This window comes from Bombus vosnesenskii, unplaced genomic scaffold (genome assembly GCF_011952255.1).
Source record: "Bombus vosnesenskii isolate JDL3184/JDL3185 unplaced genomic scaffold, Bvos_JDL3184-5_v1.1 scf7180000013266, whole genome shotgun sequence".
NCBI lineage: Eukaryota > Metazoa > Arthropoda > Insecta > Hymenoptera > Apidae > Bombus > Bombus vosnesenskii.
Genome location: NW_022882926.1, coordinates 1,009,825 through 1,127,048, shown reverse-complemented (window position 1 = coordinate 1,127,048; position 117,224 = coordinate 1,009,825). Strand labels below are relative to the sequence as shown.

General features: G+C 34.6%; 3 protein-coding genes across 7 annotated transcripts; 2 read left to right on the top strand and 1 right to left on the bottom strand.

Moving 5' to 3' along the window:
* The first annotated feature begins 551 nt into the window (after positions 1-551).
* LOC117243538 (solute carrier organic anion transporter family member 74D-like) lies at positions 552-11,016 on the top strand. Its single transcript, XM_033511121.1, has 8 exons — positions 552-892; positions 1,610-2,224; positions 2,734-2,843; positions 5,244-5,683; positions 6,580-7,255; positions 8,369-8,750; positions 9,667-9,768; positions 10,111-11,016. The coding sequence occupies exons 2-8, from the start codon at positions 1,894-1,896 to the stop codon at positions 10,230-10,232; spliced, it is 2,163 nt and encodes a 720-aa protein (XP_033367012.1). The 5' UTR covers positions 552-892; positions 1,610-1,893; the 3' UTR covers positions 10,233-11,016.
* Positions 11,017-11,607: 591 nt separating this feature from the next.
* On the bottom strand, positions 11,608-26,623 carry LOC117243537 (solute carrier organic anion transporter family member 1A5). 3 transcript variants are annotated; one of them, XM_033511118.1, is made up of 10 exons: positions 26,449-26,623; positions 18,368-18,628; positions 17,763-17,972; positions 17,226-17,484; positions 16,636-16,777; positions 16,271-16,562; positions 15,977-16,169; positions 15,639-15,894; positions 15,004-15,445; positions 11,608-14,351 (listed from the first exon to the last, which is right to left on the bottom strand). In XM_033511118.1, exons 1-10 carry the CDS (start codon positions 26,546-26,548, stop codon positions 13,447-13,449), a joined length of 3,060 nt encoding a protein of 1,019 aa, XP_033367009.1. In that variant the 5' UTR covers positions 26,549-26,623; the 3' UTR covers positions 11,608-13,446. The 3 variants fall into 3 exon arrangements, with proteins under 3 accessions (XP_033367009.1, XP_033367011.1, XP_033367010.1); XM_033511120.1 differs by lacking the exon at positions 26,449-26,623 and adding an exon at positions 19,421-19,684; XM_033511119.1 differs by lacking the exon at positions 26,449-26,623 and adding an exon at positions 19,465-19,684.
* Positions 26,624-43,986: 17,363 nt separating this feature from the next.
* LOC117243631 lies at positions 43,987-102,653 on the top strand. Of its 3 annotated transcripts, XM_033511274.1 has the most exons (9): positions 43,987-45,331; positions 48,891-49,000; positions 55,229-55,499; positions 90,328-90,470; positions 91,194-91,496; positions 99,441-99,738; positions 99,802-99,989; positions 100,355-100,735; positions 102,211-102,653. In XM_033511274.1, exons 1-9 carry the CDS (start codon positions 45,295-45,297, stop codon positions 102,385-102,387), a joined length of 1,908 nt encoding a protein of 635 aa, XP_033367165.1. In that variant the 5' UTR covers positions 43,987-45,294; the 3' UTR covers positions 102,388-102,653. The 3 variants fall into 3 exon arrangements, with proteins under 3 accessions (XP_033367165.1, XP_033367164.1, XP_033367166.1); XM_033511273.1 differs by having other exon boundaries at positions 43,988-45,331; positions 99,441-99,989; XM_033511275.1 differs by lacking the exon at positions 48,891-49,000 and having other exon boundaries at positions 43,989-45,331; positions 99,441-99,989.
* Positions 102,654-117,224: the final 14,571 nt, after the last annotated feature.

Sequence of the window (117,224 nt, the reverse complement as noted above, 5' to 3'; positions counted from 1 at the left end):
GCTGGAGACAGCGGAATAAATTAACACTACGTTTCGCCGTTGTTTAGCGAAATATCTTTTTTATATCTAATCGCTTAACTTTCCATTTACTACAGCGAAATTGTAACTTTACCAGTAGCGGTAAGACATCGTATCGATGAAACGTCATTGATCTTTTGCTCGTCAATATAGTGCTCTATTAGCCCACAATTTTCTTCAAGCTATTCTCTGTTTTCCATATAGCTATTCTATTCTAAAGTAATTTTCTAGTCTACATTGAGTCAGCTCCGAAGTAACTTTCATTCTTATAAGGTCGCATTATCGACATGTCTCCGCAAATATAGATTATCAAAAGTAGACTTTTCAGGATGGAGTCAAATACAAATAAATTCTTCTGATGTTTAAAGAACGGAGAGGAATACAAATAATGGAGGAAGAAAGAAGGCGTGCGCGCAAGAGAAAGGGAGTAGGCAGTAGATCAGACAGTGAGCGAGGAAATAGAGGGGAAGGAGACACGATGTGATCGCAAGAGAGGTAGAAAATGTGCCCGCTTGATAACAGCAACGCGAACCGAAGTACCATAGATGCATCACAGTTCTCCGCGTCGTGATCCTCTGTCGTCCGATCGGTTCTTCGGGGTCGAAAGTGGGGGTCCGCAGGAGATTTCGAACACGGTTTCATCTGTGTCGCTCTCAGAAGACAATTTCAGTCGGAAAGGAATATCGTTCGTTTTCGGACACAACATTTACACATTTTGCAAGAACCGTGTCGTAATTGCTTCGCGAGACGAACCTGCCACTCCATAGGATTCTTATAAATATTTTACTTATCCTTTCGGTGGCGTTCCGGGTATTGGTCCAGCCATTATCCTCAATCGCTTTCGTTTCGACATAAAAATCTTTTTTATCTTACGGTAGGTGTGAGTGAATTTTGTAAGAGCTTTCATACTTTTCAATTGCCTCGTTTCGAAATTTACATCGATTGGTAATTATCGAGTTCGACGTGTAGTTTTCATGGCACATTTTTAAATTGTTCTATTCGTTTATTCCATTGAAATTTATCTCGTGTATTTATTTCTGATATTACGTATTTTTATTGCTTTTCAAATATTTGAATTAGTTTAGCCAGATTTAACCAGATTTCACGATTTCTCTGGTGATTACCGTTAACGCTACTGAATGTTAGGAATAGTTGTAAAAAGATAATATATTAACGATATCGGTTAAAAGAAGGCAAAAATCTACTGCAAATAAATAGACAAAGCCAAATAATTATTTTGATATGAAGATAAGGAAAGATTTGAGGAGTTACTTTTATCATTGAATGAACTTTGTTTTTATTGATTATATCTAAATTAAAACGAATATCCCCCGATTTGAAGCATATACAATGGTACAGAAAATTTGTAATTACATACGTACTTTCACATTTCCAAACGTCTGCTTCCATTAGTCATCTGTTCTTGTTATGTATCATCAAACTTCAAGACGTTTCGTATAACGTCAATATAAGATGTAACGTACATATGAAATGTCATTCTTAAGGTTTTCGTGAGTGATTAATGAAAGTGTACTCATAATCCTGTCCAAAAAAATCATTAGATTTTTAATCTGACCGCGTATATCTTCAGGTTAAAGGTCATCGACATATCTTGATCGAGTGTCAGAATCAGATCGACGCACGATCGGCTTTAACCGCGCGATACCGAAACATGGAGAACACGTGACCGTGGAAAAATAAAACAGAAGTAGAGTGAGTAGAACGAGAAGCGCCGAGGAGCGTGTTGAAGGAAAAAAGCGATGCCAAGGGCCGCGAGAACAGCGGACGTCGATCGAAAACGTGCGATCAGCGATTGAGGTCAGAGCGATCTCGAAGCTGCAGAGTGGCTAAGTAGTCAACGCGTCGTCGACCAACATGAAAAATAACACGAGCAACCACGAGAAGAACGGGCCGGAGAGCCTGAAGTTGTTGAGGGTACCGTCCACGCCGCCGACTACCCCAACGACGCCTACCACGCCGAGTTCGAGAGGTCTCGAAGACATCTTCAGAGATTTACCCATCACCGACGAAACCTCCTGCGGGATCTGGTGTATACGGAGCCCGACCCTGCAGAGATTCGCTAATAAAAAGGCTTATGTGTTTCTGTACGGTGTGCTTGGATGTATATTCTCGGCGAGTTACGCGTATTTCAACGGTACCATTACTACCATCGAGAAAAGATTCAAGATACCTTCGAAAACGACAGGTGAGAATCGATAAACTTTGACGAAGACGAAGTAACATGGTGTGCTTCCTAACATTGCACGACTTTCAGTCATCAGCTGAAAGACTATTGTACGTAGAATACATACAAGCGTGTAAATTTTCTGATCGGGTTTAGGTTTTTACAGTTAGTAGAATGAGAATAATTCAGATCTTAGATAGGTACATTGAAAGAACTTTTTCTTTTCATTTTAATTTAAAAGCATACCTTTATATGGTAAGTTTTATGTTAAATAATCAGGTTCATATAAAGGGTAGTTATATATTTCCAAGTATCGTAATACGACATGGATGAAAACGATTTCTCTGCGATAATGCATATGATAGCGAATGATCCAATAGCTTTGAGAGATTTGCTAAACGGACAAGAAGTATGCGATGTCCTTTTTAACGTGTATCGAGTGTTTGTACTTTATATCATGAATCAATAGGAGCGAGGCAATTTAATTATTTCCACTGATCCAGAACATTAAACATGCATTTTTTTTCTAGGTCTTATCTCTGTGGGTAACGATATCTCGCAACTGTTTGTATCCGTGGTCCTGTCTTATTACGCAGGAAGGGGTCACAGGCCTCGATGGATCGCATTCGGGATTTATACTGTGAGTTTTAACGAAACAACTTGCTCGTTCACAGTCACTTAAAAACATCCTGAGTTATTTATATACATATGTACTTGATTTCTTTCTGTCTGTCTCTCTCTCTCTCTTTCTCTCTCTCTCTTCTCTCTCCCTCTCTCTCTTTCGCGAAGACCGTAGAGAAAACTATCAACTATCGGCACACGCCCCGAGGAATGAACTAGGAGACGTCATAAACCAGCGGTTGGTCAGTTCTTAATTAAATTAGGAAGCGTTGAAATCGTAGCTCTACGCTCATTCACGCCTCTTTCCATCGTACTCTCGCCACAGTATGCTTAGCTAAGCACTCCATTCATTGGGCAGTGAAAAGGCGCTGCTGGTATGCGTGAACCAGCTCGCGTCACGTATTTTCAATAATTATGTTGAAATAATTCGCGTTTAGTTAGAAGCCAGTTTGTATCACGTCTATTTGGAACATTCAAAATTCTGCTTGGTTGTATTACGCATAATTAATATTTTCGGAAGTATGAAAATATGACGTGACTATGCTAAATAACGTGGAATAACAACGTGTTCGTATCAGTGACATTTCGCTCGATGTTTAAGTAACTGAAAGAACTTCTCAGTTGCATCGTTTAGAAAAATTATTTATTGCTTTTTCTCCTTCTTCTTTTCTTATTTTAGTCTATTTCTTTTCATATTGATTTCTAAACTATTATCAGTAGAAACATTTTTAAACTCAAGATAAATTTATATATCGACATATTACGTGAAAAAAGGTATATAATAAACCAGAGTGACATATAAAAATCTGGGGATCAATTTCTATCGACATAGTTTCAGTCAAGAATTGCTTGCGCATGGTAAAAAGGTATCTTTACACTCTGCTTACTCTGCACTAATCGTATTCCATGAAACATCGATTTTTTAAGAACCAATGACCCTTAAGAAATTAATAAATCATTATCGAATATTTGATTTTTTAATGTAACAATATAGAATAAATAGAAAATTAAATTTAACAAAAGTTATGCTTCTTTTTTTTATGTATACGTAAAACTGAATAATGTTAATAGGATAAAAATTCATAGACCTTATAACATTTGTTTGTAGCTGTTTTTCATAAATTAATTATTAAATGATGATTAATTCATATTCTAATTGTTTGAGATTGTTTTTGAGTCCTTCAGCATCTTTCGTTACGTCTTTTCGATGAATTAATTACTCAACGTTTATCTCGCATAAGACAGTCGAATACGCGATGAATTATTGTCAGAGCAATCGTTAGATAACGTCATGGTAACAGTAACGGTAAACATGACTTGTAGACAATCGTGTCTAACGATCGTGGATATAACAATTTCATGAAGTGCATGGCATTTTCCAGGCTGATTTTATTTAAGGTATTCACTCAAACTACCAAAGCAATACGTTTCATGATAACCAGTAATCATAAAAAATATGCAATATAAATCTTCAGAATCTTCATTTTATTTGATCTTTATATTGCACTGAATCATTGTCTACCAAAGATATCGTGTCTAGATACCTTTATCACGTTTACAATTTTTAATAAATTGACACTCTCGCCAATATACTATACACCCACGTGATTTACAGGGTTTCAGTATGGTGGAATATAATGAAAATTGTGCCATTTCTTTTCGCAAAATTTTCTAATTATGCCTATTTTTCGAATACAAAGGCAGGTTTATCATTCAGAATTAGCTTAAAAGATTTGAGTGTTAACAGTAGCGTACCTTGGTATTGGTTAACAGTATTTTACTTTGGCTCATTGTCGATCGAATCGTATCTACTTTTCTGTCATTAGAAAATTTCTTAAATTTGAGGAAAATATGAAAGTATCGTTATTGATATGCATGACTTCTCTTTTCAATCGCATGTTAAGGACATTTTTAAAATATTGAAAATCTTCTTTTTTTCGATTGAAACTAAAGCGAGACCGAAACTTGAAAAATGCGCACATTACAGTAGGCTCAAATAACGGTTTAAACGTCGGATAATTTAGTCTTGTTTCTTGAGTAGATAGCATTTAATCGATTAATTAGGGAAAGTTTGGAAATGAACGTTTTTCAAGATTTTTTACAACTACTATCTCTGTACTTACGACTGTCAACAGCACAAAGTGAAAAAATAATAATTGGCTTGATATGGAATAAAGACAGAAAAGGAAAAGATATAAATTTCACTTATTTCTAAGTATGGTAGTTATGACACTGAAAAATGTAACTTTGTTACGAAAGACGTAATAACACGTCAGCAGTTATTAGTGTGTCAAACATTGGTCATCGATAATATTCATATTTTAATATCGTAATTAAACTAATGCGAACAACTTATGAAACAAACGAATTATTCCTATTGTAGGAAGCAATAAAAAAATTTACTTGCTGTGTTCTTTAGGTAGTTCTCTTTTGCTGTTTAACGATGTTGCCGCATTTCTTATATGGTCCCGGAGAAGACGCTCTTCTGCTCACGAAAGAATACGGAGCGAAACCGCAAGCTGAAAACTCGAGTCATATACCTGATAAATACCGGAAGTTTTTATGTTTCGGGAAGGAGAGTCGAGAGAATGAATGCGACGATGACGATGGAAATTTCGCGCCTCAAGTGTTGCTGTTTATAGCACAGCTAGTATCAGGAGTTGGTGGTTCACTTTATTATACTTTAGGAGTATCCTACATGGACGATAATATACAAAAGTCAAAGACGCCAGCTCTAATTAGCTTTTCGTACTTCTTGAGAATGTTGGGGCCGGCCATTGGTTATGGTCTAGCTTCGTTTGCCCTCAAATTCTACATCAGCCCTACATTAACGCCTACGATTACAACACAGGATCCAAGGTACGCTAAATAATTCATAAAACAGATGGGTAGTTCGATTTGTTTTGCAATGAAAAATAACATCGTTAGAAAATCGAGTGACAGAGTAATAAAATCACTTAAAGTCAAATTTCAGAATATCAAATTGAAATATATATGATACTATTAGCACAATGATTCGCAAAAGTATTTAAACACATGGCTTTCCTTTTTAATATCTATATTATATGTATAACTGATTTACGTTTATAACTGAAATCATAATTTTCTGCCATTTTTGATAGAACAATGTTGTACGATTATTATTTTAAATTATATTATTATTATAAAAACGCCGATGTATCAGTAAAACGAATGAGAAACGGAATATTAAGTGACCATAAAGCTACATAAACGGATGATACTTCTAAGAATTGGAAATTATTATTAAGCATATTCTCAAAATTTTGGTTACACCATTAGAATACTCAGTCTGTTATATAACTATAAATTAAAACTTTCCTTTATATGTCTTTAAAGATATATGTGAATCTCTCTCATTTATTACAACAAAATATCAATAAGGAATTCTATCATACTTAACGCGTTAACTGTCATGGAAGTCATTCATCAGTCAGATCAGGAGCGATCGGCGAGATCAAGAAATCAATTATAGTTATCTAAATCAAATATCCATAAAGTTTTGAATACCTTTGATGTTACAATAACAGTATAAAGTGATAGATGCACCATGAAGTTCTTAAATAATTTGATTGTTTATAATAAAATACGTTACCACCGGATCATATAAAAAACATATATAATTCGTGCGCAAAATAAATTTGATAGCAGTAGTTACACTGCTAGTTAAGTTTTCTATTAGTATATCTATATTTTCTATTAATAAGATGAACTTATTGATGCTTGAACGTTAATAGGTGGCTAGGTGCCTGGTGGCTGGGTTGGATTATCCTAGCGTTCCTTCTTTTCGTCTTCGCAAGCATCATCGCGCTTTTTCCCAAAACGCTGCCCAGAGCTGCAGCCCGTAAAGCATTAGCGTTGGAGCGAAACAAATCGGCAAGCAATATAAAAGACGACGAGGAACCAGAGTTACCCGCCTCTATCGCGGACATGTTGAGGACGTTCAAGCGGCTGCTGACGAACACTACCTTAATGTGTAACAACCTAGCAACTGTCTTCTACTTTATGGGATACATGCCTTACTGGATTTTTATGCCGAAATATATTGAAACACAGTACAAACAATCCGCTTCCGTTTCCTCGTTAATTACTGGAACAGTCGGTTTGGTCTTCAGTGCTTTTGGAATTCTTCTGTCCGGTTTAATCATCTCCAAGTATAAACCCAAGGCCAGATATTTAGCCGCGTGGAACGTGATGGTTGGCGCTATATCGGTTGTAGGGATGATCTCTTACGCGTTCCTTGGCTGTTCCGCCAACGACAATCAAATTACAGTTCAACCGGATGGCGCCCTGAAGACTCTACTACCGTGTAACGAACAATGTCATTGCGATTACGTTACTTACAATCCTGTTTGCTCGGAACATGGGAAAACCTTTATATCAGCTTGTCACGCTGGATGTCGCAATATGAAGGTTCGATATCGCATTTTTTCTAAATTTAAATTAATACCTTTTTTATCGAAGTATTGAAACTATTTCTAAACTAACGCTTTTACTGCATCATCTATTTTATTTTTTACGATTTTGTTTAAAAGTCCAAGTCGCGGATATTATTTAAGGACAAAAGGGAAAAACGAGGAACGTGATAAAATAATTTTGCTTCGAAAGTTCATCCGTAAAGGAACAAGATTTAATGAATTTAACTATATCCTTTACAGTATGAGGTTTATGCTTCTATTAGGTGTCAGAAAAATTATGGACAAAGAAATAATTGTTATGTATTACATTAATTTGTCTGTCAGTCGAACATTGCAAGTTTCTATTATTATAAAAACAAGGTCAGTTATTTCGATATCGAGATACAATAGGACCTTGATTTTCGATTCGAATCGGTCGTTCGATTATCCAAACCACATCGGTCAGTAGAGAAAAGCGAATATATGTATATTCTAAATATACCTGTTTAATGTCGAGAACAGAATGTAGTGTACACGATGACAATGCCAATAGAGTACATGAAATTACAGCAGGTAGTATGAAATATAATAATATATTTGATATATTATTATATTAATATTTAATTATTAATATATATTATTATATTAATATATATTATATATTATATATTATATAATATATTAATATATTTGAACGATACACTGGACAGATTGAAAAATATAATTAACGAAGAAATCATTGAAAGAGTTAAAGGAGGATTTAATAATAGCGAAATAGCAATGAAACAGATGATGTTTTTGTAAAGGATATTCAACATATTCACACATTCAAAAATATCCATAGCAACATAGACAGGTATTACATTATATGAAAGATAAGAGGAAAGTAATCCTGTGGAATTACTTATTTAAAAGAAAAAAGAAAAATTGAAAACATTCTCCGTTTTCCCCTAATCTTCTAATTCGAATAACGTTTAAATACTCAGCTCGTAATAAACGTTTGTATTTGAATAAGACGATTAAAAGAAAAAGAAAATTATAACTTAGACGCGTATTTTAATTTCAAATTTTAATAATTTATTAATTTTGTAAATGCATAATCGTTACATTTCTATCCAATTATTTCTAGATGCAGGCTAATGGTAGTAAGATGTATACGGAGTGTAGCTGTATCAAACCAAAATTCGCACGTTTGCCATTTTTGTTTGCAAACAATAATTTTACGTATACAACAGAGGATCCGCTTGAGACTCCAGAACCTGATGGGTCAGCTCCTTTAGGCACCGCGGTACCGGGAGCCTGTCCCGTGGATTGTATGCATAAATTTTACGTCTTTCTGGCTGTGGTTTGTCTGCTCAAGTTCAGTGGCGCGACTGGAAGGGCGTCGAACTTCTTAGTTTCCGTTAGGTGCGTCGATGAGAAGGATAAAACAGTGGCTATGGGCTTTGGATTAATGATTATGAGCTTATTTGCGTTCATACCATCTCCCATCTTGTTTGGATTTATTTTAGGTAAGACACGTTATTTAAAGAGAATAGAAGTTTTTTCTCTATACCATATGGCGTTTCGATTGGTTTCGACTAAACATTGTCAGTACGTTCTATAAATATAAGTAGATGTTATCGAATTTTACTAAATTTACTATAGCTAATAGAATTTTAGAACGTAATATTTAATTTATCGAATATTATTTTTATGGTAGATTAAAAGTGTATGATATAAATTGCATTAGAACTTATATTTAATGCGAGAGAGTTTGATATAAATATGTCTACTGTATATGATAAAGTTTTACGGTATGATATGGATATTAAATATTTACATAAACATAAACCATTTGGAGCCTGTTTTTGGTGCCTTAAAAAGATTATAATAAATGTGTAAAAGAGAGGGAACGATATTTCTGTTTCCAACAGCACTTAATTTTGCAATGTTAGTCTTTTAAAAATACTAACTTTCGTACGAAGATTTTGTATTGATCCTTTGTGACGATAATATGATGTGAAGATTTTTACTGTTATAATTTTTTAATGTGGCTTCAGAAAAGAAAAATACTTCTAGAATAATTTCTTATTATTTAGCCTTACAGAACATATTGGCAATCATTGTCGAAAATGAACTAGGATAGCCGACATACAGAAAGTACAATAGTAAAGTATATAAAACAGGTTGTGACAAACGAAATAACACAAATTCAAATTGTCATGTAAGAGATGGAAAATTTATTTTAATGAATGAAAAATTTAGACTATATTATTCAAAGTGATGTTCAATCTGTAACATTAGGAAATAATCTGTATTTAATCACAAGAAATCAAATATTTATTTACATATACATTGAATATTTCCGTTTTCTGTTTAACGTGTGTCTGTCATTTATTCGACTAAAGATTGGCTAAATATTTCTCCTTACATATTTGCCCACAGATAAAACGTGTCTTGTTTGGGGAAAAACATGTTCAGGTACAGGAAATTGTTGGCTCTATAACGGGGAAACGTTGAGATATCTACTGAACTTTACAGCAGCCAGTAAGTTTGTTGTTCGATTCGTTTTGGAAATGTTAACTCAGACTTAGTAAATATTTCACTTCCAAAATAATAAAATCATATATCAAAACAATTTCGTGCGCCTTTTTGCATTTACGCTCGTTATCGAAATGCCTTTAATTCTTTTATTGCACTTATGAATAAATGGAAAAGTAAATGGAAAATATGGTATTATTGTGAAAATGCCAAAAATCGCACGAATTTTATTTTGTATCAAATATCGCTTGAAATTTCGATTTATGCTACATAATATTCTACCTTTAGAATAATAATAATCCGTCTCGCAAGATAAGTTCGTTAGCATTATGATATTTTTCTTCTTAGCGTTCGTAACGATTGGTACGTTGTTTGATGTGGGTGTCTGGTATTTCGTGAAAGACGTAAAAATCTTCGACGAGGAGATCGAGCTGAAAGACATAGCCGAAGAATCGGGAGAGACACTTTGAAACTGAGCCACCAACGATCGAGCTAGATCGCTTCGTTTCAAGGAAATGTGGAGTTAAGGTTGAGGGGCGAAGTCATTCGCGAAGAGAAAAAAAAAGACGGGAGCGTTGGAAAAAAGGAGAGCCGACGAATAAAGACTTTACAAGTACCTTAAGCAACTTTTTGGATATTTAAACGCTCGTAGTACCTCAGGTAGAACTTACTGTTGACTAGTTCACTCGTGAGGCATAGTATTTGAAGAAGAAAATGAATTTCATTTTTTACTGTCCCCGTTTTATTACCATAATTAATAATAGTTTTCATCGCTTATGAGAAGCCTGACACCCTCCTATCAGATACAAACAGCGTAAGAAAATACGAATGTAAAGAGGCTCACCAATAACAGTACGAGACTTTCGAATTAGTCATAAACCTGCGTTTCGTGTACAAAATATAGTCTAAAGATAAAACTTTCAATCCATTGGTGAAAGGAGGTTTTTTTTTTAATTTTTAATCGAATAGCGTAGCGTAATGTATCGTGTTTCTTCAACTCAATGAAGCGTTGCCATGTTTTAGAATAATATTAAGATGAAAATCTGTTCGAATACGATCATTATATATATACATATATTTTTTACTCGAAGCAAACTAATTTACGTAACATAAACTCGAACGCAAAAGTTGAGGAGTTATTGAAATTATATCGTATTAATATCGAGGTTCGATTGGTTGCAAATAATCTGTCAATTGACTTTTTTAAATCGTTAAAGAAGAAGGAAATTAATAAAAGTACATAGTATGAAAACATTCAGGTATATTTAATTTTTATTTGCAGCACAACTCGGAAGAATGTCACTTAATAAAGGTACAGTGTTATGTGGAATTCTGTTGTCGTAAACAATCCCTGTTAAAAATGAAATTGATATCATTAACAATAGAAAAAAGCAATAAATTAGGGGATTTCAATTTGAAATAGAAACTTATTATTTTGAAATTTTTATTTTAATAGTATATACACATGTTTCAATAAAACAATTTTATCTACACCAATCTGTATTTAAAACAACCCGACTTACTATTTGTAAGGATGATTTTTTATTTTTGAAATTCGAAAGAGATACTATATACCTATATATACCTACTTTCTAATTAACGAATTAAAATGGTACATTTATTTGCACAATTACAGTTCAAAATTTGGTGATTGATTTTCATTTTTGTTTGATTTACGCGATTGTATAAACCATTCAAGAACAAATAAATGAGACGAACAAGTTAATTAATAACATATTTGAATAATTTCGTAATAAATATATAAAAGAATTTAACAGATATATATATATATTGAACGTTATAGTATTCGTATTTTATACATAGATATATCAAAGAATAACAATTTGAGTCAAAATTTTTATTATATTTTTGTTGAGTCACATTTTTAATACATAACCAGTGTATAAAACAGTTTATTAAGGTAAGTTAGGTATATTCTGCCTGAAATACATAAAATTAAATAAAAATGGACATATTATACAGTGTTTATATAAAAATATTTCTAAATAAAGAAATTACTATAATTTTAGATATTATTATTAATTATATGAATATATATGAAATGCATCGTCATATATATGAACAATTTAATTTTTCCGATTACTCTTTAATTTTATTTTAATTCGTTCGTCGTTGGCAGTGTTATATAAAATTAATTGTGGTCATACAGTCTTTCTTGATACGTATCGGTGATTAGTTATGTCAATTTGTTTTTTTTTTTTTTTAATATGAAATAGATGTGTTACATGAACATAAATCTAGAATATTTATTTTCTAACAGATTCTAATGAAGTACGAAATTCATCTAATATTTTTAGACGAAGAAAACCTGTACTTAATATATTTCATAAATTTGTTATCAACTTTCAATAATCTTGATCATTTCGCTTGATAGTAGATATAAATTTCCACTCGAGTACTAGAAAATCCAATACCACAGAAGAATTAAACTAAAAATAAAGTAACGATACTTTTAGGATAACTGACCGTATGTTATCTTAACCGTTCCATTTTTTTCGCCGATTCATTATCAGTGGAAATAGATCGAGTTAATTATGTTTGAGTTCTACAGCTAAACACTGTAATTTTCATTGTACTCTAAACATTAATAATCAATCGATTTAATTGAATTGGAATTTTATGGAAATTCTGACTGCTATATTTTTTTCCTATAAATCTTTTTATAGTATAGATATAGTCTGTAGATCGCTAATATTCTTCTACTGAAAATTTTTACCAAATTCAAACTATTGTCAATCACCTGTAAATTTGTACTTTCTATATCTGTTTTGGTCAGTCGTGGTTATAATGGTGTTGTATAGCGAACTGTTTTCATTCCTTCGATATAGATAATTACCAATAAAAAAATATAAGTTGCATATTTTTCTAAATATCCGAAAATTACTCCTTTGTTAATGTTATTTAAAAACTTGATCACTTGTTTGGTGTTCAAGACAGTTTTAAAAAATTAGATATGATTGAACTTTAGCACTAGTTTATGTTTATACAATATAATAGGAAAAGTATATTCTTTTCCTAAAAAAATATACTTTCATGCTAATAAATAATACTGACCTTGCAAAATTTGGAAAGCAAGTTTGGGAAAAATTTATATTTTATCTTTGCACGTCGCATTATACTTCCTCCTTCTAATAGAAGGAGATACTTTATACATTTTTATATTATTCTTAAGTTACATCTTTTTCTTTAAATGCAAAGAATTTAGTCTTCAAAAGTCATAAAAAAACGTATTTTTATGATATTAATAATTTTTTGAGCATTTTTCTGAAATTTCAGGCAAAATTATTTGCTTAAAACTATCTTTGATATACAAAATACTCTCTTTAATTCTTATTTACCTGTACTTAGAAGTATTTTAATTAATTTACTTATATTTCTTCTATTCTACAAAGATTCAATTAGTTATATGTTACTTTACGAAACTACAATTCAGCGAAACAAATTTTTTGCAACATATGATTTCATAACATATGATTTCATTAAGATTAAAGAACTTACTTTTACGTGGTATCTCACATTTTAACGGTTTATGAATAATTGTGCGTATTATAGAATTAAGATTCGACAGATAAAGAAAACTAGCCAAAAGTGTTAAATAAATAAAGTGTCTTTATAGATTTTCGTATAAAATTTCAAAATAGAGATATGTAACATAGTTGTACATTAGAGATCAGTGCGCAGTGTTCCTAGACTGCCCTTACTAGATGCTTTTGTGCTAACGCTTTCGCGGGATTCGGATCGATTTGCAGGAATTTTACCATCCGTTAAGCTGCCGAACCCTGATGAATATTGACTCCTCGAGAGAGGTCTTTTCGGTGCCATAGCTACTAGCGGAATCCCTATTTTACTTTCCATGTGAGTTCCGTTTTCACTTGATCTGAAGGACTCTTCGCCTTCTTCGGTTTGCTGTTCAGCGTTTAGTTCATATCGATCAATAAGTGATTTTACACCTTTCGCGGAAGCACGCGAAACAGGAACATCTACTATTGGTATACCAACTTCGTTGAAATCTCCCTTCTTCTGTACCTCAACGTCTTGCCTCTTTCTCGAAAATTTGAAACTGCTGGTTTCCGAAGAACCATCTATGTGTTTCGCTTGTCTCGGATCCCCGTAGTTATCCGGATTAGGAAATTCACGTCTAAAGAGCGAGCTTTTCGCGGAAGAGCTGCGATCGCTGGTATAAACAGAATCGTAGTCCTTCCCCATAATACGCTTCCGCGATCTTGGTTCCACGCTGCTTAAATCACTTTCTACATCGGAATCGAGATTCAACGGCTTGTATGCTATCCTTGGACTCGATTTTTTTTTGCTTTCTTCGTCGCTAGAACTTAACTCGTCCTCCGACTGTAAATTTCGAATCATTGACTTTCGATTTTGCGTCGTTTGATTCAGCGATGATTTTGAGTCCGTTCGACGATCCCCAGGACCGATGGGACCATATTTCAGAGTTGTTTCCTCTCTCTTGTCTTCCTCTTCTTCCTCATTCTTCTTTGACAGACTTTCATTTAGGGACCTCGTTGATATATTCAGTTCCTCATTCGCGATATCTACTCGAACTTGCGTGTCATCTAAAAAAGGATGGTTTTAATTTAATCGTTCCACTTCTTAATAAAGATAAAAGCTGCATCAATACGACATTTCATTTACGATTTTTCTAACACTGCGGTTAGGAAAGGGATGCCAAGCATTTAATTAATATTCTTTCTTTTCACTATTATTTCTTTCTTCACTGGGGTCTTTGAAATTTACGAAGTTCACGATAATATATTTTTAGACTTATGACAAACTAATCAGTCGTTGAAATTCTTCTTGCATTTTTGATTTTCGTAACATGCTTCTATGTTTATTACTTCCAAAAGTGTTTATGCATTATTTCACGGCTTGTCTAATTGTTTAATTACGACACGATACAAATATCGTTACATACGAAAGATCAGATAACATTGTATCGATGTAATTTAAATAAAATTATATATACGAAGAAAAATTCCGTTCCGTAATATTTAATCATAATATGTAAGAGCTTTAGAATATTTTTCTGAACAATCATGGCTTCAAGTTAAATACATCTTGAATTATAATAGATTTGCGTTAAATGGTAGTTGTTCTTAACATCAGTTGAAAGTTTTTCTAAGTTTAATTATTAAATTATTAGATTATTAATTATTAAATACTTGAGAAGGCTGATGTTCTACAAATCACGGTTGCCAATGTACTTACTATCATGGTCAGGCTTAGTTGGTTCCTCTTGTTGACTAGTCGCAACGTCAGGATTGCGCATCAATTTTCTCAGTTCAGTCGCTGCTGCTGGTTCTTCGTCTTTCTGAATATAAAGCTCCAAGTCTCTGCAGAAGAACCACACTAGGGTTTTCAATATGACAGACAGAACTAATAGTGAACCTGTCATGTAGCACAGATAGTTGCCAAGCTTCAAGCCATCATGGAGATGGCACACAGATCTTTGAGTTCCCCAATGTCGGCACGTTAGATTTGCAATCACATCGTAAAGAATTTTTCCGGGAATATTCGCAAGTATAGCCAAGCACGACATCCACAAGCCTATGCTGATGGCCTTGTCCTGCGTGTTGACTGATCTCAAGATTATCAATATATCTCCCACGAAAGTTGATGCAACTAATATGCACGTCAACAGACTTCCGGACTAAAGGAGAGAAAACTATCATTGACTAAATTATAATCGTTGCTACGTAACTATGTTAAAGAGCTAAATTTATGAAATCCTAGGGTTTCGAAATTTAGAAAATTAAAAATTGTAATTTAGAAAAAGAGATGAACAAAAAAACGAGAGAAATTGGAAAGATATATAACATTTCAAGGAATAGCAAGATACTTGCCTCGAAAAGTATCCAATTATTTTGACAACTAGTAGAAGTGCAAGGTCCATCGATCACTTCCACTTCCATTCCTATCTCTTCTTCTATGCAACTGCAACCACTGTAAATTGTTACGCCATTTATAAATTTGGAAGAAGTGCATCCAGCGTGACAAGGACTATAAAAGACAAAGGTGCCTTTGTTATCGCAGACTGGACGAAAATCAGCGTCATACGAACAGCCGCAATTTCTGTTACAATACTTCAACAGGACGAGACTAAAAAAAAAAATATATACTGAATAATAATGACTAAAATGATTATTGAATTAGCTATTCCATTTGCTGATGATGTACTTACGATCCGTTTCTAGTGGTACCAACAATAGGCTTTTTCTCACAAGTTGAGGCAGACAATGAGAAAATAATTACAGATGCTAAAAGTACGACGATGATACTGTAACCAATGATACACTTAGCACCAGGTTTCGCCTTCGAAATAACTAGGCCAGAAACGATCACGATCAAGGCGACTAGAATAGGTTTCAAGATATCTGAAAATAGGTAATACGTTAACTTAGTCATACGTTATACGACATTGTTATATCTCAAAATTGTATCTCAAAATTATACTGAGATGTAATTCGTATCCTACTTAATATTAATCTTGACGAAGCTGGATCCTCGAAGCCGAGTAACATCCCACTTGGCTTCGGTACGTGAAATCTTGATTGCGCAATGAGATTTTCAAAACTAATAAAATGCACAATCGCCATAACGTAAAGACTACAAGAAACGACTTGGCAAATCAAAGTTTTATTAATGAACAGTCTACCGACCGATGGCCAGAAATTGGAATTACCAGCTTTTCGGCTAACCAATCTGCGAGATGTTCGATTTTGATTGTTGGAACTATGTAATAACGAGGCAGCAGCTTTTTCGACAACCTAGTGGAAGAAATATCGCTTTATAGATACGTGTTTAGTATCATTAAACAGGCAAAAATAATTAGATAATCACCTCAGATGGTAGCATTTGAGGGAACCATGAAAGAAGCAAACCAGGAACTATGAGTAGTATCGTTAGAATTGGTAACCCTAACCACCATGCGCCGATTTGTTCTCTGTAGGACTTTATCAAGCTCAAAGTCACTGCGTCGACTCTGTATGAATAAAAGTTTTCACAAAGCATTGAATATATATTTTGCGTAAGTTATATCAGTATTTTAAATTTTTATTTATTAAAAAATAATTTTGGATATCGTTATTTTGGCTTTTATCAGAACATTGGTGCTCAATAACTTTCAATATTTTTTTTAGAATATCATATATGCAGAACTTTACAGTGGTATCTGCCTTTAAAAGGTTATAAAATAATCGAATTTGCGTAAATTACAATGAAACATAAGTAATACATTTCATTTATAATTTTTATTCGAATGAATTTTTGTTAATTCTATGAACATTTGAAGTCGTTATTTCTTTCTAATTGAATGTTAGTTTGCTATTTATAGAATTTTAAATAAGGCACATTATATATATTTCTGATATATATATATATATATATATATATATATATATATATATATATAAATTAGAAATTTAGCTTACCTGAGACAAATCCACGCCAGGATAGATCCTAGAAGAATGCCGAAAATCTTCGCAGAAATGAGAACACCAATGAAAGCAGCTATGTGTTTTTTCTTTGTATTATCGTCTAAATAGGATATACCCAACGCAAAGTACGCAATGTTCGCAATACCAGATATAATTTGTACAACGAAGATCATTGAAAATGTGAAATAACAGGGCTGACTCTCTTTTGCAACAATCCTAGAAGAAGCGTCGAAACACAGATCTCGACTATCATCTGTAAAATGATATGTTAAAAGTTGTACTTCTCTTCTTTCATTATGTAATACATCAATATTCTATTACTATGTGTAAATTATAATTTATAATCACGACAAGAGGAACAGATTTAGAAAAATTGTGTTTTCATCGAAACTTCAATGCTTCTTATTCTATTAACTGATACGAGAAATTAATCGTATTTGTAAATGTATAAGAAAATGAATTTACTCACGAATACATAAGTCTATTGATAATGATCGAATAAGAAATGTATTATTAATATATATTATTCACCTGCGTATATCGACATATGTGTCATGTTTTCGGTTTCTTCGATAACTTTGGTCTGATGCGTCAGATGAGGAATTATCATAATAAAATACGAAATGCTTTGCAAAAGAACTATACCGCCAATCCATGCAGCTCTGTGAATTCTATCACCCCAATATGCAACGACTACTCCAAGAAGGAAAGGTGTCAAATCAGATATTATAAGTACCCATTCTGCAACATTCAAGGATAGTAATTAGTGATTATCGTTGATTTCCAAATTTCTGTCTTAACGTTCGTACTAAAAATACTTTTGAAACTTTATTTCACAGAATTGTGGTATAATATACAAAAGCCGGTAAAAATCTTCGTCATAGTTACGAATAGACCCCGGATTTATATGCATTTACAGTGAATTTAGTGGAACAAAAATACACAGAATGCACAAGATATAAAATATATAAAATATTCAAAATTGTGTACTCTTTGTAATGTCTAAGAGATGAAATGATTCTCGGCTTAGGTTTTATTTCTTTAATTATGTTTAGAAACATATAAATTTGAACAAATATTTGAAATCTAGTGGCGAAAAGCATTTGTACGATGATAGGAATTTTAGGAATACATGCCCATTACATAAGGATCAAATTGAAATCTTCTTCCGATCGTAGGTCCTGTTATGAAAAGATACGCGTAAGCAGCGGCTTGAATCAAGCCAACCCATGAGAGTAAGCCAACGAAAAGTCGGCGAGTTGCAAATTTTGCTAATTTCGGACATGGTAGTAGTCCACAACCGCAATCTATCGACTGATTCGGTATCGGATTAGCTGGACCAGCAAGGCCACCCTCCACTTCTGATCGCATCACTTCTTGAAGATGTATAGCCATTCCTTTAAAATAAGATCAACTGATAAAGTATTTGCGGTGCTTTTACGTTTCTTCTGTTTACATTATAAATAAAGTTGGTCACGCTACATAAAGAAAATAAATATACATATATTTATTACTGAATTTTTAAATCTCCGCTAATGTTGAAATACCACTTTTAATTTTCCTTGCAAACACGTACGATAACATGTTTGTGTTAATATTCTTTCAAAATAGATAGATATTAAATTTACCGACTGGATATAACAAATATAATAAATATCTACATTGTACTCTGCTAGCTAGAATTAAAATGTTTCATACTTCAGTAGGTTTTGAAGACTATTAAAGCAATATTGAATTACATACTCCACAACTTTGTAATATAATAAATGTTAAACAAAAGTAATACAACGAGTAATTCTAAGCGTAAAAACATGACAATATTTCGTTCGTATTTCGTCATTTTTGATGGGTTAATGATCAATTCTGCTATTACCTACATATATATATATATATATATATATATATATATATATATATTACCTATATATATATATATATGTGTGTGTAACACCAGTTGTAATTCAATTAGCAATGTATTTCACGTGTCTAGCGATTTATGTGTCACGATGAATCACCTGGTGACGTCTCTTAGAACTCGTAGTTTAATTTTTACTGAGATTCTCTGTACCGGAGAATCGTCGTATTTGGCATAATCAGCATTTTACATATAAATTATTTATCGTTTACGACGCGTATATTAAAAACTAGTTCAGTTTTATTGACCATTTCAGTAGCCTTTGTTAACTTACTTTTGTGAGAAGTCGATCGATCAACAACTTCTATTTTTACGCACTGATGAACACGCCGATGTCTGTATCGATGTAACCACGAAAACTCGATGTGCAATCACATGTTGGCATCAATCACAACTGGGTTTCGAGTCGTTTTATCACGTTCGATTGCACGGTTTGTTTCGTTTCACGAAAACGGGTTAATAAAGCGCAAACCTACTAACGTGAGACCAGAGGCGAGGCACTTTTAGTCGACGCACGTTATCTTGTTACAGATACGCTGCTCAGATATCTTTCGATAAAGGTAGAGTGTAATATACGCATGTGCTACAATAGGAGACGGTAATACTCGTACCTCGAGTCAGACAGGAAAAATATTTATGAGATGCGTATGTCGATCGCCGGTTAAGTGATAATCCATAAACTCAATATTTAAATGCGTGAACGATGTAGGTAATAGATAAAAATCTTATCGACGAAAATCTTTATCTGCACAATTACGAGCTCGCACGTATAATATTTAGTAGTCTTATTACATGATTGGAGAAATTTCATCGTGAAATATCATTGATTGATTGAGCAATTTCCTGACAAATTAACGATGAATCGTACGTAATTCTTCGATAATCACGTTACTTATAACGTGGATTTAGTTTCTGATTGAAATTAAATGGATTAAGTAGGTTGTTTTTTTCATATTTTTCATCTTATTTTAATTAGAATTATTTTTCAATTAATCGCGCAAGGGAAAAGCGTGCAGATCAAATAGATGCTTCAGAATACAAATATATCCGAATTTGATTTTATTTCCTTAACCATAATTATTATATCAAATGGTATAAATCATTGCAAACTTCGTACGTTTTGGCAACATGTCTTCAAATTTTTTATATAACATGTGTCTCACTGCGAATAATTTGATATCTCGCTGGTAATAATCACGGTTTACAGATATTTATATCCTAAAGCATATGTTTTACTTGCCTAGTTCTTAGAACAAATGATAACTCTGCGAATTAAAGATAACATAGTTATCAGCTCTTAAGATTATTAAAGAATTTAGAAATTACAAGACCTTCTTCGATACATCAATCAACAGAAAGGATTAAGGAAAGTGAACTTTAAATACAAACAATTTATATAGTTTTTTTTATATAGGTAGATTAATATATGCCGAAATAAAAAGATGGCTCATAATAAAGGTCAATACACATTGCTACATCTAATTCCTTTACGTTATTCACAGACACATACAACTTTTCATTACTGGAAAGTTTGAAATTAATTCATTTCTTCGGATGAATATATTAACATAAATTTGCATATTTAAAATGGCATAAAAATGAACGAACGTTTAATTAATCACCGAAACCCTACAATATCTGGAATTCTTGGGACATTAAGGATATCAACGCCATCAATTCCGGTGTTTGTGGTGCCTGGGAACGAAAAATCTATGTTATAGAACGTATTCGTTCAATTTGGTATTCCGGGTTGCCTGAAACAGCGAGTTGGCAAGGAGAATCCCGAAACTGTCCAATTTCGAAAATGGCATCGGCCGGTTCCACGAGCTTGGCCAAGCTCTAGCGCTTCCAGAAAGGAGTTAGCACGCTTAAGCACACTTAAGTCGCTGCCATAAGAAAATGACGAATGCCAATTAGCATATGAAAAGCTTCCCTCGTTCGCCAGTTCGGTTGGTCGAGCTGTGCTCCACTCTTCGAGGGCTGTTCCTTCGTTCGGGATGCTTGGCAGGGCGATCACGTTTTTGAATATTAAGGGCAGGATTACACCGAGGGCTTAACGCGCAAAATTTAGTCCGGCGGAGCCAGAAACGAAAAGAAATCACCCTTAAGACCCCAGCGTAACGGAGGAATAGGAGACACCAGAAAATCGGCAAGAGGACCGACCAGGGATATACGGCCCTTCCAACTTCTCGACCTTCTCGTCAGCCGCGTTATGCATCATTTTCTTAGCCAATGACACTCTTTTCTAATGATAAATGAATCTGTCTGCTGCTGAAATGGGAATCGGACCGGCCTCTAGCACGCTACAAAAAAATGAATGGTAAAATTTCACGGAATTCTCGCTTTGAGAGATAATTGAAATCGTTTAACAATGAAACTACCAAATATTATTTCGAACTTGTGAAAATGACAGGTTACAGATCTTTTATTTCTTTAGCCATTAAGTTACCTCCTTTCTTCTTTCTAGGATAGTTCCTTAAATGAAAACTTTTCTAATCGTGAAATTAAGAGTTAATAATGACAGATTTAGTATGTAGAGACATAAGGGTATAAAGTAAAATATGCAAAGTAATTACTATCTAAGAGATTGGCAATTCGAACGACGAACTCTGTTACCAAGTTAGAAGCACGCAGGTGCTTTCGACAAAAGTAATATCAATTTTTATTGATGCTAACCTCTATGTCACGGGGGTTGTATGTACCTGTTGTACTATGTACTTATGTACTAGAAAACAGAATATATAATACAGAAAGAACACAAAAAGGTAGATCATTTCGTTAAATTAAACTTTCATGAATTTGTCATATATTAATTGGCAATTTCAAAGAATTTTATCGTACGTAGAAAGATTGTGAATAACGTGTAATTGTCATGGTAATTATCATGGCTTATAAAAGATTTCCTTTCATTCAAATGAAACATTCGTCATTTATTTGATAACATACATAAGTATCCAAAATGAATATCGTTTTAGCGACACCGAAGAATAAATAAAAACAACTGCACGTTTGAAACAATAGGAAAATTCAATTTGCCAGATAAGCACGAAGAGGGATAAATGTTACAAAGTTGCATCAGATAACTGGTGTACGTATGCTTGGAGTTCTGGATGGATGCTCATCAAGGAGCCATAGACGGTAATATGCTCGTTCATAACGATCGCACAACGCTCCAAGTATTATAACTGAAATATAGAAATGTATTTATATACACGCGTATGTAAGTACATCTATAGATATCTCACACAGGAGGATGCAGGCTTTCCATTAGCGGAGTAAGTGACCACCGCTCGCATTTTCTTTGATGTTGGTTAATTTACTAATAACATCGTTCCACGGTTACTCTTCGTCCACCCTCTAAATATTTGTATCGCCAACATATCGACTTGTCCTCGTGTAATTAAGCTACATTATTATTTGAGTGGAAGCAGCCGGGAAAAAGACCCGCGACGTCGCCAAACTTCAACTCCTCCCAAAATGAACTTTCCATCAACCGTACTGCTGAACTACCGCAGATGAGTTTCTACCCTATGTATGCAAACTAACATAAGCCAGGCAAATATGTGTGATTACTGGAAGCAATTGATTTGTTTAAAGAAACTGATATTGTTCACACAGTAATTTAGTACCAAATAAATCGAATATTTAACAAAGGTTCATAAGAACAGTGTTAGTTAATTCTACGATACAGTCATATGCAATACTGTGATGTTTGATCAGATAGATTTTTTACTTTGTGTGCACAAGAGTGATTTTAATTAACACCGAGAACGAAGGTATGACAAGTAAAAGAAAATGATAGAACAAATGAACACTGTTTTTATACATCTGTAATATTAATTCAAATTATATACAATATCGCGACTGTATATATTAGTATTGAAATTATTATTGTGAATTTTACATTGGAAAATCAAAAAATTACAATTACAAACTCATACGAATAGAAAGATAGGTATTTATAACAATTAGATCATCTTACAAATAATATAGTTCTTTTATAAGGTTAATTTTTATATTTAGTACATGATTATATCTAGTATATTATTGTATTTTCCCTTGTTTTTCGCAATTGTTACTACCTTTCTACTAAATTTTTCACTCTTCTTTTATAAAATAGACGTGACGATTATAGTGGCAAATTGCATATTCGTCAGAAAAACTGTATTACATAACAACACAACTTAAAAACACGCTCGACCCACCAAAGTGGCGAACAAAGATGTACCAATAACAAGTATATCTTAAGCAAAACAAAGATATTGTACAGGGAGAAACGTTTTAGGAGCTGTTTGAACATTTCACAACTTCCTTACGCGCATCTAACCGAGAACTTTCTGAAAGTATAATCTTGAACGATCAGCGTAAGATGAAAAAAAAAGGGTAGGAAAAAGAAAGACTGTCGAGGAGGGTTGAAAATCACGAACGGCCGTCTCAAAATTGGAGAGGGGCGGAACTAGAGGAGGGATCGCCAGTTCGGCGATCTTAGCAGAGGATTACGTAGAATTAAATCCTGGTCGGGGGCGTGCCCCCGTAACACTTAATTTTTCCCCCGATTTTTTAATCTCCCGGTAAATATCGTCCCACTCTGTCCCCCTTTTCCCAACCAGTCGGCCGTTCACGTCTTCTGCGCTCTCTCTTACCATCGTCAAAGGAGAACCCATTTAAAAACCTCATCAATGCTTAAGCCCCCGCGCTACCATAGGAACTAATCCCTCCTATTTTAACGCAGGACGAAGGTGAGAGAAGGAACGAAGCGGGTAAGAAGAAGAGAAGCAGCGGTACGCGCTTTTAAAAGTAAGACTCCGCCTTTATTAGTAGATACAACAGTTTTATTTCCACCGAAAAAAGGCAAAGGAGGCAAAAGAGAGATCCCACGTATCGCGTCTCTCGTTGTTTCTTTCTTCTTTCCACTTCCATCGAGTTCTTAACTCGAACGAGGCCCCCGTCTTCGAGAAACGAGCTTACCCAGTGCTACGACCTTTCAGACACGCCTAATTGGCAGCCTCTGTCAACCGGGCAAAAAACTGGTAACACGTCGCCTCTGAAACTTTAACGATCACGTAATCGATATATCCTTCATAATATCGTTTTCACGGCTTTCGACTTTCATTTGGGTGATCAAACCTTTTACCTTGTATATATCGATATAGTTCTACAGCAACTAAAATTCAATTTCGTACGAAATGTAGCCAATTAACGATGCACAAGTGTCATACCGAAGATATGCATATTTCGATTTTATGGTTACTAAAGTTATATTAAAGTATTGATTCACGTTTGTCACAACGTTTCAAAGCGTAAAGCGTCTAAAATGGATGTATACTCCGAAAGAGTTACATGCACCGGTTCAGTTCTAATTTATTCCGAACCAAAGTGATCTTTCCAGTCAGTTTCGCTATTCTACTCTACATAGGTATCTCAATACCTTATTTACATATTCTATTCTATTCTACATAGATATCTCAATATCTTACATATACAGTTTAGTAACGTTAAAAAGGACTGTAAATGTTACGAGCAGCAGATTTCTCGGACGTCGCAAATGTTTCAATCGAGCTGGTACATTTCTTTGAAAACATATTTGTTGAAAACATTTTTCACGAGCATCGAGCTTTGGCCGGGCTCGTGATACGCGGACGAAACAAGCTCGCGTCGCGACTGTAATACGCTTTAAACTGTTAATAGAGTATCGTGGACCGTGTTTGGCTGCGGTTGAATCTCAAGTGTTGGGCTAACATTCATGATGAAATTAATCTGGAGCGGCCGATCGGGGGTAGTGTAGCCGTCGGTTAAAAAGCTCCTGGCTTTCGTCGGTGGACCATCCCATAGGTTTGTCCCCTTCTCGTTGACCTCGACCCTTCCACGGGATTCATTCAAATACGAACGCGGTTGTTGCCGCTGTATTCGCGTGTGTAAATGTCCGTCTGCGACTCTAACTTTGACCGGTGATCACTTGTGGCAAGAGTCCACTAACAATATACCGTGCGTGTTGTTGTACGATTAAATATATTCGTTGATTTTTATCGTTTTACTCTGCGATTTCGTGCGTTTTATCAAAGGAAACGTACAGATTGCGGAATATATTTCTAACATTCGGAATCCGGTGTTGTGTTTGCTCTGTTCGGCCGAAATTGTTGCGTAAAACAAATCGAAGTAATCGTTGAATGTCTATCGATTCAAATCTTTTTCTCTTTTTTTTTTATTCCACGTTTTGAATCGTTCAATCCTTTCGATACTTGATAATACGGAGCTATATTACATTTTGACTGCTACATGGATGCTCGTACCGACAATTTGACTACATCAATTCATCCTTTGAAGTTTATGGTATAATAACCTCAGTTTCTTTCTCTTTGTTCTCCGTTTGCTTTTTTAAAGGAAATACGACGCAGGGTTTTCCATAAAAGCACTGATGAGATAACAGTCTTCGACCTAACGAAACCACGGCAGGGGTGAAAGACGAGCGCTTAACATGACAATAGCCACTCAGGGAAACTCACACCACTCGCCTACAACGTATTCCCATCGGACTCAATGCAAAGGTGGATCACGACTAAGAATTACAAAGCTTTTATGAATCACAGATCCTGATAAATCGTTCTTTCAACGCGTCTCCCTCGTTAATCTTTACTATTTCTCTGAACAAATTAGCGATTCTCTTAAAAACAAGCAATTTTTTTTTAAACAAATCTTACCGTTCAATTTTATGTCACGTATAGACACATATATTATAATATGTGAAATACATATACGATAAAGTATCTAGTTAACTAACATTCAGTATCTAATGATTTAACCTTCAGATTCGTATAAAACAATTAAACTTGCTATATACAATACTATGAGACACTTTTCATCTTTACCAATATCTATAGTAACGAAACAATGATAAAATATTACGTACTCTAGTTTCAATAAGAAAAAATATCAAAGACAAGACAATGACTAAAATAACATATAGCAGAATTAATTTACAACGAGGAAATTATTTGAATCAAGTAAGAATTTCAGGCTTACATGAAAGTAAAACATTGTAGTGTTATTGGGTCGTAGGAAGGTTTTCGTTCGCTGAATATAAAACAGAACAAGTAAAACTGTAATTAACGAAATAATGTAAATAGTATAACAATAATGATTCTCATTCGACACGATTATTTAAGACTTTGTTTCCCTGAACTCCCTATAGAAAGTACGACAAAGGTACGGAGTATAAAAATAATGTGTAAAGAAAATCCGTATAAACACGCTCGTATGTCAACAATTCCAAATTACAGCTTATTTTCTGTTATAATTACTTACTGCGTAGGAAAATTTCAAGGAGCATCTCTGATTTCAATAAAGATGCGACCACGTTTTCTCGTGAATTGTTGAAGTCGTTCGCAAAGATCGGGTATAACATAAATTTTCACGATAGTCATAATCTTAATAAACGTATCCTGCTTCACTAAACTCACTTTGTGTACTGACTGGTCGATCCACGATACCTGACTGTGTTTACGTTTGGTTTCATAATCCTCCGAATCTTGCAGAAAAACAGTAAACAAATATCCAACTACATTGTGCCTACTCATACACAGAAGGATACAGCATATAGTAGACAGAACAGAATAGAATAGAATAGAATTTTTTTGGTATCTTTGTGTCCTAAATCCAATTCTACTTAATTTCTCAGATGCAACGAAATGCGTATTCTATACGTATTTACAATATTGACTATAAGTATTAAATTCAACGTGATTTCATTATTTTCACTTTTACTTTATATATATATTTTGGATCGAAGGGAATAAAAAGAACCAGATTAATTCTGGTTATTCAGTACTGTAAAGTTCTGCATTGTTCAGCGATGAGAGATTTGAGTATAGGCAAGCGATAAAGATGTTAGTGTATAGTGGGAGAAAAACTTGGTCGAGTTCTATAAGAATGGAAACATCTAACCCATTGAAATGTAACATCTTTTTGCATTTTCTTTTAGTTATTCATCAACGGATTAAATAAAAATGCTTGCTTAAAAATTGCAACATATTTAATGTAAAATAACAAATAAGGTGAAATTTCTTAGAATTTCCTAAAGAATTTAACGAACGAGTGTTCTAATACTTTTAATCGCTAGTGTGTATTAGAACTTATTAACTATTGATTGTTATAATTAATATTCAGCAGCGATCGCAGATTACGGCAAATATCTCGGTTCGCAATGAAATTACGGAGTTTTATGCCAAAGACTATGTACATTTATCAATATCGTAGTCCGATGCATAGATAAAATTGTGTAAATCGTTTGCATACACACATAGAGAAAAGTTGAACTTTGAAAAGCAAGTATTTGCTACCAGAAGACTAAACTAGCAATCGGTTAAATCAACGAGAACCGTGGAAAAGGGAAGCGACATCAAGTTTGTCCACGCTAATTTTCCCTGAAAAAAATAATTGCCAGACAAATAAGGAATCGGGAGGAAAGTTTTGCGCGAACCCCTTCGATGTATCCGCGCATAAAAGTAAAGGGACGGAACGTCTCGGACGGAGGCGTGGGAAGGCTGAAACAGACGTAGACAGAACATCTTTTCCCCCCGGTGATTTTTTTCAAATAAGAGTAAGAGTTTTATAAATCAACGCATACACGCAAACAGATCAAAAGGCGCGTTTCTGATAATTGGTAGAAATCTTTCCTTCCAGTCCCTTCGACCCTCCATAAAGAAACGAACCCCTTCGACATCGCGATCCTGTATACACCTTCGTTTGAAGATTATGCACATTTGACGGTAGCCGCTACGGAAAAACATGGTATATTTATTTTATACGCTCGATACGCGAAGCAGTCATAGTTCTAAAAGGTAGTGGTTTCAATGGGGTATAAGAGGGGCTCGATGCAGTCTGGTATCGACAAGATCGGGGGTAGTCGCTGGTCGTACAGTTCAACCAGACGAGGGGCGGTTGCCGCCGGATGTCTTTGCTTTACGCTTTACTTTTATTTATCGCCGTGAAAGACGGAATTCATGGCGGCGCGCTGCTACCGTCGCAGACTTTTCACGAAAGAGGGAAAAAGCAGATGGTTCCCCTCCCACCATCGCGCTAAATGATACTCGGTAATTTCATGAGTGGAGTCGTTGCTTTTTTCTCTGATGAACTCTCCCTCGTCTACGATTCTACAAGAAATAAAATATTCCATGTAAACCAGAAATGTTAACGTCTAAAATTTCCAAGTTAAATAGAATCGTCGCGTTGCATCGCACGAGATTGTTTATCGTTTCGCATTTTCTTTTCTTTTTTTTTTTTGGTATACTGTTTACGATGTTTATATCAAAATTGATCCATGTGAGAATTTCGGAAAGAATGACTCAAATTTCTTTCCAATTTCCACCTGGTATGATACCACGAATTTATTTAATTGGCATTCTGTCTCTACATAGAAAAATCCGAAAGAGATAGTAATAAAGAGATCTATTCTTTAGCAAAGTATTTTCTGTAAATTTTTGGACGATAGTGGTAAATTCGCACAGTACATCACGATATACGCACGCATAACTCGGTTAGTATCTCAGCACTCGATATCGACGTATTCCGATCTATAAACCATAGATCATAAAATTCGGTAGATTTCATACTAAATCGAGAAGTCTTGAAAAGGGTTGAAATCCTCCTTAATTTTGGGACGTAGATTCGAAAGAAAAGAACGAATGAACGAAGGAAGGGGTTAACTTCTAATTGTTTTGTTAAATGACGCGCGAGTAAGAATCTCTGGAAGGACTTAAGCTCGAAAGCGAGCGCCAGCGGCGGTTTCAGTTCGTTTCGTCTTCTCTCGTTCTTCCTGCTTTCTTTCTCTCCGCTCTTCCCCTGATTCTTCCACTCCTCTCCGCCAAGCCTCTCTGCCGCCTTAATTCTTAGCTTTATTCTCTTCTAAGACTCTCTCTTAATTTCTTATTTCTCCCTCCACCGGCTCCAGCCTGCGTACTATCTTACCTTTCGCAATTTATACTCGAGAAGAAAGAGAGAGAGAGAAAGAGAGAAAGAGGCCACTGAATGCCAGGCTTAAGCAGACAATGCTTCGCTTTCAAACGGCGGCTTCGAAGACCTTTCTTTCGCATTAGATACTTTAATTCTTTAAACGTGTCTTTCCGCCGGCTGAGATACCCTTCGCCGTTACTACAAGCTTTCCTCCAAAACTGTTTCGATCCACGGAAAAGATTTATTTTCCACGATATTACATTTAGTTAATGATTCTCTTAATCTGAAGAAAATTAATTTCTATGAAACATTCCTCGTGGGAAAGTTTAATTTCCGAAATAATGTGATACATGCGATGAGTATGAAGATATCCATTACCAATATAATCTTCGCTCAGTCGTACTTGTGAAATACGCAATTCCGATTAACTTTCTTCAAATACGTATACGTACAAACGTGTGTTAATTCGTTAATAAGGAAATAACATAAGATTTACTTTCTAGGTTATAGTAGCGTTGATACATTAAACGTTACTGAAAGGATGTTACTTAAGGCGGAAACTATCGAATAACTGTCAAACGTTAGTATAGATAGTTGACAATGAGTTGTCGAACTCTTCGGAAATGTTGCTGCAAGTGACCTAGACCCTAGACCAGATATGAAACTAACAAAAGCTGTCATACAAATGTTTCAGACTATGGTTCAATTACAAAAATTAATATCTAGCTACGTATGTAATTAACTTATCATTAAAAAACACGATGACAACTTTCCTTCCTTTCGTACAAACTAGATACAAACTAAATAATCTGAGGTTTCCAGAAAAGAAATTCCAAGTTAGAAATTGATCGTAAAATAGATATTTATGCATCAACTTCTACTAATATTATAGCTTATGAAGCAAAAATTCTTCTCTTCTCTATTCGACGTAGATTTATGTATCAGGTGAATGCAAAAATTGGGTCGGCTGCTGCATTATCACCAACATTGATTTTGTAAATAAATTACGATAAATTTAAATGAAAACTAATACTACATAATAACTTTGCGTATCCTACTTTAAGAATATATAAAAAATGATGAATTTGTTTATTTTATATCAACGATTGAAGTGGGCAAATGTTAAAGTTCAAAGTTGCATGGATTAAAGTTCGTACACCTCGTTGCATGCCATATGAATTTAAGAAAACTAACAGCGCAGTACAAAAATCTGTACAAAATATATCGCAAGTATGATGATGAAATTATAAATGAAGAAATTATAAAGGATGATTTATTCGTTTTTATTTTATGGATATTTTGCTTGAAGATCAACTACAATGAAGCGGATCATTTACAAACGAGGAACAAAGCAAACGGGCATTGGTGACTTCATAGACTCTAGGAACCAGTAGTTCTTTGCCAGAGGTATTATATATATTACATATATATTATACACATATATAATCAGATGAGGACTACAGTAGTTGGAAAAGAGTCTAAGAATTAAATAAACAGCATATGAGAACACAGAGAGAACATTTAAAAATGTTAAAAACACTTGTTATACCTTCAGTACGTAAAACTGATAGAACTTTTATATTCACGTGTTATATCTTCTTTAGTTATTGCTCCTCCTGGAAACGAGTAATATCTCAGACACCATTTATTGAAAAATTTAGAAAGATTGATTTTGACATATAAACGCGTGACTTTACCTTGATCGGTATGGTCCGATTTTTGCAAGCAAATAATTCCTGTTCTATGATCTGATAGTGTTTCATAGGAACACCGACCAACGTAAACTGCTATAATTATTCGATACCTCTTGACACACCTAATTGGACAACTTGGCCGGTAAATGGTACCGGAAGAGAGCAAGATGGAGGAGATAGGAAGAAGTTGGTGGTAAGGGGTAGAAGAGGGAAGAGACGATACTGACCGTCGATTTCTACAGACCATCCATGGACCAACCATCGGCTCGTAATGGCCACTTTGAGGGCCCGCCATAAGCTTTCCCAAAGAGACGAACCCTTGCCCTAAGTGGTCTTACACCGACGTTTCGACGAGGTAGATACTTACTTTGCCTATCCGCAATATGACCTAACCTTTTGCTCTGTTCTGTTATCATTCTCTCTCCCCAATCCTTCTCTATCTTAAGTTTACCTTTCCCTCTGCTCCCCTTCTTCCTCATCGTCTCTATAGCTTATACGTTTAATTAATCGGATATCGAGTTTCATATTTTCGAATGCTAAACGATTCAATACTTGGAACTATCATGGAAAGAAATTAATCCCACGATCAGTGCAAATTATTAACTTTCTTATTGTTAATCTCAATTAATCTGTTAATCGGATCGCCACTTAGAGCTTCTATAATTACGGAATGAAAAATCAGGGAAGACAGATCATTTTCAATTATGTCGATTTTAATCATAGCGGATAAACGTAAATATGGTATAATTGGTATAAATGTAAATGGTATAATTTACTTTTGGAAATTAAGAATTATTACAACCAAGAAATTGTGAACCTGAGAGATTTCTCTAGTTTACAGGCTAATCACAACTGAAATATCGCAACTGGTTCAAATCGTTCAATGAATTATTAACAAAATCCGTAGCTATATTTCACGATTATTATAATATTCATGATGATATCGCAGAATGACACAAAATCTTCGATATTCATTCATGAATTGTTGAATGGATAACAAACAGTGTAGATAACAATTATTACAAACTGGTAGTAACAGAAATTCATCGTTACAGTTTCCTCGTATCACGTCCCCATGTCTTAGCTAATTCACACGATATAAGATTAAACACGAGATATTCGATCTTCGGTCACGTTGCTTTAGCGATCTGCAGATATTCAGATTGTACAGAATAGAAGTTCAGTTCGACGGTTTTAATATCGCGAAAACCAATTGACTCAGAGGAAGTCGAGAATAGGGGGGGGGGGGGAGGAAGGTAGAAGAGCAGAAGTACCATCGAAACAGGGGGTTCAGAGACTAAATGGAGGCACTGCAGAAGCAAGGGTTAACTCAATAGAGTTATAAGTGAATTACTTATCGCGTACACCCAGTATACAGACTAGATGCGTTTAGCTATAGGTCACGGATACTCAGGGAGGAGAATAAATTTCATCGACGTGAATAAACACACGTAACCCTTTTTCCTACCGCGACAACTTTTTTGAAATTTTTTCCTTTGTCCGACAACGGTAATGGGATTAAGCTTAACTTCGTTACGAAATTCTAGTTCCACATGAACCTTTTTTATGGACACATGGGAAGCATAGATTAAATTTTCTTCTTTTTCAGCGTTGCCAACTCTGTTTGAGAAGGTACTTCCGAAATCATTTAACGTCAACTGCATTTTGAACAGACTTTTATTATTGGAAATACCAATTGATATAAAAAATAGTAGAGATATGGAAGGCTATGCACGGGAAAATTCTTTATATATTTACTTTATTGGTACATTCGTTTTCCTTTCTATTCGATTACGTGTCGCTTACCTTTCGATAAATGGAGCTAACACTTTCTGACAGTGGTAAATTGTAGAAAACCAAATTCTAAGGGTTATGCCCTTCGAAAGCCCTTACGAGGTCTTCCAGTACTGGGATCTTTGATGGACGCCTGGTTGCTCAAGAAAATTCAGTTAGTCCGTAGCTTTGTGTCCTATCGCGTTGTAGGGGTTGAGGGGTGATAGTGCTCGGACGGATGTCTCTGCTTGGAACTTAATTAGCCGTCGCAGCCTTAATTACCGCTTGATATTGCTCCGGAACAATTAACGCAATTAACCGGAGAAAGTGTTGCGCATCCAGTCTTCTTTCGAACTTCTTCATCTTCGATCGTTTGTCGTTACAGAAGTGTTACTCATACCCTATATCGAAATGGAAAAATTATGGAGAAAGAATCAATTTCATTTCACTGTTGAGTCATCTCGCATTTAGTTCCTCCTATTGTATAATTAACTTGTGAAAAAATAATTTCATTCTTAATGTAATACAGTAGATATCGATAGTAGTAGACAGGCACTAGCGATATCTGTTACGATATGCGCTTTTTGACTGAATAAACGTAAAAGGTATACGATTTGGCTATTGCTACAATATTACAAAAAACTTAATTTTTCTAACATCTATCTCATTCTTTCTCAAAGTCTACCTTAGTATTCTTTAGTAAATAAATATTTATTAAATATTTCTCCCTCGTTTATTATATATTTCCGCTCTTATTTCTACCATTTATTTCTATACCAATAATAGGAATAACGATGAGAATTAAATTCTCATGGAGTGGGTAGTTAATATTTACAAGACACCTACTATTGCCATAATTACGTAATGATACGTAGCTTTTAGACAAGTAACTTTCGTGTGAAAGTATCGTAAATTTGACGTCACTGACACTAAAAAAATACCAAATACTTTACTGTATGATGATCCTATATAACGCATTCTTCTACGAAGAATCATCGCTGTATTCGTTTTGAGACAAACTCCATGCTAGAAGTGTTTACGTTTGAGGACGCGATCATATTCCCATTTTGATTGAAAAGGTTGATGTCGTTTTTTGAATACATCTCGAATCGGATTGGTCAATCGTATAACTTATTCTTCGCCAACAAATATCAAACAGTTATTACAACTACGTAATTCGAATATTTCCTTCAGCGTTTTCGCGCACCTAGTCTCGTCAGATTAATTCGAAAGAACGATCTCGAAGAGTGGCGAAGCGGTAGATAAGTGCAGCCGGTTGAGCGTAGCAGAAACGCGGAAAGGGTGATGTTCGGGAGGGGGTGAAACGAACGGGCCACGAAAGCGCGAGCGCCGCGAAAGGGATGGGAACTAGCTCGCATAATATACTCGTCGCGGCATAATAATTCAGAAATTTGCATGTACGCGGGCTAACTCCTCAAGTAGGTTATCTATGCTGAAAGTTTTCTTCGTGATATATAACGCATCCACGGTCGAGTAGCGGGAGAGAAGCCGCGTCTACATCGCCTTACGTCCACGCCGTTGAGGGGGTTAGAGACGAGGTTTTGGAAGCGAACTTGCCTAACTAGGCGCAGGTACCGCGAAATATACGTTATACCAACGGGACATTATCTTTTCGAATTTGAATTACCGATTCCGCGTTTCCCTTCTCGTGGTTAATGCTGTCACTTATAGGAAATTTATACGCGAGCTATACTTACGTCGTTAGGATCACCAAATTATATCCTTGATATTTTATATGGATGACATTTCATATAGAGTGAAATTCTGTTATGTTTTAGAGAGAAAATTAGTCTTTATACGAATACTTCAAGACAAACTTTACGAATCCAGCTATATGATAAATAATTTTATCTTAAACTGAGGGAGCACAATCTTTTTGTTTCTCGTTAAAACTCATGGCTTATATGACCTACCCTTTTGTTACAATAATAAAAATTCATAGCAATTGCTTTCATTAATTGCTCGGTTACGAGAACGTTTGTTATCGTTGTCGTTATCTTGGTTGCCACAAAAATAAGCATAAACGGTTCGTTTAAAATCTGGAAATTTTCGAAAAGGCTATAGCATCTTCACCCCTTTCTAGCAATTTCTCGAACTTTCCCAGCTCTGATTAGTCTACAGTTATCGCTTAAGCAGCTTGATGTCGAATACCACACGAGCAAACCCTATTCACTAGATTTACACCCCCAAATCTCTTTCAAACTACGCACCTCAATGTCCTAAAAGGGACATCGTCGGTGTCCTGTAGCAAGTATGTTCCTCCCACTGTTGCAAACCTAATCCAAATTTCAAAACCTCACATTAGCCTTTGAGGTGATCGCGCATCCTCCGCTCCCTCAGTCTATCGCATAATGTTTTCGTTTCACGTATTCGTACATTTTCCAGATAATATTATACTTTCCCGATAGTCGTATGCAACGAGGGTGAATCTCCTCTTTCCTATTACGGTGTATTATACCTACAGATTTCTGACAAACTACGAATATATCTACCCATCTCCGCTTCCTTTCTCTCTGTTTCTCTCTCGTTTGCTCCATCTTCTCGTTCGTGCTGCCGGTAACGTTTTCACCCTCAAAGGACCTGCTCGACATAGTCAGAGGATTACGATGTACAACTCTATGTCGAGTTAGAATTTGGTGACACGAAGATGAGTATGTATATGGGAGTTTATTGAATGAAGCTGTATTAAATTCAGTATCATTTCAGGCCGACAAGGAGATAAAGGAACTCAAGGAAAGAGCATGGAAGCTGATTACATTTAGATCGAATTTATAGTTACGCTGGGAAAAACTATCGTGATTCATTAGCAGCATCGTTATTGATTCATAGAGAGATTTTAACAAATCTTAAAAATACAATTGAGAAGTATTTTTGTTCGACGATAATTGTAATGTTAATGCGTGGCAATTATATTTGTATTGATCGTCAGCTATTATTGTTTATCTGTAAATTACCTCGAATTAAGATTTTATTTGGAAGAGATTTGAAATCGATCAAACTAATTTATAGAAACAATTTTGATGTAAGAATATAATCTTTAGATCAATAAATATAATTTTTATGCTGTTTTTACATTTTCTGTGTGTTATTACATTAATTACAAAATCGCTTACTTATATGATTACGTTTGTATATTTATTTTTCACATGTGTTATTGCTTCCATCGATTATAACGTAGCTAGTGATTCTTTAAAATGTACGGTTATGATATCGATTATACGAAGTTGTTTTGTGAATTTCGGATTGAAAGGAATAATTACGCCTGAAAGAGATTTAATACTTTTATTATAATTATTACCCATATTTAGTGCCCACTACGCTCTATCTTTATATTTTCATATAAAATTTATTATATTAATCTTCTATAACGATATTATGCATTCCGGTAATATTTAGGTATATAGTACGGTACGCAATAAAATTTAATATATACAATGCACGATTCTATGATACACAAACGTTGTTCGAGTAATACAACTATATGTATACTCTACAGATACTTAAAATGTATCCGGACACTTGCTTATTTTCAACAAGGTGTATTTTAATTATAAAATTAATTAACATATATCATTAATATATTTTTGATAAATATTCACAGACTGATGACTCCATATGAAACGTAGTAAACGCTGCTTCTAATTATTATTAACCTACCAAGTACACTGGTGAAAGAAACGAAGTTATTCCTTGTTCACCAATAACTAAAAAATCCTTGTATCAGTCCCATGAACCAACCAAATTGTTTATTCCAATTATTTTGTTACGCTAAACTATTCGTATTATTTACATTTCGGTGCAGTTCCTTCGATCTATCTAATAACGTTCTCAAATATATTAGCGTTAAAGAAACTGCACCCCTTAGGTTCGTGCGACAGCATAGCCACATAGGAAAAGGACGATCATGCTCGATGGAGCGGCAAAAAAATCCGTACCGATGACACGAAATATTTTTCGCGGGCTCCCATGGCGTTCTGTTCCGGCAGGAGATCCTTTTTACACGCGCGGAAACGCGACCGCTTTTATGTGAGTTAACGCACCGACGCTCGTAGATCCATAACGTAACCCCTCCGACCCTCGTAAACCAGAATTTATTAACACTTCGAACGATGGGGGAGATTTGCTAAATGGTTTTCAATTTGTACCTTAACGCATCCAGACCACATGCTCGACAGATTTCGCGGCATATCGTGTACGTATTTCCGAAAAGAACTGTATATTTCTTTTCTTATTTCAGATATTATTCCAACCAGTTCTTCTTTATCGCTTACGCGTCTCGAGCATCGACTACGAAATTTAAATTCGACGGCTACTTCCATTTTATTGCCAATCCTGGTAATTGAATGAGAGAGAAAGTAAATCAATGAACGCTTCGATGTTTTGGCTATGTATTTCTTATATTTCCTTTTTTTCTGCTTTTTTGTTGTTTAAATACGCGATTCTCTACGTGTAAGTAAATCTTTTATCGAATTTGAATTAATGTCGACATTTTGATTATCGTTTCCTATTTCTCGCTTTACTTTCTAACTATCTCTCTTGAGTAAACGAGCACGTAAGGCCTTCGAGAAACTTTTATGCAGTTACGCAGATTTACGAACTGCTATATTTCAGACGATAAACATAAGAAATTTTCACTTTTCTGGACGGAAAGTTCATTTTCTTTTGTTTTCATTATCAACGACAGATCCTGCGACTACCACTACAAAATTTGAGAAATAAAATACCCGGTTGAACTGTTTTAAATAATATTTCGTAATAAACGTATATAAATCTTCGAAGAGAATCAATATTCGTATGGATGCGATTTATCGATGTGAAAGCTACTTTGAACCAGCGTATTAAGAGAGTCTATCGGTAAATTAAAATTCGATAGCGCTGTTTATCCCTACCAGCTTCCGCGTTTTCTTCGTTAAACATTCCGAGAAAAGTGTTTGACGGTTTCAGGAAGATGAAAAATACAGGATGACGCGTGCTAAACGATCTCGCCCTCATGGATATTGGCATGCATCGCACAGGACGCTCATAATTTTCTTGGTAAGCTTCGACAAATTAGCCCCGAGCATACGTTACCCTCGCTTTAGTTGTCCTCCGTGATTCGCTTGGCTCCACCTAACAGCCCCTCCGCTGCTCCTAAAAAGTCAGATTTTCTCGAGCAAATGGGCAAGCTTCTATTTTTTTTCCACTTTTCCCAGCGATAGCGTGTGTCCAAACACGCGTACAAGCGTGTACATCCGCCGGTACACGGATGCAGAGTTTGGCGAGTATAGGGAAAGAGAGCCGAGGAAAGGGGAAAGCTTGCCGGTTTGGAAAAACTCCAAGAGGAAAGAGCGGCGCTTCGCGTCGCGTCGTATCAGGGGTGGCTTCCGAGAGGAACTATCCTCCGCATAGAGGGATGAGAGGGACGGGTTGCCGGTTCGAAGGGAAAGCTACTCTCTTGGTGCTGGAAGGCGTGAGTCGCAAAAGCTCCGCCTGCAAGCTTCGTGGAACACGCCCCGCCGGCGTAGCTTTACCACCCACTGTGGCGATCCTGGAAAATAGTCCGACCAGCCGTGTCACCGGCGAGGCTTCGACCGGTAACCCCTCCACGGTTAAACGGGAACCGTAGTCCTTCCATCCGTGATCCATCCCCTGCTTCTCGTTTTTTCGTTTCCTTTTCCTCCTCCTCCTCCTCCTCTTCATCTTCCTCGCCTCCCCCATCATGCCGTCTCTCTTCCTTCTATTTCTCCTCGTTTCCCTTCCCCAACCTCCTCTTCCTCCGGTCTCCACCCTTCGAGTTTCAACTTCGGTCCGCTTTGCACACAGATTGCATCCGTGGCATCCGCGGATGCAATCATTACCTCGCTACCGGTCCTTGCTCCTTTTACAAGGAAGACGCTCAATCTATATACGGCCAGACTGGTTAGTTTGTACCCGTTCGTGTGCACGTGTGTGTCGTTTGCATGGGGATGGCTGGTCGGAAGAGTGCATCGTTCAGGCAGGGGTTGGAGAAGTTTGAGGTAAAGCCTCGTAGATGCTTTATTGGCTTCACCGTTGCGATAAGGAGCGCTGGGTTACCATGGGAAATAGTAATATAGGGAAAAGCGTCGCGAAACTGGATTCGAAATTGGCAGCGAGCGAATTCGTTCTTTTACGTTTCGCTAGAAATTTATTGGTGATCGTAATATTTAAATGTCACCGGCGCTTTTCCAGCTACATATAGTGAAATTATACTGCCGATAGAAAAAAGAATTTTCTACCCTTGTATCTGTAAACGGCATCTCGATTTTAAGCGAACGTCTAAAATACAATTAATCGTTAAACGTTACTGGCAACAAAGATCGAAGGCAAGTTCGCATCTTTTAAGATGTATTTCATTTAAAAAGAGAGAGTCGTTTCTTTGTTTGAAGGTAAAATTGTTTGCGCTTAAAAATGTAAAGCAATGTTCAGGAAACCGTATAAAGAAACAATATTCGCATATTCGATACATAATAAACACGATTTCTTTTAAACAGTATTCTGCTTGGAACGAGAAATCATCGAATACATTGGTCATAAGGTAATTATATTAATCGTTTTATTCCACATTGTTTATCAGTACTGAAAGAAATATACAGAAACGCTCTATATCGCAAGAACGTATTCTCTGGATAATTTGAAAAATACATGGCTTTAATGGACAAATTGTTTCAATAATGCTAAAAAAATCAGGGAACGATCCAATTTAATTGAAGTAAGGGAAAGTAAGATAAAACTGGGTAGCTGATATAATTTTTCCGTTAACGAGAAATCAGAGTGCGAAAGAAAGTTTAAACTAGTGCTAAGCGGGCCTGATACAATGAAGAGATTTTCTTTTAAAAAATAATTTAACTAGCTGAAAAGAAAAGAAAATTTCTCAAAGATAAATTCTCGGTTCTGTTCTACGATTAGAGTACAATACAATCGGAGGTACTCTCATTTTTTTCAAACTACGTATTTAAACGTCAAAGTTTAACAATACCAAAATCTTTCTTAATCATGATAGCATTTTCATATGATACCTTGAGCAAGTGCATTCTATCGTTACTTGTTCATAGCAACTAGCTAAATTTTTCAAGTTAATCAAAAACAATGACAAATTATTGAGAATATCGATTTCCACTGAAAAATACTGTAGATTAAGCATTTTCTTGATACGAAAATCCAGCTTTTATTTCAGCTTACCTGATTGACGTATGGAATTGGATTTGAAAAGTGTAGAATGTTGTATCACTGAATGAAATCTCCTGATTTCCTCAATCTGTCACCAGGAATTTGCCTGGAAGATTTTCGGCTGGCTTCAGCCAACATGTGGTAAGATGCACGAGACCATACTACGTATACAGACAAATTCGCAACGCGTTTCCATTATCTTATTTCGACCTAAAATACGTAACTGCGTGTCTATATCTCGCAATAATAAAAAACATAAAATTTCAACGAATCGAAAATATCTACACCGAAAAATCTCAACCTGCGTGTTCAAGCACAGATTATCACCGTAATTATCGATCGAATATTTTAGATACTACATTTTTATTCGTATGAAGTTTTAACAGGTAATTCCGTTAAGTTGAAAGTAAACTGGAGTAGCAAGAGGGAAAAAAGAAACGATGAAAACACCGTTGAAATAGTATGGAACGTTGAATGGCAGATGTTACGTGAATAATGGATTAACAGGCGAGCACTCCCCTTAATCCCGAGATTATCTATTCTAATACCGTGGCGCTATCGGAGCTTGGCCGAGATTAAGCTGACCGATCTGACTGATGAACTTTTTCTTCATTCGCATAAATCGAATATCGTATATCGATATCAATAACTTCTCTCGCAATCTGGGTTAAACGACTTTTGCTGTTTCATTTAACTGAATATAAAGTATGTATCCCGATGTGCGCATTCAACGCGTCATTTGATAAATGGAACAACTTTATAAATGAAAGCAGAAATAACACCGAATTTAAATAGTAAAAAAAAAAAAAAAAGAAAAGAAACGGTAAAATATTTTAAACGGTAATCATTATTATAGTCGATGCACCGGAAACCGGAACTGATACGGAACGTCGCGGTAGATATTAGCAATCTATTACTCCATGTAATCTGTTACAAATGTTGAACAATCATAACGACACTCGTTTCGAGATTTTTTAAAAATAGATTTTCAGTTATCTTTTGGTCTTTATTTGTCAATTTCTGTGTTTAATAATTAATACCCTGTATCCATTTTATGGATTAATTTAGAATTAATTACGAAAGATACTTACACATTGCACTAAGACCCTTATTTTCACACACCTTTGATGCAATGATGAATGTTTTAATTTTTCTGACGGTCATTCTATTGAAAACGCATAGTAAAGTACTAGACTTTTTTTTATTCCATTATTCATTCATTAGTTTCCAGTGTTTTTCACACACAAATCTATTTGTTATCTTATTTCGTTATATTACTCGCAATGTCTTTATGTGCGAAACTCAATGAATATTTCTGCTTGAATTGAGTGTATGTGAAGCCATACATGAGTCATATACGAATGTAACAATTTATGTTCGTGTAGGAGAATATGCAAGAACAGCGAGAAGCACCGAAATTTCACAGATATGTTAGCCACGAATAACGTTATTACTTATTCGTCGTCGCTTATGCTTGCTACAAATTAATTCCCTCGAATCGTATAATCTGAAGCCAAAATCAACGCAAGTATCGTCCATGGTGTATGTCCCTTGAGTGTTAGCTCCTTTGATCTAACGTTATCTTTGTTCTTACGCTCAAGTATGATTTGGTAAATTACAAAATTTTATCAAAATAGAGATTTTATTAACGCGAATTAATACGGACATATCGGAATAGCGAAAAGCCAATATTAGTTACTCGACTAAATCAAATCAACAAAATCTATAGGATTATTTTATAAAAAAATGTAAAGAATTTAAATAATGCAATAATTTCAAAGGAATTATCAAACGAATAACGTGTCAACACATTTTAACGCTAGAAATAGTCATGTATCATTATAATTTTTGTGAGAGAATTTCAATTGAGCGAATAACTGTAGCTGATAATATATTTCGATATCCATTTATGTTCTTTAACATTTTAAACATCCACTTCGAGATAAACTATATTAATATATCATCTATTTTTCATAAACAGAGGCATTATGTTTATTCATGAACAAACATCAAAATTTTATCTAAATTGCATTTAGCGACACTCATTTTGTATTTTATAGGTATAGTATAAATTATTATTTTTATAATTCGTTATCTGTAGATTACAAGGCAGTGCGTTTATGAACTAAACACGAATGCACTAAATATACGTGATATGAGCTAAATATGAATTCAGTTCTGTTAAATTTCATATAAAACTAAAATTATCCATTAACGTCAATTTTAAACTATTCCTTAATACTTACATACGTTTGTACTGTTATTGTTAAAAGAAAATTAGTTCAATATTGGCTTATCATAATAGATTTATCATAATAATTTAACTGCGTTATAAAACCACAATATGCAGAACAAAATTTAATTTTTTAATATAAAATTTTTCAGCTATATAGATCTTTAAACGTTGCTGTACTTTTACTGTCCAACTCAACTTACAAAATTCTCTGAACTTGAAATCATGAAATGTAAATATCATTAAAAACACCAAGGCATTTTCTTTTAATTGGGAATTTAGAATCGCATCAATATCTTGGCTATTAACGGTTACTTAGTAGTTAGTATTGTATACTATAAGTTTAATTCATATTGCCTATCTACCAAGTAATTTTTATATTCTATATTGTGTATAAAATATAGAACATAGAAGAGGACTTTTATCAAGGAATACATAATAACAATGTGTAGATATTACAACTACAATCAATATATTCTATCCTTTATAATTTTGTTTTACACTGAGAATTTTCAATTCTATAAATAATTAAATTTTCTAGACGAATACTTCTTAGTTAAATTTTGTTTTATTATTAAAACAGTGGCATTAATTATAGTAAGCGCTATCACTTGAAATACTTATTTCCCTCGATTTATTACGACAGAAATATGATACATTATTTATGTATGAGCTATTATATACTTTTAGCTTGTCTGAAAATAATATAAATCAATTTATAGATTCGTATACACAATTACATATTATAATAAAAAGAAAAACATTCCTTTATAAAGTATTTCTATAATTTTGTCGGTTAAAAATAACATTAATATTACGATACATGAACGCTGAAAGTAAGATTAAAATTGTAGATAAAACAATTTTAAAGAGAAATATTGAAAGATGCTCGTCTCGACAGAAATATCAAAATACTTGCTTATTCTGAAGTTGAAAATAAAGAGCGTATATAAATAAATATTCTATCGTACGTAAATATTTCATTGTACGTTTCTTTTTATTTTGCTTCATTTGAATTTCCCCGGGTATTAAGAAGTTGCTATTATTAGAAAATTTACAGCCAATATCAAAAAGTATGTCAAGCTTAAACTCTTTCCGCGAAATGTTTTTGCCGAAGCAGAACGTGAATAGAAGATAAAGAAAACTGACGCAACTGGATGAATACAGAAAGATGAGAAACTCCTTAGTGCAGGAGAACAAACCCATAGCCGAGGAAACAAGTTAGAAGGGGCAGGATCGAAATCTTCGTAAGAGATCTTAATTCTCCGTCTTCCGGCCCCTGGTCTGCGATGCCCACGACGAGATGCTTTGCACAGCGTGTTGCAGGTACACAGGTGCAACAGTGTACGTGCATCTTATCTCTAGACACACCCCCGGACTGAAAGTGGTACAGCTAAGAAGAGCGGGGTATATGGGAAAACTAGCTCCCGAACCAGAGAAGTGGGAGTCGAATTATAGCGAAGGAGAGAGACGGAATGAGGAGAGGAGGGATCAGAAGAGAAAGAAAGGAAACTAACAACATCAGGAGGGAAAGAGAAAGAGAAAAGCAGATATAAGTAGACACAAGGTGAAAGGGGTGAATAAGGCGAAGCAGGAGAGAGTAGAGGAGACATGAAAAGAAAAGCAAAGAGAATCGAAGGACTAGGAAACTTTAAACGAAAACTTGAAAGAGAAGAAGATGAAAGGACGGCGAAAGATAAAAAAGGGTAAGATCGTGCGGATGAGTAAAAGACAAGGATAGAGGATATGACGAATCACAGGAGAGAAAAAGAAAAAAATGAAAGAAAGATGGAGTGAAAAAAGTGAGCGGGGAGGGGGGAGGAGAAGGAGGAGAGGAGGAAAGAGAGAAGCGGAGAAACTGCACGGATGAGGAAGGTAGTTCCGGAGGGTTTGAGGGTGAACCATCCAAGTGAGGACCAGGATAGTCCTCGACGGTGGGCGATGGTAGCTGGCGAGGTGGTGGGGTAATAGCGACGGCGGGTAGGGCGTCGTAGGGGCAGAACCAGCGCCGCGACGCTTCGGCACGCACAGTCGCGGCTGGAACGCCGTCCCATGCGAACGTGTTATTCTCGCGGTTCGTGTATTCTTTTTCAGCATCGTGTATAATATTCACGACCTGTTCACATTTAGATCGGGATTTCGAAAGAACATGATCGAGATACATGTTACGAAAATCTTTCGATCCACATTCCGCCCTGAAGATGGATTTTCTTCCAAGATCGATGAAAATCAACGTTAAGTTTCTGAAAACATGACTGAGAATAGTGTTCATTGACGATGTCGTACGATTAATAACTGTGAGACCGTTTTAAGATTAAATCTGTTATCGATCGTTCGGAGTGATTTTGACGATGACATTGAAGCTTTTCAAGCTTGATCAGAGTTAATCGATCAAGACCGATTTTCAACTGAAACGTCATACGATTGGCCGATCGAAAATCAATTTGATTTAGTGACACTTTTGCAATTTACTTAACCAAGAGTACATGTTTTAAACTCTCTTTAAAGACTGAAATATTCCTGGAGTGTTTTGCAAACAATTTTTACCAGTGTATATATTATTTATTGACATAGTGTTTCTATTTAAACGTATAGTGAACTTTTGTTCCAAAAAATCAAAAGCTATCGTATGTATCGAAAGAAACTGAAATTTAATATTCGATCGGTTTAACATTCTTAGTGTAAAGTCACGTTCCATACATGCGCTGTTTTCATTGAGTTTCGAGATACTGTCGCATCATTCCGCAAACACGTGTGTGCAAAACCATTTTTTCTCAATCTAGTCATAAGTGCGCGCGGTAGACGCCGTTATTGATCCAGTGATTAAATCAATTTTACTATTCGATGATAGTAATATAATGTATTCTTAATAATCAATAACGTCGCGGTAAAAAAAACTTCTGCCATGAGGATATAACCGAACGTACGTAATTACGGTTAATGAGATTTGAAGCAAAGTGTATGTCCTATATTAGAGTGTGTATCTTGTGTATGGTATTGTGTATGCTAAAAAATTGACATTAGGAGACGTAGAATAATTAAGGACGTTCGAAATATGAATAGACGCGATTGTGACTTTACAACAAATTTATATTTGCATGGTGAGTAGCGAGAAAGTGTAGCGATTTTGGGTCTTATTCGTTGGTAAATTTCATGAACTAAGGACAAACATTAATCAGTGAAAATAATCGAAACAATAAATGTCAGTGTAAAATAAAAAATGGCGGCGACTTCCGAGTCCCAGGATAATTATTGAGGAACTCTTTACGAGGGAATGGATTTTCAGAGCGCTATGGACACGTTTGTAGAGGCATGGATGGCTGCAAATACGAAAACAGATCAAGTACAGGTAAATCATATGTGTATCATTAATAATTAAAAGCAAATGATTATTCAAACATCCCTTTCGCTTCTGATATTCATATCGAAGAAATGATATCCCGATTTTGGCATCCGTGAATAACATCATTGAAAAGTAACCCCTTCTAACATTACACAGCCAATTGGCCACCCCAACAATTTCTGCCCTCTCGGAGCACTTCAACTTGCCACCAAGCTAATTCCCCGATATCAATTTGCCACTTTTCGTTAGATCTTAGAATAGACAGTTTACTTGGATACAAAAGAAAGTATTTCAAATATCAATTTTTATATTAAGTAAATATAAAAAACTATAAACAATCAATTTTATTATATAATGCACGAGACGAACAATGATTTATATAGATATATTAATCATAAGCTGGCAATAATTACGAGTTAAGTAGTTAAGTTAGTTAAATAGCTAGTTGTACAAGTTGGCTATCTTAACATATCCCAAGAAAATTGCAAATTAATCACCGATTATAACATTAACAGGTCAGTTCTCAAAAATATAATACCTACATAGAATACGTGTCACATCAGAGATAGTAATTATTAAAAAATCATACCGCGGTAAATGAATAAGAAATAACTTCAATTGAATCCCAGAGTAATCTTCAAGATTTAGAAACATCAAATTCTTTTAACAGATAATCAATGAATTATATATTGCCTTTAATAAATTCAAGACAATTAAGAGATTTAATGCTATCTTGTCTTGCAATTTGCTGATTATTCTAAAATTTTTTAACATAAAATAATTTACGAGGGAACAATTACGGGTACCACGAAATGCGTCGAGGAAAATAAAAGATTCAACTTGACGATTACAGATTATGTCGAGTACAGTAAGTGCTACAGAAAATGGAATTAAAAACTTCATATGTACTTAGATAATATTGGTTAACCAGATCGTTATATATAGTCCTCCGTAGTAGGAATTTCTTAAGCAGAAGAAGTCGAGTGAGGTAGACAAAAGTGTCAAGTATGTATGTAGATTCGGCGCTCTAAAATTTCAGAAAGGCAACCGGAGCGGTGCTAAAGGTGGTAGAGGTGGTGGAAAGGGTTGTCAGATAATCCTTGGTAAAACCGCGGGTCGTATGTGTTGCGTGGATGGCCATACGTACGTTTACACGTGTACGTACGGGGGGTCACGGGTTCTGACCACGATACGGATGTGCCCCTGCCTTCTTCCTGTGCTACGACCACGTCCACGTTCTGGCATTCAATGCAATAAGACCGCATCTCCATTGACCAGTCGATCTCTCGATCGTCAGAAACTTCTGATTTTTATTTCTGACCTAGATATTCGAACGTTATTCCGATCTCGGTGTACCAACATCTTGCTGTCTTAAAAAAACCTTATCGTCTTCGTGGTACGTTCCACTCTATCTATAAACGTTAAGGATAACAAAATTCTTCGTAATATAATATTTAATCTCACAACGAATGTTATTGTTTTTATACTACAACGATATTATCATTGTAACATCAATGGATATCCGAAAATTTCCAAGACACGGAAGTTCAATGTGCTCGTCATATGCATGCACTAGTCACATACTTTTTCTAACTGTTACTTCTAATGCGTGTTCTCAATGTGTTTCACTTTGTAGATAGAGATTAGATGGAGCAGGAAATAGTTCGAAAAATATTCTTTGCTTTTTTTCTCAGTCGTTCGAGTTCTGAGTGCACCTGCATAAAAACATGCACGTGTATAAAAACACGACTAAACTTGGTGCGTGAGAAGCGACGAAATCAAAGATAATCCGGTAATGCCTGTTACGTTGATTTGTCAGGGAATCGAGAGATTTCCTTTTTTAGGAGTGTTGCACCTTGTCAAGATTACGCATAATGTAATCCGTATTTTTCCTCAATAAACACAAGAACAATATTCCGTGAGGGATTCGGTAGTATTATATGGGGTTTGTTGGACATCCAAATCGGCCCCTCCCTTGCTATTCTCTGAAGTGTAACAGGCATTTACCTTCCGCTCTTAAAAATTGAGGGGAAAATGTAGGGGAAGCAACTCTACACGTCATAGCGACAAGTCAGTTTCGTATGCAAATAAATTTCGAGTTTTTCTCAACTGGTCACTACCGAAGTACCTGGTAATAAATATTAGCGTTACGTATTAGGTACATAAATGTCACGTACGTCAAACGTAAATTATCATATATCGTTACATTACATTTTACGCGCAGAACATAGGAAAGATTTCGGAATAGGCAGATATTTTTATATTCTACGAAATTTACTGACAGAAACTATAGTATGCTATATATGCTGTATATGGCGAACATAATGTACTTTTATTGTTTCAACCAAAAGCTTTATTCATCTTAATTTCTATCGAGCATTATCAAGAACAATAACATTTTGAAAAAGAAATTGCTATATAATAATATTACGTACGTCAAACAATAATCAGAACAGAGGTTATTAAACGGAATTGTAAAGGTATTCACTAATTCAGATCTTTCCTTAGATTAAATTCATTAAAAGAAATCTTGTGCGAAATAAATGACATAAATATTCCACATGTGATATTTAAATCACGAATTTCTTGCACAGACAGCACGACGCGACGTTTTTTTAATTTAGAGGACATCGTATGCTTTCTGTTAACATGGTAACCCAAGGAGAATTGGTAGCTTTCAAGATAACCGGAATACATATTCGGTGTTCCAAAATTCCAGTAGTGAAAAGCAGATTCCGGTAGTCGAAGATGCGTCCTTGTCGTATTGCGCGCAGGAGTATACCGTGTACGAACACCGAGGCCACGTGTGCACTCGAAAGTGCGTACATGTACGTCCGAGGATAGGTTCGAGGCACGCATGGTCACGGTATTTGACCACCCCAGCTACCGGAATGATTGTAATCCATCTATCCGGCCGCCGAAGCCGATACATCAAATGCACATAGAACTTTTCTCGTCCCTTTCCCTGACAGTTCTTCACCCAAGTTTTCTGTTCGGTTATCTTCAACATCGAACACACTATGAATATCTTATTAATATTTATAAAAGTGTTGATACTTAGCCTTACATTGTACGTCATTTGTCTAGAAATGGTAACATTGATGATTTATTTCTGTAAGAAACGTTTATCACGTTTTTTCAGGTACATCGCGATCCGTTAAAAATGTCTAATCAACACACAATAATCAAGGTATTCCTGTCGTAATACAATTTTATGCGATCACATCCGTTGTAGGTTACAGGTACGTTACGATAAGTGCGACGTTTTTAAGCTGCAAATAGAAAATAAGATATCGTGCGTTATCTTCATTTAATAGGGAGAATTCTGCGTGTAAATAATAATATTTCGTGATCGTATATCTCTTACTTATCGCGTTACTAATCATAATAAATTATTGTAAATAATCCAATTCAATAGTACATAGGGAAGTTTGAATATTTAGAATTTTGAAACACTCGTAGCATGTGTTACGATTTTATTGATTTCGTTCACCGAACGATTGAAATGATACTCTTCCTATTTCACGTAGTATTCTTTCTTTCTTTTTTTTTTTTTTTTTTTTAGAAATGACTAGAAGGCAGCGAACATCTGGTAGCGAAATGAGCAATTTACGTAACGTAGTCGTGGAAGCATCAATCCGTGGATTATCTACCGCGGGAAGAGGGCCAATTATTGTACGTGGATATCGGCCATCTGATATTTCGATAAGCCTGATTAGAATGTTGCACGATTAACGTAAACCACAGAGACATTTAATTCCATTCTATCGATATTGGATAAAAACAGATATTACATTGGTCGGTGTTATTCAATCGCTAATCTCTTGTCGGGAGGACATTTTTTAAGTGCTTTGCTTTTACGAAATTGCTTTCGTCAATCATCCAATGCTACTTATAAATTGGAGTTGAAAGATGAGATGTGATCGTTGATTTTGAGTTTGTACACGCTTACACAGAATATTTAAAACGTAGAAAACCAGTTTACAGCGAGTCACCGACTTGTAAACTGGTTTTTTCGTTAATAAACGCTAGAAGATTATATTGATAAAAGGAGCATATTTAGAAATTGAATTAAATGTTTTATCTATCGAATGTTTTAAATGCATGAAATCTACAATTCGTGTAAAACGATACAAATTAAAATTGTTCCAATTAATCAATTAACAATCAAAAGCAAGTTATTTAATACGATTTTAATCTATCTTCCGCTTCAAGCAATACATTTTCAAATTTGAAAACCTCCAGACAATTAAATTTAATAAACGCTACTGTTATAAATAAATTACACGTCGTATCTAGCGCTGTTTTCTTGCATAACGAATTATCCGTATGAAGCCGCGTTACGAAAATATAAATTTAAATTCAAGTTATAGGTAGTATGCAAAAATAAAATAAATCGTGATCACCGTTTCGGATTTCGTTCGATACTGGTGCACGTCATGAAGAATAAAAATCAGCATTCGTAAAGAAAGAAACCGTTTAGAATTTATTAGATCAAATGCAAATGGGAATGGAGTCCTACTAAAATTATCCGGATAAGAAGAACGAAAGTTAAAATTTCAAGAAAATAATACGCGTGGAATACTGGATAATTTACGCGTTACGCGATATGGTGGAAGAACACGAGCGGCAAGGTTCGACACGAAAGACGTCACAAAATTTCTGATAGGAAGATGTATTAATTTAGAAGGTTATTGAAGCTGACGCAAGGAGTACTCCGAACTGGACCTATGTTCAATTGCCAAACATTGTAGGCCGACCATTTCTAGTTCGAACTTACGTAAGCTCGTTAGAAAGACGCGACACAAGTCTAGCCGCAAATAAATTCACGGAATTTCTGGGGCCTTTGATCGTCACAGGACCAGGCAGCATTTTACATTGGTCGGCGATTAAGGTTATCGTCTTAACGGGAAACACTCTAGCAGGAAACGTCGTTGACGCGTATCTCTGTTACACCCGGTAGATAAGCTGATCCGCCGATAAACGATGCCGAACCGTTGTTTGCGATGCTGGCATTAATTCGTGATGATGTTGCATTTTGCATACAACAACCGAGTTTACTTTTTATTATTCGTTTAACCTTTTTCGGATTAACATTGATAGGCACTTCCTCTTTTATTAACGAGAGAAACAGCCACGAATTTGCTCGGTATAATTTGTGAATTCTTTGCTCCGCTCAGAAATTATAGATTGTTACTTTCGCTTGCAAAGGATAAAATCGGTAGCCACGATAATCTAGAATTTATGGTTACATCAGTTATACGTAATATATGTAAATATATATTTATATATATACATACGTAAGTAACTGCATAGAAAGACAAGGGGTAATTTAAGTAATTACTTAAGTCAAAGAAAACAAAATTCCCTCTCGTGCAGATTTAACATTGAATTCCTATCTTTAAAACTACAGCTGCAAAACTTAGGTACGTATTATACATAAGAGTACTTTCATTCTGTTAAATTTGTCGTCGATTGGGACGACGATATTTAAATTTCGTTCGTATTTTAAGCATCAATTTCTCTTTCTTTATCGAATTTTTGAAGGTAATATTCAAAAAATCAATCAAATCAATTAAAATTAGGTAATCGAAAAGATAGTACAATTAAGAAACGGGATAGGCAAGCAGTGGAATCTACGTTGATTCGGAAATTGTTGGGATATACAAAGGAATACGAACGCATCTTTGCACAGTGAATGGTGCATCCCCTTTCGCGTCACGTCGAAGTTACCGCGATATCACTTGGGGCGTTAGCCGGATAAGCCGCTAACCCCATCCACCTGTTGCCTTTTCTTATGCGTTCCCGCTTACAGGCCCGCGTTCATCCTCATTCCTCGCGTAGAAACGAGCCAAGGAGCAGTCGTCCTCTTTCAATCCTCGCTCACCTCCGGACTTTGCCTTCCTCCCTCGTCCACTACTTTATACACCGGTGTCAGGCTTGTGCTCCTTTCCTCTCTTCGCCGCTTCCACGGTGTCTTCGTCAGTCTCTTTTCTTCTACGTTTTCCTTCTCCACCTCCTCCGCCAGCGCCGTCTGATTCTTTTGCTCCTCCGTCTTTTTCTCTTTCCTTCTCTCCTGCAGTTCCTTTTCTCACCACCTTGTACCCTCTTGCTCTCGCACCCAAGCCCGGGTCTTCAGCGGTCTGACGTGTTTTTTGCGAGTGCATACCTCGAAGCAGCTCCCGAAACAGTAGCTGGTACCCCGGTACAGTCCGGACCAGTGAAAAAATCAGCGACCCGAACTCGGTCCTCTCGTTGCCTATCCACCGATCAACGCCAACCGTCGAATATTTCTTCGATCATTTTCTTGCGATAGATTATTGCACCGAAATGATGGGATTTACACGAACTTAACGCCAACGTACCACATCACGTTATATTCGCTTTAGTTGTTTTCCCATTATTTATGGCCAATTCGTGCAGTCGACGTACAATAATACTGTGTAGTTTATAAATAGATGCAGTTTATAAACAACTTCCACAGCAAAAAGAGCCCGCTTTGTTTATTCTATTATCTTCGTGATAGGAGAATATGAAAAAAAAGAAAAGGAAAAAGAAACAGTAAAGAGTAAGTATAAAATTTATTCTTGAAAGTGGAAGAAAATGCCAACCTATAAAATATAAGATTTTATCATTTGCAATTATATGTAGAATTCAAGAAAATCGAATCGCGCGAGAGAACGTAAGATCATGTTAGAAATGGCACGATCAAGCCTACTACTGATTCAATATTGCTTATCTTACATCTTTGTAAAATTTCGATGATACAATCTGATTGAACTTTGAATCTATTAATTCGGCAGTGGCAAAAATCTACCTATAATGGCCGTACAGAATTATCGTAATAGTTTATCAAAACGATGTATCGAGTATAAGGTGTGTATCTATATTTCGAAAAAAGTATTGTCACGTATTTGACTCTAAGAACTGTTTACGTAACAAATTAGTAAATATCACGAATTGATTAAATGATTTTTTATTTCAAATAAATAGTTAAGTTTTGTACTTTTGTTCGCTTATTCCCTATGGATATTTTCTTTTTAGGAAACAATATACAGTAGAATAAATATCTTAGGAAACGAGGCATAATGAATTTATTTTCTGTAAATTTACCAGGATTAAACGCAAAGTTTACATCAAGAGTACTGTGTTAGGTATAGGAAAATAATGTGAAGAACGTTGATTCGATATATTCGTAATAAATAAAACTTGACAAATATTTATAGCATATTATTATTAGATACAAAGATAATAAAATTTGCACATGGGACTAAATTATCAGCCATTTATGTTACTATACAGAGGCTATTTTACTTAACATTCGATATATTACAAGAACGATATATTATTATGCAAATTAATGTTTTATAATGTAAAATAATTTTATTTATAGTTTATTTATAATTAAAGTTAGGATTTATTTATTATGAATTTTAGAAAGTGATTCTGCAAAATTATACGGTATACAATTTTGCTAAATTTGATAAATAGTTGATAATATTAACAATTTTGTAAGCAGAAAGTGATTTTGTTGATTCATACATTTTTACAGCCCCTCTCTTTTCAAAAAACAATTTTTAAATCTATTCGTTTCTTACTTTATAAAAATATTACTGATTAATTATGATGATTTATATCATTAATTATAAAACACTCCATATATAACAAGTATTTCTAAATATACTTACTGTATTTTTTGTGAAATGTGCTATCTAATCAAATTTAATTTAAGATCTTGATGCAACCAGTCTATTCAATATATTTCTACATTAATTTAGCTATATTTTTAGATAAAACAACATGTCGATCGTACTAAATTAAGCATTATTTTATCACTTGTATTGTGATATAAAAAAGTATATTTTTAATCTTCTAATTTGATTTTAATCATCATTAAATCTCTTACTAGATTAAGACATTTGATCCAAAATTAATCCAAAATTAATTCAAAATTATTCGTACTGAACTTACTTATAATTCACAAAAATTACAAAAAATATAGGGTAAACGAACGTAATTAATTGTAAGTATGTACTATGGCTTCATGGACATTTTTTGCTATTTTTTCGATCGTTTTATTAGCATAGTAGGATAACGGCCAATAAAAATTGAGAGTAAAATGCGTTGCGGATCGAGAAGATAATGACGATAGAGTATGAGAGGGTTAAACGGTTTCTTGGTCGATTTGGTCATGCAGTTCCTCGGAAGCGTCATCGACGATCCAGTTTTCAGACAACGAAAACTGCCACGCGGTGCATTTCGCACTTCGGTCGTAGTGTAGGATTGTCGCATTCTGGGCCCACTTGACCCTCGTTGACATCGTGAACGGCTTAGCCGTTAGTGTTAAGTTCAGTTCACTCATACATAAATCTAAGTCCGCGCTTATGCCTTAGCAGACCGTTGTCGGAATTGAGCACGTGTTCAGATTTCATCGACGAGAACGCTTAGATCATCCGGCTCATTCGATACGACCGAATCGTCGCGGATTCGACTATGTTAAGAGTGTCGTCTCATCGGAATTAATGACGAAATTATTACGTTGTTCTCCTTATGTCTATTATTAAACCGCACAATTAATGCACAGCTTTCCTTGCGTCTACTTTATCTATCTTTACGTGTCTGCTAACGATTGTTGATGATCGTTTAAATTTATCACTTTATTTCCACGAAAGTTACGTTTTACTCCTTATTATTAATCTTAACATACACACACACACATATATATATACACACAATTTTTTATTAACGCGTATGACCTCTCGTCTAAACGTTATATTAATTTATATTACTAATAATTATCAACAATGCAACAATGCAATGTAATTGGGAAATCGCAACACTGTTAAGATTATATTACGATATATAAGCTATAATGATAATTAATGATTACTTTTTTTCGATGTATAATAAATATTTTGCATTTTAATTCACAAGTATTTCACAGTTTTATATATTTGAAAGATTTGTTACTGCTGTTATCACCAGATATTTCAGAAAGAATAACATATAAAAGATAAATTACGCTATTATCGCGAATCTTTATATATTAAATAAAAGCGAAAATATAATATATATTTTCTTAGAATATAAATTTACCTTAAGAACATTTTAATTCGGTATTTCACGTACTTTAATCCATTTAATTATAACCATATCAGTAAGTAGACACGTCTATAAACTGAGAATTCGGAATTTTCAATGAAATTAATAAGTATTACAGCCTTTGTGTAACGTAGCATGATAATCATAAACCGTAACTGTAATCCGTAATAATTGCAATCCAGTTATACACGATTTTTGAAAGCAAGGTACGCACGTGATTCTTCATATAAAATATATACAGTTCCCTTTCCATTGTTTTACACGATTATCATATGTACAGTTCATGCATCTGACAGTTGTGAAGTAAGGAGGAAGAGGGGGGCGGTTATAAAAAATCTCATTGTATTTGACAAAATGATAGTAATTAATGGTTTTTAAATATGCACATGATTGGACGTCTTTCTGACCTATTAGTATTTCTAGTTTAGTATGTCATTCATAATATTGTTACTCACAGTTCACCAATATTTACATTTTGGTGTATGTATGTATTTTTTGGGATTAATAAATTCATTGTGAAATACTAATATATAGACTATCACTATTTTTGTTGATATTTGAATCTGTGAATATTTAATCATCAAATGTATAACAATTTTAACAAGTTTTTCTAATGTATTGTACGTACTCAACGAACGAGAATTTTTTGCGATTCAATGACTATATTATATTAACAACGAGTGTATGTTAACAATATGTACATATTGTCTGAAACTATACACCATAATTTTCTGAGAAATCTTGGGAATGATCCGACATAAGTAAATAATTAATTAGGAAGTTGAACTCTTTCGTTTGCAGAGCCAAGCTTTGGCATTGACACACAAGACCTCGCCACCTTCGAGGCCGAGCAGTGTGTCCTCGTTACCGAGGAGTCCTCAGTCTCACCAGTCCCAACAGTCTCAGCCGCAGAGTACTACTCAGCTTCCGCCGGTGCATCCTCATCAATCGCAGACACCCCTAAGCACGCCCCAGACACCGTTTGCTGCGCACAATCAACACCCCAAGCAAGAAGCAAATACAAGCCCCAAACAGGAAGGATTCGATCTCAGCAAATCTACCTCCAGTACGGGTGAGCTTTATCATTTTTTCCATTTCTTCCATCTATCATTCGATGATCGTCGATGGCCGAATTAAATCAAATAAATTGCTCCACACTGATTTCTGACAAACAACTGAAATAAGATCGGGAGAATTTTATTACAAATAATTTGACACTGTCGGGTGAAATCGCTTATTCATAAAATACTAGAATTAATATTTAAATGTTATAATATATTCTATATGATAAAGATATTATGTATCATACCTTATGACACCGTACTGTGTATACAATACAATAGAATATATATCGTATTTTATAGAATACTTGCACTATGCAAGCTGTTTATAACAAACGACATTGTAAAGCTTATTAATTAACTTTATGAAATTATAATGAAAGATTTTAGCGCGGTTCTTTCATACTATAATCGAACTTACTAATTATTTTGATCACTTTAGGATTATGAAGACAGAGATTCCAATTTGTATCATATTATTATATCGACATAAAATTTTAATTCCATGAAAGTATTACGGCATAGTTTCCAAGTTGCATGATTTCAAAAGAAAGAAAAAAGAAAAAACAAAACATCAACGCAACATTTTATTCGCAGTTATTTTTTAATCAATCTACATTATTCAATTCTATCTTCTGACACTGTGGATACGAAAGGTTTTGCTCGAGGAGTTGTTTAATATTTATTTCATCATTGTTTTCTTTTCTACCAATTGCTATAATTCTATTAAGTTTGAAGAAATTGAAATGTTTACAAGGATAGCACTTTTTTTATACCATAGCGATTCTCTATCTGATTTGTCTAATGCCTTGTAAGAGATATATAAGTTTATTTTAATATTACATTAATATTTATTTAATGTGATAGTTTATTTAATATTATATTTATATAACTTTATTTGTGTTTTTCGTTAATGTTGTATTTACATAAATTTTATGTATTATTTTACTACTTGGTGCTTCAAAAACCAGCAAAGTTATTCAATTTTCTTTTTCGTTTTAATTCCTCTTTTGTTTCGCTTATTTATTTATCCTTCTTAACTACAGTTTCATCCAAAATCACATTGAATAGCTCATGTGTTATTTTCTTGGACGTACATCACCTTCATGGTATTGAATCGAATAAAAACGACTTCTATATGTTTACATCGTGAACCTTGGTCTAGACTATCAATGTCGATGATGCCACCAAACTATCCTTCGCCACATATTAAGTTATTTTTTAATAGTAATTGATGCGCTTAAAATACGCCCGTTTAAGAAAATATCTATTTGAAACGATTTGATTTAATATAAAAGATAAACGTTTCCAATTAAAGATATTTATTCTACATTGAAAATTGAACACGCCTCCAAATTATTTACTGTGTGCTAGATAGGATGTTAATATTATATTATTATTATATATACATTTTTTATTTACCTTTATTAACTATGATTAATATATTATATGCAAATTTTATATATTGTCGTACATTATACATATAAGAATTAATATGAATATATATGTTATATATAGGTAATTATATTATTTTATTATTATCATTAACGAAACATTCTGCAATTGCAGAAGCACGTAAACGTACATTAAATTTTACATTACGATGGCGTCCCTATTCTTGAAAGAAGCGTATTTTTCGTCAGGTTCTACATTTAATTTTCATGATGTCAAATTTTTCTAGCCATACAAAAGCACTACTAAATGATAGGAAGTGTAATATAGGTACTTGGAATTAATTAATTAGTGTGTAAATGCTATGATAAATATCTACAACGGTGTTTTAACACTTTTTGTATTCACTGTATATGCACATGCGATTGTTCTAATTTTTAATTCTACCAAACTTTATTGAATATAGTATAAGCGCATCTCTTTTTAATTTATGTATAATTTTGATGCCTTAATTGGTTCATTTTGTTTTGCACTGATTGGTTGTTTTTTAGTTTAGCGTAATGATCACTGTAATCGTCCAATTAATCCCGCGTCTTTTCAAACAATAAAAATAACCCGGTAATACTGTTCGAGGAACAGTGGAACCGTTAACCATCGCAATGTACAAGTTAAAGAACTTGGATTCCGTGTTCGTAGAGCAAGTTTCCATCGAGAATGACGAACAGCTTGTGTGCGTAGACGATGGAGGTCGCTCGAAGGGGTCGTTAAAGCTCGTAAACGAGATAGACTATCGGCGGAATTTCCTTGATCCTCGATAATGCAGTGGAAACAATTTGCACGCGTCCGTTTGCCGGAGCGAACGAAAACCAGAGTCCATGCTTGGCTTCGAGACGTATCGATCCCCTTTGACAAGTGTTTCAACGCGTTCCTTAAATAGCAACATGGATCTAGAATATATCTATTTATTTGCTAACGAAAAAAAGAAAGAAAAAAAGATAAGAGAAGAATAAAAGCAAATTAAAGAATCCTTCCCTTTCGTTTAAATTAGTTAAATTAGTTTCTTTAAAATACTACTCGTAATAATCCATCTTACTCGTAATAATACCATCAATCTGTATCTCTTTTTTCTCTCGAACCGTTAATACGATAATACACTGTTACGTTTAACCATTTAAAAAGCTAAAAAGTTTAGAAGAAAGATAGTTTATGGGGCATATTCGAATGTTTTTGAAAGATATATCCCAGTGGAATTCCCATGATCGTGACTTTGGGTAAGAAAACGGTGATCGTTGAAATATAGGGAGCGGAAAAGTACATATTTGCCCTTGGAATTTCGAATGACGAAGGCAAAAGGGAAGGGAAGACGTGGAAGCACGCACTTCTTCAATCTACGGATTTCGAGGATCCTCTTTAAATCTTCAGCGTCAAGACTAATCCTCGGTCTTCAGCCGATACCTCCTTTTCCCACTCTTCCGCCGTCTCCGTCGCTCTTATCTCGACTTTCCCTGTCGTTTTCGATTTTTTTAAATCCCATGAAATTCTACGAAACCTTGGGATCGATGGAAAGAACTGTTTGCTCAACTAGCTCAGTTCGATGACTAGCCGATGATTTCTCCAGCGCATAACAAACAAATCTATTGCTTGGTACTTCATACCGAAAACTATCGAGATATCTGATGACTGACTATGATATTTAATACAACATGCATAAAGTTGTTAGAAGGTAGGATAGTCAACTGGCTCAGCAATTTGTAGAATTTACTTTAATTTAATTTGTTTTATCGACAAACTTGTTACCGTTGTGCAAGAGGATTTATTAACGCCGGTAGCTTAAAACTTGCAACATGTAAAATTTCGTTTTGAATATTAATTTTATTCGTTTCGTTATCTTCGTCAAAGATTTCTAGCGTTTTTATATTAAATTGCGTCGATTGCGAAGTCTCCTAATTTATTTTTCACGAAAATTAAGTATTTCTGCCTTTACTGTTACTTGCAAATCTCTCTTCTTCTTATTTCGTTAGAATCATGCAGCGTTTACTATTGTTCGTAACACTTTTAATTCGAACGTAATATTTCTACAGTAGAGTTAATCAGAACCTCATCATTAAATTTCATACATCCTGCTACTATCTGTTGGAACTTCTTCAAAATAGCTTTACTGGAAATACAGTACAAAAAAGACGTTGAATAAAAATACCTTTATATTTCTTCGATAGAAATTGCGTCGTCTTGTTCACTGGCTGGCGAGTACGACAATCGCGACTTAGGGTAATAAAGTGCGTGTACATGTGTCTCGGTTCTACCTGTGCGAGGCTAGCTTGATTTCTCGTGTACGTATAAGGGTTGAGTATCGAGAGAGAAGGATATTGTAACCCTTACAATCTAATCCGGATTAAATTTGAATCCCTGGCTATGTGGCTGGGCGATCCGCGAACATGTACTACACCGTCTTGCAGCATACGATTGAACTCGTTACGACATTTAACCCATTCTCCAACTCCATTTAGATTGCTACGGAACTGGAAATCGAACTTTTGATCCCCTCGCCTATTGTTTATCATCCAGAAGCTCTGAATTTATTTATCGATTCACCTACACCGGTATATTACGGTTTGATACGTTCGAAAGCTTATTATTTTTTAATCATTTACAATGGAAACTTTAATCAGCTATGTGATATTAACTATGAAAGAATCAAAAGCGACTCGTCATTTGAAGACTTCATCCGTCTTTCTAGTCGGATGTCAATAGTGTTCCATTCGGTTCGAGTTATTAATTGGTAAATTAATGAAGGAAATGTGAAGCGAGTGGTAAAGCTGATATGGAAAGTTCCCTAAATGTTCAAATTCATGACATTTTTGGTAAAATTAGCACGTATTAATGTTATATCTGATTTATAAAAACTTCGAGGCTGTGTCACGGTGTAAGAAATTATTAAACGCTTAAAGATAAAAATGATCTGTATTGCAGAAATTGTCCTGTACGCATACAGCGTATCTCTCATTACTTACGTGTGTATATATGCGATTAATTTTCATTATCTTATACGTGATCTTTTTTGTTACAAGCTATACCTTTTGACAGAAGATGTTACTAAATATGTATTATCTATTTATTTTCATACTTTCCATTTTCTATTCTACGAACTATGAACATAAGTAATGAAATACAACTAGTAGAAAGAAAAAAGTTTAGCTGTAAGCTAGTATTTAGTAAAACCAATATCTACATGTAAATGAAAAAGTACGTGTAACGAATAACACGGAAGAAGATTATTGATTTATAGATATTCTATATTCATATGGAATGTATATTACATTAATATATATGAAATGTACGAAAATTTAATGTAATGTAAAATGGTAAATTGTAAACCATCATCGAAAATTATTGCGACGTTGAGTAGTTCTTAACTATGAACGCAATGTAATGTCAAAATCTATACTTGAGCGTGGATAAATCGGCATTACTCGTATTTAATCGTATCGCGATGTCATTCGTCCGAATAAGAACAAACAATAATCCGCTTGATAAATATCAATCAGCACGCGAAATACCCAAGTTTTTAAAAATGATCCTTTTGAAAACAGCGAGATTAAATTGTTAGATAACGATAGTTACGGCGAGAACTCGTGAAATTAATGTAATCATATAATATAGAATTATAGTAATCATATAATACTAGAATTCGAAGGAAAAATGATTGCATTCGGTCGCGGGAATTCCTAGCTTAATAGGAGTTCCGTTTAAGCGAAAAGAAATACACGCGTAACAAAGCTGATTCGGAACTCCGTTTAATTGCATTCCATTTCGACGAAATTCGCGTCTATCGGATTTAATTAAGATTATTCGAAAATGTGAGTGAAATTTGTTCTCCGGAAGGACAGAGAGCTCCGTCGTTGAGCTGGTCGTTAAGACGAAAAATCGAATGAAACGAGGTTTAAAACAGAGTGTGTCCCGGGCGAAATGAAAGAAGAGTCGGTTGTAGACTTTCACGTACACCCTGTAGATAATGCCTCGACTGTCGTGGAACACACAGGATATGCCAAGAGTGGAACACTGGTGGTGTGAGCGCGAGATGCGAGGAAGAGAGGATGGGGGTTAGGATTAGCTGAGTTGTGTGCGTTGGATTTCGGATTTGGGGAGCAGGCGGTGGGAGGCGGGCAGCGCACACTCGACCAATAATCCCGGATTAATCCCAGATTCGACCATATACGTATACACATGTACCGAACCAAGGACTCACACAGTTACACCAACATATATATCCTCGCAGCGAGTTACTAGTACATTCGCAAGGGACGCGCATGGAGTCCGGTCAAACCAAGTGACTGAAGTATACGTGGTCGCAATACGCGTACATTTACACGAGCGTGCACCTGCAGTGAGGCGCGATCGCGCACACCAAGAGAAAACGGTGCACGCGCGTCAGGACTCGGAGGAGAGAGAACCAGGCCGAGCCGCCAAAGGATTTGGCTACACGCACACAAAGCCACGCACACACGTGAGGACACATCGATGCAACGGCCAAAGATAATCCTCACGAATACAGAACCTGGATAATCCCCGTGTAGAACCGTATATACGGTTGCCGGATCGCGTATGCGTATACACGTACGAGAGCACACCTATCACGGACGCAGATGATGGTCCGTACAAAAGGGTGGCGCAGAGAACGACGGCGGGGGTGGATCAAGGGTGGCGACGCGGGGAGCTGGAGGACTATGGCAGAGCACACAAGGTTTAGAGGCTAAGCGGCTCATCCCCCAGAAAGCTTTACATCCCGTCCTGATACGACGGGAATTCTACGAACGATTCGAAAGATATCCTCTTTGTGAGTTGGGGTCGAGGCGCGAGTATGCGCGGCGTGACGCGCCGTACTGCTTCGGTTTGTATGGAAATATTGGTCGGTAGTCGGTGTGAAAGGGACGCAAGACGATTTTACTGCTCATCGTACGGCTGACGATTACAGGAATGCGCCGTGTTTTTGTGGATTCTGTTTGTTTGCCTGTGCACGGAGAAGTTCCAGTTTTTGGTAAAATCCTGAATCGTTTGTGGAGGATTAAATACAAGGAAGATACGCGCTGGCCGGTATCTGCGACTCCAATTACTCTCCGATGTATGTATATTTCATGCAGTTGGGAATATCGGCAGTAATAATTTATTAACATCAGACGATATTAATTTATAAGACATGAGGTTTCACCGCTGAATACAGAGAACGTGCAAGCAACTGCATACTATGTATAACATAGTTATTATGTAAATTCCATTTTCCTGGAGATAGAAGATAGATTATGACTTGGGATTTAATTTGTACTTTTTACGATTAAAATTCGAATATATCGTATGTAAAACCTTATTATTCCACGAAAGAATCTTCCTCGGGGCACTAATTCATGGAGACCCATATGGATTTTATCTCCCTCGTTCCTCTCCGCGGAGAAGAAAAATGCGGGGACACATTCGCAGAGGCCCACTCCTCTGTGACCATAATCTTAATCCTGGATTAAATGATCTGGGGTTTGTATAATCTCGCCATTTTGTCCCTGAAACGAATCTCAGGATTAGAGAGTCTAAAACCTCGCAGTCGTACTATGACGATAAATCCGTGGATCATATAACCTCAATACATGCACATACTCTTAAATACATTGTAATAAATGACACATATAAAGTTTATTGACTTTGACGTGTTCAGCGATGTTTTAACATTTGTATAACATATTTGCGAAAATAAAGATAGTAAATATCGTCACTTTTAATTAATTAATACGACCAATGGTACATTTCATGTTCTTGAAAAAAAGGTATTGAATATTATTTAATAAGGGGAAACAATTCTCACATATTAGAATATAATAACGTCCTCGTCTTGATATTTTAAAAATTCAGTCATTGTAGAAAAAAACTAAAATTTTTCAAAAGAACGTACGTTGTACAATTTATTTAATTTTTCAACGAAACATTAGCTAACACTTCCCGCCTTAATAAACTGTTTTAAATCTAAACTTTGAAATGGTTAAAATATATATTTCGTTTTGAAAGGTTTGAGAAATTTTTATCTTAATAATAAGCTATACATCGATTAATAAAAGTGACAATTTAAAAAAAAAGAGTTTTTACCTATTAAATAAATTGAAGTCCTTATATGAGCGCTCGAAGGCTTCGCGACAGATCATTGTGGCGAATTTCTCGCGTCAGGATAACAGAATGTGACAAGGATTACAACACACGGAGGTCCTTCTTGGCGCGCATCGTCGTAGGAGCGCTCTTAGCCTGTTGCATTCGACGACGAGAAAGAGACAAACGGTGGCACTATAAAGCTTTTACACTTCGAAAGCAATACAACTTTCTTACAATTAGGACTGTTCTGTCTGCTGGATTTTGTCCAGAATCCGGTCAACTTTAACGCGAGAATTGGGATAAAGAGCGAGGAAGGACATTAGGATCGCAGGAAAGAAAAAGGTAGACTTCCTTGTAACACCGATAGCATAGGACGTAGGATATGAGGGCCTGATCCTTGTGGATTTTTAGACTTTTCAGGATAATCGATTTGGAACACAGGTACCAGTGTTTTGTAATTCTTCTTCTGTGATCCTGGTGCTCAAGGGTCATTTCTTACCCTTTTTTACCTTCCCAAACACCTCTTTATTTAGTATGTTATCCGGACATACCATTTGTGAAGCTTCGGCAAATAGATACAAGTTGTATCATACAATAAAGTGAAACTTCTCTTAATATTTTTGTAGTTTTTTCCCTTTATTTTATATTTTATACGATATAGCCAAATGTTGTTATTATTGACTGTAACTTAATTCTGTAATTTCTTATCAATATTAAACTACATACACCAATTATATTCAACAGTATTTTCGTTTTAAATCTTTATTTACAACAATGCTTCCAGATTTTCCGCCTAGAATTAAAAATTTTAATACTGCATATATTATTATAATTAATCGTATTTCTTTTTTCACTATCGTACCTATGCTATTCTCAAGAATGATCTTGTCCATAATTTTCCCATTTTATTTTTGCTATTTTTTTATTGATTCATTGGAGAATTATTCTATCTACAAATTACACAAGGTCCCAACAGTTTTCAAATGTAAACTTTTCTTAATCCTTTTATTTCTTCGCATTTTTTATACAGTACATTTTCACTATTTAGTAGAAGTTTTCGAATGTTGGTATAAATTATAAATCGATTCCTAATAATTCGTAGGCCTACTAGACGTCTCGTGGATCGGGCGCGCATATTTTGTTAGAAAGTAACCTATCTCGGATATTCCCGCCTTGGTCCGTTATTCGCTGGCCAAAAAGTCACAAGTATCCTTTTTACTCGAAAAGTATGCAAATGAGATCCTTTGTTTGACACCTGCCGCCTTATTTTAACGAATGGGAAAGCAGAAGCGGCGAGTAGGTGTCCTAAAGCACATTCCGGATTGTAGAAATGGTTCGTGACCCAAATAAGGGCTTTTGTAGGATCCCGACAACCAGGATAGCAGGATGGCAGGATACCTCGCCCTTGCACGCGAGCTTTATTCGTCGTATAACGCGTGCCTCCCTCCAAACTGTTCACTTTCTTATAAAACTTTTCTCGTCCCATTAGTTTTTTCATATTTTACATTTATCATTTTCCGTTGTTTATTTTTAGAATCTCTTCTATCTACATATTCTACTCGATATATTCATCTTCTTCTTACTCTACTTTTCATCTATATTTTCCTTCAACGATAAATTTCAAAGGATTATAAATACAAGCTGTAGCTGTTCTGCTACTTTCTTATGTCTACAAAAAAGGAAAAATAATGCAGTAAATATATAGAAGTTTAACTTCTACAGAATTCGAAACGATCTAAACTTCTGCTTATCAGTTTCGTCAAGTTCGTTTAGTCGAAGATTTGATGACTTATGCATCGAAGGATTTTCATGTAGCACGTAATTGATTGATTTGTTAAGGTTTTGATTGAATGTCAATTGTTCGAATTCAACGTACAAGATCGTTAAGGAGTTAGGAGATGGTAGAAACTTTTACGAATGCGATCGATTAAATAATGGTCAGCTTCTGTGAAGAGGAACAAGTAACTATAGAAATTAAATACGTGATATCGAGGATCTCGGTGGAAAGAATACGGCCAATTGCTCTTCATTATGACTGATTTATTTTTAATAAGAATTCATTGATAAATTCTGCTTTTGTAAGATCCTTGTCATTTTTTGTAAATGATTCATATACCTTGATAACGTGTCTATCGTGTTTATCGACGTGGCACATAACGGCGCACATTGATGTTAAATTAATTACCCTGTGTCTATCTTACGTCTAATCCTGCTCTAAATAATCTTCTGGATTATATAATCCCGTCATTTAAGACCCAGACTTACTAATCCCTGAAGCGTCTTTGGCAAACAAAACGGTAAGGTTGCATAATCTTGAGGATTATTTAATCCAAGATTAACAGAGAGACAGTTGGATGCATTAGTAAATTTTTTGCGCAACTTTTACAAAATAAATTAAATGTTGATTTACAGATATACACTAATTATATTCCCAAATATATCCGATTAATTTTTTAAATAACGTTTACCTTTGCATGTAAAAGAAAAAAGTAAAAGTTTCTTTTCTTTCTTAAATTCATTACATAAAACTTCTCTGTGATTTCATTTCTTTTTTCCAAATACAGAAATGCTGCATTATAGGACATATATTTATTGCGCCCAACAATATGAACGGCAAATCGTTTTTAAGGAATTATTATTAACATAAATTATATCACATCCTTAGGAACATTTCGAACAGGTATACGCGTTTATGTCTGTCATAAAATCGATTTTGATCGACGCGTGACTGTGTACAGTCTGCGTTGTAGATGATGCGCTTAAAATTGTAAGTTACATTCAACCAAGACCGAATGCAAAAGCCATATAGAAACTGTCTTTGTTAGAAATTCGAAAAGCACCGAGAACGAGAAATCTTTGGTATTGGAAAGATATTTTATTCACTACACATCTCTACTTTGCATCTTGTTTAATAAAATATAGATGTACGTGTTTCAACTATACTTGTTCAACATAATAACTTGCATTTGTTATGATTGTAATACATTTTGAAATATTGAACTCGTAAGGTACTTTCATCTCTTGTTACTTTTGGCTGCAGTGTACCATAAATAAATTTATCGACGAGAAATTTGGGAACGCTACAGAAATTATTGAAATTGTAAAATTTCTTGAGATTGTTCTTTATGTTCGATTGTTGTGATAAATATTGACCTTGCTAGTAGAAAAAAGAACCTTCCAACAGGGTGGAAATAGGAAACATCCTGCGAATGTTCCTTGGGAAATTAGGCTGCATGTTTCCCTAATACTCGAGTAAACAAGTTTCGCTTATTTTTTACATCGTGCACATGTATTTTACACGCATCATGTGAAGTGCAGGACGTACCGCTTGTAGAATAACAATGGAAAATATATCCATCAAACGATTATGAAATAATTCTGTATCGCTGAAAACAACAAAAGGAACGTTTCAATGAATTAGTGAAATTATTATGAATTTGCAATTTGATAATCATCAAAAGTTATTTAACCCAATTTCATAATACGTGGCATACACAATTTATCCCCCTTTAATGATTTAACAAATTTCTTTATCCGAGATTTCCAAATTACAGAGTGTTCAAGTATAAAATACAATGTATCCTTTTTGTTTCTGTAATCATCCGTTTACCGGAATGTAACTCGCGTAAAGACATTTGCTTGTCCTTTTTGAACGATCATAAAAATACTTTGGGTGATAATTAAAAGAATCATCTTGCGTTGCAAACGTGTTATGCTTGAAAATATAACGTCTTTCAAGTTACGATTGTTTTATCGAACAAATTTAAAAATACAAAGTACCTTGATTATAAAATTGACTACTTAGAAAATTAAGCTGTACGAATACATATTACAACGAATAAAGGATTCATATAACAGCATTGTTTAATTAGTAACCATTCCATGCATTTATATAATAAAGATCCTGACATTTTTTTCGAGACCTTTGATATATTCAACAAGCTAGTGATCCCTTATCAGTTCTTCCCATCGTTTCTGTTCTCCTGGGATAGAGAGGTCACACAGTACCCTTACCTACATTCCCATGGGATAACGTGGAGACGCCAACAAGGATAGCGTCAGCCAGCAACAAGCGTAAGAACGAACGGACACCGCGTCCAAATATAGGGATGCATTTGTACATGAGACTAAAGGCGATCCAGAGGGGATATACGTAGAAGGTGTTATCAGGATTACAGATCCTTGCAAGCGGTTCAGTCTCCCTTCGCACTATGTGAAAGGAAGAGGAGTAGCTATATCATAGCAATTGATCTTGAAGTAGAGGCGCGAAATAGAATTGATATTCACGTTATTGAATTTACATTCCTGCTATTCTATATTATATAATTGTATGATATAGTAACGTGGTATTATGCTAATTCAGTCACTCGCTTCAAAACATTCGCTCGTACTATTGATAATTAATTTTCCTGAGATACGTCGTATAGAAGCTTTATTTTTCGAGTTGATGAACAATAATCGGAATAAAATGTAACAATAGCAATAATTTAGAAAACCGTGATATGTTATAGAGGATCAAAAGGATTACTAGAGTATAAGATATAATACATAAAGGAGAAACATACTTCTTCAATTTTTGAAGGGAAAATTTGTATTTCATAAACTGGCGTGTGCTCATGCAATAAGTATTTAGTTGTCTAACGCATGTTATTAATTATTTATGTTCATTTGTTAGTATGTCTTTCTAGAAAATATTTTAAGCAGTGTTTTATTATTTCAGGAAATAATCTGCTTCTGAAGTAGTGCAATACTTTCAAATACTTGCGAGTCAAAACCAATTGAAACAGGCACATTTAATTAAGGACTATCTTGCCAGGAATCTTCAAGAAGTTTCAAACGATTCCTGTTGTACTTATGAACTCCTGATAATAAAACTCCTTATACTGGGCTTAAATCTAGGATCAATGTGATCCTGTAGCTCTTTAGCCTGCTCCTTGCGCCAATAAAGGATTATGCTATACGTTCGTCGTATAAAACCCTGATACAGAAGGCCCTTCGATTTTAACCTAAACAAGACGATAGGAAACCAACCTCTATAGCTTTTTGATTTCTTTTCCACGTTCCTATTGACTAAAGAACTCGCTCATCCTTAAAAGCTCAAACACTGAGCCTTCCTTTTTCGTTTCCTTCTTGCTGGTCAATTAAAATTCCCTTTAAAGAACTTTGCTCATAGCATATGATATGCATGCTACATTTTGCAATACTCTAACGGTGCAACTCGTGTTTCGTAAAATACTGCAATTTCATCGCAAACATAGTTTTAAAGAAGGCACTAATTTCGGCCAATGATCCTAAACGCGAGTAACTGTACTTGTCAGTTCCGCAGATACACACGTTCAATACCGTACGATTATACAAGAATTCATTTTATATTACGTTTCATATATTTTACACATGGTGTTCGCGTTCGTTCCACGATACTTTTGTTATCATACGCTTTTTTAAAAGCAATTAGTCCCGGTTATAACGTTAGCGGAAATAATTTAATGATTCGCAAAACTGATTGATGTCGAAACTCCCTTACGAACGATGAAAAAATTAGCAAATTGCTGCAAGATCGATAAAATGCATTTTCCACTTTAAAAGAGTAATACGTTCGTAGGCCGTTGCTCGCAAATAAGTCAACTCGTCCTTGAATTAATCCTTGATCCTCGAAGCAGGTCGAAATAATCTGAGATTAAGCCTCGCACTACGACATCCCCGTACAAACGAAGTGCACGAGGTGCCTGTATATGTGTAATGTTATTTCGAGCAAAAAGCGGTGAGAACGAAGAAAGTAAGAGAAAGAGAGGAAGAAAAGGAAAAAGTAGCATGAGAGGCCGATGCGAAAAAAGGTCGGAACATGATCTTAATTCCGTCGAATAGGGACCCCCACAAATCTCGATCTTCCTGCTTAGCTGAGTTGTACCCGGTAGAACAGAAAAGGCAGAAGGGAGAAAGGAAATAATTTCCCTAGGTCGACCTGGTTAAGATTCATAATTTACGATCTTGGAAATAATCCGTGGTGTAGAATAGAAGGGAGAGGGAACGCGGATAGAGGGGAGAGGAAAAAGTGTGTGTATGAAAAAAGAGAGCGGAGGTAGGACTTATCCTTTGATCCAGGATTTATTTAACTACGGTCCTAGCGCGAGCTTATCCCGGGGGAGGTTTTAGCCATCGAGGGGCCACGCTATTGATTTTTAGCTCGAGGATTAAAAGCGCACTTCCGTGATGCTGTGTGCAAGACAGCGTATGTGTGCATTGTGTACATGTGTTATAAAATAATAATCGACATACAGGGCGGAAAATGATAGATATAACATTTACACTCAACATTGTTGTATTATACAGTAATGAGTAAATTGTATAATATATTATATTTTTGTATATGACCTAGAGAGAGAGAAAGAGAGAGAGAGAAAGAGAGAGAGAGAAAGAGAGAGAGAGAGAGAAAGAGAGAGAGAGAGAGCGTGGGTATGAGAGTAATTGATGTTTTTTTTACAGGAAATAAAATATTATCTTGGCATTTATTAAAAATTATTGCACCGAGAAATATGATCATTATAATAATCTGTTGTATAACTGCAAATTGTACAATATTATGCCAGAATTAATATAAACTGGACACATTATGCTGACTATTTAGCTCCAGCATCATCGTAATATGGAAGGGCAAACTTGGATAAAATTCGGACATGTTCGATACGTATTGTATTTTTCAAAATATACTGGTCAAGTATTTACTCTTCGTTGTTAATGTAGTTGATACTAACAAGCTTAGAAATCTATTCTGTTCTCATTCAATGATCTTTTCATGTGAATACGAAGTGTTATAAACATTTGTACTTAATAATGATGTAATGTTTAAATATATATATATGTACATTTATCAGTAATCTAAAGAACAAAATTTGACGAGAAGCTTATGGAGATTTCTTAACTGCAATAAAGTAAATAATACTATTATAAATACTACCGTGGCTAATACGGAAATATGAAAATAAACTGTAAAAATAAATAATATTATTTCAATAATGAATAATAAAATAAAACAAACTTTGAGGCACATTATGTAATAATTACAAAATATAGATATAAAGAAGATTTACATGTTGATATATTTGAAAGAAAATAGAATAGATTCCCTTACATTCTGAAATTTAGTTCTGTTATACCGTAACCTGTTAGTACCATCTATGGTGAAGGAAAATGGAAAATCTAAAAGTTTATTTCGCTTCGAGTCAAGCAAGAATAGAAATAACCCTGCAGCGTCATACACTACATCTTTGGTAGATCTAGTTGATCCAACTAAGAGGAAATACTTATATATTTAGCAATTAAATAGTCAATGTAAAATCGCATAATAAGTTTCTTTCATACATAGGTATATTAAATTTAAATAATCGTATACGTTTCAATAACAATAATTTCAACCTTTAACAGTCACATATACTTTAATGAAACGCCAATAGTTACTAAACTGAAATATAGTATTTCGTTAAACCTTTTTACGATAAAAAGAAGTATAATTTTGTAAATTTTCTAATACCGAAGGTTTAAATAAAATTGCAAATAAACAAATATTTATAATATACCTGTAACAAAGTATAATTTTAACGAAAAATTGCCGAATGTATAGCAAGTATGTATATACAGAGTGTGGTACGGACTGATCATAACGATATTTGAACTGATCCTCAATTTAACGTCACAAAGGCATTTTTCAAGCGAATGTTCATTGACATTAATTGAAGAGGATATTAGTCCTTTTTTTTTATAAAAAGACTTGAATTTTTTGAATAACATTGTACTGATTGATCATAACGATATTTGAACTTTCATCGATATTAATTGAAGAAGATATTAATACATTTTTTGAAATAAAAAACTGGAGTTTCTGGAATGTACTTTCCTTTTCTTAATCTCAAACTGCATGATCCATGTATTTCCAAAATAATTTCTTCTTATAATCTAAGAACATGGACAACATATTCTATATCTGTTTACAAATATGATAAAACAATGGAAGGGTTGTATCTGTACTTTGAATAGGAAAGAATAAAATAGTCATCCAGGTACGGCTATATAGCTCCATTAGCTATGGAGTTTCAAAAAACCAATTTTTGGAATTTTTGTCTGTCTGTCCGTCTATCTGTTTGTATTATATTTGCATCACGTAAAAACTACTGAACGGATTCTGATGGGGCTTTCTCTGTTGTATAGCTTAGTGTCGGAGAAAGAAAATAGGGTACGTTTCGTCTTAATCCGTTTTGTAGAAACTGAGGAACAGCCTAACATCTGAGTTGTATACGTTCCCATGTTTTGTAGAAGACGAGCAACGATTACGTTATTGTTCACGTTATATTTGTTCTGAAATCGAACCTTTTCGTAATTTAATATTTTTTACTACAGAAACTAATCTAACTGATAGCACAAAAGGTATCTGGCTTTTCATTCATAAAAATTCATCTGCTCAAAAATCATTCCGAATATTAATCCACGCGAACGAAGTTGCGGGCAAAAATTAATTCTATTTAAAAACCACAAGATGATTTCGATTTATCATAGAGAGAAAATATTTCCTTCTGCACCAATAAATTCCTGCCTTCATTCGATGCTAATTATCTTTTGCTTGAAATAGTTTTCAAAGCTCAAATATCATGATAATTGATACGTGTTTTAGCCCGTATAAATATTCCATAATCGACTTTAAACGCGGTCTCTGCTAAAATGGATTTTTACTCTGAAAGATGAAAATTACATTGACAAAGATAAATCCAAAGCAAGTTTTGAATTAACACATAATCTCATGAGTATGTAAATGCACGCATATAATATCTATAGCCGAGCATGATCTTGGGTATGGTTACACAAATGCGTAGCATGCTAATTTTGAAGTGTAGGATTTAGTGATCGCTGTGGGTGATTCGATAAGATTATCTAATTTCATGGTGTCAGAAATGGATCTCAATTTAAAATGATGTCGTATTTTTTTGCTACAAGAATGGTTACAAGATACTAATCAAGCGTTATCATAATTTTAGAAACGAGGTCACCGATATTCTAAATGGAATTTCACACTTTCACCTAATCTCTCGATCTTTATCATGTTACATTAAGCTCGTGTCACGTTATCTTATTTTTATCTGTATTATTGTTTACGATTAATCTAAGATGCAGTCAATAAAATTAATTCTTTGAACAAAGAGAGTGATTCACGCTACATTTCATGGTTACAATGTATGTACATTGTGCATACAGCATTCAAAATGTATGTTGTCATATGATTTACTTTTTAATAAACTGTGCAAATAATGTATGTATAATCTGTCAAATCCATAACGAAATGGTGATTGTAATCTTTCAATATAAAATTTAATAGCGCTACAGTTTTATAGGGAATAAAAATGATCGATAATATCATTCTGAGAATATCATTTTCAGCAGATAAAAGCTTCGAAATATATGTACGTTTCTTTTTTTCTTCTTTAATACATGTTTCAGTACGTCACATTTACGATTAAATGTTCTTAAAACGCATCATACGCGATTTTTAATTTTAAAATGTTTAAATAATTTCCGCAAGAAGATACGCCTCTACGTGGTATTCTATAAAAAAAACTCGTTCTCAGCAAATAATTTAAATGGCAAAATTCTTTTTCTCGTTACGCGCATAAAGTGTATAATAAATCCAATCGTTTGTAATTTCTTGAAATATATCTTTGTCCGAAATTGGATAGGCTCTGAAGCGTTTATGAATATTGACGAAATTTGGACCAGTGAGAAATGACGAAAGATGGGCATTGTTGCAAGCTGCGGAACAGGTAGGTACAGCATCCGCGTACAGAAACCGCTCCTTCCTCTTTTCTCTTTCAACGTCTTGTTTCGCTGGCCGATGAATGCGATATCTGGAACGCGATTCCTTGCGGCGTAAGCGCGTGCGAGCAGCTGAAAGTGCAATGAACGGCACATCGGAAATCCGAAAGCTAACGATGCAACGCACGAAAGGGGTTGATAAAAAAGTCGCGGCTTACGAGAAGCGCATGGACGACGAACCGATCGACGGCTTTAGGAATATACGGCCGGTTATCTTCACGGGTCACCGGCCACGGCTGCTGGCTTAATCTTCGCCAACGTCTGACGAGAGGAAGAAGACGAAGGAGTCTCACAATCAGAAGAAGAAGGGTCGACACTTATCTTTATCCGAGCGACTAACAACCGTTGAGTGCCACTTGGCTCCTTCGTTTTACCCGCCGCGCCATAACAACGATTAGCCGCTATGTTTTAATCTTTTAATCGGTCCTTGCAGTTTCATCAATCTGTAATATCTTGTAGTGGAATAGCGGCGACATTTCAATAACATCTCAGTCTTTGCCGTTTCTTATCGTTAAGATGGGAGAAAACTGCCGCCTTGTGCGATTGAGTCCATCCTTTTCCTTCGTTCAAGTAATTGAATTAACATTGTAGCATCAAAGAGTAGTTTAATCTTTCTTGTCAAAGATCTCATTGGTGCTTGTTAAATAAAAATTTTCATTAGATCTACCCTCTTCGTTCCTAAGATTCTTATAGATTGTTCTTAAAATTGCAAGATAGAACTTAAATTATTGCTTGCTGACTTTCACAGATAAATACGTATGAAGTCAATTTTATCGAAATTTTTATGTATTTATATATTTCTAGATATTTTATATAATTTATATATATATATATTTCGATAAAATAACAGTATCTTTCGATAAAAAAACATATGTTTATTACACTGCACCTGTAATGTATATTGTATGTTATCATAATATAATATGTTACACTATGTTGAATACAAATATGTTTCAGATTAAAGGGAAGAAATAGGAACTAAAATATACGTTAACGTAAGGTAATAATCTTTTCGTACATACAATATACAGATCTGTAAACGTATACCTAGAGCAGGAGAGACGAAACGATACCGCGAGATTAGCGAAGTCCGATGCCTTACTAATAAATCTTTTCATCCCAAACTTGTAAATCATTGATTTTAAAAGACACGATTCAATGAATTTAATGAAACTGTAGAATATTTCACATTGTCAATCCCTCGTAACATTTGAAGTTGTTTGCTACATTACATATCATGCGTCTATAATTAACTATATGAGTATCTCTCCTCCTAAACTGTAACAATAGTCACGTATTTTACGCCGCTAAATCATAACCAACCAAAACAACCTTAAGGTACGTACACCAGCTGTGTGTTCAAAACTTATTTATATCTTTCAGCACTTGCTTTTTAATCGTTATTTAAATTTATACCAGTACTCTGGCTGTATACTTTTTATGACTTAGTATGCTCACTATCTCGGCTACACAAGTATTAGCGTTTTATATTAATCATATTTCGCTGGTACGATTTATCACTGAATCATTATCTTCGAGCTTTCCATAACAAATTGTACAGCCCCTGCTTATTAATATTTCTCCGAAAGACAATGTAAACTATCTCGAATAAAAAGATGATTTATTCGACATCGGTATCGGTTAATTAAAATTCTTGCGGAACGCGAGGCGCCCTGGCGACAGTCAGGTGCAATGTCGCGAATGGTTATGGGCGTCAGCGAATAATGTGTGCGTCCCTGCGAGCACGAGCTGTGTAAATCGTATTAGGGATTATTGCACGATCAAAAATATCCCCGTAGGATAATCCTCGAAGGTGGCAACAGTGTGTGAGTGGCATTAACTCTCGTGTGTACCATGACGCGTGTAGGTATACACTGATCCCCTCATCTTCGCTCTTTCTCTTTCCACCGTATCTCCAACTACGTTTTCCAATGTACTGGTGGATACGAGTTTGTGTGTGCATGCCACCACGTCGGCCTCTGCGAAAATCCACGCCTCTGCATCCTGTTTTCGATTTATCTTTCTCCTCTTTCAGGCTCACGATGGGGCAGGTGATGTCATCGATGGGTGCCTCCGGCCCTTTCCGTAATCACGCTTTAAATGTTTATTCCCGGGCGTCTACTCGATTAGATTCCAAGTAAAAAAAATCTTTAGGAGCAAGACAAATACCCCGAATTTACCTCAGCTATTCTAGCACATGTGGAACTATAAATCATTATGTTACATATTAACTTTTGTACACGTCTGGCGTAAGGTATGCATTAACATTTTAATTTGAGTAATATTTGTAAGATACTTTACACGTGTTTTATGCGACGTCAGTAATCATTATAATGGATATATTAGATATTAAATAAATTTTTACCGTGGTTCTTCGTCTTTTATCACTAGAAGATTGTATATAGAATATAAGGCCCGTTAAAAAAGGCATTAGCATACGAGATCTTTATTTAATGTTTCAATATTTATTTTTCAATAATTTTTCAATATTTACATAACACATATTTATCCAATTTAAGTAAAATATGAATATTTAATACAGGATGTTGGTTTGTATTAGATGTTTCCACAAATTATTCATTCAAGCGACATATTTTTATTTGCATCTTTGTTTGCTCTCCAATTAGAAAAAAATACTACTATCTTGTTAGAAAAGATAAACAAAGTAAAGCTTATATTTTTTAACACAAGAATATTACTGTGTTATTATAATGTAATATGTTACATGATGATAAATGCAAATATGTTTTAATCGTATCGATCTTGGATTTGTAGGGATATTATAACAGAGACAAATATCTTATTGCATATATAAATAGATCAAGGAAAATATGAAACTTTTATATTAATAGAAATAAATTTTAAGGCGACTAAATTTCAATAACGGTAATTTTCTTTTGAAGTCGTCTTATGAACCTTAAGAATAGCCTGAAGCAGGATAGAAAACAGAAAGGATGTGTCGTTGAATTACGAATTTGCTCTCATTTTATAATCATAATAGTCTCTTCTGGAGCCTTAATATTCTAAGACTCTTATAAATATAGATATAAGACAACATGAAGTCTCCGTCGACAACGTCTCCTGACTTTATTTTTAATAGGATTTGTTAATTGCTTTTTCCTTATGTTGCAACGCGCATGGACAAACAAACTGTATACTGGATCCGCGACGAATTATAAAGAATTTCTCCAATCGAAAGCTGATATCATAATTATTTCACATTCACATCGTCCGAATTTAGATACTTATGTTTAACTACTTAATTTTCAAACGTGATTAAACCCTTGCAGCTAAAATTTTGTACACCAGTGAAAGAAGAGATTCTTAATATCGATTACAGATTTTTAATTTAATTTGAAACTTGGGGGATAATTATTCTCGTAGAAAAAACGTTTACTATCGATATAATAACGTACTAACAAGATAAAATAAATAGCATATCGACAAGCAAATAAAGTAAAATTTGAAAGCTATAAACATAGATTATGTGAGTTGCAGAGTCCAGAGCTTCAGGTTCAATCTTATAGGTTTTGAAACACAATTACCAAATTGTATGTTAAATATTTGTATATTATAAAATTGTTAAATTTGTATTGTATGTTATAAAAATATGTACAAGTATTTATGCGAAAACTAATTTGGCTTACTTCGTATTATCAGAAGAGTGCTATGTAATTATAAAGTTTCGAATTCTGTTATTGATATCGTAGTGCTGACACCAAGAATTATTGCAAAACATTTGAACTAATTAGTACAGACGGATATGAAGTACACGTTAAGTTTATTATTTTACATCAAATAATTACTATTCGATATTTCAATTATTCAAGTTTTTTCATGGTAAAATTTATTGGCGTATCATAATTGAAAATGGAAGAGGGAATCTCGATCCTTTATATGAAATTTAACAAATCCACGATTAAATTGTATTAAATGTGGAGCGAGGTATATGAAGATATTTTCGTACCAAAATCGATTAATTTCCTCGGCACATGTTATGCAAAGATAAAAAGTCGTGAGATTCAGTCATATTATGTTGAAATTTTGATCCATTCACTAACAACATGATAAATTATAATGAAGACAATGTGGTCCACTCTGTGCTTTAAACGTTTCTAGCACTTGTGATATTACATCTACCGAATCAACTAAACATCATACCAATTTTGAAATTTTTTCGGGATAAGAAACAACGAATCGCTCTTTCGGTAATCGTCAATTATGTAATGTACTTAAAATATCGGCGAACTGATGCAATTACTTACCCATTGAATTGAATCAATAATCTGTTCCTCGATGTTAATCTATCGTTTATACATATTTGGACATTTTTATATTATTTATATTATATAATAAATAGATAAAATATATTTTTTAAATAAAACCACACTAACCTAATTTTGAACCATGATTTTGAATCTCGGCCAACTGCGTACAGTTAGTAAATATCGATACATAAATAAAAGAACAATAGTTGGAGTTGGATAAAAATAAGTTCTACGAAGATACCTGGATCTAGTGAATTTAAGTAGTTATAAACTGAGTTTGTTCAACATTAAGGTTTTACAATTGCAGCGATTAAAACACGTGTTTCTATATACCTACATTCTACAAGAGCATATAGATTTTACAAAGCGTCAGCCATTTCTTACAAATAAATACAAAACTAGAGTAACGTAATATGCAGGCAAATTACTTATTTCAACTTAAGATTACCAGTGTTTTATTTAACCCTAGTTATGGAACACTTTTATGTTATAATTCAGAGAATGTAACAAAGATACGAATCTTTTATATCAAATTGCATCAGATGCTGACATAATTTATGTACTGTAACGTACACGATTACACGAATGTAACCAACCGATTATCTTGCGCCTGACATAAAATTAAACATAGCATGTTGCCAGCTGCTCCGTTGTAGTAAAAAAATAGTTACACTTCTATGAATTTTCTAAGTTAACACTTCTAAGGTGACGCAAAAAGAGATCGCATAAAATAAAGAGAGCCCCTTGGCATCTGCTACTTTTTCGAATGAAAAGGTTTCCGATCTGAACGTATGCAACACGGAACTTCGATTCTTTAAGAAACACATTGGCAGTGTGCGAAAGAAGACGGAAAACGGCTCGTCACCTTCGAACAGGGGCAGGGCAATCCTATTTCTTTCTTATGCAAAATCTTCGTGCGCGTAGCCGTGTTAAGGGATTAAAAGTCCGCTCCGCAGGGTCAGCCGAAGGCTTAGAACGCCTAACAAGATTAGCTTAAGACGCCGAGTCCGCATACCCCGAGGATTACACATTATGTATTCACCTGGATGTATTCACGCAGAGATCTAGTTCGAGTTCCTGTTCGCGTCGAAGACGATGCTCGCGAAAGCGCGGCTTACCAGAACGGCGCGTCGGTGACCGCGCGATTCGATCCGTTCAAGTGATTTCCCGACCAATAGACTTGCGTATTAAGCTTCTCGTAAGTGATAAGTTTTTCTTCGCAAATATTCTTGCAGGTTTAAGACCATGAAACAAAGAACTATGCGCTGCATGCAGCTCGTTGCTGTAATGCATGTTACAGAAAGAAGAGTTTCAAATTTATCGAGCTTCTGCTGCTCACCGAGAAAAAGATAAAATATGTAATTGATAGACTGTGGATGTTTATGCATTTATGGGGAATTCAAAGGCGAAAGAGACAGATAGAATGCGCGTGCGAGACAAAAAGGCACGAAACATCAAAAAGTATAGTATTCGTTATGATATTTATATAGTGGTTCGTGTCAGAATCTATATTAAAGAAATATGTATTAGGTTATTTTCCTTTGTGATACTCTATAGATTACATATTAGAGATTATACACATTTTTCGGTAACTTTGTTTACATTTCAATTTGATATATATTATGCTGAAACTAGCAATGCGAATTCATAAGAGGGAATAAATAAATTTCATGTAATGTTCTGAACTACGATCGAAGTAATTAACTTAGAATCATAGATGTGTTAAGAACAGATAATATGAACAGAATAATTAATAGTTCGTGTTTAATCATATGTCGTTTTACAGTAGAAAATTATTTTCTCAAAAATTTCTCTTACCGTCTTGTGAAAATATTATTTACGTTTATATTCTAAAGTCTTATGTTTCCAAGCTCTATGTTTGGAAGTAATAAGCACAACAATAAAGTTTGATTGTGAGTGATTATAGTGTACGCTTCAGTATTTGGCATAGATTTAAGTAGTAAAACCTAATCCTAACATATCCGAATAACGATAAAATAAATAAAGGCAGTGTTTATCCGTAAGAGAATTTGATTCCTAAAATTCAAAACTGTTTAATTAATTTAGAGATGGTTGAAAAAAAGAAAAGAATAATACTTCCACGCAGTAGGGAATGCATTAAACCTTCGATCATTAAGGTGTTATCTAATGCCAGGGGAACATTTTCATAGAATACGACATAATCTTCCGTGGAAGAAGAAATCACACGCGACTCTGTTGAGCTCGGCTGAGTGTATTGTAATAATAGAGTGCGTTTAGACAGCGATCCTATAAGAGTAGAAGAAAGAGAGCAGCGTCGAGGGGGAGCCTTATCTTCCCTGGTTGACTAGAACTTTATTTCGAAGCGAGATACGGGGTCTCTTCGCGGCTTTTAATGTCTTTTCTCTCCGTGGTTTGATTAAGAGAAGCAAGCTCCGACAAAGGTCCCGTGGCAAGAACGTGGAAGAGAAAAGGAAGAACGCGAGTGCCGGAGATAGTGCGCTGGCTAAAGTCTTGAGTAATTGTAGCCTTATGGTCGTCAGCTCGTCAAAAGTCACATTTACCTGTAGCACCGTGACGATTCAAAACAGAGGTGAGACTTCATTATCCCTTATTCCCTGCTGGGAATTCTATCAGATAACGACAATTGATGATGTGCAGGAATTGTAACTGCATGACAAATACGTAACAACGTATAGGAATTTACCCATGTTATATTTTCGAAGTTAAAATTGAATATAAAAACTTATATTAAGAATCAATTAACAGTTATATGTGTATAATAGGCATATATGTAATAGGTATACGCGTATGGCAATTAACTAAATGCATATGTAAAACAAGTACATCTATCGTAGTAGGCGGAAATTCAACACAAGTAAATATCACAAAATACTTATAATAGTGACGATTCTTTTACCCTAAGTTACCCTAACGTTTATGATGTTACATAATATTTAAGCAATGCGTAAACGTAGTTTTTTTTAGAGTACCGAAGAAAAAATAGCAATAAAAATTTTCTTAGGCGGATACCACTGATATCAAGCAAGGATGGTACGAGTAAGTGGTGGTTTTGGCAAGGGGATGTTCTGATGCGATTTCACGCTGGATTTGCCTAAGATCTCCGCTAAGGAGCCCTTTAACCCTCCCCTTTTACCCTCCTCCAGCCTTCACCCTTCCATCACCGATTCGATGCTCGTGGCTGCCGTCTTCTTCGACCCCTCTCTCTTACCGACCTTAGCTTGCTCCGACCAGCGTCACTTCCCGAGAAACCCCCGAAGATTACGTGCCTTAGCACAATGTCGCATAAAATGCCTTCATTGTTCAAAAGAACCGGCGAAACTATTGTGTTTCAATTATAACCCTTCTTGCGTAGTATTTCCAGTTGTGCGAAAGAAGAGCGATTAGCAACAAAAATGTAGCAGAAGCGTGGGAATAAAATAAGTAAATTATACATATGATGTAATATAGTCGATATTACGTCGATGGTAACGTGAAATATTACGTAATACGTAATACGTAATATATTAAATTGAAAAATTCTCCATAAATGTTTACTGTTTGCAATTAAACACAATGTTACGATTTTTTAATATTCTACAAAATGGAAAGGGACGAGACTGAAAGAAATTGAAAGATAAAGGTTTGAAACATCATTAGCAAAATGAAACTCGTCGGTCCTCCGGGAACCTATAAGCTCTTTGAAACGTTTATTTTTCCAATGGCAAGTCGAGAAGGAATCTTGCTCAGTTCCTTTGCATATCCGATCGTCTTTGATGTTACTTCAGAACGCACGCAGCTCTCATCGATCTCCCTAAATATTTTAGATCGTCCGAGCAAGTGGAATAGCTAAATCCAAAGTGTTCCTCGGCCGATGGCGGGTTCAGGTTTTGCTGAAACCCTCGTGGATTAGGAGCATTCGTGTTGCACGTATATCCGTATTTTAAGGACGCGTGCAAGCCACTGTATACAGTACGTTTGCTTGTGTGTGTATCCTGATTTGTGCCGGTCTCTCTCTCTGCGCGTGTATGCAAACCCTTATGGCTTAAGCTAAGGCTAAGGCCGAGGCTCTCCCGTGGGATTACTACGTCATTCTGCAGGACTCTCCGGTCGCCGGAAGGATCAGCTCTCTTCCTTCTGAGGATTTCGTGGAGGACTCCATCCCGTTTCTAAATCAGGTTGTCAGCCACAGGCTGAATCATTTCATACCGTTTAGCGCTTCTTTCTTTTAAATAATCTTTAATAACTTTCTCCTTATTATAGCCGTAAGGTACATTTATCTCTAGGAAATAGGATATATCTTGAAGGTTGTGCGACATTAAGGATGCACTGCATATTTTGTACAATTATAAATGGCAATTTGAGTAATTGCACATTTGCATTCTAATACTGTAACGCATTTAAGCTCGGTAATTGCGTTAAAAAATATTTGTTGATAATTCTCTCCGTAAGATTTGTATTCATATTTAATGAATTCTTTTTTTAGGCAAAATGTCTAAACGATAATTGAATTTTTCTCAATTGCAAATCATCTGATATTTTTTTGATCAGAATTGCTTTCATATAAGAAAGACTTTGTGAAATAATTTCTTAAACAAAGTGACTTGTACAGGTAGAAAAAATATTTTCTACTCTTCCTCTTATAAAATCGTCTTTCCCTTCTCTTTTATCATTCACTGTAAAGGAAGCCTAGGTTTCCTATAATGAGTTTTTTAATTTCCTTCCTTTTTTCTTCTTCAATTGTTTTGAATATAAAATAAAAATTCTATTTGTCAAATATATTTCGTCCTTCATTTATTTCAGAAATTTTACATACAGTCCTATATAAATTATATTTATTTTTAACTTTTAACACTGTGACTAAATGTCTCTATCTAGTAGGAACAGATATTTCGAGAAAGGTGGGCTTCCTACAATTTTCCAATTGTGTACGTCTGACGCGAATACGATAGCTGAAAATCATTTAGAAGCAGGCTTTTTCGATGCATTGACATATAAACGTCTGACACTTACAGGAAATTCCTGCGGCGTAAATACTGGCTTTAGCCGAAAACAGTACAGCGGCATACGTCAGACACTTGCAAGGAATCTCACGCTAAGCGAAAATGATTGTCAACATTCCAATTTCCGAAATTTTAAGATTATCTATATTTTTTTACGACTTTTGAGAGTTTGAAATTTTAGACTTTTACATTCTTTGAAACGAGACAATTCATCGACACATAAGAACATTACTCGTAGAAAAGAATGAAATTACACTTGTGTGATATATTGAGCTTCGACTAATTTTTAACGGCACATTGTTTCATTTACATTGTTTATACGTACATGAAAAAATGAATTCCATTAACTTGCATAAATAAATAAATCGATAACTTAGTAAATTAATAAATTGTAACTGTATAATCGTACACAATTTTGGAAACGATTTTTATTCTGTAGGATATGATACTTTGAAATAAAATTTAATTTGTTGTCGTACAAGGAAAGAACCGATGCGTATGTGTCCCAACCACCTGTGAATTTATCGAGAATCATACGATTATCTATAAGTAAGGAACAGCATTTGATTTATTTCTTCAAAGTGTGTAAAAACGAACAGTGATCATTTTTTATGGTATTTTAAATAAAATATACATATACGCGGAACGTATCATTCGCGTCATACAGGTCTCCATTGTATGTACAATTGATAAATTTTATGCAACAATAAAATTTGTTGGATATGTTATCTTGTTTATCCTCTCGCTACAACGCATGTGTGACGCACTAGTTGCTTATTACAGTCCTATAATCACACATACGTGATGCATTCTAAATGCTCCTTGGATCGTCTACCTATCATTTTTTTTATTATTATATATATACGTAAAAATATATGACATATTATGTAACATGCTGAAAATTGGAAACTCGAACTGCGAACAGCGACTTTTGCCTTAAACGGCGGTAGCGAAAGTGTTAAATCAGTGCCGAGAGCCTGAAATTTCGCAACTTAAAATCTTGAGAGACGAAGCTATTGCTTATTGAATCGTTAAACTTTGCAAACTGTTTCCATACAGTCGAACAATAACGAAAATATTGCAGATGCTTAGGGGATGACCTATATTCTTTAGAAACGTGACATGAATATAATATTTGGCGTATAACCCGCCATATGAAAGATAGCGCAAAAATTAATTCAATGCTCAAAAGCGATGAAACAAATTCATACAAACGATATGTTCGATTCAGGTAACAAACTTTGTTTTTCTCACGTTACGTGAAGGAATGGCCATATATACAAAATCGAGAAATGTCAACCTATGTGTAGCTATCCTTAGAGTGAATAAGATAGTATCATTTGTTTTGCTAGCCTACTTAAAAGTACTATCCAGTACAGTACAGTACAACGGTACAGCAACTCATTCCTCGAATGTTTTTCACATATTGAATTGTACATAAACACGGTATGTTTGCTGCGGTATATACATTTCGTACATACATATCTCTGTTTCTTAATCCAGCATTATAAACCCTGCGTAAAAACATCCTGATATAACTCGTTAAATTAACATATAGTATTTAACGTCGTTTACGCTACTACGTTTATTGTACCCAGAATCGAAGCGAAATCATTACTTGTTTAAAAGAAATCAATTAAATTTATGCATCAGGCAGACATCGCTGTTTTTCCGCAAACAGCATATTCTTATTTCTAGACAATATTGGTTAACATTGCATAACTAGGGAAAAATCCATCCATCAGCTTCCACCCCGATATCTCAGGCTCAAATTAAACAAATAAACCGAATCTCATGTTAGCTGTCTTCTCTGATACGCTGCAAGACTTTCGAAAGCGACAGACTGGTACCGATAAGAAGTTTCACGATATTGTTCTTGAAAATCCAACGAATAATCCGTCCATCGCCTATCGGTAATAGACGACCGGAACCTGTCCTTGGTGCCACTTAAATCATCCCCCAATGAGTTGGCGCTTACAATAACTCGTTACCGAAAATCCAAATTAAGCTCCTTAGTCGAGAAATTTACGAGACGTTCTCCCTCTTCGAGAATCCTGTCCCCGCCCGTCCCTCGTCCCCTTCTAGTATCTTACGAAGTTTCCTTCCTTTTCCTTCGTTCGACGCAGTTTACCAAAGTAATTTTAATCTTTCGAGTATAGTGCGTGCACACAAATGTCAGTTACCGCGACGAACGACGCGAAATCGTACGAACCTGTGCAGATGTTGGAAAACAAACTCTTCGCTCGTGATGTGTGTGCGTGTAAGCGCGCGTACACTCGCATATTCCGCATATAGATACACGCATATGCAAAACACCTATATACATAGAAACGGATATACATACAGGGAAACGGTAGCGGAGTACGAGCGAACAACGCCCTTCTCTTATTCTCTGTCGTGTATAAGAGCTTATTCTCTAAGCGTCTTAGGGCAAGTTTTCACCCTTGCTTTCATTCAACGGCGACGCATACGTTGAGAGAATGATCTCGACTATCGAGTAAAACGCGCCTCGGAGGTTCGGATCGAGATTCAGCGAAATACAAAGAGATTAATATTTGCACGACACAACTAATGAGTCCGGTAGAAGGAGAGAGAGAGAGAGAAAGGGAAGATCACGTTGTTATATCAAAAATGGTCCGAAATAAAAGATTAAGGAGACATATGAACTCTGTATCCTTGCCAGTCACACACTTTTCTTTCATCCGTTTAAAGCTTACATGTTTTTTATTTTCAAACTTTTGATGCGATTTATTCTTCTCATACCCGCTTTATTTTTATAAAAGAATTTGGAGCAAATTGGGAATTATTTTTAAATTCTACATATAACATATAAACTTGTTACATTCGTCTCTCTCATTTTTCCGTCTTCTACATCTAGTACACCAATTAACTGAGATAAAACGTCATGAAAAGACAAGAAATAAAAAGCGTCGATGAAATCCAGAAGAGAATGAAATACCATTTCGTTACGATCTGCTATTTCGCGTACGATCGCGCACTTTTCAATCGAGTACTGTATTGAGATGTATTTTTTAGCACGGTGCGTGATCCTGTCTCTAAGAATCGGCTAACACTTAGATTTAGAAGGTTTCGTCGCGTGGCTGGTGATCTTATAAGCCACACTAGCCGTGAGGTTATCTCATTACATCTTATCTGGTGCTTTCTCCCCAACGCGAGCTTAGCGGTGCTGTAGAGCTTAAATCGCACGCGAACTCACGGACTCAACCTTCGTATGCACGCAAATGGAGCACGACCAAGCGATATCAACTTCTGATTTTTTATGTCGCGAATATTACGAAGAATCTTCTTGATCGAACATTTTTCGCAACGCTTAATCCATAATGGAAACGCATGATCTGTAATACTAAATTGCGTTGTATTGCTATTGCGAACTGAATGTTACACTGTATCGATATTTTCTAAATTAATCAGACAGAGCATGAAAATTGGCATTACAAATGTTTAATCATGCTGCAAACAATATGGTACGTTGGGAACACGACACGGAAGATTGAATAAACGCGAAAGGGAAAGACTTTGAAAGAGGACGGGTGTAGATAAAGAGTTCGAAAGAGTTGGTCGCTTATCTGTAAAGGCCGGCATCCGCCGGATCAGCTTCAGATACCAAAAACGCCCACACTTTCCTTCTAATGTACGCGCTTAGGTTAAGTTTCAAGAACGGAAGTGGCAGACTTCCATAGATCGCAAATTCCGTAACGTGCTAGGACTTGTTTGCCTCCAACATTTTTATAGATTCAGATTTATTTGCAATCGACAAGATAGACGAACATTGAATAATTTAGACATTTGCTCGTGCACGAATGTTATGTCTCCTACGTTAGCCTAGGTTATTACAGTAATAGAAGATACTCTCTTTGTAAATATCTAATATCTTTGTAATATCTTGTAAATATCTAAAACATTTGCAAATATCTTCGTGATATTGTCTTTTATTTTATACAACAACAATAGACAAGATTTTTCATTTACCTGTGAATTGTTTTCGTTTAAATTTTTACCGTCAAACATGGATTCTAATATCCCTATTCTTTAGTCGAGGCTTCGGGGCACAGCTTGATTCGATTTTGAGAGATTAGACAAAATCGTCTTGGATTACCAAGTCACCAAGACGAAGGGGAAACCTTAGGATCGAAGACTTGGCCGTACTACGAGTCATCTGCATAGCTCTGCTCTTCCGGATGTAGAACATTAGATTTGGTGCGGATTTCTGTTCTTGGAACAAAGAATGCAAATTGTTGGCAGTATTTATCAAATGTTCGAACAAACATAATATTTTGATTTCTATAATACCGTTACAAAAATCATTCAATTACACGTAATATGTATTTCCAACGAATTATTTGCAGTACAAACAAACTGATTTATATTAAAACGAAATGTAAATGCACAAATATCGTAGTTAATCTCAATCCATCTCCACTCTGCAATTTGCAGATTTCATGGATATAAATATAAATATAGAATTGAATATATAATAGAATTATGTGTATGTATACGTATATGTATATAAACAGTGAAAAAAAATTTCGTTTTCCACCGTAAATTACTTACTCAAAATTTCTCTGCAACGAGGCAAGGAATTTTCTTTTCTCTATCGATGTATCTAAATGATCCTGAGGATCTTTCGACAGTGATTTAAAAACGTTCTCACCAATCTGATATTATAAATAATCATCCCCTAAGAAGGAACAGGGGTCGAAGATATAGAAGAAATATTCAGTAGATTTTTCGTCTCATTCCCCTGGCAGCTCCGTGTGCACCTAAAGAACCCATTATCACGGTAGCGTGGAATGGGTGATCACGGGGTGTCGAAAAATATGTTCCAACTTTTTATCTTGTATCTGCACCGCCGACTTGGCAATGGGTGCAAGAACCAGTCCGCTAATTTATCGTGTAGAACTTCGTTAAACGTTAGCTATGTGAATTACATTTACAAGGTATATTCAAATATTTATCGAATCGCTTATATATTTTCTTATACATATATACTGTACAATTTCATTTTCTGTAATACATTTTATCTTAATAACAGTCATGCCGTCAAGTTTTTTTTTATAAACAATAGTTATTCGATACAAGATATTTTAAATTAAATGATAATCTTTTAATACAATTTTATTTATTTTCTACGCGAATTTACGAATATTAGATTCATATAATACAGACGTTATGCACTATAAATAATTACTTGCTAAAATTTATTTGCGAGTATTTCAAAATTTAAAAGACGGTATTTTACTACAGTACTCATTTGCAGTTACGTAGGATTATTAAGTTTTAGCTTGTAACTGGATATTATTTTTAACTTTTCCGTTGAATATTTCTTACAAACATATTCTGAAAAGACATGTCCGAAATTTAATTTCAATCTCTCCAATTTCGTAAAAAAGGCAATTTACGCTTCAAAGGATCATTAAAATATATACAATATGCGTGCAGAATAGATACCAAACACAAATATGATAGATTAAGTCGTTCATTGATCGATTTGAAAATATAGCAACTTTCGTAAACGAGAGAAATCTATCAAGAGAAAAGTTGTTTCGTTTCTTCAAGGGTTGTCTTTGGGATGAATCTTATCTTGTAGCGAGAACTGTCAAAGACGAACCGTCCTGACGCTTCCGTCGTGTTTCCTTCACAGCGCAAACGGGGAGATAACCGGAAGCCCGATAGGGTCTACACCAGAAATGAGAAATGTCTTTGCCGCTGCAGAGATTAAAGATTTTGCGGATGAGTGGTTGACACTTTTTCTCCTTCTTTCTTTCTCTCTCGTGTATTGAAAACAAAAAATATATGGAAAGCTACTGATATTTTCAGCAAACTTCAAGCACAATGAGCATTAACATCGTAACGGATACTAACAATACATTTTGCCATACCTGTATTTCTTTAATTTAATGTCACCTAAATCGAACTTGTAAATTTTTCTTTCCAAGTTTTATTATCTATTATATAGATGTTATTTTACTGACTATATATGGCCTTCATTCTAGTAATATTTATTTAAAAACCGAACGCGTTCTTATGGATATTTTGTAACGGAAAGAATAAGAAAAATAAAATGAACGCGATACATTTTGTGATATTAAAAATTGACGAAATAAATATCAAAGCAGTAGATTACAGCAGCGGATCTGTGAGTATCAAGAAAGCTTGCTAATAAACAGACCGCATAATACGGCCGGTCGTGGTCAAATCTGCGGAGTATATGCCTACCTTAAACCAGCTGATCCCCATACAGAGACGACGCTAGGGCAGGGCACCTTAATGAAAACTATACGTCCCTGGATTAAGGTGGTCACTGGTCAGCTTTCGGTCTTCCTAGGTACGACCTGTCTTATGCATCCTGGGGGTAGACCCTATAGCAACCAGCGTATTAGATGGAAGTTTAGGGCATTAATACCTAATATCATGCCACCGGCAGTAAATCCTTTGTTGGTCATCTTACTGGTAGACTTAGCACCTTACATCACCGAGTATTGAGAACATCCTATATCAGTTTATGATTTAATATGTAAGTCGATCAACACGTTCATAACGAAGAAATCATGCATATTGAAAATAGTTCGTGGTAAACTTCGATATTTCATATTTAATTCGTATAATTGAAACGCGGAAACAAAGGAAATTAGTAATTAGATGATAAAAATATTTAGTAGAACACAATGTAGAAATTATCCTTCCTTATGCTTGTGTATTCATTACATTACAGAAATTTTATCGTTTAATATATAGACAACTATCATATATAAAAATTTATTGGTTATATTTACATATAATTATTCAATTATCTATTTAATACGACTATCTATTTTTTTATGCTCGTATATCGTAGCAAAATAATTTGCCTTATAACATTAAAAATTGACAAAAAAAAAAAAAAAACAGAATCGATTTCTCAATTACTTAATTCCTTACTGATTGTGTATTCGTATAACGAATAATTGACATCTATTCAATGGAAAATTAAAATAAAAAGCGCCACATATATATCCTAGATAATTAAAAGTACGACACAATATGTATTTCTGGGATGAATAACTACTTACAGTTATCGTTTCATTTTCAGTAGAGAGATACCGCCGGTATTTTGATTAATAAGTATTTCGTTGTTCTCCGAATGAAATCGACAAAACCAAGTTTCCTTCCTTCTCCTTCTTTCGTTGTTTCCTCTCGTTCTCCATTTCCTCAGTTTCGTAGAAGTCTGGGATTATAACCTGAAGTGGGATAGACTCTGGGACTTAAGTCAGGGTTACACAAGGATCGCAGCTATTGTGCCATCGCCCAGCTCTTATTGTCTCGGGATAGACGAGTGGATCTGCATATGCTTAGCACGAGAGTTAGACTTCTCTCAGCAATCTTCAGCTTCACGAATCATCTGGACCCTCGAATTCAAATCCTGAAATGCGAAAGCGTGTGCCTATTGTCGGTCGAATGTATAGAGCCGGAACTAGCTTGATTGTTCAAGAAGCCCTGTTCTCCATTTTGAACGATTGAAAACTTTTGTCGAAATACTCTGACTTCGTATTACGTACGAATCAGCCGTCTAATTGTCGAATTATAGATTATTATAATACAGCACTACAAGTTACCTTGAAATATATACAAATATTGTAATTAATTAAATTTTTACTCTGTGAATTATCATTAACACGAATTATCGTGTTTCTTTGATAATAAAACTGTACATTTAATTTAATTAACATTAGTCCAAAACAGATAACTTATATAGATATTTAATTTTTTCTAAAGTAGGTAACTTATATTATTATTGCTATTAGAATTATTATTTATATTTATCATATTACGTCAAATACTAAACATTAAAGTATTTTGAATTTTATAGAAGTAAAATTTTCTAATTAATGTGTCGACATTTCGGATATTTTTATATATTTTCGAATATTTCTATAAATTCGCTTTATACTAGAAAGTATCTTTTGACACTTACATTTGCGCTACAAAAATTAAATGCTGGAAGAGTTTTACACATCTCTCTACAATTTTATGAAAAATGACGTAAATATTTGGGAAAATCGTTATAGCAACAAGTTTATCAAGATTTTCTACAAATCATTTCTTATTTATGAAAAGAACTAACACTTTACTAATTTATGCAAATGTAAATTCGAATGTCATGTTTGTGCGAATGTTATATGAGAGAATCTTAAGAAAGAAAACAATGTTGATTTCAGGAAAAAATCTTCCAGTGCACTGTGTAGTCGAGACGATTCACAATATCGTAGAAACGCATGTAAGCAACTCTCGTGAGAACTGGCGGAAGCCTCAAGTAGAAACGGATTCTTACGTTATCATCCCTGTGGCTATGCCTTTCCAAGTGAGTATTTCTTTCTTTTTAATGTAAAATTAAGTATTACTTTCTAAACACCGCCATTCATTTTTCGGAAAGTAATAACTTCAATCAGCAAATATAAAATTCTAATAAACATAGTAGTTACAAGCATAATTTCTACATAAGAATGGTCCAAAGTTCTTTTTCAATTTTAGCTGTTTGAATATTACGAGAAAAAAGTACATGATAAGTACATTTCTGTTTTTTTTTTTTATTGTAATATCACTTTATAACTAAGAACAATTTATGCTTTATAAAACAAGCAATATTTAAATGTCCTTGAATACTTTAATAATACGACAAGCGATATTTTTTAAATTACAAGGATGGTAAAATACATATTTAACTCTAAAATGAAATAGAAAGATATTTTTAATAACATAAAGTTAATTTACAATGTACTTGATTTTAAGACTGATACTCTATAAAAAATGGAAAATGTAACAAGTTCTTCCCTTGTAATCTCCATTTATAAATTAACAATTCAGTCTCCCGACGGTAGAAGAACAAAATATAACGCGTAACTTTTAACAAAAATAATTTTAACTGTGATTTAATAAAAATTATAATCTGGATAAAACGATGCGCCATTTACCCAGAGTTTACAGATTTCCTGTCTTTAACTTGCTTAACTTAACCCTGTTTTTTACTTCGACTATCACCACATATTCCAATAGTATTAATAAGATAATTCTTTCGCCTTTGCAGGATTTAGTAGGCGAGGCATTAGTACGTCTTGGTTATTCAAGCGATTTGATACCAAGCGCTAGAGGAAGTATCGTCATAAGGAACTGGAAACCTCTGCCAATGGAAAAAGTTGCGGACGGTCCTTTGTTAACAGTGGGTGATATTTTAGCTGAACTAACATCAGTCGCCACTTTGAAGATTCAAGTATACCGATCGAGGCCGCCGCCGCCTAGTCCAGCGGCTGAAGTTAGAAACAAATTATTAAGATTACTGTTACTCCATAGTCATGCACTTCTCGTCTCAGCTGGTTGTCCTTTAGACGAGGTAAGTTTATCAATTTTAAATCAACTTTTTCGTGTCTTTATGTTTAATACGTATGACAACGTCCAGAAATACGCAGATACTTGCTCGTTTCTTTAAAATATTTAATTTAATTACAAAGTTATAAAATGGAAAAAATAGAAGTACTCATCCATAGAAAAATGTAGGACGATGTTATCCTTTATCAGAGCTGTCGTACAATATCATGATATGGTAAAATTCATTTTTAAACGTTAATATGCAATAAAAAAGATTTACATCTGTAGACGTTGAGCAACACCATATAAATGTCTCTTATGGAACATCTTTCTTCATCATATTCGCTTGATTTTCAAGTTACGAATGAAATAGAGAAAATTAAGAAGAATCGATAGACAAAAGAAATTCGTAAATTACGTTACGAACCGGATTAGGCCATAATTAAGTTATGAAGTATGTTAATATCGTAAATTCAACGTTGCTTATTAAACTGGTTGCCAAAGAAAATATACGCAGGGATGAACCCATGCAACGTGTGGTTAACGCTGGGAGCCGCAGGAAATGTTATTCGTAGGCCTTGTAACGTTAGCTAATCGGTTACTCGAGCGGCAAAGGTATACCGTTGTGGAGTTTCTCAGCGAATATTATAATTTGATATAATGGTATATAGTAGAGAGTACTGTATATGCATATTCTGTAAACTGGGGCATACGATTGTTCGGTGTAATTATCGCGATTTCTATGTGTTGACTCTAACAACAAATCACAAAGTAAGGGTTGCAATAAGCTCGATCGCGACTTTGATACCTGATCTTCCAGAGTTTTATGGTACAAAGACTCTTGTCCAACTGGATTCACTTAGCTCTTGATCCTATTCTTTTTATAGCCAAAAAATTAAAAAAAAGAAAAGTAATACGAGAAGAAATAGAAGAAATGTATAGATGAAATCTATGCACTACGTGGGTTTTTCACGGAGAAGGTCCATGTTTCGCGTTGATCTCACCTCAAAGAATTCAAGCCGAGCATCCAATTCTCAGATAAGAAAATTAACTATGTAGCGCGAATGTAACAATTATGTTAATAGATTAGATTATATTAAATAAACAATTTATATTTTATATGGCATCCGTTGACTCCACACGTAAAAATAATAAATATTGCTATCATCAATAGTTCCTCGTTAATTCCTATATTTTAGTAACGTTATGTATTATTAATACATAATAATCAAGTAAAATGTCTACATACTTACGAATAGCAGTATATATTCATATATCATAAACAGATCCGGTCTTGTCTGTTTTAAATATTTCCACAATATTGTTACATATTTCTATACTGTAACATTGTTTCTTTTTTACGATAATATTTTTGGAAACTTTTTCAAACAATGCTTTTGTAATTAAGTTAGAAATGTAATAGTATTACCCAGTGTGAAGCAGTATCATAATGACAATTAAAGACATAAACAAGTTATTGAATGTTCACGAGATTACAAATTAAATTAACAAGTTCAATCAATTGTCCGAACAAAGGTTAAGATCGGCTAACGGTGTTAAAGCATTAAACCGCGAAACTTAAGAACAACTTAAAGATCAAGCAGCCGAAAGGAATCTCCGTGTAAGACCGCTTAAAAATGTTTAAAATGTAAATCTAACCAGAAAGTGCTTGTCTTCGGGACACCTAATCTCATTAAGAAGTCCTCCGTCTTGCGCTCTTGTTCGTCCTTTAAGAACTAACAGTAATCTTTGCCAGATTTTTGGTCTCGATCCCCGTTGATCTCCGCTTTAAATAAATGTTTTCCCAGTTTCAAACAACCACAACAGTATCTAAATCCTCCTTGTTCAATATAAGGAACATTTCCAATTAATTAAACCTATTGTTAGTTAATAATTCTACAATTTATTTTGACTTATTTTAGCCCATCTAATAACATTTCCAACATTTACACGACATACTAGAAACCATTAATAAATTTGAACAAGAATGGAGCTATAGTATGTATTTTATATTCTAAACTTTCACGATGATTAATTAGTATATTTGTGATTTTGTCAATCGTGTTATTAGTACATTGTACATTTCACCTTCAGGTGAAAGGTTTTCAGGTCTGAAGAAGTGAACTGGAATACTAGTACTAATAACACTAATACATGTAATACTAATAACACGATCGAAACTCGAAAAATCACAAATATATAGTATACTATAGCATTGTTATCCGTGACCATATGTCCTACGAGTATTTACATTAATATTTATAAAATTATTCTCTACATATATGTATTCATAACGCAATGCAATGATACTCGTTTTGAAATGATTTATCTTTACACTTCGAGATTTCAGCAACTTCTAACAATTTTTTAAATTTATTTAATCAATATCGATTTTCTTGTTAATCCTCTTCTTGACTTTCTGTCGCGATGCACATTGCTTCGGACATTTCACACTGTGGCTATCAAAATGATACTCGTAACAATATATCTACTGATCATAACTTACTATACTTACCACATATCTGAAGAACTTAATAGTTGAATAAAATAATATACATTTTCAAGACGAATAAAGTTCTGAAAACCTAGGTGATTTTAAAAACATCATGTTTAATTCGTAATTGAAATGATCATTCTCATCGATTGTCCAGAATCACGTTCAAAAGAATATTAACAACCAAATGACCGAAATAGAGACATTTTTTCTAATTCCTCGAAAGAGATAATCCTAAGGACTGGGTTCACTCGACTTTGTTTCTTCGAAGGTTGAGGCATCATCGTACGATTTCCATGAGAGAGCAACGCGAGCGCGCCCTTTCGACGGCAACGAAGATCTCATAGCATGTGATAGGATTACCCTTTACTCAACCAAATTCGCAGCCTTCATCAAAAGCCCCCTCGATATCGGAAGAAGGAGAAGGGTGATGGGGTATGCCACCCCCTTCGGGCGGGCATTATCTAAGTGCACTCTCTTTGAAGATCCTGCTATACTCGCCCATCCCTGAACTTTAATGCCGCTCGCGGTGGTCTATGATTACCAATTTTCCCTGACAGACGTTTCCTGTTCGAGTTTCGGCCCGTCGACTAATGGCGAACGGCTGTGATGGAGAATCATCGACTCGAGTTCATGCGACTTAATCTGCCGATCATTTGGCCAAGACTCGACATTCGCGCTAGCTAACACTTGCTAACCAACCGATTTATGAAGTCTCGACAAATTTGCATGATTAGCTGTCATGCCTAGAATTGCCTTCCTTAACGTTTAGTATCATTGCCTGGAGCTTCATTGTTCCAGCAAGGTCTTTATGTAGACTCGGATCAATCAGAAACGCGAATTCATTGTTCCATAAATGTTAGATTTCAATAATTCTCTCTAGTTGCGCATACAAAACATAAAAACAGTAGACTTGCTCTGTTCTTGGTAAATACGTGCATGCATATGTATACCTCACACACGATTTGGCAAGAAGAATTTTGGAAGATATATTAAGAGAAAGTATAATAGAATTTTTCATCAATATTTTTATCATGTCATGTCATACCATTATAGGAGAAGAAACGTTATATATATATAACGTTAGTTCATTATTCTGAGCAGCAAGCAACTAGTATATTAAGTAAGTTGTAGGTAATATCCTCATCCGTTTCCATCGCGACAAAATGAGCAAACACAACACGACTACTTATAAAGAAGTAAAGAAACATATCAGCGGAGATAATAATTTGTACATTGACGTACTGTGTGAGAATGTAGTACTAAAAACGATATGCGTAAATAAGAGACAGCGGCTGGTAACATTAGCAAATCTAGAATCTCGTAACAACAAATTTAAATCCTTGTCTAATTTTCTTGGTGGTTTTCCTGCTGTGTCTCCCACTAGTATCCAACCGTTAGCCTCTGTATTACGAAAAAGTCTACATTCGAGCATTCGTTGACAATATGAGTTCAGTTGAGAATATTTGATCATCAAAATATTTGATATCAGTTCTTGCGATGACGATTGATTTACTACCACCCTGCGGATGATCAGCTGACGCTACTGCGTCATCTGGAAATAATAAATAGGCGTAAATCAGAGCTCGAATTACAGCGCGATGTTGTCAGATAAGCTTGGGTGGCCCGTCTTTTTTCTTCGACGGTGTTTACATGTATATCAACCGATTTCAGAAATCTCGTGCCCTGTCAACCGCTTTGTGTCTCGACTGCCTACCTGAGTGATTAAGTGCTGGGTTGTAAAATTCGTCGTATGAGAAATTCTAACGGGTGACAGCCTGTGGATAATAATTGTTCTGCGCCGTATCTGACGCTACCAAGGTGCCATGGATACGCGACGGATTACCGCGTTATTAAAGTGGCGTCGAGCACCTTGATCCTCGCGGGCGGAGATATTTGTTCTTATAAATCATTGTCCAGATAACGCACACGTTTGTCAAACCTCGTACTACTTCCTACGAATCTAAACTTTTCCATAATCTGGCTTCTTAATGCCACACCACCGGTGGAATTATATCGCGCGAACAACGATATGTATATATTTACCTCGATACCCTCCTAACTCGTATTATCACTCGATACAGTAATACTTATAACTTTATTACTGTGTAATTTTTATGGACGTCATAGATATTATTAACAACTATTTTCATACTGGGTGTAATTTGTAAGAAGGAAATAAAGTCGTATAAATAAAAGTGTAAGATACATACATTTCCAGGGTCGTTTTGAATTTAAATAGCATTGTAAAAATCACATCGTACACGTCAAATTGTTTGTTACATTACTTATCTTTTAATAATCATTTGTTATTTTAATTGAATAAATAATCTCCTATATAATTTTGAATCCACTACTTATGGAGCAATGATTCATTTTTCAATCCAACCATATTTTGTTCCGTTTTTTGTTCTACTTTTGTTGTATATATTTATATTACGCATAATAATAAATAACAAGGTAGAACACTTCAAAACTCGCAATTAAAAATCATTTCAATGAACTTCTGAGACATATGCTTCTGAAGTTCTTTTTGCACTAATACGTGAATAAAACAAATACTTATGAAAGTATTTAATTTAGTACTCATCTTTCCTCTTTTATTTAACATTTCAAGTTTGAATAATTAGTTTATATCTTAGTTGTTCAGTTTCTACTTCCGTTATATACGAACATTTACAATCCCTTCTTTGTTAACAAAATTTTTAAACTCCCCAGGCACGGCACAGCGTTCCGTTTTCATTTTTATACGTCTAATGAGAATATAACATACGTTCGTAAAGAAGTATCTATTGCATATAATGTAATAATTTTCTTTTAAATTATATAGTTTTTTCAGTGTATTTATTTGTTTCATTCGCCGCTTATTTCATCAAGTCTTAAATGGAAACAATTGAGATATTGTTATTATATTTGCCGCACTCAGCAGACACTCGGTGTTATTAAAAAGGAAGCAACGTACTTACAAATGTAGCAACAGAATAACGTTCATCGGCAGATGCATGACAATCGTTTATGTATCTGTAACATGTATAAATGAACTTAACCGCGTGTACGCATCAATTTTTATCCGGCGCAAACACGCGCGATATCGTCACAAGTACGCACGTTCATATGCATACATACATATATTTCTCCATGTAATCTAATGAACTGTTGAGAAACGCGCGTGAAACCTTCGCGTGAATTCATTCGTCCGTCGACTCTTAAAAGACACGATTCTTCGTGAGTTTTCTATGATCTTTATGAGATATAAAAGTGCATAGCTTTTCAGCAAACATTTGGCGTTTTGATGTTTGAGATAGACATTTCCTCAAATTCATATGTAGCTGTAGAGTTGTATATTTCCCGATTGGCAGGTTTCGGTTAGGCATCACAAAAGATTACACACGGGGACTTTCTCTGCAAAGGCAATAAAACGTTATCACTGGTAGGGGGTGATGTAGCGGCACAAGAGTTAGAATTTGCTTCAAATCATGTTGTTGTTTTAGCTTCGGAGTATCAAGACCGTTAGGTCACGGGTATTGCAAGGAGTTATGAACTCCGGGCAAAACAATGCCGCCGCTACATGGAACCGTAAAACAAGACGAATTTGTATCTTTTGACCTTCTCCTGACGATTATAAATAAACGAACGTGATCGCAAACGAGTCAGTCTAAACTATGACTAAACGACTGTATAGATACCGTTTCGCGACAAGATCTGTTTTAAATACACTGACGATTACACATATTAGCAGTCTCATTATTCGATTCCCTACATAGCATTTAATCTAACGGCACTATTGTATCGCTAATTCGTTCTTAGAATCACATTATGTTCATTATCTTTACTTGCATTTTTCTTGTACCAAAATCCTTGTTTGCCAAAATCGTAGCGACTGATAAAACTGAATCGCATTTCAATGGCGTCCTGTGTGTAATTTAAACTGTTCAAAAAATTCAGCTATCTTAACGTACAAGGGATGTTCTCGACCAAGAATAAACAGAAAGAAAGGATCTTAAACTAAACAACGAAATAACAATCCGGGAGGCGGTAAACATATTTGATCATTTATTTTTGCAGCCAAATTTGAAGGTTATTTAGACAGAATTATTACTGCTTATTAAGAAATGGAAAGTCTAGTTACGGTTTTCTGATAGACATAACTGCGGCAAGGCTTTAAATAATTTGGAATAAAAACTGGTTGCACCTTCGCGAAGATGAAATTTAATGTAGTAATTAATCGTATCGTGAAACTCAGTAAGAAAGTCTGGCGGATAAATGGAAAATTAATCTGGCCTGGAAATAGTGAAAAAAGAAGCTTAGTGGACTTATTTTCGTACGCTGAAAATTAATCAGATGACAATCTCATAAAATGAGGAAAGAAGACAGTTTGGATGTTATTCGAAATAAAATATTTCCTGCAAATACCAAAAAATCCGTACGTTTTTTCGTTTGCGGTCATACAAGGAACGCAATTTTATTCTCACACGCTTGAAATTTAGCCACATAACAGTTCAATGTATGAAGTAATGAAAAAAATAGTCTGGCTGTCATTTTGTACTACCAAAGACAAGCCAGGCTCGCCAAATGCATTAATTGGCGAGCGCTGTAACTCTCTATTGCTGAATGAACAAAGGTGACCGCGGTCTATTTGCTTAATTCCGCCTTTTAAAAATTTTTAACGCAATGAAGACAAGTATGCACAAAAACGAAGAAAATTTTCAAATTACTTTGCTACAGTAATTGCTAGAGTTCAGAGACAAATTGTTGAAAATAAGTGCACTAATTTCTTTCTGTCAAATCTTCGAATTATCGTCAGACTCGTTCTTCAACGTTGTGCGCCAGCCAGACTGTTGTTTTACATAATTTCATAATAATATTAATGATTAAAAAAATTTTCGTATGTGCGAAGATAACTGTACCATACCTTGGAATCAAACTGAATTTTGTAAGCCTGTTGTATTTTTTAATTAAAATTTTTTAAATAAGAAGTTATTAATCAAAAAACGTTGCCAGACTGCAAATTCCATAATCGAAGATCAGTCACACTACTTTTCTACTAAGTTTGATGATAGTATTGATAGTATTAATTAGTATATCAAGTTTCACGTATGTGAAAAAGAGAACAGTGTATTTATATTTTTAATACATTGTTTTCATAAGTAATCAATAGCCAGACTATTCATTTGTTAATTACCATCATTAAAAAGAATCGGAATAGCTGCAAGTATTGCGTATGAAAATAAGCGATCAAAAATGTTCACTGTCTCCCGATCTATAACGTGATAAGCAAAAACCACTAAATAAGACTCAGTACCACATTCCAGTACTAAAATACCTAGAAAATGCACTTTCAAAGAGAAAGTTACGAGGATGCTGCCATACTTACTGTTTAACCAACAACGAAATGCATTGAAACTTGATAGAAGGTTCTCATCTTTGTTGCAATTGTTTCAGTTACTCAAGTACAACTTATTGTTTGATTTGCAGATGACACTGTTATCTCTCTGTAGAGGTGGAAACGATTTATCAGAGGAAACTAAACGAAACTTCGAATCTTGGTTGCAACAGCAACAGTTGGGTTTAGGTCTAAACCCGATAGTACCTTCCTCCAACCATCATCAGCATCACACGCAGAGCCCTCAGCCGGATGGAGGCGGTACCATTGGATCGGCAGGTGGTACGATCGGTCCTCCGCATCCCGCGCTTCTTCAATACTCACATAAAACTAGGATGAGAACGAGTTTCGATCCCGAACTGGAGTTACCACGGCTTCAGCGATGGTTCGGTGAGAATCAACACCCGTCACGTCAACAAATTCAACACTACGTCTCGGAATTGAATGCCCTAGAGTCTCGACGAGGCAGGAAGCCCCTGGACGTAAATAACGTTGTCTACTGGTTCAAGAATGCCAGAGCCGCTCAGAAGAGGGCTGAAAACAGGGGTGTCAATGGTTACAGCCCTCCTGGGCTCAGTCCGAGAGGCGCCAGTATTGTCAGCGAAGATTGTACAGACGAGGAAGAGGATTCAAGGAACCAGGTATGTGCCGAAACGCGAAAAAATTAAAACAATTGTTGCTCCTGTAGCAGAGATACGGAGTCAACAGATTTTGATCAAAGCTCATCTTGATGCAATTGAAAACAAAGTTGTAATTTTTTCAAAAAGAAGAGCAAAATATTCGATGTTATAATAATGAATCAAGTATAACCCTAATTTTGGCAAATTTATTTTTCAAACAAATATTAAAACGAGTATTAATCTTGATCGCTTTTAAAATGAAATTCAGTTAGTAAACATACGTTTTTAAATAAAGTATAAGGTACAGCAAATTTACTATTGCTATAACGATTACTAATATGTAATTATGTTTAATATGTAATTATTATTATGCATTTATATTTCAGTCGACATCACCTTCTCCCTGTCCACCTGGTAGCCCACCCGTTGGTCCATTGTCACTTACAACCAGACCCGAGGATCAACAACCTGCACCTTCAACGCCATCCTCGGTGAAACAAGAAGATGCCAGGGTATCCTCCGGTTCAGAAGACGACGAGACAAGACCGACCGGCCCATTGCCACCTGGATTTTCTCTGGTTCCTAGTTCAATGTTTGGTCATGGAATAATGTATATGTCACCTTATCTGCCGCCACGTGGATCTGCTGGTTGTTCCACTAGCATGTTGGACGAGAGGAGGAAAAGGAACCGGACATTCATTGATCCTGTAACGGAAGTACCGAGACTCGAAACTTGGTTCACTCACAATACTCATCCCAGTCACGCGGTAAGTTGAACGATGCTATTTAACCATCGACATGTACATTTGTCATTACTCGGCATTAATACTCATCTAGTCATTGAAACAGTTTTACGATATTTCTTGGATGCTTGAAGCTAATACTATTTTTGAAATTTTGAATAAATATATTCGTGCAAGTCGAACGAGAATGATCAATAATAATGTACAGTACGATGGCCAATCTTCTTATCTAGCATTTAGAATTACATTTTTTTTCGCTTCCTGATTTGATGTAATAGGTAAAAATAGCACTCATGATTGCTCAAGCTTAAAATATTAGTGCGTTTTAAATATGACGTTAGTAAAAATGAATTTAACATCGCTATATTATTTCATACATCCTTATACGTGATTTTATCCTTTCTATGTCCTTGATTGTAACGAAGATGTAGTCAGAATTGTACATTGCATTCTCTTAAAGATTATGCGTTTAATTCCTGTGGCTGTGAATAAAAAAAATATAATACAAAAGATAAAATTTACACACTTTTATACAGAATGGTTCACTCAATATAGTATTTAATGCATATTCATTCGCATAATTTAAATACTTTCCAAATTATAGTCAAAAATTGTTATATACGAAAGTTACATGATTTCAAGAAGCACGTAATCTGCGTACTTTTTCGTGGAATTATTTCCTTCGAAAGATTTAATGGTCTACTTTGTTTAAAACAGCATTATATTTTTTGTACTATTTCTTATATTTTTTATTCCAAAATTTTAACAATTCTAAATAAAATATCTGTTTGTATTTATACTGACATATGTATAAACCATTTAATTAACCGAATATTTTGTCTAATATATGGAAAATATATCTTATTCCTTTAGTAGTGATAGTATTCTCAGGCTTCATACGCGATTATGAAAAAGAAAAAGAAAATTGATATTCTGTATAAATGAAAAGATAGATATTTATGTTCAAATGTATAAAAAAAAGTGCTATGATATTTACACGAGGAATATTATTAAAATGATGATGGAATAAATGAAAAATTACGTAAAGGTACAAATTATGCCAAATAAATACTCAAAAAATGAAGCCAAACGCTTTCTAAATTATTAAATTGAAAGTTATCTAGTACTAATACATTTTTGTGCAGATTTTTTTATTCTCTAAAATTTTTTTAAAATTTGAATACGAAAAATTAACATCCTATTTGAGAAAATAAAGTTCAGTTTAAAATCTCTAAAATGATTACACGTGAAACAAATCATGTCCAATGTGTTTATAACATAATAAATTTAGATGTTATTCAAGATATATGAGTAAGATAAACTACATTATATATTTTATTATCAATAAATGCCCAGTCTCACACTTACTTTTTCACTTCAAAAATTCAATAAGAATCAAGACGTAACTAGAATCTACTTTGTTTATAATTTTCATCCCATTTTGTTACTTTTGTCAATCAATCGATTAGTTTAAGAGGTTTAATTTGTTTAATTCGCAGTTGATTCTGAAATATACGGAGGAGCTGAATCGGATGCCGTATCGACAAAAGTTCCCGCGACTGGAACCAAAAAATGTACAATTTTGGTTCAAGAATCGCCGGGCCAAGTGTAAGCGCTTGAAAATGGCCCTTTTTGAGGGCGAATCACCACAAACGCACCCATATCATGCAGACTAGCTCGTTTCTTCATGTAACGTAAAGTAGGAACAACCAAGGTGTCACAAGACACGATCATTTATGTACTGTAAAACGGAAGAAAAGAAAAGAGGAGAATTGGAAACATCGTTAATCAACCTGTTATTCTTTAATATCGTTGACTTGTGACCATATTCGGCGGTTACATTTTTGTTGTAATTATCGCGTAATAATTAATATAATTATTATGGACCTTAATAAGTGTACATAATGAGAATACTGTCGAATAAAAACTATACGTCATGATTTATAGCATCGTCATTATCCTTCTTAAATAGTATCGATGTGTCTATACTTCCTTGTTTGTAAATACTCTTCCCCTCGTCTGTTATGGCTTAAGGAACAAATAAATAAAGAATCTTTTCAAACATGCGATGCATTGAGATATTATTATACCCATTTCATAGTATTTATTTTATTTATCCATTTACTTATGCTACCAATGAGGCATAATTGGATAGTAAATGTTACATATGTCATTATTTACTTGAGGAATGAATTTTGTTGAACTGCGAGACAAATTTTTCACTTTTATGTATTATTAATAGCAAGAATACGTATCTTTTGATATTTTTACTAAGATTTTGCATAATTTACTAGAACTTAAAAGTAATTTTATCGAAAACATTGATACATTTATCATTTAATTAATCGTTAAAATGCGTTAACTTGTTAACGTGCAATGTTGAATATATGCAATATCAAATAGGAGGGGGTTAAAATTAGTTTTCACATACATCGATGTGAGAAATGTTTATTCGTACAAAAACGATTTTGTATTATTTTTATATATTTTTGTTATATTTAGTTCTATTCAGCACCCAGTCCTATTCAATATCTAATTAGATGCGGTATATAAGATATGATACAGACCAGCGTAAATGTCTGTAATAATGTCTGCGAGTCTCGAAACGTAGAGTCTGCGGGGTTGAAATCTCACCCCAAGATGAAATCAACGTGTTGCTGTCGAGTCAACTCCGACTCAAGCTTTACAATAATAATCAAAACCTTTCTACAGATTTGGCAAAGAACTATACTTGTCACATCAACATTAAATTATCACTTCTTCAAAATCAATACTACAATTTTATAGTATATACAATTCGATGTTTAAACCATTTTTCTTTTAAATACAGTGTAGGTGCATGTTTCGTTACACATCATAATCTTAATTATGTTTTTAAGTAAACTGGAGATGTTTACTAATTTTAAGGAATGTATATGAAAAATTTTATTATGTACTAACTTATTTAAGATCTGTGAATATTATAGCAGACCATATATATTAAATAAACAGACATTTTAAAAGAGAATCTTATTCAACGTCATTTATTTTTATATATAGAATCTACAAACTTTTTAGATGTAAATGTATATAAATCATAACGTGACATACACTGACACTGAGCTGCATTAAAATTTGTTTAATTCAGTACGAGATGCAAATTGTTGCCAAATTTCTTTCAAATTTATTTTCGCTCAGTTAAAATGAAATCAAATAAATTTCTCGTTCTTAAATAATGCCAAAATTAAAAAAAGCTAATGATACAATTATAAGAGTCAACTAATAACTAAGGTTTAAATCAACTTTATAGAAAACATAAAATTTAACGACACGTTTTCCCCATGGCGAATAGTATGCAGAACTAATGATTAAAGAGGAAACGGATCTTTCTATCGAAGTTCCTGTGACGGTATGAGCGAATCTGATCAGAGGATATCAGACTTTCGACTCCGTTTAAGTCGACAATGCTACACGAAGATGACGAAGGGGAAGTGCTTTCGTCATCTATGAGATACACGCATAGGACGACAACAGGGAGATCGTACTGAAGTCAGGGCGGATTTAATGAGGATAGGCGGATTTGTCCAATTAAAATGTCTTGTAAAGATCCACGTAGGTCGATGCTCGTTCATTCGCAAAACATCGAAATTCGACTTCACCGCAGCAGCCTCTTCTTATCCGAGACTATACAGGTACAAACTCAAACTGTTATCCCTTTCGTTATTGAGATTCGTCTCTCGAGTGAAGCAAAGTCGAGACATCGTTAAGAGAGCGGCAAAGATTTAGAGACGTTCTTCAGGAAATCGGGACTATTTTACCGATATCGGATGAATCGTATAAATATCGAATAAGTTTCACAGAACCTGGAAATTCATTAATTTTTTTACTTTAAGATTTCTCTTGCCTTTAAAATAATAAAAAGATAATATATTAAATAAATTACAATAAATTACAATTAAATAATTAAGAAAATTGCAATGTATTGATATCTTGTATTTCTTTTTGTATTGTATGTCTTTTTAGTACATTCAATAAACGGATAACGATTTGTTATCGATACTCCGTAGCAAAAGTTTATTCAATTCACCAAACCTTTGATTTTACTGGTGTAGTGCTTCACGTAAATACATACGTATCGTCAACAATTTTCCTTGCATTTTAGCAAAAATTGTGTTAAAAATTGAACCTTATTTAAGCTTTCGTACTTCAGTGATATCGCTTTTGCAATTTTGATAAATTATTATTTTCATCGATAGCAAGTTAAAAAGGAAAAGATAAATATGTATACATGAAGATTAATACATAAGAATAATCTCCTTTTCCGAAATATCATTTTTGGTTTCAAAAAGCTTCACTGCAAAGGAATACTGGAGTTACTAACTGAACAATTCAAAATGTTGTCTGCAAATAAAATAAGAAAACATATTAAGATCAAGCTAAGTGTTTCAATGGAAAACCATGTTTTTTATCTAAATTATGTTGGTGCTCGTTAAGACAAATTAATGAAGTATCACACTATTTCATTCTATTTTTATGAAAGCTTACAAAATTGAGCGAAACGATGAGTTATCTTCGTTCCTCATTTTTGCTTGCAGAATCCATGGATATTATTTGAGCGAAAAACCTTTGAGAACTCTGCATAACATTCGTTTTGTTTGAATTATAATATATATAAACTAGACGTATTAAACATTCAATTATTCTATGCAAACATTTTTGTGCGTCGTTGAAAAAGTGTGTAATTAAATTAATCATCTTTCTTTAATGATATGAAAAATAAAAACACACTGATGTAGTCATACTGCATTAAGCTTTAATTAAAAAAATTTTGCCTCACATATTTCTATAAACAATTAATTATGATTAGGAATAATACGTACGTAGATTTATGTGTAAGCACTTATTTGTAAATTTGATATTCACGGTACATTTTCTACGGAATTTCGTCGTTTCTTGTTGAAAAAGATAATCACCATAACGCGTTAAAAAATTTCAACTTTTGACTAACAATGACATGTTTCTACAAACGAAATAGGAGTACAACTAAATAATTAATTCTGAACTAGGCATTAAAATTTCACAAATCTTGAACGCGGTTCGAATATTTGATTCGAAAAACGCCAGAATAAAGATTCAGAAACAGAGACGGAAATAGTAGACTGTTCAGACGGATAAGAAAATTGAGGTCGAAGAATATGGAAGAAAGAGGGTGGAATGTAAGAAGCCGGTAGGGTGGCGGGCCGATGTCTTATGAAAATCTAAAAGTCAGCAGCCTCGAGGATCATCTCTCTATCTGATCTTAATTTGTCAGCCGACACAGGAATAATTTAAACCACACCCTCGCTAGTAAATCGTTATAAGGAATGACATTCTCGCCCTGGAAATCTTTCCCTTTTCTGTTCTTCGATTAATCCTTAATTAATATTGAATTTTTATTGGATTTTTAAACAACAGATACGACGAAGCTCCGAATGAAATGTAAAAATTCTTTTAATAATATCGAAAATTTACATGTTTTTATAAGTACATTGCAAGATTTAAAAAGATCCCAAAAATATAATCAGTCATTATATAGTTCATTTACAAATTCTAAAGTCGTGTCATTTATTTGATTTGCAATATCCTTTCATATTTCTACGCTTGTCTTCGTTGATATTCCCACTTTACTAATGCCTATTACTTTGTTTGACTGGAAATATGCTTTCAAATATCAAGTGATATTGAGGTTTTTCCACTCGTACATACCTTCAATTTCAGAGACTGAAATGATTTATTATTTTGAGTTTCGTGTTTGCCAACATTGACTACTTAAAAGCTAAGTCGATTTCTTTTAAATTTAGTGCTCAATCATATACTGGACATCTTCATTATGCTTACAATCATAATTCGCGTCGCAATTAATATTTCATATATGCAAGTGCGGTGTAGAATCGGAAAGAAATCTCGCCAGACTTGTCACGCGATGCCATATTCTTTGTTTTGTATATATGTGACACTTTCGGCTAATACGCGCAGTTAGCTTTACGATTGTATCGATTCTATCGAAAATGATCAATTAGGTTTGTATTTCATTCAGAGGACTTCTTTCCAGCTCTGTACATATACAGCCATTTCCTTTAACGTCATTTTCCATTAGATATGAATGTGACGCGACTACCTAATCTAACCGAACGATGCTCAACGAAGCAATCGATGAAACTCAGAAAACGAATTCGGAAGCGGTCGACAAATCTGCGTGGATAACGAAAAATTGGGATTTCGGAATAAGAACGTTCATGTTATTCGGTAAACTATGGCCTCGTCGCGATTGTACGCTAGAAAAGTAACCACGAGACGTGGGTACACGTCGTTCCAAAGGAGCATTGTGCGCGCTTCGGCATTCAGAGGACGTTCTTATCTGCCTATCCGGAGAGCTGTCAGCAAAGTTCCTGAATAATAACGGAGAACAAGACAGAGAGATCGAGAGAAAGAGCAAAACGGAGAGCCACGCTGTTCTCCTATCAGCCGCGGTTAGGATATGCCTAACTATTCTGTTTCCATGCAGCTGCCGGACGTTTCGTCGTAGATAATGTTGTCCATGATGACTAGATCGTTGGATGCGATCAGTAAGAGCAGTAAAAGTGTCCTAATACTGTTACGTATCCTATATAAATGCAGAAGGATTTATACGAGAATAATGGTTAAGGATAATGACCGAATAATAACCAGGTTATGATTATGATTATAGCCTAATCTGTTGAAGATGTGACGACACAGTACAATCTCTTTATTTGCGTAGCTAAAAAAATTCAATATTTTTTGGAAATATCACTTTTCGGTTATAATTTTAGAACGTACAGGCTTACTATGAATCATCGATATTTTTATGCATTTCTTGGTTTTGGCGCAATCTTAAAAAGTTCCTATCTTTTATCTGCTAATCTTGAAAGCAGAGTAGTAACTAATTAAGATAATTTATATAGCTAATTAATACATAATCATGATCAACTTGCGAGTGTTTTCATCCGCACAATCGACTTTTATATTATTGCGTTTTATGAACATTTAAAATTCTGAAAATGTATCTGTAATTGTTAGCGTCACTGTATAAGAACAATTTTTCAGCAACGAGATAGCTTAATTTCTAATTACTACAGTATGGATTCTGGATCATAAATTCTTCTTTTCTTAAGATGGAAATAAGGATTGTGTAAGAACTATCAATGTTCTGTTCTCATTCATTTCTTTTTACTATTAACTTTAAAAGAAAAACTTTGAATCTGCTTGTCTACGTTTAAATGCTCCCAAAATTCCTCTCGATACAATAACAATGCTGCTCAAATTTTGCGATATGTAGGTCGAAGCAGTTACTTATATTAAATTCGAAGGATTAGAAAACTACTGTCTATCGTGAAAGTACGTGTTAATGTGCAAGTAGGTCAACATTGATCTTCAACATGTGACCAAAAGTAAGAAGCAAGAAATGGATCTCCTTCACTTTCTATGAGTTATCAATTAATGTAAAAAAATATCGTGAAATTCCGCAAAACTAAAAGAAAGAACATTGCTTATACCAGGTACGATAAAGCAACATTAAATAGGTTGGAGGAAAAACGAAATTGTTTGAAGTGTATATATTTTCGTGTCTTTTTAGGATTGCGCGTAAGAGCAGAAAGACAAGGAAAACAAGGACGAAACGACTAAAAGGCAGATGAGAGGATGGTTAAGACGAAATCGCAGAATGTTAAAGGGAGAATTCGAGAGTTCGCAAATTAGCCGCAGGATTGGCCTTATAATCCTTAAGGGATGGTAAGGTCGGCGACGCAGCTATTCTCTTTGACTCTTACTCTCCCTTCTGTTATCCCTTAACTTCGTCCTTTTCATTGGTCGATGAAATCGTGGATGAAGACATATAAACGAAGTCTGACCTCCTCTTCCTTATTCTTTAATCCCACCCCAACCTCGTCAGTAGCTATGGTAAAAATTACGAGCAGCGGGGAAAAAAGGACGAGAGAAAGAAAGAGACAAAGGAGATAGATAGATAGATAGATAGAGAGAGAGAGAGATATTGAAGTGCTGCGATTGAAAGTAATGAGCCGTGGAAGGAAGATCGCCGAGAATGGTAGGCCGTATCCCTCGGCTCCGTTAAATCCGAGGGTCGGATAATTAATCCCGTTAATTTATCGGCACCCGCTCTACATCTTGACCGTGCGTGCAGCGAAAGACAACCTTCTACGAGAGAGAAAGAGAGAGGTCCACAGGAGACAGATTTTTATGATTTATATAATATCCGTGGGTGGCTTACAAACTCACTTATACATATATCTCACATAAAGTTGTAATATTTAATACGGTTGATTTTGCACATGTTTAATTACTAAAAGAGACAAATTAGAATACAATGCTTTGATTAAATAATAGTTTCTTTGAAACATACCTGCTATATAATGTAATGTAGTAACATGTTAATTAGGAAAAGAATAGAAAATTATTTTCTACGATAATTACGTTAATATCTTATTCTTCCTTCCTTAATTTCTTATAAAGGATGCCTTTTTATATATTTCATTTTATTATGATTATAATATTGTGCGGAATATTCAATATATTGGTAGCATCCCATTATGATAAAAAATTGATGGAGGTATTTTGTTTTCAAAATCCTTTGATATAGTTTTTTAAATATCGTGAAATTGTAAATTGTAGAAGTACTGCTTTTTAAGCTTGTCTATAATTGCATAAAATTCATGTATTAAAATTTTAATCCACGTAATAAATTAGAATGGACATTACTTTTCATTTATATTTCAAATATTTACATACATCTATAAATATAGTATTTAATTCGTGAACATATAATTAGAAGCATGAGACATTATTTAATTTGTATTTTAATTCACATGTATAAATATAATTAACATGCCCTGGGTATATAAAAATTTACGATTTGATCTCGTGATTACTTAAGTAATAATTGATTATATAAATAAATGCTGCCAAAATTGTTATTTATTAGTGTAGATATATTGCATATTCGTACTCTTTCTTTTATTCAAAATAATTAATGATTGCTAGATAATTTTCTTTGCGCCAGAAATAATTAGCTCACTTACTATCTAAATTGAACAATAAATTTTATGTTAGGTAGTTCTGCAATTAAAACAGTATTTTTAAATATTAAAAGAATGTTATTACGTTTCTTCTTTTACATATCATTTCTTTATGCATGCAATTCATTTGGAAATTAGCAATGCAATGAGTCACTAAAGGTTGACTTAGACATAAAAGATTGAAATGGTTGGTTGATAATAACCCCCTGGTTGCAGAGTTTAATCAAACGAAGTTGATAGATATTTAAATTTAAATGATTACATGATTTGTTAGACTTAACAATTTGGCAATACATTTTTCGTTTGCGGTTCCTTTAAATCCTTAATAAAAAAATATTTCACGAACACTTAATTTTTATTTGCTATTCAAATTCTTAGATTTATGTTACTCTTTTTTTATCCTTATTTGAAATTCAATGTTTCATTTTCAACTAAGTTTTAATGCGGAATAATTTCAAGTATCGGAGCTCACCTATGTTAATAACTTTTATACCTTTATCTGATAGAAAATAAGAAACAAGAATTGGGTATAATAGAGAGTTATGGGTGATTATGTTTCGTGATCGATACAAGAAAGTTGCTGGTTCGGAGAAAGGCAACATCGCCTCTTAATTGATCTATAGTCGAATATTACACGATTGGACAGAACATTAAGCCTCCAAAAGTGGCCGCTTAGTCGGTCATTGGCCGAGATCTATCGTAGAAGTAGAATCATGAGGAGAGAAGATCATACCACTTAGCCCGACCAGCAAAGGAGCTCTTTTCGCGATCGTAAATAAAAGAAATCCTTGTAATGGCTTTCGGCGAAGATCTTGCCAGCTTCCCTTCCTTCCTCTCGGTATTTCGCTTGCCCCTCGCACGGGCTATTAAGCTCCCAGAGGCAAGCACCCTGCACCGAGTCGTATCAGAACCCTGTAGGCTCGCAACAGTCCAGCCAGCAACCACAGTTAATTCCTTAACCCTTATAGACTTCGAGAAAATTTAGGGACCCGCGGAGGAGGTACTGTTGGAACGTATAAACTGCCACCGAGAAGGAGGGCTAAAGAAGGAGGCGGAGGAAGTCTTGGAGAAACCATGAGCCGAAGTAGGAATACCAGGTGCTCCTGGGATCTTGGAGGCATCTTACGCCCGGACGATACATAATTTATGTTGCGCTCTGGTGGGCTTAAGACAGTATTAAGATCGACCGAACACCAACATTCTACTCCTTACACCTCTCTCATCTCTTCCTCTCTTTCTGTCCTCTCTCTCTCTCTCTGTCTCTTTTTTTATACCTGCATAATCGCCTATATACGCAAATGTAAAAAACCGCCTCTGTCGTACGCAGAAAGATCATTTGAATTTTAGGAGCCACTGAAATCGCAAGATCAATGAAGACTGGTAACTCAAGTGCTAAGTTTCTAATGTAGGATTTATGGTTGATCTGTATACCAAGTACAAATTTGTTATTTCGTACGAAATTCTCTAAAGTGTACAAAATATTAGAGAAGATAATTGAAATAGAGGACAGGTGCATTCATAGAAATGTACAGTAATATAACAAACAAGATGTGCGTATGATGATGATTATTAGTAGCGGGTATAATAATATCTTAAAGTATACTATGCTTTAAAGAATTTAAAAACGAAGCAGTGGATAAGAGCGAATGTCATCGTTTATTTCATTTTCGATAAACTCAAGAATGCTGATTAGTTAGTATTTTAGGAGGATCAGCGGGAATTTCATACAGCTTAAGGCCCATTCTACTAGAAGATCAGGGTTCGACAGAGGGGTTGTTGATACGATACCAATAGCTTTTAGCCATTTCATGATTGGCCAAACAGAATCTTTTCTCTCTTGACATATGATCGTGTCTTTTTGATCCGATAGACGTGTCCTTGCTAGGAAACGGTAACAAGACACGTAATCACAAACCATAGAAGAATTTTCCAGTAGAGACTTTCAACAAGTTCATCCCTTTTCTCATATTTATTTAATAATAAATTTAAATTTACACTCACAGTATTTTTCTAAAGATTTTTGTAATCGAAACCGAAGAATCAAGTCTTTTTGCTTAATGAATTTAAAAAAAATTCGTCAATTTTCTTTCTCTGTAAACAGTACACGCGTCGTTTGCTATTTATTTTGTATTTTTGTCTTTTTGATAAAAGAAAACTATGAAGTGGCTCGAACGTACCTTATTTTCTATTATTTTAAGTTGGTCGCGAAATTAATACAAATAAACTTATTTTAAACGTTTGTATATATAAGGAACCACTAAGCTGTAAATTATACAACAGTTAACCCAACTATCTCTCTTAATTTATTATATAAATAGACATAGACATTTTACAAGCGATTTATAAAAATCGCTGTTATATTTCTTATATTGTCATTAATATATCCACAAACATAGTATATGAAATTGATGTTCCAATATCCACTGCAAAGATTTAATTACATAAATGGATGCTTCTTACAACTGACAGTTGTTTAAAATTAATACAATAATATACTTACGCAATAAGTCAACAACTAATAATATCAGCGAATTTACAAGATTATTGATCCTATTGTTCGAGAAAATTCATTAGCATACGTAGTTTGTAACTTGTAACGTAATTTGTAAAATTTCATTAAAACTTCACTAATAATATTTGCTCGATCGTACAAGTGATCCTGATAACTTTTACAAATTAAAAAATGTTTTTATAAAAGAACAAATATGTGTATAATTAAACGATAAGAATCGGTTTAGAGATTTGAGTCTCCACAAACAGGCGACGGCGAAAAGTGGTGTGATCCCGCGGGACAGGGCAAGGAGAAGAGGACGAGACAGGGGATCGAAGCAGTCGAGGATGGAAAAATAATTGAAAATTTTCGGACGGTCAAACCGATGCGATGGGTTGGGTACAACGCCAACGATGTCTTGGCTGGGCGACTCGTGATAAAGCAAAGAGCCTGTGCTAAATACTTACATAAATCTGTATTGCCTTGCGCAGCACGAGAGAAGCTTATACTACTCCTACACGACCACGATCACGCGTACACAAACTCACGTGTAAGCGAACATAGAAAGACATCCCCACAAGAAACGATGTAATCGGTAACCTTCCGTGGAATCGAGGATCGTCCTTTGAAAATTAGATGCATTGAATCAACGTAAGAATTCCTTCGATCACTTTGCTTCTTTGATTTCCACATATGGGTTAGATTATATTTGCAATTCGCAGAATTTGTTAATTACGACGTAGTAATCAAGGTGTAGAATTTTTAACTTTTCAACATTTTCATTTAGTTATGTTTATAATACACAGAATTGGTTAATTACTATGTAGTAATCAAGATGCGGAATGTTCGACACTTTTCAACGGAATTTATATTTTTTTATTCGTTCGTTTGTATATATAGGCTCCTATGGAACAAATTTGAATCATCTATGGCGTTTTGTAACGCAATGGAACCTACTTCGGTAGTCGATAAAAAATGCAAATATGATGAAAGAGATAGACGTCCTGTTTGATCTCTGCCCTCAGGTATAACCATTTTTGTCTTTCAGTGGCGTGTAACTGCTTATTTAAATATGTGCTCGACCTGAACTCACTCGACCTGTGATACTCACGTTGGACCTGAATACAAGTCTACAGTTAAAATTTATTAATTTGACAAACATTCCATGAATATTTTTGCAATTTTGTATAGAAACAATTTCGCTAAGACGGTTACGCTATATTAATTTATTATTATAAATTGTTTAGATCAAAAATATGCTTATATGAATCTTTCTTATTGTCTTCATGTAAATTATATGATTATACGATTATATTGTATATGAAGAAACTTAGCAAAACTTGACGAAAGTTTTTCTAGGTTCATTTTGTATTATACTAAGTATATCTTCGTGAAAAAAGTGAAAGTGGTATGCATTTCTCACACGATTTCGATGAATGACGAGAATGAAAGAGATAAACATAGAAATTTCATAACGCGAGAATTATCTCCTTATCCCCCTCTTTTATATCGAATGATTTTACGTTATAATTCACTAGAATCTTCTAAATTACAGCCTCTAGATTAATTGCAAGGTTAAAAAAATAGAATTTGACATTTGAAAGTAAAGATTTAAAAGTAACTATGCTTATACTTACTAGAAAATTGCTACTGGATCTTATTGCCTTCTGAATGTATTTATACAATTTTGGTAAATAATAATTTGTCAATCTTTTAGTTATTGTTTTAATAAAAAGAGAAGTAGCAGAGAACGAGGTACGTTTATACGAATCGGCTGTAAATCGAAGGTAGTATATATTTAATGTTGAATATATAACGACAGTGGTAGCTTCGAAGCTCGCTTGTAATATACAGGCAGCCATAAATATCGAAACACACACCCGTCGACGGCCTCCGCCAAGAAGCGGAGGGTGCAGAATGGTATCTGTAGGGTAGTTCCACAAGAGACTCAATTGATAAACGGATAAAAGCGGAGCCACCGTGGTTTCGTTTCATATAGTGATAACAAAAGTGTTAGCTTTGAAATTATCCTAATTATTGATCGCGTAAGAAAGGAATAAACAGAGAAATAAAGAAGTTAGTTTGCAATGTATAAGTTCATCGTATCACTTCATCGTTACTTTTATTAGTTATTTCACGACTATCATCAAATTGAAATGACACAAAGTCATTGTCATTGAGAAATGTAATTAACCCCTTAACCTACGATTTACGTTCGAGAATTTTGGGCCGAAAACGTAAACAAGCTACTATATATTATATTATATATTATATTTGGCCCGATCATCGTACTACGGGCTATGCCCGTAATATTTACGTTTGACCCGATCATCTATTACGGGATATGCCCGTAATATTTACGTTTGACCCGATCATCGTACTACGGGCTATGCCCGTAGCGGTGGGTTAAGGGAGTTAAAAATTAAAAACACAATTCAACTTAACCAAAATAGACATTTATGTGGATATGACAAGAGAAAATTGTGCTCAGTGCTCGATTAAAAGATAGATCATTTACATATATACACAATAATTTGTAAAAGTGTTTTGTTAGCAATAGGACCTTACTGAATTCGCAGTTACAAATTTGCAACAATGTTAACCGAGCATTTAAGGTATCGACAGCGAATAATCATGTAACAAGTTCACGTAATCCGATAGACAGAAGGCCATCAGAATCGAAGAAAGGAAAAAGTTGGAATAGGCAAAGAGATTGAGTGTTGCCAAAGAAGAAAGGAAACGATAGCAAGCGAAGAGAAAAGGAGAGGGTGGTGGTTGGTTCCGGAGCTTCGCTGAATCCGCGGGTGTCAGAGCAATAAATCTGGCGGGTATATCTGAGCTCATGAATGTTATTAAGATACAACCCCCCACGAGCTGAACGGAGCATAGAGCATGGGGTGTATACGTAGCATCGTAGGGAGATATAGGCAGAGTCGAAGAAGGAAAGACGCTGCTGGTAGATCGCAGGACCAACCAAGAGAAGGCCAGCCAACCGAACCTGGTGGGAATGACGAAGAAGAGAAAAGAGAAGCAACCCGGAGAAACGGTTATGAAGAAATACCGCCACCGGTAATCCCACCATAGATCACCGCCTCTGGTGGCCGCCTCTGTATCTTCGCCTCTTTTCTTCCTGTTCTTCTTCTTCTACTACGGCATGTTCCTCTTAGTCCTCCCCTTCTTCCTCGTCTTAGCTCTTTCTTCTTCCTTCTTCTTTATACTGTCCTCTTCGTCTTCGAGGTCCGCGTCTTAATACCATAGACTTAACTCTCACTTTAATTCGACGTTTACCAAGAATCATATCAGCGCAAAACATTTGATTGTCATTAAGACGATAAAAACGTTTAACGATTAAAACGTTGAGATCGTTACGTTAATGATATATTTTGGTATTTCTTTGTTTTTATGCGTTCTCTATTAATATCGTCTGTTAAAACAAGAAAGAATGATTCATTACGTTACTTGATTATTTAGTCACATAGCTAAGATAGTATTGTAAAATATCAGCAAAGTATTTGTAATATTTCATCTACTTGTTGTACTATTTTGCAGTGAAACAAATTTAAAAAATATAGAAATCTCAAAAAGTGAACCATTTATGAAAGTATAAGGGAACTGTGCGTCGAATTTATTATTGTAATGTACCTCGATCCCCGGGAAAAGTTTCAAGCAGACGATAATCGTATTTATTAAATCATATGACTTAGGATAGTCTTGAAACTCTCGGACATATAAGTTCATCCCTCTTCATCGTTGCTTAATTAATTGAGCTTCCCAGTACGAAATGGACCGCGTTCTCGACATCAAAGTGAAGCTTTCGGTCTTCCATTCGCCCCGGACTGCCTATCAAAGTGTCCTGCTTGCCAATTAATACCAGACCCAGATATTTGTCCGCCGGTCTGCGACACATCTTATCTAGTAATAAATAAGTAAATACGAATCATTGGGAATGTGGAAGGATTAATCTCTTAAAGCCTGAACGTCCTTTCGACGTTATCGAATCTGAATTATACATATGTAATCGAACTTTCTTTGCTTCTATTATTTATTTATTATTATATTAATTTCTATTTATTGTTATTATTAGCTTGTGATTAATTCTAATATAATTAGCCTCTATATTTTAAACCTTGGAAGTGTCCGATGTACGTATCTACTATGTCACGAAGATGGAATCGTTGATTAAAATCCTAATTAAAATCGCCAGCTTGAGGAGTTTAGAAAAATTGGAACTTTATTACTAACAGCATTGTGAACAACGAATGAAATATTTAATAACAGTAGTTTATTATATCTCAGTTAAATTAGATTACACCAAGTTGATGAAACTGAAACTTAATTTCTAAATCAATGATAAATATCGAATGAAATAAAATTATATCAAGTAATGTGAGAAAGTTGTCGATGATGTTTCAATATTCTGACTATGATGCTAGACAATAGACATTTGGTTAGCAAGTGGAATCAAGGGATGATCGTGATCACTGAGAGGGTTATACTGTTACCAATCTCTTGCACTGTTTTGTTTTACTCATTCGCGAGTGCAATCTCAAGAAAATATATATAGTACAATTAATTATTAACAATTATAGCTTTTTAGCGATGAAACAATATAGACAATAACAATGTTATTTAAGATAAATAACAATCGCGTATATCCAACAGCGCCGTAACCCTATTGCGATATAGTAAAACGACAGACGACCTACAGAAAATTATTTCCTTCGTCAGGATGTCTTGAGCTTCCAACGCCAAATACGGGAAATATTTTTAATCCTTCACGAGCAATAAATTTTAATAATTGCCTTGTGTATAGTAATGTTTACATATAAAACTTATAGCCGTCTCTTGAGTTACCTTTGTACTTCTTAAAAACACTACATACTTCGTAATTTTTCTGGATACTCTTTTTATTTCTTACGTACATGTTAAAGTTGCGTTGACATTGTTTCGTCAT

Bases quoted from the DNA above. Each gene is read 5' to 3' on its own strand.
- LOC117243538 (XM_033511121.1), top strand. From the start codon at position 1,894: ATGAAAAATAACACGAGCAACCACGAGAAGAACGGGCCGGAGAGCCTG. The intron at 2,844-5,243 runs GTGAGTTTTAAC...TGTGTTCTTTAG, and splicing joins TCGCATTCGGGATTTATACT to GTAGTTCTCTTTTGCTGTTT. The intron at 7,256-8,368 runs GTTCGATATCGC...AATTATTTCTAG, and splicing joins CTGGATGTCGCAATATGAAG to ATGCAGGCTAATGGTAGTAA.
- LOC117243537 (XM_033511118.1), bottom strand. From the start codon at position 26,548: ATGTTATACCCGATCTTTGCGAACGACTTCAACAATTCACGAGAAAAC. The intron at 18,629-26,448 runs GTAAGTAATTAT...CTTATTTTAAAG, and splicing joins CCTTGAAATTTTCCTACGCA to GAATGGCTATACATCTTCAA. The intron at 16,563-16,635 runs GTGATTATCTAA...TTCTTCCACTAG, and splicing joins CTCAAATGCTACCATCTGAG to GTTGTCGAAAAAGCTGCTGC.
- LOC117243631 (XM_033511273.1), top strand. From the start codon at position 45,295: ATGGATGGCTGCAAATACGAAAACAGATCAAGTACAG. The intron at 90,471-91,193 runs GTGAGTATTTCT...TCGCCTTTGCAG, and splicing joins CTGTGGCTATGCCTTTCCAA to GATTTAGTAGGCGAGGCATT. The intron at 100,736-102,210 runs GTAAGTTGAACG...TTTAATTCGCAG, and splicing joins ATACTCATCCCAGTCACGCG to TTGATTCTGAAATATACGGA.